This window comes from Grus americana, chromosome 2 (assembly GCF_028858705.1).
Source record: "Grus americana isolate bGruAme1 chromosome 2, bGruAme1.mat, whole genome shotgun sequence".
Classification (NCBI taxonomy): Eukaryota; Metazoa; Chordata; class Aves; order Gruiformes; family Gruidae; genus Grus; species Grus americana.
In genome coordinates, this window is record NC_072853.1 from 72,823,303 (window position 1) to 72,967,481 (window position 144,179).

At 40.3% G+C, this 144,179-nt stretch overlaps 1 protein-coding gene across 2 annotated transcripts; it reads left to right on the plus strand.

Annotated features, from left to right (window-relative positions):
* Nucleotides 1-13,419: 13,419 nt before the first annotated feature.
* GALNT1 (polypeptide N-acetylgalactosaminyltransferase 1) lies at nucleotides 13,420-107,856 on the plus strand. 2 transcript variants are annotated; one of them, XM_054818707.1, is made up of 13 exons: nucleotides 13,420-13,549; nucleotides 38,277-38,446; nucleotides 58,452-58,680; nucleotides 65,124-65,298; nucleotides 81,744-81,910; nucleotides 88,080-88,287; nucleotides 89,919-90,089; nucleotides 91,585-91,702; nucleotides 92,657-92,837; nucleotides 101,403-101,542; nucleotides 102,686-102,784; nucleotides 103,535-103,669; nucleotides 106,207-107,856. In XM_054818707.1, exons 3-13 carry the CDS (start codon nucleotides 58,542-58,544, stop codon nucleotides 106,351-106,353), a joined length of 1,680 nt encoding a protein of 559 aa, XP_054674682.1. In that variant the 5' UTR covers nucleotides 13,420-13,549; nucleotides 38,277-38,446; nucleotides 58,452-58,541; the 3' UTR covers nucleotides 106,354-107,856. The 2 variants fall into 2 exon arrangements, with proteins under 2 accessions (XP_054674682.1, XP_054674681.1); XM_054818706.1 differs by having other exon boundaries at nucleotides 13,424-13,549; nucleotides 38,272-38,446.
* Nucleotides 107,857-144,179: the final 36,323 nt, after the last annotated feature.

The window sequence follows — 144,179 nt, forward strand, 5'->3', positions numbered from 1 at the left end:
ATTTTGCTACATCTGAAACAATCCGTACAAGAAATAGGTTTGGCTGGGTGTGGGGTTTTTTTTTTGGTGGGGTGTTTTTTCCTTTATTGGTGATTATGAATTATCCAGTGCTTTAAAATATGTAACTACAAGTGCATCAGCATGGAACGCCATCGTCTTGTCTGAACAATTTCTGTTTGGATGAAGCCAGACCTCGGCTGATTCCTCCTGGAAGCAGAGGAAAACTCTCCATTCACCATAGCGGGAGCTAGAATTCCTCCAGAAAAAGGAGTTACTTCACATACTCAAGAAGGTTATGTGACTAAAATTGGAATTGGGACCTTTAATGTCTTATGAGAATGAAGTTGCAACCTGTATGAAAGACTTTCTGTCTTCTAACTGCCCCCTTGCTTTGTTAGCTTACATATCCTCGTATTACAATATATGCTATACAGCAGTGATAGATTGGATTTTCGTATACATGTATATGACTCCAGAGAGATGTAAATATGTATTTATGTAAATAAATACCCAGACACACACATATATAAAGATAAAACTTATATATACCTATATAGAAGTGTGTGTAGAGTGAGTATATGTAAAAAGCGCTCCAGAGGGCTCTCCTGTTATTAAAGTTTTGCTATTGAGTATAGTAAGAGTGAGCACGTGCCTCCTGTTATGCAATTATTTTCCCAGTCTCAGGGGGCAGTTTTGTATCTTATGTCTGCAAAATGAAACTGATCTCACAAATACTTAGTCCAGAAGCGTTCATTTAATCTTGGAAGTAGTCCCACTGCATTTAATGAGCCCTTAGATGGTAAATTCTTTGGGGCTGTTACCTTCCTTTGTGCCTTATTCAATGGTGAGCTCAATTTCCATTAGCTTTTACATTAGCATCTACTGTTACTTACAGCAAAATGCTTTTAGGTTTTGGCTTGAAAATGATAATTCAAACACATAGGCACAAAAACTCTGAGACAAAAGACAACAATTAAATTAGAATTATTCCAAAATTACATTTGAAGAATCTGAGCTGGCTTTGTGAAATTTCAAAAGCTATATTTTTTGAGTGCTGCTGCAAGAGTCATCTGATTTGGCCTGAGTTGGAAAAAGTCTTACAGCCATTGGGGTTTTTGAGAGAGAAAGGATTGTAGACCTCAGATAGTAAACACTCCAACCTGCTGATGAACACCGATAGCCGAGGTAACTCTGCCTTCTAGGTAGCTGGGAGTAAGCGTAGAAAAGCCACAGCTTTTGTGAACTCCGATGCTGACAGCCAAAGGTGCGTGGCTGTTACCCACCGGGGTCCTCTGAAATCCACTCCAGTCAACAGCATTCTTCCAACTGACTGCGCCCTGCACCGGCTCTGGGTCAGCCTGCCCTTCTGCGTGCCTCCCAAACCGCGTGCCTAAAATAAGCTTCCTGCAGGCTGGATTTGCTCAGTAGAATTGATGTTGTCTGACTACATATTTATTAATAAAAGTTATATGTAAAGCACAAGCTCATTTTAGATAATTGACACATCTCTTTTCTTTTTTTTTTTTTTTATTTTCTTCCCAGATGGTTTCAATCTTTAGTTTTGGAGCAGGGGAAAATTCAACCTTGCCAGCAGAGAATTTCTAAACTTCGTAAGTTTATAAACTTTGTAAGCTTTTTGATTTAGTTAGAACAGCATTTCTATTCTGCTGGTGTAAAATGATGTCCCACACTGACCAGACCTCAGTATGAGGCTTACAGTGCATGACCATATTCCTTTAGCAGCATGCTTTGAAAGAATTCATGGGAAATTGTGCATGGTTTTCTAGGTATTTTTATTTTGAGGGTTACTCTGCTAGCCTTTGTTTAGTTTCTGTTTCGGGGGAAAAAAAGAGAGAGGTAGGGAGGAAGAGGGAGCAGTAATAAATACAAATGTAGGCATTGAAACCAAACTAGTCTATCATTGTTATGAGCAAATTAGGTGAGATGAGTTGATTTGTGTATTGGTTTTCACTTTAAAGCTGTGTTTGAAAGGCACATTATCTACTGCATTGGTTTTCATTTTTAAAAAATGGTCTTCTGGCTCAGCAGTGCTGTCAAGAAGTACAATATGTCCCACCTCATTAAGTACCATCTTTTTCCTCTCCATCTGTCTAGAACAGCAGGAAAACTAGTTTTCAAATAGAAAAATAAGCAGTTTTGAATGTTTCCTTTCTTCACCTCTGTATCTATATTCATCTAAAAATTCAATCAAATTTCCAGGGAAGTGCCTCTAGAACAACAATCCTAATAAAGGCGCCATTCAGAACATCAGGGCCTGTTGTTTGGGATGTAGCAAGGTAAGCAATTATGAGAGCCCAAGCAAAAACTATATTGGACACATGAGGGAAGGAAAAATCTGCCTGTTTAATAGGAATATAAATTGTGGTTGATTGACAGCACAGCTAGAAGAAATTTAGAAAGGGAAGCATTTCCTCCTCTGAATATGTGACCAAGAGGTTCATCACTGAGTGTTAGAAGTGCAGCGCTTCGTGCCTAAAAAGCATGATTTATATGGAAGTAAATAACTGTACCATATACAAGAGAAGTGCCCTGGAGGTTATTTGATTCATTAGACAGCACTGTTCAGATCAAGGGCCTGATCCACCATAACAAAAGTGCAACTTTGCCAACCAAGCAACTTGCCGCCGAGTAGACAGCAGCAAACTGCAGACGCTGGCTTTGCTGTTGGAACGAAGAGAAAAACAACTCCAAAAGCCAGGAACAAAAAGGCAACGGCAAAAGCATCAAAACTTTGCCTATGTTATCAGGTAATTGCTTTCATCACTGTTCAGCTTTTGGGAAGTCCAGCATTCTTTAGCTTAAAGTGATTCTCCTGATGGGACTCGTATCAATGCCATCTCCTTATTTTTTACAGCAGCCCCTCGGAGGTCCTGCAAGAAATCAATTTTAAGCCTGCATTGTCTTTCTGAAGAGTGCTCCCAAAGAATGAATGAGGGACTCTGATTAAACCTTGTGCTTTCAGAGGCCTCAGATCCTACTGATACTGTGCAACTAGTTAGTGTAGTGATACTGAATGAATAGAACAGTGTTCATTTCAAAAGGTCACTCCTTTGCAAAGTCAGAGAGAGTGGCTATCAGCAGAAGTTGGCTGCACACAAGGCTGAAGTCCCACATCAAAGGTTGGGTAGCAAATTGTATTTTGCAGCTGAGGTAATACCAGAGGATGTGTAACTGTGTGAATGAGTATTGTTTGCAATACAAAAAGCTGTTTTCAAAAAGTAAATAAATACAGGTTTAGGAAAAAAGCAAATAAGCTAGCATAATTTATTCCCTGCATCCTAAAATATTTACAGCTTTAGTTCTATTGTAGACACAAAAGGTAAGAGACACCAGTGTGTAACAAAAGAAACAAGGATGCAAATCAATTGCAGACAACAGACATCAGTTACCAATTTGCCACTAGGTGATGTTTAACAATCTGAGAGTAATGAAAGGAGTTTTCAGGGAGAATAATTTACTGTGTTCTGGGCTGTGCACGTGCTAAGGATGATGTCATACCCTGAAAGAATAACCATGCAGACCATAAATAGTCTTTCAGCTAGAGAGATTTAACACTTACTTTGCAAGACAGGAGTGTATCTTTGAAGAAATCACTTCTCTCTCTATCCAAAGAAGGATATCTCAAATCATAAAGCAAGTTTTACTGTTAAAACTGGGCTAAACAGTGATGTGCTGTAGTGAAAAGTGAGACGCATGTAACTAAATAGGAGCGTGGCTTAATAATGAAGCACAGGAACGGGAGAGGAGGTAAGACCTTGAATCCTTTTGGCACCATGTCACTGACTTGCTTTGCAACCTCAAGCAAGACCCCAGTTTGCCTCTCAAAAAGCAGAGGTAACCTTACTTGCATTACAGGGTCACGTGAAGTTTATTTAGGGTGTCTCCTGGCCTTGGTGTAAGTGTAGCCATTTGTCCGACAAGAATGGGACTGTGAGACAGTTGCATCAGCAAAAGCTGTGAGAACCTCAGGTAAAAAACGTGGTGGATGTACAACATGTTCACTTACCCAAGACTTGTGCTAACCGAAGCGCCAGTGTTCCCAATATTTAATAATACTCAGATCTCGTCTAAATTCAGATAATTAGAGAAAGAGCAAGACTTTGTTTAGCTGCAAAGGTGCAACTTTAAAACAGTATTTTGGAAATGATGATACTGTGCTTACTCTTGACTTCGATGGAAGTGATTAGCCAAGATGCTGTGGAAATGGCCCAGAATTAGTAACGGGCAAGTGAAATGCAATTTATAACCCCGAGCAGGTACTATTATCTTCCATGCCCACTGCCACACGCTGCACCTTGCTGTTGACTTTGTCAGACTGGCAGGTTCACGCAAAGGTTCAAAAAGGAAATGTCACATTCCTGCGCTGTCTTTGACTTTCTTCCATCGGCTCTTTTCCATAGCAGGCTTCAAGAACCCACTGGGACTTGTGGTATTTGGGCATTGTATTAAGCACTTTGTCTAAGCTCTCTGAAATACCTACTTACTGAGCTCTCTGCTCACGCACATCTGCTGCTCACTTACACTGGAAAGCTCGTAGACTTTTCCCTTTTGCATTATGGAAAGCCATCTCAGAAATGGCACTCTGGAGAGTTAAACTTTTTTTTTTTAGAAAAGACTGGAGGAAAAAAAAGGTATGAAAATGGATTTATATAAAATTAAATACATGAATTTAATGCTGCTGTGCTGGTTCTAGACTATATGCTCCGGCTTTTTCTCATTTCCTCCTAAGTGTATAGCTCATTGCTTGTACAGTCTCTGTGCTTGTTACGTTTAATGAAATAATCTTTCTGTACTATCCACCTCTGCTAGGATTTCTGAGCATATATCCAAAAATAATGTGGCTTATTTTTAATCTAATGACATAATATTGGGGTGAGGCTGGGGGAAAGGGAGGGGAGGTTTCTGTGGCTGTATTGTGCACTAGGGATGAAAACATAGTCTTTCTCCTGGATCCACAAGATTACTCTCCAGGTTGAACTATTTCCACTGCATAAAGGAAGAGTTAAAAAATGCAGGCAAGCCACAAGGTGGGAAGGAGAAGTAGATTGACAGTTCAGGCAGATCTTTATTTTGTCCATTCCAAGCAGCGCTGCTTTGGCTGCGGCAGCTGCTGTAGCTCTAGGGCTGAAACAGCAGCTGCCAAGTAGTACCTGGAGGTGCTGGATTTTTTTTTTTTTTTCCTCTAATCCCTCCATGCTGTGCTCGTCCTCAGCCACAATGTACTCTGTTCCGGTGCAGGATTTGGGAATCAGGCAGTAAGCATTAAAAGAGCTTCAGACAGAGTGGTTTTATCCACCTTGTCTAAAATCAGTGCAATCCTGGAAGGAAGGCAGTGACTATACTAATATCAAAGATCATTGCTATACAGCAACACAGACGAAAACTTGTTAGATTGCCCTTATTACTCAAATATATCCTGGCTAAAATATTTTATACTTGCATATACTTCAACATGGTGGGGTAGAAGGATTTAAGAATAAGAACAGAGCTGCAAGAATGTTAGATAGTTTCATAATACTTGAAAATTGTTAACAAAGAAGTCTGAGAGACAGATTATTCCTTGATTTCACAGAAAAGCCTCTTTATACTTCAGATAAATTATTTGACCTGACACACATGTCATCCAGTGGTTCCAGAAATCAAAACCCTATGGAAAAATATATGAATTCCTATGGTCTGTGCCAGATCATAAGGGAGAAACTGAATTAAGATGTAGAGGTGATAGTTGCCTTTTGCTTTTGCCAGCAGCCCACGTGTCCACAAAGCTCACCTGCAGCAATTACGGATTGCCAGTACATTCCAATTAAACATACGCTTACGTGGAAACCTAGGTGAGGATGATCTACAGGATTATTGCCTCTGCAGGTCATAGAAAATAAGTGAACTGCAAATCACCTTGATGTTGAAAAGAGAAACTAAACCCAAGTATGGCTGGAAGCTAAGGAGGTGCAACCATGTGTTTGTAGTGACCCTTGTAATCTTTTCATGGGTACCCACTTTGGGGGGTGTCAGAGAGAGGATATGAAGCTAGACAGACCTTTAGTCTGACCCAAACCATCCATTCCTGCAGGAATAGCTCATCTGCAATGTCATTTAGGTAAATGGTAAATGTAATTAAATCATTGAATTGCAGTGGGTGTTGACCATTTAAAACCCTTAATTGGGCAATAAAACTGGAATCTAGGTTCTGGGTAGAGTCCTTTGACTGGAAATAATGTGTGGGAATGCTAATCAATGCACGCTTTACTGTAGGAACAGCAGACTAATGGGAAAACCTACCAAATACATATTAAGGTCTTGTCCTACCTGAAAAGTAAGTGGTAAGTAGTGTATTTTTACCACTTCAGTCCACTTCCTTTACCTGCCAGTAATTTCTTCTCATGCTTGTAACTAAAAAGAAATGTTCCTGCTTTCTTCTGCTGCTTGTGCTTCACAAGCCATGTATCTAACAAATAGTGCTTTTCTAACACGACTGTTTATTCAGTTCCAATCATTGCCTCCACTAGAAACCTGCTGAAGGCAAATGGACTATTCAGTTGTCACTGAAGGCATAATTTAATGATGCCGCCTATCTCTACACTGATGAATTCAGCCTTTTTATTGTGGTTAATCTATGATGTGTGGACCAGACGGTACCTTCATTTTGCAGATCTGTCTGTGGGAAGCCCGTTTCCTCTTCTGTATAGGTAAATAGAGCCTATTTATTGTAGAAGCCATCAAGGTACAAAGTTGAAGCCCTCGGGTGCCACTTTCACAGTCCCTTTTCAGAAGGTACCATCCCCTTCAAGTAATTGGTTTCCAAGTGGCCTCTGGCATCCCCTACAAAATTGCCTTGTTTCACATTTGGCAAAAAATTATATTGCTGACCCACTGTGTTAAGAGCGATGGTAAATAGTGAAGGATGGATGGAAGCATTTGGGTGAGAAATCTGTGACAGGGCTTTATATGAAAACATTTAGTATCTGCTCTCGCTTTAATCACTTATTGTTTTTAAGTCAGTGACAAAAACATCCTGCTGAAATAGGAACACTGGGATCCCATCTGCAGGGAGAACGAACGGTGTTAGACAGGCCTTGCTGTCGTGCAGACGCCACAGTATATCAGGCAAACATATTAGTTGCTAGTTTTACTGTTGTTTTTAAGACTGCTTGAGAAAAGTTGTTTTAACCAGGCTTATGAACTTTCAAATGGCTACATAAAATTATATCTTGTCTTTGTTTATCCATAACATAAAGCTACTCTGGTAAAAATAAAATAGAGACTTCATCCTTTAGAGGTTTACTATACCTTTATGTTGCCCTCAGGCCACTTCTGTTTTTCTTGGGAAAAAGCTCATATTTCTTCCAGAATAGGACCGGTCACTTTCACTTTGTAAAGGCTAGGGCTGTTTGTGATAAAACCTCAATCCTTTTGGTCACATGTATATTTGAATGAAGTGTAATAGTTGTTTTTCCTCTGTGGTTTAAACATCCGCATTTTGTAGTTGTGGGTATTCTCACTGGATTGAGCGTTCTGTGATATATTGAAACATGTTGCTGTGACAGAAATATCCTAGAAACACTGGGCTCTTCTTTTTTCCTGTAACAGAACTTAGAAATAAGTATCAAAACAAATTATGACATATGGGAAAACAACAGGCTGTGTAAGAATGATGAATATGCTCCAGGTTTAATGTAGACGGAAATGGAAGCGCTTTCATACCTGCCAAAACCTTTTAACAACGTTTCGAAAAATGGTGTTTACACTCTTTGAAATGTTTATATCTAGAAGCAACCTCCTTCTTTGCAAACTTGGTTTAAATCATCTTGGACCTCTGACAACCAAACTGATGAATATATGGATATGCTCTGATGTTGTCCTAAAGCTTGTTTTCAATAGGAGAGTTAACAGAAGTAAAAATTAAGGACTGGGATTTAAGAAACTAGCTCCCGATGAGGAACTAACACTCTGAAAATGTTAGCCTCCAGTGGTTTGCTCCAGTAGACCTAAGAAGACAAGTATAGTATCAGTCAAGATGAATTTTAGGAACATTGGAAAAAAAAAAAGAAAAGTGCAAGAGTCGCCAACAGCATTCTCTTTTACCAAATACCTTCCTCAAGGATTTGTGGTCTCCTGCAACTCCTGACCCCTCTGTGGTACAATATTGCAGCACAGATGGCGGTAGCACAGTGTGGCTGCTATTCAGCTTGCACGTGGTACTAAATGATTCAATAATTATTAGGTGGTCAAACTCACATGATATCTGTAGGGTTAGGCTTACCCGGTCCAGTTTTGCCGGTCCAGTCTCACCGTTCTTCTGTCCTTAACTTCCTCCTCAGACAGAGGACAGCGCCCTAGTTCCAGTCCAACACAGGAAGAAATGAGGTGGAGGAGACCTGTTCTCCCTCTTACTCCTCCCCAGCAAAGGAGCAAAGCAATCAAGAGCTCTGCACTCAAGGGCTCAGGGAGCATCCATGGGAAGCAAGAGTGCCGGGACCCTCGTAGCCTGGGAGATGAGAAGGTGCTCTACCCTCCCCTCGTGGTACCCACACAGATCCCGCTGTTCCCTCCTTCCACCCTTACAAGTGAGGTGAGATCAGATCAGCTGGGGGGTGGGTGGGATTGGGTTCATGACAGACAGACAAGTTCTTGTGGTGCTCGCTCTTTCTTACTTGCCATTTTACCCAAAGGCATTTTTATCGTTATCAAGAAAAATTCACCCAGCACAGCTGCAGCTCTCTTGGAGCAAATCAGTGGTATAGGTGCGGAGTATCATAGAATCACAGAAAGGCTTGCATTGGAAGGGACCTCAAAGCTCATCTAGTTCCAACCCCCTGCCATGGGCAGGGACACCCTTCACTAGACCAGGTTGCCCAAAGCCCCATTTGGGTTTTTTTTTTTGAGTGCAGAGATTACCTGCTCCTGTTTGCTTGGTTTGAGCAAATGAGTTTTACCCACCTTTATTCATTGTGCATCACTGGAAAAAATAGAGGACATAAAGCGCTTTGTTCTTGCCCAGGCTGGAGGGAAAAAAAGAAGTTGCATTTAATAGACAGAAGTCTTAGACTCTGGAGTAGAAGCCGTGCACGACTACCTCTCAGATGACACTCCAATTCAGGAAAAGTGGTGAAAGGACATCTGTTGGCAAATTGCCTTTTTGGGTTATTGAGAGCAGCAAGCTGAAAAGCAGAAGAGATGAGGATACGTGGGATCCCAGCTGACCATAAGAAATCAAATTGCACTCTTTAAAAGAAAACTGATTACCAGACATATTAAGCTTTAATCTTATTTGCAGTTAGTAGCCCCAAAGAGAATGCTTTGTTGGAGACCTTCCAAGAACAGCGATTGCAGACAGCTTGTAAAACAAACACAATGCGATGGAAATAATGCAAATACAGTTCAACATTTGCTATAATAAAGTTAGTTTATGACGCCCTTTGTAACCACCTCAACAATAAATGCCAATTTCTTCATTGGCAATTATCTCTGGTGGGACAAACGCTTCCCTGAAGTTGACGTGAAGACAGTATTTCCATGTTTCTTTCTTTCTTTTTACAAAGCGGATTGTATCTGGCATGCAAATATACTTTTTATTTCTAAGGTTTTCTTTTAAAAACACCATTGAAATACTGAATGAGTGCAAAATGACCTCCGTCAAGGTACTGCTTGTTTGCATTCAGTTCAAATGGGATGCCGCTTCAGATTCCAATACAGTGAACTGCCAAACCCTGACACGGTGACTTGCTTCAGCTGGGGAACATTTTAATCCCGGTTCTGCGAGGACTCTTTGGCAAGGCTGCGCCTGGCACGCTGCTGACGTGAATTATGGGTACACGTACCCCCGTACCTCATCTGTGGGATCTGGCCCCTGGTACCTCTGTTTTCCTTGCAGGTAGCCTGAACTTCAATTCCTCGTCTGCCCTGAGCCTGGCAGCTTTGGCATTGGGCTTGGTCCGTTCACCTCTCTGCAGCTGTAGGTGGGCGGCACGCGTAGGAATCTGCGCCCGTTAGTGCCTGCTGCAGTACAAACGGCACGGGGTCCCCCCTCTGCACTGCACTAGCTGTTTGCCCCAGACCTGGTATTTTGTGGGGTTCTGGGCACATCTCGGACAAACATGCAACCAAAGCAAGAAAAATCCTTTTCACCATCACCCCCCAGGCATTCTTTAGTATGTATGTTAGAGGAATGTGAGAGTTTCACAAAATCAGAAGGATAGCATTAACTATAACTACAAGCCATCACAAAGATTTTTAAAATCTATTTGTTCTCGTGACTTGAAGAGGTACAATAATTTTACAAAGTTGACTTAGTAATGCTCCGCAATCCATAAACCTGAATCTCAATATACCTCTCAATACAAATGCCATAAACTTAGTAGTTATAGACTGGTCTTGAATGTACACTTACTCCAAAATTACATCTTCTTATCTACATGGTTTAGTGAATTCCTATCACTTCTTAAAGTGTCTTTGGCTGTATCTAGACATCTCACGCTGACTTCTTTTCATGAAATTGATAACATTTTTGCTAAGTGAGTTTCCTGGACTTGGTTGCAATGCAATAGAATAGATAATCGAGGTGTCATAAAGACGTTCCACCAGAGGGATTTGGGATACATCCTACGGCATCATCAATCATAATGGAACAAGTGTTAAGCTGTTTGCATACAACAGATCGTTCTTGCTAAAACTTTTTAGCGTAAATTGAAAACACAGGGTTTTGGCATGGGAAAGCCTGAGACTTCTCATATTATCTGCCTGTGCATACACACACGTATTCAATCCCCAGCCTATAGAATGCTAAATGAAGGCAGCTCTATAGTTCTTGCAGTGGTGTGCGTTACCTCTGACAGGGAAGCTGCCTGTCGTAGCACACAGTCCCTGATGAACGTATCAGCTGAGCAATACAGCAATGCTCAAACATATAAGTTGTTTAAGCACACAAGGAATCCCATTCAGCTCACCGAAGGCGAACATATGTGCGAGCCCTGCGCGAGGCAAAGAATGCCTCCTTGTCCTGCTGTTTATGTGTTGGCTACCTCGGTATTTTTACATGTATGTTTACTCTGTCACCTGACTACAATTTTAAGTATTTTTTCAAAATGTTTTTTATTCAAACTATTCCAGTCAACATTAGTCAAAGCCACTTTTAGTCTAATCCTCAGCTTACCCTGGCTAGATTTCTCCTCAGGAATCCATCGTCCACTTGACTCTCCCCAGTCAAAAGAACAGGCAGCTGCAGTCCAAGTGCAACCACCGTGCTGCTGCCTGCCCTCTCCTGCTTAAAGAGGCTGGGCTTGAAAATCTTCTTTAACGCTTGCAAAAGTAGGCAAGTATACCACTGTCAAAACATGCAAAATATACAGAGAGCCATGAATGCTCTCTACCTAGCAAACTAAGTACTCATCCTTGACAGATCTGTGGGGCATGGAAGGATTCTGAACTCACTGGTTTTGTCTGAAGAAAAAGTATCCCAAATGAACGTTTGGGAAACCTAAATGCCTTTAAAAAAGGCCTAAGTTACTTTTGAGGAAGGCAAGAGCAACACCTGCATATGTGGCAAAGAGAATTAAAAAAACATCAATTTTACGGTTAGAGAAAATAAAAACACTGTAGGGCTAGCGGCAGCTCTAAGCACGTGGTAGGTAAAAGACTAGAACCAGTCAATGTCTGGACAGAAAGATCTTTAAAGAGAGAAATAAATGGAAGCACCAGCAAAATTCCCCACAAAATTGTGGGGCATCAGTATGGCAGTGCTCGGCCCTCACCTAACTTTGTCTGCATGCTTTTTTTTTTTCCCCCTGTTTAAATTCTGTTTAGAATACAGGGTTTCTGCCAAGGAACTTGTTAAATATGCTTAGAATGAGCACAGCATGATTTTGGGGTTCTGTAAACAAATACCTCTTTAGTTATACATTATTTCAGAGGCTAAGATTCACTCATCAAGGAAACCCTGTGTTTTCTTCACTGAAACTTTGCTAGTTAGACTTTTTAAAGAGGGCATACAAACTTTGATCTACAAACTTTAAAAAAACCCTGAATTTAAGAGTAGGGAAAGATAAAACACTTCCCAGAATTCAAGTGTCAAAATATATTTTGTGGCTTTTTTGAAGTAATTTTCTAGCTGTATTAAATAATCTTAGTACACAAACATTGTTATAGGGCACATGTCGAACATCTTGATGCTGCAACGGGCCCCGTACCTACGGCCCACTCGGGGGCTGCCGGTCAGAGGCGGCTTGTTACAGCCTAGTGACCCAGCGCAACGTTTCTTTCAACGATGGGTCCTAAAATCGCTGCTGGCGCGCCACGTTGGTGGCACACGAGTGACGCCAAAGCCATCCGTGGCCCAGCAAGGAGCTAGGAACTGCTGTTGGTGGCGGCCCCCACCAAAAAAGCACGGGAAGGACAGGTGGGTAGGTCACGCAGTTCTCGCACGTCCTCGTAGACCAGACCCGCTTTTAAGGCGCACGTCGGCAGCGGATGCGCGGGTGCCAGCGCACACCGGCTGACTCCCTGCACACCCCGTGCCGCCACAGCAAGCCGCGCATTAAGGGCCGGAGTACCACGCACGGAGCCCGGGTGCCGCACGCCCTGCCCCTCAGGACGGCACGCGGCGCTCCCACCCGCGCGTTTGACTAGTACCGGACAAAACCGAACAGCCGCCCCGCACCCCGGGGGACGGGCGGGCCCGAGGACACCGGTCCCCGCCAGCTTTGCCGTGCCAGGGGAGGCAGCGCCGGGAACGCAGCCCGCCACCCCGACCCCACGGGCACGCGCGCCCCCTGCACATCCGGGGTAGCGGCGGGGCGGGGCGCGCGGGCTCCGCCTAGGGGGCGCGGGCGCGCGGGGGACGTGTCCGCGCGCCTGGACGGTCACCGCCCCTTTCCCAGCGCCCGCCCCCCCCGGCCGCCGCCACCGCCCCCGCGCCGGTGATGGGGACGCGGCGCTGAGAAGGGTTCGGGCGACAGCGGCGCGCGCGGGAGAGCGGGCGGGGCGCCGCCACCGGCAGCAGCAGCAGCAGCGCTGGTGCGCGGAGGACGGGGCATGCGGAGCGGGCGCTGCTGGGGGGCTGCAGCTGCTGGTTCTGAGGCGCTGAGGGAGGCGGCGGCGGCGGCTCCTCCGCGGAGCTCTGTGTGACCGCGCCGCCGCGCCCGGAGCGCGGCTCCCGGCAGCCGCAGGAAGAGGGGGGCTGAGGCGGCGGCGGCGGCGCGGCGCTCTTTCCCCGGCCGCGGTGCGAAGCGGCGAGCGGAGGCGCCGGTTCCCCGTGGCTGTAGCGGCAGCGGCCGCCGTAGGCAGCCCGGCTGCGCAACGGCAACGGCGGCCGCGCCTCAACTTGGTGCGAGGCAGCGGCCGCCGCGACGAGCGGGCGGTGTGCGGCTCGTCCCCGTCCCCGCCGCCGCCCGGAGGATTTACCCGGCGGGACTCTCCTCCCCGGGAGCCCGGTGACAGGCGCAGCAGCGGCGGGGCCGGCGGTGCCCGTTGCCTCCCCCCAACGGCCGGCCGCCCTCCGGCCGCCGGCCGCCCCGCAGCGACAGAGAGGGCCGAGGTGAGTGCGGGCTCCGGGCGCCTCGGGTTCCGCTTTCCCCCCCGCTCCCGCCCCGCGCGGGGGCTCGGGAAAAGGGAAGCGCCAAGTTCAGGCAGCGCCGGGCTTCTCCCCACTCCGGCCGCCGGCGGGGAAGCTGCCCCCTCGGCCGATCGCCGCTTCCTCCCCACCGGGCAGCGGGAGGAGCGAGGCGGCCCCGTCGCGGTGCCTGCTCGGGGAGCAGCCGCCGGGTGGGACTTGGGGGGGGGGGGGGGGCGCGGGGGAGGGACGACACACGACACGGGCACACACAGCCTGTGTGCCGCCTTTTAGCGGCTCCCCACGTGGCTCTTTGCCGGGGGAAGGGACGGGCGGGAGGTCTGGGGGCCGTTCTGTTGCCGCTCCCAGGGGTCGGGGAGCTGCTCTGTGTCAGCAGCCTCCGGGAGCGTGCGTGTGTGTGCGGGGGGGAGTGCCGGGGCAGCATCCCCGGCTCTGCACCGCTGTCACATCAAGTTCGATCAGTTAATGGCTATTACATAACATGTGACTAATATTTTAGACTTTCTCTTATCTGCTGGAATCCGGATCAGCCTTATTTTATTTCCTTTTAATTCGTAAAGCTGAAGAGGGTCGGGGAAGCTAAGGCTCTCATTCCAAGTAGTTGCCTAAAGCAACTTCGTTTTCATGTGACTTTGCCCGTGTTAACAGAGGGTTATTACCTCCTTCCAGTCCAAGAAAGCAGAAGTGTGTGTCGTGCTTCCTTCCCCCCTCCCTCCCCCGTTTATTATTAAGTTTATTATTAAGTATGGCCAAGTTTCTTTTGGTCCTACTTGTTTTTAGCAGTCTCTAGAACCTGCCACTTTGTAAACTAACAGGGTGAGATACTGAAATAGAAACTTGATTTTTGTGTAGCAGCTGCTGAGAGAACTTTTATGGCAATGAACAGGAGTGAACCAGCCTCTTCTGTTTATATAAATGATGTTGGCACTACATGAACTGTAAATGAACATAGCCAACAGCTGTGCAAACCAAAACTATGTAACTAACCATGTATTTTTATACACTACTACTCTCAACTTAGCTCCTTTGCAAAGGCAGTGAAGATCATGCTACTCTGAACACTTGGAACACCACAGAACTCATTTTTCTTGTAAATACAAAGGATTGCTTATATTGGAAAAAGCATTTCATTTTCTAGTGCCAGCTTCATCATTTTCTGTGACTTGGAATTTTATCCATGTCCTCCTGGGATGTTAGCCTTTTTTAAGTGGTATTGCTAGCACTTTGAATTTGAATTTGCTGCATTTTTACAGGCTTATCTGTAAAACATGAATGCACGTCAGAGATAAATGTTCCTCAAATGATTGTCGATAGGGAGATTGTGGCAGCATGGTCATCTTCAGAAAAATGATACAAATGATACCTGGCAAGGACATCACATACAAGCCACCCTTGAGATCAAGGTGATAATGATAACACTTGGACTATTATTGGATGCTGCCTGGCTTTTCAGAATTGTAAGTTGTGTGAATGAGGATGCCTTATTCCTCGTATACTTTGTTCCTGTAGGAATAGAGCAATTCAAAGACACTGATGAAAGTAATGGAAATGTTTTAAAAATACCATGTGACAGTCATTGCGTATCCTAGTGGCGAGGTGGTACTGTTTCACTTTTATAGAAAAATTCCACACCCCCCTCACCCCTCCATCATTTCAAACTGGAGTTAGGAATAAGCTATACAGAGAAAGAATGGAGGTAATTTAAAGTAAATTTCATTGCCAAATTGCTGCTTTAGTGAAATAGTACCCTGCTGTCCTTTTTTTGTTGCATATGTGTTGGTAAAATATGTATTAGCTGTAAACTTGTTAAATATTTTTCTTTATTCTGTCACAGAAAGAGTGTGATGTTTGTCTTTGGGATGAGAACAAAAAGTAGCTCCAGGGACTCTCATCTATAAATAGGGTACTTCCAAATACTTAAAGCATTTGAATGCAATTTACATTATGTTTAGTTCAAGAGATTCTTGACAGATTTTGCATTTTATATTTTGTGATTTTTTTTTTTGTGCACATGATAAGTCTCGGGCTATGCACCTGGCACAAAAGTTTGATTCACAGGACCAAAATGGTGTCGTCTTTGGCTCTGCAGTCCTTCCCCAGTCTGTTTCTTTAAGCATCTTCTGGGTGGGAGTAACCATCTGTAGATGCAAGTTGACCCGTATTGGGAGCCTTCAGTGCTTACAAGGAAAAGGACGGGCCTACAAATTGAAATAGATTTATTTTTTTTTTTAATAAGACACATTAAAACACCTTTTAGCAGTTGGAGTGGTGCTTTTGAGAATGGTGCTGTTTCATACTTACAAGCCAATCACTATGCCAAGAATTTTGGAGTTCTTTTCTTTGTCTTAAATTATTAACCAAAATCTGGAAGGTCTGTAGTGCGGTCTTCTAGGCCAAGTTATAGTGTATGTTTTGCATTCTAGTGTTGCTCTTCAGAGTCTTGATTTTTAAAGTTTGTTCAGAAGGTGATGGTTTTGGTGTGTGTGTCCCTTGCAGGGCCAACGTGGTGATTTTAGCATTGAAATTGTGGCAGTGGAGCTTATTTGGAGTTCGTCTAGATGAATAGCTTGTGGCAGATATGAGATATGTTACAAGAGGCAGACGTCGAATACTTCTGTTATGGATGTGTCTTACACCAGTACTTAATAGAAGTAGACTTGGATCCTTAAGTGTGATGTTCCTCATCTCAGTCCAGTTTTTTATCCTTCTTTGACTATTGGCAGATTCGTTATTACAAAGGCGCACCAGAAATTACTTTGAATATTTAATTATGCATTGTATCAAAAAAGCATACCTCTGAACATAATTTTTGAGGTATAAATTATTTCCCTTCTGTTTATGTAGTTTAGTCTACTTATAACTATGTATTTTTTATATCTGGCTTTGTGATTCTTTGTATTAACAGTATTAACAGTATTAATTTCTAATTCTCTTTATACAAGTTTTTTCAGACACCTAATCTAATACTGCAGCAGCCTTTTTTCAGGTAATGATTAATAATGAAGCACTAGTTTTATAAGAAGATACCACAGTTTTGCTAGTCCTTGCCACTGCTGCTTTTAAATCCTGATACTTTTAATTTTCAACAGCTCTGTTCTCATATTGAACAGAGATCTTCCTTGAGTTCCACAGGGATGCTTGTAATCCTCTTGTTGATACTTGGTCTACTTAATTTAAAATGTTGCTGACCGTACTAATAATTCTGTCTTTAACTTGCAGTGACACTTCTGCATTTATTAACATTGAATTTTATCTGCCACTGTGTTACCTGTACATCATGGTTGATTAGCTCCCAGTTGGTTCCATTTTTGGTCTTCTGTACTTGACTAACCTACATAACTGTTAATTTTTCTACTTTCTTTCCAGATCATGAATTAGTGCCTTTAAATGTTGTTTGCTTTATAGATCTTCGTAGCATCCTGCTTTTAACCTTTTGGCATGTTGAAGTTTGACTACTTATTCATAGTCCAAGCTTCCTGTTTCTTAGCTAGGAATAAAACAAAATACTTGAATTGAAATATAACTGAAATCTGCAAAATATATCCGTAGTGTTGTAATCATGGCTTTTAGTCAACTTTTAGCACCAAATCTATTCTTGAAAGTAGTATTCTAAATTTAACTTCTCCAAATAAAATGTTTTAACTGTATACTTGTCACAAAAGCATTTTGACACCATCTTCCACTATTTCTGGCAAAGCATTTTTCCCCTTCTTACTCTTGTTCTAGCAAGCTTAGTCCATTATATGAAATCAGCCCATCATAAAATCAATGGAATTGATATACTTTTAGCTAATGTATTAAAGAGCTGTCTAACTGCTCTATTACTCACTTTTTGATTGCTTAAATATGGTTTTACACTGTGAAATATGAAGATTCTGAACGGGCATTTACTTTCTGCTAAATTAGAAGCTTGTGACTTTGCGTACTGCATAAATATCTCACGTCTTGCACATGTAGTGTTGTAGTAACTCCCAACTCATTGAGGCATTCTTACCATCAGGTTCACGTAAAGGTCTGGTTATAATCCACTAAAGAGAAATAATTTGAATTCTAAAGCCCTAGTCTATGCAGGGGGTTTGTAGTTTCTGGTAGGAAATATGACTTTGATTTCTCGTGTCTTTGAAAGGCAAATGGAACTGAGCAGTCAAGGTAGAAAGGTGTGTTTAGCTGATATCCTCAGTTGTCACTGAAAGCAAATGTGCTTGGAGACATGGTCAGTTAAGGAAAAGGTACCTTTGGCAAGGCAGTCTCCCTAGATTGTGTCTTGATGTCACTTACCACCCTTGCTTCTGTGATCCAGGACTTTATTTTCAATCATTAAAACCAAAACAAACAAAAACCCAAACCCCACAACTTTTTTTTTTTCTCTCCCTCTTCTCTTCTGCTTTTAAGTGGTAGGTAACTATGATATGGAACTTGGTTGTGAAGTGGCTTCAAAACTTTCTTTTTTACCAAAGTATTTGGTTTTGGTATCGGACTGGTCAGCTTGATTTCTGCGGAATTAAAAAGTTATCCTCGATAGTCAGAGCTTTGTAATGATGCCTTTTCACTGGAATCAGTGTTCAATGACCACTGCAGCTCTCACTGACAGTTTCAGCTCATGTATTTTTCCTTTATTACCAGATCTTTTCCACCATTTGAGAGAGATACAGGTAGGGGTATTGAGCACTATTGTGTTGTGGACTGCTATTCTGCATAATCTGATGGTCCTCAGTGTTTGTGTGTGTTCTCCTCTGAGAAGTTACTGCTAGTGAAGAACAGTATAAAGCAGCAGTAGTTTGCTGCTGTGGAAGTTCAGACAGTGGGACCAGATGACGTACAGCTGCTGTGAAATTCATTCCTAGTTAAGGAGGGAAGTGTTTGAAGTGTTTTATACTTTTCTTTTTTTCTTGTGCCATGCTGGTATCAACTTTGAGAAACTTAACCAAAAGATAAGCCAGTTTAGTGTTCTGCTGTCTAGCTAAAAGAGCATTAGCATCCTTGGGAGGCAGAATGTGTGAACTGCTCTTTTGTTCCATAAGGTTCGCCTTGCTTTTTAAAACTTTGTCCTGTAAATTGCAAGCCAGTTTAATATTGTAAATGTTTTGGAAAGTCTACTTTTTTTTCACTAGTGCTAATATTGGTTAAGCTGTGCAAGTGGTAAAATCTCTAGGATTTTTTTTTTTGTGAGACTTCTTACTGTAGGTAAACTCTTAGTGTTTTTTGTACAAATAGTATTTCTTTGTAATGGGGTGCAGTACTATTTTCATGTTGAGTTCCAATATTTCTTCATCTAAGAGAATTCCTGATGTGTAAATGAAGTCATATGACAAAGTTTGTTATCGCAGTTATGCAGAACAATTGAATTGGTGTGATATTCAACAGCCAAGTTGCCTGTGAGAACTTGTTACAGGCAAGCGAGAGGGTATGTCATGTTCTCTGACTTTTTTTTCACAGTGCATCAGTATAGATTCCAGATCTTCAGCTGGTGCTTCCTGTCAGCCACAGGAATTATCATATCACAGTGCATAAATGTCTCACATTAAGTGGCTCTACAGGAGACAGGAATACTAGCCTCATTTTACAGGCACAACGTGACGAAGGCCAGCAGAACCTGAACAACTCAAATCCAAATCTGTTTACTTTTCTATAGCCACTGGTCATCGTTACCTTATCTTTTTCCATGCTATTTAAGCCGACAGTGTGTATGCTAGTAATGCTTTAGTGCGAATTGTGAATGATAACCAGAATTACACTGAAAATTAAAGGGGAAGTGATAATGCCAGGATTCTTCCAGGGAAAGGGAAACAAATTTTGGAATTTTTTTTTTTGAGGATTCTGTGAGAAACAAACCAGGGGATGGGAATATTGGTAATGAGTTGGAATCAATTCTCAGTGTATAGAGAGAGATTTAGAAGCGCTCATTACAGGTGTGAATGAAGAAGCTGATTGAAAAGCAGAATGAAAAAATGCATCAAATGACCATGGACCTCTATAAAAAGAAAGAGGTATCTAGTACTGGTCTTCATCAGATGTCTCCACAACAGTGTTCTAAAATGAGTTTAGATGGAGTGGCCAGGATGAGCAAGGACTAAGATCAAGCATAAAGCTGTCTCCCACCCCAGCCAAAAATGAGTGACAAGCATGTGTAATTTCATGTGGTCAGTTCTTAACTATGCTAGATAATGCTTTTAAAAAAAGAAAAAAAAAAATAGCAAAACCAACCCACAAGTTCAATAGGCTTCTGAATCTTCAGATGGTCCAAGTGCAAATTAGTTGTACATGGAAAAAATAGCATTGGTCAGAGTTGTGCTTTCACTATGTGTGACATTCATCAGTTTGATTACCGTTATGAATAATTTAGCATAAAGAATAAGCTGGGCTCTTAAGTGCATATCCTGTTGATGATGTTTCTGCCTTAAACACATTGAAGAGAGAACATTCACTGATGGAGCATTTTTAAAATATCTTTAAGGACTCATTTAAGTTAAAATTAAACTAATGGATTTATTTAATTTTCAGTTCATTGTGTACTCAGGGTAATTGGAATTGATACACTTTTCAAACACAGAAGTTGAAATCCTAATTCTAGATGCAAAACTCACCTTTGACTATTTTCTCCAGACAGTACTTCTGGTAAGAAATTACTTCAGTTTCTGCTGATTGGAATACTACTTTGAATGTCCATTTTGTGAGTTAGTGGCTGTGGTAAAAAAGTTAAGGACACATTTCTACAGAACTTTTAAAGATCACTTTGTGGTTTTAAATGCTACTGTCTATAGTATCATGTGAGTGAAGTGAATGTCTCCTATCTTCATCTTTGAAAAATGGTTGAAGACAGCATACCAGAGCAGTCCTTTCCAAAGAGATACTTGGAATAACAGGTATAATTAGAATAGCAAAAAAACCCCACCCCTGCAAGCAGTGTGTGGGTTTGTTCACCCCTTTTCCAATATACTCTTGCACTTTTTCTTCAGGCCTACTGATCAGAAGTTTAAGAAATATAGGTACTTAAATTAGTAATAGTTTAGTAAACCTATTTTATTTCCAGTTTTCAGATTCTGAAGATAGTGCCTACATGTATACATCATACTACAAATATTAAGCTTCCTAAAGTGCAGCAGAGGTACTGCAGTTTAAATACATTTATTTGAAATATATATTTCAAGAAAAACAAAACTTGCCCCTTAAGGCCCTCTGCTTGCAAAGACAGGTTATAAAATTGAAGTCCTTTTTCAAGCTGACATTTCTAAATATTGATTTTTGCAGTTTATTTTCCTGAACTGAGAGTCTCAGAAACAGCATGAAAAATACAAAGTGGTTCAGTAACTTTAGGGAGTAGGAAAGTACAGTACCACCTTCAGGAGCCTTAATGCAGATTAAAAATGATACACTCTTTGTATTTGCTCACAAACTTTGAAAGGCCTTTAGGTTCTTACCACAACTTAGACCTTGCTCCAATGTTGTTCATGTATTAAAAGGGTTACAGATAGGATAGGAAAGTCCAGTAAGTTAAACTTGTGTTTGCTTGAGACTTAGCTTTTATCTAAGTATCCGTCCTCTTTAAAGAACAGACTGGTAAAGTTTTGGAAATGTGGTCTAAGATAGCTGTGGGAAAACAATTCCAAGCTGCTCAGTAGTCCCTTTTCTTCAACTTCTGCTGTGGTTTATTTGGGCACTGAAGTGAATAGGGAGAATAATGTGATGGGAAGGATGCACAGGAATGCTTTATTCTGTGTAAAAGCTCAAGTTCCTTGCTAAAGCAGAACAGAATGGGGCAGCTGCTGCTATGTAAGATGGCATACTCATCAAAAATGGGGTTTTTTCAGCTTCAAATTGGTTTAAACGTATGGCATCATGGGTTTTATGAACATTGGACTAAGATATTTTCAAAGAGTATAGATCAACATCAGCCTTAAGGACTATTCCAGCTGTGCAGAGTTCCAGAAGTAAATGGTCAATAATCTAACCTTTAAAACAACTTTGATATGCTGAGAGCTTAAAAAGTGTTGGTGTTACAGCTTTAGACAAACTAGTGTTCATTACAGATTTTACATGCTGTAAAATCTGTATTTGACTTTCGACTGTGAATAGATTCATTGAATTGCTGGGAGCTGCATTAATATTTAATCAAGTCTAAAATAATTTGTATGTTTGTAGTTGAAATACTACTTTGTTGGACAAAATGTTAAAGAACGAGGCAAAATTTGGTACTGTGACTGTCCAGTAGTGCTAACAGACTCCTGCAGAAAGTATTAAACAATCTATCAACTCCTGTCAAAGTGTGGTTGGAAGAAGGATAGCTAAATGCAGTACAGCAGAATCAGAGTTACTCTGACAAAAGCATCTGAAAAACCTTAACTTATATATTCAAAAGGCATATGGTACAGTTGTTAAAAGTTGAAAGGTTTTTTTGTATTATAAATTCAAGTATTACTTCATAATATTATTCCCAGTATTCTACTATGGTGTCATCTCACAGAAAGAAAAAGGATGTTTAAAAAACATTATGAACAATTCTGGGACTCTAGTGAGTAACCAGAACTGATAAAAACACTTTAAAGCAACATTCACGTTGTGTATGCAGACCTAGTATAAACCTTTTTTCTCTATCAAAATATGCTTGTCAGGCTCTATATCTAATTTTGCACTGCAGTTCTAAATCATAAGAACTTTATATCTGCAGTAGTTAATTTTAAAAAATGTAAGGTAACCAATACCCAAAAGAAACCAAGTAATCTTGCATACTGAATTTGTTAAATCTTTAAAAACGAAACCCTATAAAACCCAGAAAACCAAGTCCCTTGTTTCTAGAAGTTATTTATTTTCTTGCCTTCCTTCCTCATGTTTCTTTTAGTTACTTCTGGATTTTGCAGAGTTGTCAAATCACATCTTTTATTTTGTCTTTCCATGTCCAGGAAAACTAATCACTCTTCTGCAACCACTTAATGCTTTAAATCTGCTGTGTGCAAGAAACCAATTGTCCCAATCTCAGCTGTGATCTGATTCACAGAAGTACAATAACATGTAATTTTCTTGCTTTGGATTATACCAAAGCTTTCTTACGCAGTTTAGGCTATCATGACTCCCTTTTTTCTCCCCAAAATAGTGCTTTCCCAAATACACTAAGAACTTCTTAGGGCGGAAACAATGGGTTTTGTATATTTCATGAGTGTTATGTATATTTGAAAGACATCTAAGGACTCTTTAACCACATTTTCCTCTCTGTTGTAAACTTCATAAAACAACTCAGCTTCTGCCAGGAAAACAGTGCCTTTTATTTTTTCATAGCATACCTCATGCTGTATGCACTAGAGTTGAATAGCACTGAGTTGCGGTCACTAGTTTGCAGTAATCTACTAGTTTGGATCACTAGTGTTTTTAAACAAAGAAACCGCAGTGGGATGGTTTTGAAAATGAGCAGGCTTTCTTTATTGTCACTTCTATGCAGAAGAGCCCAGACTTAAACAGCATGCAAGTCAGGCAGCGATTTCCAGATGAAGTGTTTGACCTTGGGATCCTCGCAGCTAAATTTTCAACTTTGAGGCTGTAAAAATATTTGATACCAACATTCTTATAATCAAACCATCTTTTGTAGTGGAGGCTAATGAAATTATGATTCATTACCGCTTCCGTCTGTGGGGATGAGCTGTACCGTCTATTTCTATGGAGCAGAAACAAGAACAATTTCTCGTTATTCTAAGAGATTGTGTTTGCTTCTGTATCTGTCACTTGTAACATGTTAGCTAATTGTTAGTTTAAAAGAGCTCTTATCAATTACCGTCGTAGCTTACCAGCTTAACAGTTTTCTGTAATTTGTGATTTCTCCATTCTTTCCATTTGTTTGGGTGTGTAACGGGTGGTTGGGTATATCGTTAATTTTTATTTGGAAGGATGTGGTAATGATTCAAGAATGGGAGTGGAGAAATGTATCTGAAAAGTCAAAATAATAGAAATTGCTAGTAATTTGCGGGTTTTGATCTCTAGTATGACACATCTTTGAGACCTGGCTGCCTGAGAATGAAGCTCAACCTTTTTCAGAAAATCATCACTTTTTTTAGTGTAACTTAAGTATTTCAGAAAAAAAAATTACCTCAAAGTCAACTTACTGAGAATGTTCATTTTACCTTGCTGATCCTCGGAGAGTATTCAGAAAAGGTGTGAGGTCTTGTATTTTCTTTTGCATGTGAGTTCTTGACATAACGTAATTTACTAGAGATAGTTCAGTGTATTTTGAATAACTTAACGAGTTCTTCTATGTTGTAACAATGTATTAAGCCATTACATAAAAGGTAAACTAGGATATGTCAGAAGAAGGAGACAATATTTCTTTAGGAGAAAAGTGATGACTGGCATCTTTGAAGTATATTGAAATCTTTTGATGGTCAGGACATATTGAAGAGGAGATGAACATGGTGGCCTAAGGGACAAACACTGGGTTTAAAGTTTTCCAAATCTGAGTCTTCTGGTTTGGAGGAAAGGGGATTAGTTTGGCTCTTTGGTGGCAGCTGGAACTGCTGCTACTTTGGCGTCATGAAACTTGTGGGCTGAGCAATGCCTTTCAGACACAAGGAGGAGAAAGTTTAACCAGTCTTACGCAAACAGTTGTTGAAGAATTATTTTCCTTTTCCAAAAGGGATTTGTTTCAGGTGGAGGGGAAAAAAAAAAGTGTTTGTTTATAAAAGCTTGAATGCTTATGGAGGAGCATTACTGAAAAACCTCCAGTCTTATGAAATCAACTGTATATAGACTAGGGAAATTTTAAGACTTCTATCTTAAAACTCTGTATATGTCTGAAAAATCTTTATATCTACTGTAAATGAAGGTTTATGGGAGAAATCCTTTTTCCTGTTCAGCTTCAAAAATAAAGCTTAATAGTTGTAAATAAACATATTTTTGTATATGGCTGTTTCAGGAGAGAGGAAAGTTAAAGACAAAACTTCAATACACAAAAAGTTTGAAGGGCATTTGGAAAAACTTGAAGGCACTTGCTTTGCCTGCATCTGTATGGATTAAATGTCCAGTCTTAAGTGATGGGAGAGGCATTTCCCTGGCTGTACCAGTACTGGCTGGGGTTTTGTTCTCTGCCTCCAGTTTGTTTTCTCATCGTATGTCAAATTTGACACAGTTTGATCTCCTGCTCTGTTCACCTTCAGTCCTCAATCACTCTTCCCCTGTGCACCCTCCCCCCAATTTGTAGGCTGTTTTTAGTCACACTCAATGGCAAAAACCCTCAAAAATTTAAGTTGGCACAAGTTTGGAGAAAATTGGTGCTGAGGAAGAAGACGGACAACTCATCAGCGCAACAGTTGCCTATTCTTTTTCTAGCCTGCCAGTTCACCAGTGAGCCATGTTTTTGACTGACCAGATAGCATACCTAAACCTTGGAACAAACCCTAGCATGTGATACCTCTTGCTGATTTGGTAATTAAGAGAGCAGAGAAGGTACAATAGTATCATGTGGAGAATGAATATTTTGGGAGTGGAGGAATAAAGGAGAGCTCGTAATGGGCAGCAACAGAAAGGTGTTGAGGTTATTGCTGTTCACTGAAATCTATGGGAGATCAGACCACAAGTTCTGCTTTCCACAAGGCAGGATACCTTGTTTTAGCAAGGTCTGCTTGCACATAGACTGTAATTTATTTCTAAACATCAACACTCCAACAGATATCTTTCAGTGTGCTGTTGCGCCTACTGCAGCCGGTCCTTTTAAATTATAAAAAAGTAGCCAGCTGCTGCTGCAGGGTAGTTTTTTGGAAGAACATAGTGGTAAAAATTAAACCACTTTGCTTGCATTAATGAGTAGTTGGTCATGTTTCTTCTACCCAACACAAAGTTTCCACAGTTTGCTTATGAACTTTTCAGTCTGAATTTACTGAATTTATTTTTTTTAAAGGTAATAGTTTGAAATCTGCTCCTAGAACAGATAATTAGCATATAAAGTGCATATTTTGTAAGTATGCTCTCTCCTGTTCTCCTCTTGAAAAACCAAAGAGAATAGGAGAACAGACGGCAGATAAGACGAAGAGAAAATTAATGTATTGTTCATACATGTGAAGTATGTAAGCTAATGTAATTAGGGAGAGTGATAACCTGATTTATTTACTTTCTGAATACCATGAGGAAAAGGAATGAAAGAAGCTCAATTCACTGTCTTTGTGCTAATATATTCTACACTGAAATTAAACTGGATAACTCACTGCGTTGTGAAAACCGAGGCTTTATGCTTAACTGTGGCAGCTACTTGCATACTACCACTTACCAAGGGTGGTATGAGAAAATTAATATAGTAACTGTTTGCTTAGACTTTCTTCAAATTCAATTGTTGGATATTTAGTTATGACCTAGTTTCTTTGGAGGACGTGTTTTGCACTGTAATGTCAAAAAAACTATTAGGAAAGACTTAGTATACTACAAAAAATAGTATTACTCTTTATAATAATATTCTCTCTCTTTCCTGAATGAATGCTACTAAATGATATGATTTTAAAGACTTGACTGTTTTTAAGAAGTGAAATGTTAGCGTAGACATTTTTAATGTTGTCATCTATACTTTCACTCCTGTTTTTACCTGAAATACCTGCTTTTTCTACATGTAATATGTAACATTATAAAAACTTTCTTGGCATAAAAAAAAAAGATAATCCTCAAAAGAATTGGTTGCTTCAAGCCTTGAATAAATGAATAAATCCCAAGAAAAAGTATAGGTTGTCTTAAGGGGTATTGTAACTATTTTTTCATTTGTTGCTAATGGTATCTGAATTATGTGTTTATGTTGATCTGCCTAATGGGAATTGCTCTGTTTTGTTGTTTGGGTTGGGTTTTTTTTTTTTCTTTTAGCATATTAACAAAAATTTGCAAATTACATTCTCTTACACTCAAACTTCCCTTGTGGTAATGTTCATGGGTCATTGACATTCTTTTCAAAGTGTTATAAGTAAATGACTGGGTCACAGTATTGAAATACTGTACTGTTTGCTCCTCAGCTTGTAATTATTTCAATAAGTAAGCAAGCTGTAATTGTTCAAAGCCTAGACCTCTGCTTAAAAAATAAAAGAAAATCTGATCATAAGACATTGCTTTATTGAAGGCTGTTTCAAAAGAAGTAGATTCCCTCAAAAAGCAAATGTTTGAGACAGGAATATTGGGACTGGGTGACATAAGCGATGTTACCAAACATCTTTTAATGATTAAAAGTGGTTGAGGGTGAGTCAGAATTAGAGGCTTTGGTAGCATCTGAACAGCTTTTGAAATAAGAACCCTGGTACAAGATTGTGTTGATCAGACTAAAGCTGTGTTCTCCAGCCTTCCCTGGACAGCTGCACTGGGTAGTGTGAAGGAAGCAATGACATTCCCCTCTTCCACTTTCTAATTTACTGCAGCTACAAACAGCCTTAGAGAGTCTCCTAGTCAACACTTTGCCTAAAGGATGTGTTGAGAGCTCCAAGTATAGGCAAACACGACTTGGGCAACAGAAAACCAGTGGGAGATGGGAACAGAAGAGTTGGCAAGAGAGAATAAAATGTAAATGTCTTGCTCTAGAAGATAACAACAATATTTAAATGGCTAAATAGTATCTCTCTAGTTCTTTTGTCAAATAGTGACAGTTAGCTGAAGTATAAGAGTTTGCAAATCCAGAACTATTAAGAGAATGTAGAAGTGATGACTGGGGAGAATCTACGTATTTGTAGGTGAAGGTTTTGAGTAACACGATTAGCCTGTCTAGCCAATTTCAGGTAGGAAACAATCAGTTTGACCTTCTTCCTTCCCATCCCTCTTGACTTGGGCATGAGTAAAAAACTTACTCTTGACATAGGACTTAATTTCCTTTTCACGCTTGCTTGCACTTTCTGAAAATGGAAACAAAAATGAGGGGGGGAAGCTTTAAATGCTAGAGATGTTGATATAATTCAGGCAAAAGAGAGTAAGCTATGATTAGCAGGAAAATATCAGTGGGATCTTTGTAAGACATAAGACAGGTTTATATTGCCTGGTAAAATGTAAAGTAGACATACCATCTTCATGCTTTCATTTACAGCACAGGGCACACTGTTATACCCCTGGGGTATGTTGGAATAATTGTTGAGGAGGTAGACAAGACGGTTGATGTATTTGGATAAGACATAATGTTTTGAGCAAAAAATTACATGGTAGTCCAAACCAGACAGACAAGATAGTTATATAAGTAGTTAAATTTACATGCTCTCTAAATTCTTGTAGAATTCTTTTACATACGTGTGCTGAAGATAGCACTGAACTTTAAGTCTTTTGCAGACTTTTTTTTGCCATATTCATTCTTGATGAATAAGAATATTGTTATGGTAGGGAAAATCAAATTGAATTTTCCATTCTGTATATAATTTTTCCAAGAATATGGAAGACTGATAAGGCTTTTGCTGAAAGGGTCATATTTAAGTCATCATCACTTTATTTAGAGTTTATTTAGAACTTAGTTTCTGGAACTGTGGAATGCTTTTTGGTGCAAACCTAAGAGCAATGCTGACAAATCAGTAGTTTGAGCCTACTTGGTCTGTACGCTTCTGAACACTTCAGTTTGCAAAGCAAATAACTGTTCTCAGCATTTGCTATTCTTTTGAAGCTGATGATGCACTTGAGCTGCTACTTATAAGTTGGTTCTTATTAATTTTATATCAAAGTAATTTGAAGCTAAATGTTCATGTATCATACCATGGGAATCCAGCTTAGGTATTTTGACAAATGGGTGCTCTTTTGTTTTGGTGGGGGCCTCACACAGAGGTAATTGCAAGCCCCAAGTTTTCAGTTGCGAGGAAGGTCTTGGAAATGCTTTTTCAGCTGGCACTGCTTCTCTAGTTTAGCTACTAATGATGAATTAGATTTGAGTCTTTAAAAGACATAGTACATTTCCTTACACATACGAAAAAGTTAGTTGATACCTTCCACATGAGCCAATGTTAAGAAGTGGTTTGCTAAGTGTATGACTTTGTCAAACAGTTGAGCTGAAAGCTGAATGAGTTGGGAGGCTTTGTTTTGGCCTATCATGAGGTGCGCAAAAGTGTTGAGAGTTTCCTGCTTGCTTTTCTTTTTTATCGCTTTTTATTTAACTGTATTTTTAAGATATCTTCTTTCATTTTGGTGCTTGCTGAGGTGTTCTATAGTGTAGCATACTTGTAGCAGATAAAATGTTCAGATTTTATTCTTCTGTAAGTCATAGTTCTCTCTATATCCTGACCTTCCTCTCAAAATAGCAAGTACCTAGCCTATTTTATCTTTAGTAACTTTGTTTTTAGGGATTGACTAGAAACTTAAACATTCTGAATGTTTTCATATTGCTACCTATCTTCTGGTGTATGAGTTTCTATATGGAAGATTCCTGTTTCATCACTTTCTAGAATAGTCAAACAAGAATTATTCCTCAACCCTGAACCAGCCAGGTGTTCTAGGGAAGTAAGGGTTTATACTGATGTCTTTCCAGTTACTGAAAATGCTAAATGGTTGAATTTATATCTGAATAGCTGATGGAGATTTTGAGTAGTGAAGGTTTCTTGGACCCTGAAGCAGTCTGCCAGGTATCAGATTAATAATCCTTCCCTCATGATGTTATGATGTAATGCACAATGTTCCTGGTCCACAGCAGCTGCTAAAGAGGTGTTTAAATTGTGATGAAAACAGATACAGAGTAACTGAAAAACAAACAATTAGAGAAAATAGAAGATGCAATTATCATGTAACAGGCCTGTTGAAATTTAGCATAACAACAATGGCAAGTCTCAAAATTTAAGAATTGGTTGGTTAGCTTCATGCGCATGCCAGAAGTAAACAGTCTTTTCCTGGCCATTCTTTCCCTTCCTTAGGCATACATTGTGAAGTAGATTGCAAAATTTTCTGGATTGCAGTACATTTCTGTGCTAAATTAGCTCTAACCTGTACTCAAACGTGGTGGTGTCAGAAAGGAGTGTTGGGATAGAAGCAAATGCTTAGGGACTAGGGGATCTTATTATGCATTCCTAGAGCTGCAGTGCTGATTTTCAGTATTGTTGATCTTTTTTTGTTTTTTCTTTTTTTACTTGATTTTAGGCACGAAGTATATGTAAACTGCATACCTTGTTGCCTGTATATCAAAGTATCTTCTGGGTTTATGCTTGTAAAAAGAAAGGCACTGCAAGCAGCTGACTGGTTCAGCAAATAATAAACTAAGTGAAATGGTGTTTCTAGGAAGAAACCTTAAGATTTGCAGTGATTTAGGAAACTGTATGCTGGATTGCTGCATTGCCAAAGGCTGCATTAAAACAGGAGTGCTTTTTTTAGAAAAGCTAATTCATTGGTTTATTGTCACAGTTTCCTCATCCTTGTTATGACAGTGCTAATAGCTCTCAGTATTCTGTTTCAACTACCTGTTACTGATTTTACAGAAAGGGACAAGAAAGAATTTAGGATTGGTGTTACTAACTGAATCCATTGTTTTGGAAACTGGATAACATTTCCTGTGTTCCTTTGTGGTAAACAAAACTTCCTGAAATAGGGACCATTATCTCACCTGAAGCCAGAAAATGTTTGCCTGACTAATTTTAGGTAAAGAATGGAAGAATTTTTTATTTAATTAAAGCGATCTTCCTACTCTTGCAAATGAGAAATAGTCATTTGTCAGTTCAGCCAAATTTCAGATACTGTTGCAAGCAACAGAGTTTTGCCTGGAGGCAGTTGAAGATATATGAAATGAGAATTTCTGTGGGAGGGTTAGTATCTGTGTATGAAGACATATGCTCACTCAGGCAGTTTGTTGTTTTAGGGTACGTATTCTCCTGTTGACACTGACAGACAGTCTTACTGAAATGCTTTAAATCTGGCAGAAGGCAGCAAACCGTTGCCTCTTCACTTCTGTTTATTTCCCTCACCACAAAATTTTTGTTTTAAATGGAGCATTAAGATTTTCAAAGAACTGAGTCCCCAGGCCAGACTTTTTTCCTGGGGGAGGTTCTACATATTACTTCTGTGCTCTGGGCTAGGTTTTTTCTAAATGTTTGCTTTTATGTGCTGTAAGCTTACTGTTCCCTGAGTTAAAGCCCTCCTAATAAGCAGTGTGTTATTTTGGACTTTGGAGTTATGATATACTTGTTCACCTCTTAAACAGCTGTCTCTAATATTTCCATTACTTACTGGGGGACTAATGTTATAATGTGTGGTAATGTAGGGCTCCGTAAAAGCTTGTGGACACGAATACAATTTTCTCATTTTCCTCTTTGATTAACAAGTGCTAATTACATCTTGCAAGAGGATACTTCCTATTTGGTTTGTGAGGGTTTTTTATGGTTACATTTTATGCCTAAGCAAATATATAAACAGCTATTTTTCGCTCTGTATACAGCCATAAATTATTTGGTTTAAAGTAAGGACACTAATATTTGTATTTCTTTCACAATGAAGGTACAGAGCCGAATAGATGGTAGGCTGTCTCTTATGCCAGAGTGCTGGAAGGAATGATTTCTCAGTGTCTAAACAGACATAATTAGATGTGTGGAGCGGTGGTTTTACTTTGGGGACTTTCTACCACTTAGCACTTTGTTTATTATCTGCATGAGAAGATATTATATCATTGAGATCCTTTGTAAATGTTGAGAAGCATTGTGTAAATTTGACGTTTGCTTTTACAAATGTACCAGTTGATTTATTTCAAGTACTGCCTGTTGTGAATGGCAAGTCTTAGAATCTTGCTTAGATACCTCTTCCTCCTGCTTTTCTCACTTTAAGTAATATGTCGTAGGGCACCCTATAATACTGCGTGTGGTCTCCAAAAATAAGCGAAGTCTCTGCTTAGAAGTAGAGTAATTGTGTAGTTCCGTTTCCCTATGTATAGGGACAGAGTTGCTGTAATTTTATTATCCCACAGTTGCCTGTTGCCACTTGTAAACTGATTTCTTGGCCCATGGAAGGTTGAGATTGTGCTCTTTCAAGCACCATTTAAGCAGCATATTTGAATGTCCATAATTTTGCATCCCTCTGATAATCTCTAAAGTAGTGGGAAATACTTGTAGTTATCTCACTCTCTGCAGTTCCATTAAAAACTGTCAGTGGAAATGGTGAAACTGGGTATGACAATAATTCGAGTACATTTTTTTAAACTGTTTTCTCACACCCTCCCCCTGTAAGCTTTCCTACTGGTTTTGTTTTTTCTTTTTATTTTTTTTTTTCACATCAGAAAATGAGAAGTTACACATTATGCAGTTGAGTATTATACCTGAGAATATAGCAGGCAGCTTTCCTGAAGCTTTCTGCTCACTGTTGAAGAAAACATTGATCATCATAAGGCATGCAATTTTATTGAATGTTTATGAGGGCAGCTGTGATTTATTTTTAATGTAGTTATATATTTAACTATTTTGCATTCATATGAAATAGGACTTTTTTTCCTCAGTAGGTGTGGGAATCTTTACTCTTTTCTGATGAGTCAGGGAAGGCTAGAAAAGGTTAAACAGAAAGCACTGTCTTTCTCAGTTGAAGGGATCCTATGTTTGTTTGCCACTGTTAATGTCACATATACTTTTTCTAGCAAAGAACAGTACTCTGAAAGTGGAAGTTGAGCCATATTCATAACAACTAAGTGAAGAAATCCACTTTGTGCACATACCTATACGCATGTACACATACACACTTCTCCATAGGTAGCTGGGGTTAATGCCAGTTGGCATACTGGAGGGGGTTGATGATTCTGCCTAGTTGCTGCTGCTGGTTTAAGGCTGTTGCCATACTTGCATTTTTTGAAGAAGATGATTACTTGAGCTGGTTACAGTAAGTGATAATTATCTGATGTCTCCTGAGCTTCACGTGACTTGTGGTGAAGAGTTGTGAGTGAGGTCCGCAGTCAGTGCTTTGTATACAGGAAATGCATTGTCTGTAATGTCAGGGGTGTGCAGCTACTGCTGGTCCCGCCTCAGCTCTCAGAAGCAGAGGGAGAGAAGACAGGAATGGAGTTTGAAGCTATTGTGGAATTGGATAGGAAGGTGGAGACTTTGAGAGGGAAGTACAGTTCAGTCTTCTAAGTTTTCAGTAGCCCATTACAATAGAATATTACTGAGAAACTAAATTGCCCACTCTTTATAAACAAACAAAACAAACAGAAAACTTGTAGTTGACACTAAATCTTATTTTCTTGACTTCTGAGTTCCTTCATAGTGAATGCTTTGTCCACTGAAGGAGCAGAGAGGTGTCTAATGCATTTTGAACTGTGGCTCACATCCTCCATATGAATCTGTGCTGGTTGCTTTGCATACTTGTGAAACAATGAGGGTAGTGTTTCCTGGTGGCTGAAGAGAAGGTGCAGAGGGTGTCTGCCAGCCTGCAGCAGTCAACACACAACTCTTTGTTGATAGTCCCACTGAAGGCAAGCATGCCTAGACCATTGATGTTCTATGTTTGTACTGAAGTCTGATGTACATGAATGCTATCAAAATAAACTGGTTTTGCTGATTGCTTTATTAATATTCTTGTATCACAATAGTTAAGAAAGACTTCCATCGTCTTTACAGACTTGTAGTGCTGTTCCTGATTAGCAAATAATTTGGGTTTTGTCTTTCTGGAGAGCAGTTGTGAGGTTATGAAAGATAGCTTTTATCTTTTTCAAGTTGTGCAATTCTATGTAGGTACTGTTTGAATTATGAAAAAGGTATTTCTTGCAGTCCAAAGAGATTTAGTAATGATGCTGAATATGATAGTAGACACTTTACTGTTGAGAGCAGTAGATTGTCTTGTAGTTTTTTTCTTTTTCTTGTGGTTTCCAGCAGTGTAGCGCACTCAAGCAAAGTGAAAATGAGCTTTGCTGTAATATTCATTTGGGGGGTGGGGGGAGAGCATTTTATGGTTGACTTCTAAAAATAATATTTACTTAAAAAACCCCAACCCTATGGGTTCAATCACTCTTGGTCCCTTTCATACACAGCTAGTGTTGGCTTGTGTGGCTTTGAGTCAGTGTCCCCAGAAGACAGAAGGCAGCAGGAGGCCTGTGAGAGGAGGGCGCTGCTGCGTTGTTTGCATGGCTGCGCTTGCCAGAGTTATTGCTTGGTTGGTGAACAGCCTATTGGTGAAGGCCAAGAAAAGTAAGGGCATATACTTTAGATGTCAGCCTGATGGAAATAACTGTACCTTAACGATTTTTTGTAAGTTTTGGGCAGATAGTATGATAGCAGTTTGTACTTTACACCTGTTAAACACATACCTGTGTTTATGGTTTTGCTGATTGTATTATAAATGATGCCTATGAATCTTAATATTTTTCTGACAAATTGGATGGAGGAAAAAAATCTTTGGATTGTCTCCATTAAGAAAGACTTAACTCAAATGATTATTTCCCTTCTTGTCTTTCTGTATAAGATATAACCATGGAGAATTGTGGAATAAAACTGTTGTGGTTTTGTTGTATGCTTTGGGCTTTTGTTATGTATTGTTGGTCACTTCAAGACCAACAGGTAGAAGATGTAGTTTTCTCAGTGTTATAAATCTATTTTCCTCTGTAGTTTCATGGCAGGCTAATAATTTTCTCTCCTTTTCATGCTTTCCTGTTCACTCCCATGCTCTGACCCCTCTATGTGCAGGGTCATACCACTGGACTAAGCTGGTAGAAAAGTAAGCTGAAAAAATGGAGTTGGCTACATACTTTATGGCAGCTGTGTGATTTGGGGGGGGGAGGTGTGTCACTGAATAAACAAAAATTGACTGTACAGACTGGGAAGATAATGCGTGACTAAAAATCATACGGTCACTTAGGAAGAGTTGAAAGTTGTAAGTGGGATAAAGAGTGACAATTAGGAATAGATATTTCATTGTCCATGAGTAGCTCTGCATGATTGTTACAGTTATTAATGTTAAATGTGTCAGAAGGAAGTTCTCTGAATAACAGCAATACAAATATTGAGACTGTTCAGTATAGACATACTTGAATGCAAGACCATTATGTTTTGCACTCTACAAACATTGTGGCTGTGAATCTGGTCAGCATATCAGAATGGCTGGCTAAAATTTGTTAGGTTTAAATAAAAGCTTGGAATAGTAGATTCCCCTGAAAAGTCAAATTTCCAAAACACATTTCTTCATTGTTAGGTGCCGCTTACAAAAACAAAGGCACCCACTATGTAGAGGGTCTGCTGCATGTGATGACAGAACATTTAGCTGGTGGTAATGGAGTATAACAGTACAGTAAAAATGATTGGCAAGGGAGATCTCTGCCTTGAATCATCCTCATCTAACTTTCATCCTGTGAAATACTTGGAGTTGATGTGAGAAATTCTTATTAACAGAAGCTTCTTGGATTCCAAATTACAAAATCCTAGCTCCAACAATTTCATTTGAAGTCTGTAGGCTATTTGTATGTACACTTTAAATTGTGTAGCAGTGTAACATGGTATGAAGCATTGAAAGCTAATGCCTACTGGTAGCCTTACTCTAAGTATTCATAACTGCTATGGCAGTAGATGCTTACTTGTTTTTGTTCACTTAAATATCCTGTTATTGGTGTCCAGGTCTCCTAACCTGCTTGCCTGTCTGCATCAGCAGTGTATATAGGTTATTACTTTTTTCTGGGTTACTTAGGTTTTACATCAAGAAAATGAAAGGACACGGTGCATAATCTTCACCTTGGTTCCTTTTACTTGTTTCTGGCTAAAATAACTTTTCTTTTGAGTCGGAAAAATGAGAAAATCACCAGCTAGTTCTGTGTGTATACTGTGCCTTAATTTTTGTTCTTGATTGGATATAATGGAAAATCCAGCTAGAGTAGAAATGTACTGAAGAGATGTGGTCACAGGTAAGACAGTCCTCTCTTTGAACATGCAGTTTAGGGAAGCAAATTTGGAAGCCTTATTGTGAAGATCAGAAATGCATAATCGAGCCAATCTAACTTCCTCTACAACAGGAAGCTTGTGGACTGGAGAAAGCCACATGTGATAATCTTACAGAGCAAGCTGAGGAAACATGGCCTAGATAAAAAAAGCTATTTTAGGGTGTGTGTAAAATCGTTAGGTTAATAGTAGCCAGAGTTTTATTTTTCAGTAGTTCACTTTCAGTAAGGAAAAGCGTATTGTATGGGATTTTGTGTAGTTGTTTCAGCTTATTGTTCTTGTTCATGAACTGGGTAATGGAATAGCATGTGGTTATGAAATCTGAAGACAAGAGGTGTTTGAGAGTAAATGCAGGTACACGAAGCTGGGATGGCAATTCAGAAGTCTTGAATGTTGGAAAGATAGCTTGAAAGAATCGGATGTGATTTAGAAGAATAAGTGAAATGCTTTATATTTAGGTCAAAATAACATAAACAGTTGCTCTCCATCTTTTATTTTTAAGTTGTTCCTGCCACCCCATTCCCCATCCTGATCTAGGACAAACTGTGGATTATAAAATGAGAGTTAACAATGCAGCATTGTTCAGAAAGGTGTGTGTATCTGTTGGCATGAATCTGGAGGACATGTAGAGTTGAACCTTCTGCTCTGTTCTATATTGTAAGGTTAAAGTACTGTATCAGTTTTGGCCATTGTACTTCAAGAAAAATGTAGGCACAGTTAATTTGCCTCAGGAGGGTAATGGTAATGACCAGCAATTTAGAAAAGATGGTATGTGCAGAAAGAAAGAATTGGTGTTTTTGTAACCCAAAGAAAAGATCAAGGGAAGTGATAAGCTTTTAAGCGTGTGGAAGTTCACTACAAAAAGGTGAACATCTGCCCTTGGAAGATGTGCCTTGCTTACTAATGGAAACATGGACTGTGTGTCCTGCTCTCATTGTGCACTTTTTGCTTGTGTGTTTTATAAGAGTTATTTCTGTCCAGTGTCTGGACAGCACTGAACAAAGAGCATGTCATCTTAGGATTCTCTGAAGAAATACACAAATTAGCAAAATCACTAGAAGATGGATCTTCATCTAACCGGGTAGATGTATAGATAGATACTTCAGTTAAAACTCTTGAGCAGATAGAAGATGACTTGCTCCCAGATTTGCCAGCTGCTTAGCTAGTAATGGACTAGTTTCCCCATCTCTAAAAATGGATCATGTTCTCCACTTCTGTAAGGCATTTGAGTTTTACTGAAAGTAAGTGATATAAAAAAAAAGCTAATTTAACATAAGTAGCACTGATTTTTTTTCTTGCACATTACAGTGCAATGTGTAGAGTCAGATATATCAGAAGTCTGTGTGTTTAACCTTCTTGAAGGCTGTGACTAATTTGCTCTGATAAAGATGATTGGGTCCCTTCAGAACTGTGTCATGATCTCTTAATATTTAATACTTTTCTGAAAGGTAACAATCACGTGATTTATGTTAGGTCTTCTGCTGGGTGTGTCATCTTGTGAATCTGCTTTTCTGGCCCTTTGAAGCTTCCCTATTTTTTTCCAGATTGGGTAAAAATTTGTGTTATTACTGGGAAATCCTTAGTTCTTGTAAAATTCAGAGTGTAAGTCACTTCTGTGGATATAAAACTGCTTACTATTCCTATTCTATCAGTATGCTTTATCAGTATTTTGGTAATCTGTCCTCAAATGGAGAACAAAATTAGAAGTTGAGACATTTTCCCTTTCTACTTTGATATGCAAAAAAATGGGAAACTGCTAAGTATTATACTTCACCTGCCTGAGTAATGGGGTAATAATTTGTTTCAGAATAAGCAGTTGGCAAACATCTCTTCGATCACTGCCCATCTTAGCTTTCCTTACTGCGTATTTCCTCCATACTATCATGTTGTCACAGTATCAGTATCTTAATTTTTTTTCCTCCCTTGTACATAACTCATCTGGACAGGCAATACATAAAGCTAACAGTTTAAACAGGTAAAGTGATAAGCTTGAATATCTTAGTAGGCTCGTGTATAATATAGCAAATACAACACATAAGCTCATAATATATGGCAAATATTACTTAAGTGTAGGCAAGTTACAATTGCATTGCGAATAGAAAAAATTTACTCTTGTCTGTTAAGACATTTTGTTTACTTTTCAGCTGCTTAGTATTTCCTTCAGACATTGCTGTATTAACTGGGTAAAGGAAAAAAAATTAAAGGAATTCATTCAATATTGCTAAAATTTTAACAGATAACACTTGGAGAGGCTCAGGCATCATTTTTCAGGTGTCACTTTTTTTTAGAAGTGAAAAAACATTACTTCTTAAGCATCAGGTCTGTGTTGGTTTAATAACACCTTTTTTTACAAAAGCTGTCACTATAAATGCTAATGTTTAACTTGTGGGTGAGAGATGAAAGAATATAAAAAAACCTCTACACCTAAAAACTGGAATACGTATGGGAAAACTTCATCCAAAAGACTGATCATCTGGGGAGCTGCTCATGTGAATGTGTGCTGTTGAGGAGGCTGTTTTCTAGCCTTATCAAGAACAATTCATCGTTTGTTGTGCTAAGTGTTCATGATTTGGATAGAGGGCGACATATATAGAACTCAAAAATAGATAACTGCTTATTTGGGAGGACAGGCAGTCCTCCCACTTAAATCATATCATCTGAAAGGCTAAAAAATGTTGATGACTTGTTCCACCTCTCCGTTCTACCCTGCATATGTTGTTTTCCTCACTGGTTCAGTTCACTGCCTCTTTTTAGAAGGAGTCTTTTGGCTCCTTCTCCCTTACACAGGGTTTTGGATTTTGAAGTCTTAAATGCTGGGAAACTTTCCTCCCCTTCCCCTTCCACCTCAAGCTCTGCCAGAATTGAGCCTGGAACTTATTTGAATTTCTGTTGTTCTTCTAGGACAGCCATAAGACCTTGTGAATGGAAGACCTCTTTTGCTTCTACGTTCATGTCAGAATGGCCTAGGCCAGTCTGTTGCCCTATGGTTCCTACCACAGGCACTCTACAGCAATGTATTGGGATTTTGCCACCAGTGTTACTGCACCATCCAGATGGCTGTAAACCTGCAGAGGAGGTTAGTACAAAATGTGATCCAGGAATTCTTGACACTTTGGTCAGGCCTGTCTGCTTTGGATGTATCATAGAACAAAGGGAGCACTTAGAGACTGCATGTATGCTACTACTTTGTCATTGCATATTCTGTATTTTTCTGTTCCATCAGAGTCCTGGTGGACCAGTTCAGTTGTCTGCAGCTATTAAACAGGTATCCATAAGAATCCCTTGAGATATTAGCACAAGCCTAATTTATTGGTTACTGTGGTTGTCTCTGTGTATTGGAAAGTACAATATCCAGGTGGGTAAAGCATCCCATTTTTAGTTCTCCTAAACTTACCTTTACTATCTCAGTATGATATCATCTTGAAAAGAGTGATCTAGGCCAATGAGCTGGAATTCAGATCAATTTTCCATCCAGCTGAACTAAGAAAGCCTGGTTTTTATTTTCAGTGTTTCTACAGTAAACAATTCCCTTAAAGCATCCTTCTCAGACAAGAGATGACTTATTAAACTACCACTGTGTAGTCACTGGCTGCCCAGTAAGGTGTTTAACTAAGTTCTTGTCAAGCCTTCTCTCTGTGTGCATCTCCTACTTGCAACTGTTTTTTTTAAGCGTGATTGAAACAAGATGGATAACCAAAGTTTAATGGGACAGATGGGCAAAGATGTGGTATGACAAGTCTGTCTCCTTTGGCAGAAAAGGTTAACCAGTTCAGTTGTATTTAGTGTGTTAAATGTTGTCCTCTGCTTGATATCTTTGGTGTGCTTATTTTTTGTCTTGATTTTTTTTTCTTTTCTTTCCTTCAAACCTGTTAGCACCTTCCCTAGGGTTAGTTTTCACAGACTGAGTTCTGAAGAACTCATTGGGGCCAACTTTGAAGTTCAGGGTCAGCGAGGTAAAAAGGGAAAAGCCTGTTTCAGGTCTAAGTGGCCCCTTTCCCAGTCAGTTTCAAAAGATCTTAATCTGGCATGTACTCTTACATTCAGTGCTTTAAAAGTATAGCTTGAACAAGCATCAGTTTAGGGGAGAGGGAAAAATATGTCCAAAATTACTAGCTAATACTGTTAAATAATAGTAGAGGCCACTCAGAATAAAAAAATGTAGGGTCAAAAAAAACCAGAGCAATCTTTTTATTTCTGGATCTACTGCTTATGGCCTCTCAAGCTGTAGCTCCATTGATACTTCTTTCGCTGTAGCCAAGCCATATCTTCTGTGGTTGTTGACTCCAATTGTGAGTTTAATGAGGTAACAGATTTGATTGGAAATAAGTGCTGTTGGAGGGGATACCTCATTGATTTGCATTCTTTGGTCTGGGTCTGCGCTGGGAGACTGACGTGGTTGAAAACCCAGAATTGTTCTTGGTTATTTTTCAGTCGTATCAGTTCCCGCATTGAGTTTCTTTATTGCTGTGTAAATTTTTGCTAGCAAAGCAGAAGGCTGGCATATTGGAATGTGAGAGAAGATGGAGTAGCAACTACTTACACAGTAGTGTGTTGGTGAATCTTTAACCCTGGTGTAACCATGTGATACAGCTTCTCAGGCATGTCTACTCTCTCTCGTAAAAATTCTAGTATTTTCAGAAAAGTTACTGAAAAGTAGTTTGAAATGCATTGGAGAACAGAAGTTTAAAGGAGGCTTTAAAAAGTATCTGATTTAAATTAAAAAAGTGATTGTATTACTCAAATGCTGCACTCTCCAATTAATGTATAGCTGAATTTGCAAAACAGTTCTATCATATTCCCTTTTTTAATGTTTTCTGACAGATTAATCCTTTTTTATGGTGACCTGTTTCTCTCTTGGCTTCTAGTCAGATGTGAATTTTGAATTGTAAAAAAGCTTAAGTTGCTACCAGCTTTATACCTTCAAAAATGATGTGTCAATTTAAATACATTAGCTGGTTTTTACAAAGTGCCTGACAACTTCTGGAAAAAAATTGGCAAAGTAATAAGCACCTAAGTATTTGAAGAAACTTAAGTAATTTAGTGAAGTCTAATACATCTCTGCCATACCTAATGTTGTACTGATTGTTTTCTCTATGCAACTCTAGAAAATTGTTCGCATCAACCTTATAGGTAACTGGGGGGAAAAAGTGAACTCTCAAGAAATAATCTTTATGCCCTAAATTACATATCACACCTTCAGATTTCTCTGGACTGCTGTACAGTGCAACAAATAACAAATTCTAAATTTTATTTACTTTTTTCTCTTACCAATGCAATGCCTATATCTTGATATGGCTATTTTATTTAAATTTGCCAAACCTTTTTCATATTAGGATGAAAGCTTACAAGTTAAGCCAGATGGGAAAACTTTTTTTTTGGAATCATTAGCTGTAAGAGTATAGTCTCGAAATTTAACATGTTAGTGAATCTGCCATTTTTCTTCTAGAGTATTAGGAAATAAAATCAAGCAACCTTTGAAAAGCATTTATTACACAATGATGAAAATGTAGCATCTTCCTGTGAAAATGGCTTTGTTTAAAACTTTCCATGATTGAAGTGAAAACTAATTTTTTGCAGTTTTATTGATTTTTGGTTTTCTAGCAGTTTTTTACAAATGAGCTCAAAAGACGATAGGTTTGTTCTTGTTTTAAAAAAAAAAAAGTACAGATTTTTGAAGCAGTTAACAAAACAGCATTGCTGTTTTCTGTAGAACTCAACTTATCGTTTCCATACTACTGCTTTTAATCAAATGTGTACTTGAATGTCAACTTTTTTGTTTTCAGTGAAGTTGAAAGTTGGGAAGAGTGCTCAGTGGTTCTCTTTAACCTTTGGAAATCTAACCCGTGCATCCAATCCTGCACAAATGCTATGATTACAATGACTTGATAGGACTAGCCAACAGCTTCTTTAAATTTATATCTGCCTGTTTGATGTGACCTCTTACTTTCTCATTACATTTTCTGTCATTAATAATGGTGTGCTTTTTGTAATGGTATGTCCAGAGTGCAGAAGAAAGTTCATTCTGAAAAAATATAAAACCTAGATGTTCTTTGTCACGCTTGGCTGGATTTAAATGCAACATGCTCTTGGTCTCAGTGTTCATACTTTGTATTTTTCAGTCTCAGCAACCCAAGTTTAACTAGTGGATTTTTTTTTTTGCTTAATTGTTTGGAAGTACTACTCTAGTGAATATGAAAACATTTAAAATGTTTGCTGTAGTATCAGAGGTGAGTCTAAGAAAAGTCTTAATTGTAGCCAGTGTTTAGTTTGTCTGGAAATACTGGCAAATGAAGTCTTATTTGGTTTGGGGAAGCAGCAACAGGACAAAGCTGTTCACAATGAAATTAATAGGCTGGATTTCTTGTCCTTTTTAGTTTTGTTTTGTTTTTTTTTTTTTCTAGATAGTCTCAGTATTCTGCCATTAAAAGTGATTTTGTTCTACTGTCCATAGATTGTCTTGTTTGTTTATTTTGCCATCAAACTTCTGCCAATCTTTTATGACTGTTCAGTTGGGCTTTTTGTTTTGTTTGTCTACCAATCTACCTTTTTCATGTATTCATACTTGTAGGGACTGCTAATGTAAAAATGGCTTCATTTATTTGCATTAGGACTGGTGTATGACCTGGGTGGATGAAACTGAGTTCTCTCCTCTCCACTTAATGGCATGTGGAAGCTCTGCCTCCTCATAACTTATAATGAGCTAGGCATATGTCCATTGTCAATTACAATTTCTATGCTTAGGTCCATCACTTATAATTGTCTGCTTTTACAGTTACAGAAAGACATTTGGTGGATAGGTGAATACTGCGTGCTTCAGGTTTTTTGAATCATATGGGCAGCTGTATATTTCTTAGACAGGTGGGGTCTTAATTTCTCCTCCCCCTTCCTCCTCTTCCTTTTGTTATATAGTCTTGGTTCCAGTAGCAGCAGCAGATCACTTTTTCATTCTGTCTCTGCTTCACCTGTTATCTTAATTTTTGTTTGTATGGTAGCAACCTAGGAGATGCAGATGTAAGAGCAATGGGGGAAGGAGAGTGCATCTGCTAGCATGGAACAGAATTGGTCAGAGCTGCTCCCTGCCTGAGAGTTAAGGATCATTTGCTTGCTTGAATATGAAAGAGGAAAATGTGGTGAACAGGAAAGGGAGAGTAGACTTCTGTTGTGAGAATGTCCCAAGATGTCAAATCAGCCTTTGCAACAGTTTAAAATGAACAGTACTGATACTTCTGTGAATTCTCTTGTACTGTTGGGCATCACTGGTGCTTCAGCATATAAACCTCTGTAGCTCACATGAAGTCTGAATTCTAGAGTTTAAGCTCTAGTCCTGTGGAAATATCAGTACCAGTGCTGAAGGTCAAGATGCCATAGGGACAAAGTATCCAGGACTCTAGTCCTGAAGAAAAGCCATTGCTATATTGGGCTGTTTGCAAACTATTCTAGGAACTTCTCCCTTTCAGTTTCTCCTTTCCTTGTCCAGTCTTGCAAGTAATCCCAAGTTCTAAAGGATTAACAGAACTCTGTTTTATTAGTCTGCCTATTTAGCTTTTAATCTGACAGTTCTTTTCTCATTTACCTATTCAAAGCAGAACCCAAATACAAACATTGCCTACTTTAGAAATAGACTTTACATGGACAAATTTATGGGTCCTTGAAGAAAATCTCATGGTTGTTCTTTTTATACCATGTGTACATGGATTGACAGTGGAAATAACTTAAAAGTATGGTATTTCTCAAGCTTGTGTTGTCTTAGATCTCTGGGAAGACAGAATTAAGAAACTAAATCTAAAGCAAGTAAGTAAAAGTGGGAAAGTGAAGGATGGATGTGAAGAATCTTATCCTTAGCGCAATACTGTGCGTGTTAATTAAGTACAAAACAGTTGTTAGCAGCAGAAGTTACTTTCTGAGCAGACAGCTTTACGATGTGAAAACAGACTTTATGTGTGAATGTATGCTTAAGAGCTATATGGCCTGTCTGTATAAATGCAGCCATTTGCTTTCTATGTAGAATTTATATTTGCGTATGGATATGGCAAAGGGGCACAAGTTTTTGTGAGAAACATTGCAATTATTTCATCATGAAATTCTTTTTTCCCCTTCATATGATCAGGCTTTTCTTTTTAGAGAAACAAGCATATGTTCTGATTTTTTTTTTGGGGGGTGCTAGGTTTTTTTTGATATCCGATGTTTCTCTGTATTTCAAAAAGCTTTAGCCCTGCAAAACTGCTAAGCTAAATTTGGTTAGAATTTTGGTGTTTCTCTATATGTGCTGGAGTGTGTGTGGTATTTTCAATTTTTTTAAACTATCTGCAGCGTCACAGTTAAAGGTTTGGGAAGTACAACTTGTTAACAAAACCTTTGAATTCTTTACCATTCTTCATTTTATTTGAGATAACATAACCCACCATGATTGTCACCCTTATTTTGTCAAATTATATTTCCTAATTCTTTAGGTCTTCATGTTTAGTCGCATGCATTATCCTATTCAGCAGTTTTTAACTTGAAATCTGCTTGTATCTGATTTGTCAGCAAGTTCTGCAGTTACTCTAGGCAGAATTCAGCCAGCTTCTCTAGGATGAACACCCTGTGGCCCCAGCATGTAACATCAATTTTTCTTTACCTGTATTGTTTTCAAAGCTTTTCTTCTAGAACACTTACAATTTTTTGACTATTTTCCATATACATTGAAGAGAGAGAAAAAATGTTCTTGTAATGTTTTTTGTATTTCAATTTCCCCTTCTGGATTTTTAATCTACAATACAAAGGTTTCAAGATTAGAGGTTTCTGCAGTTACTCACATAAGGATGGTTGAATCTGTTCACTGCAATTTACCCTATGTTTCCAGAAATCTCCTTTATAATCGTTTTCTAATTAGCTGACTCAGCTTTTCTTTCATCAAATTCTTGTCCGTTAGTGAGTCATCCTTAACGATGACTATTTGCCTATGCAATTTTCTGCTGTCTTTAAAAGTGTTTGAAGAATTAATGAACAATTTTATTCCACTCTAGCTTTTGGCTTTAGATATATATCTAAAGAATAATCAGAACCTTTATGGAGTTTGGATGTTTTAGAACATTTGAGACTTAGCTTGCAACATTTAACAATTTCTAGCATATGAGAGAGGTTTCAGGAATTGTATCATAGAATGGCCTGGTTTGGAAGGGACCTTAAAGATCACCTAGTTCCACCTCCCCTGCCATGGGCAGGGACACCCTCCACTAGACCAGGTTCCTCAAAGCCACATCCAACTTGGCCTTGAGCACTTCCAGGGATGGGGCATCCACAACCTCTCTGGGCAACCTGTTCCAGTGCCTCACCACCCTCACAGTGAAGAATTTCTTCTTATATCCAATCTAAATCTACCCTCCTTCAGCTTAAGGCCATTACCCCTTATCCTATCACTCCCTGCCCTTGTAAACAGTCCCTCTCCAGCTTTCCTGTAGGGCCCTCTATAGGTACTGGAAGGCTTCTGGAAGGTCTCCCTGGAGCCTTCTCTTCTCCAGGCTGAACAACCCCAACTCTCTCAGCCTGTCCTCACAGGAGAGGTGCTCCAGCTCTCTCATCATCTTTGTGGCCCTCCTCTGGACTCACTCCAACAGCTCAATGTCTTTCTTGTACTGGAGGCCCCAGAGCTGGTCGCAGTCCTCCAGGTGGAGTCTCATGAGAGCAGAGTAGAGGGGCAGAATCACCTCCCTCAACCTGCTGGCCACACTTCTTCTGATGCAGCCCAGGATATGGTTGGCTTTTTGGGCTGCAAGCACACATTGCCAAGTGTTGTTGAGCTTCTCGTCCACCAACAGCCCCAAGTCCTTCTCCTCAGGGCTGCTCTCAATCCACTCTCTGCCCAGCCTGTAATTGTGCTTGAGATTGCCCTGACCCATGTGCAGGATCTTGCCCTTGGCGAACTTCATGTGGTTCGCACAGGCCCACCTTTCCAGCTTGTCAGGGTTCCTCTCGATGGTGTCTCTTCCCTCCAGCATGTGGACCACACCACACAGCTTGGTGTCGTCAGCAAACTTGCTGAGGCTGCACTTGATCCCATTGTCCATGTCGCCGACAAAGATGCTAAATAGTGCCAGTCCCAGTAGCGACCCCTGAGGAACACCACTCGTCACTGGTCTCCACTTGGGTTGACTGTAACTCTTTGCAACCACCCAGACAATTCCTTATCCACCGAGTTGTCCATCCATCGAATCCATGTCTCTCCAATTTAAAGACAAGGATGTTGTGTGGGACAGTGTCAAATGTTTTGCACGAGTCCAGGCAGATGATGTCAATTGCTCTTCCTTTATTCACCAATGTGGTAACCCCACAGAAGGCCACCAAATTTGTCAGGCACGATTTGCCCTTAGTGAAGCCATGCTGGCTGTCACTGATCACCTCCTTATTCTCCATGTGCCTTTATTCCCTTGTTTGTTCATAGTTGCTTAGGTCTTTGTCTATGAAAAATGTGTAACTAGCTTGGTGACAGTGAATTCTTCTGACCTTTTAAGTAGTCAGAGATTTCTCCTTGAGGCTTGTGATTCTTTAATATTGACACCTGAGTTGCTAGTTTTTTCCTCTTCTAACTTCTATCTTAATAGCAGAATAGAGAGTAAATTCCAACCCGCTTTGTTCATCAGTGTTTTCAAGAAGCATCTGCTTATTTCCTCAAAATACTTTAAAAGCAAATGCTGCCTGATGTTTGTAAGTGTTGACATGTGCAGACTGAAGAAAGCATCTTCTGCAGAAAATTCTATTATTTGTCACATCTGTATGAAGAGTGATCTATTGATAAGGATAGTATTCATTTTAGTTCAGTCTCAGCTGGTAAAAACTGAGTTTGCAGTTTGACATTTTAATGTAGAACTTTTTAAAAATTTTGGAAGTAAATTTGATTTTCTGGACTGTGTAAAAACATTATAAAGGGAGATGGAAAATCTGAGCATTGAGAACATGGAACAGCTTACTGTGTTTTTACTTCCACATAGTCTAATCTAGTGCATATGATTTCTTAAAGAAAATTGCTTGCAATAGTAAATCTGATTTTTTTTCAGCAGGAATTTTAACTTTAAAAGAAGTCCTGTTAGCTAGCTTGTTCTACTTATAGCTCATCTTGCACCTGTCAGATGATTTAAAATAGTATTTGGAATCTGTGACTTCTTGATTATTAGTGAATCTTGACTGCTTGTGCGCATTTGGTCTCAGTGAACATATGCCTTCTAAAGCCAAGTGATGCTGCTCTTGCCTAGAAGCCTTCATGCTGTGTTATATCACATCACCGGCTCGAATATCTAAAATATGTGGAGGTATTTACAGGTTTTTGTTGCAGACAGCAAATAATATACTAATATCTCTACTACCGTGACACTACCCTGTGGTAATATAAATTTTGGGTAGTTCAACTTTTTATTTCTTAAAAGAGCCTTGAAACTGGCATTTGCCTTTGATAGAGAAGCTAAAATTACTTAGTTTTAAAAAAAAAACCCACCCTGTTTCTTCTGAGTAGTGGTGAACTTGCAAGGTCTGTAGCTTATGTGACAAAATTGTTTTTCTTGAGGAAATGGATGTCTTCACCTAGAACATCTGTCCTGATGTTACCTGAATTTTCCTTTTCCAGTCCTGTAGTTTTGGGGTTGGAAGACCAGCTAGCACAGTTCTTCAGGAGTTTATTAAAGATTGGAGTCAGTTTATGGCTCTGGGATATCTGACTGGCAGGACTGGTGCTGTACTGAAAGAGCTAAGTGCTGGGTCACCAACTGTGTATCTTTCAAAAAAGGAAAAACCAAAGAAAATCCTGCCTCAGGCCTCTGAAGGGTAGCAGAAGGCTCAAATAGGTCTTACTGATGGATCTTCAGGCATTAATTATTGCATATCAGGTATTTATGAGCTTGGTGCATTGCTAGCACTGACATTAAATCCTCTCTTGCTGCTGTTAATAACAAAAGCTTTTCACTTGTGAATTGCTCATTGTGTTCATGCTGCCTGTGATATTCACTGATGAAAATACTGTCTGTATTCTCTAGCTGGCTGTTACTCTAAGTCAAGCACACTCAGTAGCCCTCCCAGAGTGTGTATGTGAAGTAGCTACGGCTTTGAAGAAGAATGTTTGCTCTCTGTCAGCATCTGAGGTGTCAGTAGCCCAATTTAAGATTGCAGTTGTTTCAGGAAAAGAACTATCTTATTGATTTATAAACCTGCTTTCCTAAAAGGACTGCCTATTCCATAGCTGTCAGGAGAGGCAGTGTCTGCTGTTCGGTGTAAGAAGGAAAAGATTTGAATAACTGTGGTTTGAACTTACCTGCCAGTACTGTAATATCAAATAACTGAATGCCTATGCAAAGACTTACTGCTTTTAGTTTCAAGGTACTATATATCTGTGTATTCATTTTGTTATGTGTTGTAATTAAATTGAACTAATGATATACTCCTAATATTTGAAGCAGTACTATAAGATAATGTATAGGTTTTTTGTATAGGATTGGCAATATTAAGTAATGCATACTGATTGTTCACTTGGCATAATAGAAGTATATTTTAAATCTCAAAGCAGTTGAGAGAATGGAAATGTCTGAAGGATCCCTGAATAAGTCTGTCTATTTTTAGATAATTTTCATTCAACCTGAAAAGCAGACGGAAGAATGAAATTGTTGCCTCAGTCATTGGAAAGCTACTTTAAAGTCATGGAATAGGAGTCTAGTGAATCTCAGTTGTTTGTATGACAGCAGTAGCCTTTGTACTTTCATCGTATTCTTGTTTTCCAAGCTATCCTCTTGAGCTCTTGTAATATTTACAGTGATATTCTGATAGGGAATATTTTGTCTCCCTGCTGGATCAATTTATTCTTTTTCTTGTATAGCAAAAATTGTTGTAAAAAAGAATGTAAACCCAAAATCTGTGGATTAAATTGGTTTTGAACTTTTATTATTTGATTAAAATATTGTTTGTGTGGTCCTTTGAAACCTTGCCCATTGCAATTTCTTCCTGCAAGCAAGGTAAGGCTTTCTTAAAATCAGTCTAAAAAGTATTGGATATGGCTGGGGAGAAGTAGTAACTTAAGAAAGCCTTTCAAAGAGTCTTATTTGAGGACCTCTGTAAATAATCTTTTATTTTATTCTCAAAACCAATCTACTGGGAGAATTTGGCATTAGGAGAATCCATGAGTGTGGATATTTGTTCCTGGGTTTTTTTCCCCTCTAAAAGACCAATTTTTAAAAACAAAAAAGCCCACTCACCCCAAACACTGAGCTGGTATGGAGGAGTTTTATGACAAAGATTTGGCATCCGTGTTTGCTTCTGGAAGCAACTAATTTAGGCCTCTTCATTTGTATTTATTACTCCTCTATGAATTCCAGGGTGGAAGAGTGGGAGTAGAAAGGACCACTTGGATCACTGCGTCGAGTCCCCTACAGTGGTCTCTTAGAAATCCACAGGGCTCTGCTTTGAAACATCTTCTTTGCCAAATACCTAGCTCTCCCTCAGCCCTTCCCTTGTGAAATACTGATGCATCATACGATTGTTTCTGGTTTTATGTCTAAAGAGAATATTTAAGTGATGCATCCAAAAATCTCACTGGCCTTTTATCCATGACGGGGTGACAGTGGGAGTGCACAGTGTCATCCTTATAAGCCTTTGCTTTATTGAAACTCCTCAGCTGATAGTGAAGTTACATACTCCAATGCATACTATTGAACTTATTTTATTAAATATCATCTTGATTCTATTATTCCAGTCCACAAACCCATCTTTTTCCCAACCTTATCACTTGTTCCTTTTTCACAGCAACAGGTCTCAAGATCGCCCATCTAGGTCTAGCACCAAGATTATGAAAGAAAATAGTTGCCAGATAATTGAAGGTGCCCTCTTGTCAGCCTACTAATTTTTTTTATAAGCCTTTAGACTTTCTTGTAATCATCTTGTTTATCCACATTATTTTTTTTGTATTAATTCTGATCTTTAAATAACAATTTTCCTTGTGGGAGCTATATTTAAAATGTTTTGCACTAGCTGACAGCAGTCAGTTATAGATTGAATGTAATTTAGGCTATTATAATTTTATCAAAATTGTATTGCTTTTTATTCAACTTCTGAAACTATTTATATCCCTGATCATTCACTCAGTCTGTTCTAGAAACATTTGCAGCATTTATATACTATACTGTATTAATTACTACATTAATGTATACTATGTTAATGCAGTATCAATATACTTTATTATATTAAACTAACCATATATGTCTGGACAACTTGCTGTCCTGAATGTCCTTGCATTTATGCCTGTTTCAGGTAGTATGTGTAGTAAATTACCAGAGTTTTCTGCTATCGCACTTTGAAATTTCACATGGCAGTTCTTTCTGAAGGGATTATACAGACCATCCTGGTTTTACCAGAGTAGCTAATCTCAGTTGGTTTTATAGAATCATAGAATGGTTTGGGTTGGAAGGGACCTCAAAGATCATCTAGTTCCAACCCCCCTGCTGCGGGCAGGGACACCCTCCACTAGACCACATTGCCCAAAGCCTCATCCAGCCTGGTCTTAAACACTTCCAGGGATGGGGCAGCCACAACCTCTCTGGGCAACCTGTTCCAGTGCCTCACCACTCTCACAGTGAAGAATTTCTTTCTAACATCTAATCTAAATCGACCCTCCTTCAGCTTAAACCCATTACCCCTGGTCCTGTCACTACACTCCCTCATAAACAGTCCCTTACCATCTTTCCTGTAGGCCCCTTCAGGTACTGGTAAGCTGCAATTAGATCTCCCCCGAGCCGCCTTTTCTCCAGGCTGAACAACCCCAACTCTCTCAGCCTGTCCTCATAGGAGAGGTGCTCCATCCCTCCAGTCAGCTTCATGGCCCTCCTCTGGACTTGCTCCAACAGCTCCATGTCTCTCCTGTACTGGGGCCCCCAGAGCTGGACGCAGTACTCCAGGTGGGGTCTCACCAGAGCGGAGTAGAGGGGCAGGATCACCTCCCTCAACCTGCTGGTCACACCTCTTTTGATGCAGCCCAGGACATGGTTGGCTTTCTGGGCTGCAAGCGCACACTGCCAGCCCATGTTGAGCTTCCCATCAGTCAATACCCCCAAGTCCTTCTCCTTGGGGCTGCTTTCAATCCATTCCTCGCCCAGCCTATAGTCATGCTTGGGATTGCACCAACCCACGTGCAGGACCTTGCACTTGGCCTTGTTGAACTTTATGCAGTTTGCATGGGCCCACCTCTCCAGCCTGTCAAGGTCCCTCTGGATGGCATTCCTTCCCTCCAGCATGTGGACCACACCACACAGCTTGGTGTCGTCGGCAAACTTGCTGAGGGTGCACTCGATCCCGTTGTCCATGTCGCCGACAAAGATGTTGAGCAGTGGCGGTCCCAGTACCGACCCCTGAGGGACGCCACTCGTCACCATTCTCCACTTGGACATTGAGCTGTTGACCACAACTCTTTGAGTGCGACCATCCAGCCAATTCCTTATCCACCGAGCGGTCCATCCATCGAACCCATGTCTCTCCAATTTAGAGACAAGAATGTCGTGCGGGACAGTGTCAAATGCCTTGCGCAAGTCCAGGCAGATGACGTCAGTTGCCCTTCCCTTACCCACGGACGCTGTAACCCCATCATAGAAGGTCACCAAGTTTGTCAGGCATGATTTGCCCCCAGTAAAGCTGTGTTGGCTGTCACCAATCACCTCCTTATTTTCCATGTGCCTGAGCATGGTCTCCAGGAGGGTCTGCTCCATGATCTTGCCAGGCATGGAGGTGAGACTGACCGGCCTGTAGTTCCCTGGGTCTTCCTTTTTACCCTTTTTAAAAATGGGGGTTATGTTCCCTCTCTTCCAGTCAGTGGGAACTTCACCAGACTGCCAGGACTTCTCAAATAGGATGGTGAGTGGCCTGGCCACTTCATCCGCCAGTTCCCTCAAGACCCGTGGATGCAACTCATCAGGTCCCATGGACTTGTGCACCTTCAGGTTCCTTAGATACTCTCGAATGTGATCTTCTCCTACAGTGGGCGGTTCTGCATTCTCCCAGTCCCTGCCTTCTGTGCCCTGGGCAGTGTGGCTCAAGCATTTGCCAGTGAAGACTGAGGCAAAGAAGTCATTGAGTACCTCAGCCTTCTCCATATCCTGGGTAACCAGCTCGCCTGCTTCATTTCGGGGGGGACCCACATTTTCCCTCGTCCTCCTCTTATCACTAACATACCTATAGAAGCTTTTTTTGTTGTCCTTGACATCCCTGGCCAGACTAATTTCTGTCAGGGCTTTGGCTTTCCTAACCTGCTCCCAGGCTGCTCGGACAGTTCCTCTGTATTCTTCCCAGGTTACCTGCCCTTGCTTCCACCCTCTGTAGGCTTCCTTTTTTGTCTGACATTGCCCAGGAGCTCCTTGTTCATCCATGGGGGCCTCTTGGTGTTTTTGCCTGACTTCTTCTTTGTTGGGATGCATTGCTCCTGAGCTTGGAGGAGGTGACCCTTGAATATTAGCCAGCTGTCTTATTTCATCTTGTATTTGATAATTTCCATTTTCTTGTCCCTGTTGCAATTAATTTTCACATATTTCATCTTTCTTAAATGGAGGTAAACTATGTTTCTAGTATAATTAACATTTGGGCCATACTAGGTAGTTACTAATCTGCAAATGATCACTTATATTTGAATAGTGCTGATTAGGAAGAGGATCAAGAAGGACTGTGTAGTGGTGGGAACTGCTTGAAAGTGTTGACCAAATGCTTGCTTGATTTCTTGGAAAATTTTGAGGAGATTTAATCAAGATAGTATATGCTGCTTACAAACTCCTTTGAGAAATTAAGCACTCTAATTTGCAAAATGATAAACTGTTTTCAGAAGTTAAATAAATGTAGTTAAGATGTTTCTGAAAAGTATAGGTACCAAAATAGCAATGTCTTTTAAATAATTTTCTTGCAGTAACCGAAAGAGCTTGGTTTTGCAAGCGTTTCTACTCAGTTTAGAAATGTTATTTCCTTACTATGTATCTGTAGAAGTAATTAGAAATAATCATAAAAGTTTATACGTTAAGTAAAGACTACTTAGATAAGTAAATCAGGAGAATTAGAGGTTCAAGTGCACAGTGACTTAGGTCCATACAGTTAGAAACATCTATGTGATGAGCCAGATTTTCATCTCACAAGAGCTTCTACTTTTATAAGCATATTTATGCATTCTAATTTATCTGTAGGAAAGCCTTTATGAAGGCTTTCATTACTTCTGCCTTTGTGTATTAAGTTCATCCTTGTTTTTTCAAGTGTAGTCAGCTACTCATGTTTCCGTTTTATTCCTCCTTCATTCCAAGGCCTACCAGTTTTAGAAACATAATTGATAGTTTTTTCAAATGGTCAATTTAAAAAATTGACTTATAATTGAAAATTCACTTCTGATGAATTGAAAGTGTAGCCTTCCTGCACAGAGCAAGAAGAGGAGAAATTGATTTTACTGACCTACATTTCTCAGATTTTTCTGAATAATAGGTTTGTTTTTAATGAATTGTTCTCATACCACTCAGACTAGTATGATTCGTTTGCTCTCATCACTTCTTCAGAACTTACTGTTGCTGAATTGTACTGAACAGATGACTTGAATACTGAAACCTTTCAAAATCTGTCAAAGAAGTGCAGCTCAGTGAAGACTACTTCTCCCTGTGTTAACTTCTGAGGAGAAGAGTACTGGCATCCTTGAGCTCATTAATATTTTTTAATTTACAAAATGCATTTAGGTTTCTGTGAAGAAAACAGAGAATACACCTGTTTTCCACAGGTGATGGGTTGACCCTCTCATATGAATGGGTTTTTTACATTTGCTTTTTTAACACTGAAACTAGATAATACTTTGTTTATCCTCGAACTGACTTATTACTGATGAGCTGATCGTAATGAGGTCTCTGCAAACAAGCACTAAAACCAGTTTAACAGTGTGGGCCAGTAAAAAGAAAAAAAACCACATTGGCACAGTAGTTCTGAAACCTGAATCTAGTATTGGCATCACTTCTGTTTTCAACTGGATAGATCTCATTAATAGTTCAGATATATGGAGTTTTGGACAATGCTCATATTGACAATTTGCTTTTTTCATTTTTTAGAAGTTTGCTCAAAAATCCATACGTATGCCTAATATGTTACCTTAAAGTATGCCAGTCTTTTCTCCCACATTACCAAATAGACTGAGAAGCTGAAAATTCAGTTTTGTGTAGGCCATCAATCTTTCGTTAGATGCTGTTCAGTTAATCACTTTCCATTTGGTTTCAATTGATATTAATAGCTTAGAAACAGCAAATGTTGTGTCGGGATTTTGATGAGCCCATACTTTGTGCCAACTTCTATTTATTCATATCTGAAAGTTTGGAAAACAAACTTTACATCAGCTTTGTCTGTTTAGGTACCACATCCAGTGTAGAATCCTGATTTAGTTGAATAACGGCAATTAGGTCCTTTGTTAAGTCTGTTAAAGTCGTATTGAAGACTGATCACTAGTATAAACAAAGATGAAGTTGGTCTGAAGATAAAAATGACTGCACTGTGTCATGCTGAAAGGAGTAAGCATTCTTTCCCATGCCAACTGTGTTGGTAAAAAAGGTGGTAAAGTGAAACAATGCACTTTACGTGAGCAGTAATTTTAAAGATGACCTTTTTCTATAGTGTCAAGTGTATCATGGATTTTCTGTGTGTGTGTGGAAATCACTTGACCTTCAGAAGTAACAAGACTTGAACGTACCCCTTTTTCCTCTTTTCACTTAATTCTTGATAAGTCACAGCCTCTGTTTCTACTCTTTCCAAGGAAGGTGTTTTTAATACTTGTGGTGGGTTGACCCTGGCTGGGGGCCAGGTGCCCACCAGAGCCACTCTCTCACTCCCCTCATTCACTAAACAGGGGAGAAAAGGCATAACGAAATGCTTATGGGTCAAGATAAGGACAAGGAGAGATCAGTCACTAATTACCGTCATGAGCAAAGCAGACTGAACTTAGAGAGAAAATTCATCTAATTTATTACTAAGCAAAACAGAGTAGAGGAATGAGAAATAAAATCAAATCTTAAAACACCTCCCCCCACCCCTCCCATCTTCCCGGGCTCAGCTTCACTCCTGGCTTCAACCTCCTCCCCTCAACGGCACAGGTGGACGGGGAATGGGGGTTATGGTCAATTCATCTCACGTTGTTTCTGCCACTTCTTCATCCTCAGGGGGAGGACTCCTCTCATTGATCCCCTGCTCCAACATGGAGTCCCTCTCATGGGAGACAGTCCTTCACGAACTTCTCCAACGTGAGTCTCTCCCACAGGCTACAGTCCTTCACAAACTGCTCCAGCGTGGGTCTCTCCCACGGGGTGCAGACCTTCAGGAGCAGACTGCTCCAGCGTGGGGTCCCCCACGGGGTCACAAGTCCTGCCAGCAAACCTGCCCTGGCGTGGGCTCCTCTTTCCATGGGGTCACAGGTCCGGTCAGGAGCTTACTCCAGCGCGGGCTTCCCACAGGGTCACAGCCTCCTTAGGTGCCTCCACCTGCTCTGGTGTGGGGTTCTCCACGGGCTGCCGGTGGAATCTCTACACCCCCTCATCCTTCCTCCATGGGCTGCAGGGGGACAGCCTGCTTCACCATGGCCTTCACCACGGGCTGCAGGGGGATCTCTGCTCCGGCGCCTGGAGCTCCTCCTCCCCCTCCTTCTGCACTGACCTTGGTGTCTGCAGTTTTTCTTACATCATCTCACTCCTCTCTCTGGTTGCAAAAGCTTTCTCTCACTGGTTTTTCCCTTCTTAAATATGTTATCACAGAGGCGCTGATTGGCTTGGCCTTGGCCAGCGGCGGGTCCGTCTCAGAGCCAGCTGGCATTGGCTCTTATCAGACACAGGGGGAGCTTTTAGCAGCTTCTCACAGAAGCCACCCCTGTAGCCCCCGCTGCTACCAAAACCTTGCCATGCAAACCCAACACAATACTCCTTTTACTTCCATGGCATAAAGGCTTTGTTATCTATTATTCAGTATTTTGAAGGGAGGAAAAATACCTGGTTTTGCAAAAATCTTCAGTTTTATTACATTACTCAGTAGCAAAGGCAATTATTAAACCTATGCATTTTGGGATTATTGCTGTGGTTACCGGACTTGTTTATAGGAGTATTTGCTGTAAGGGCACATTGCTGATTCATGTTAAAGTTGCTAGCATGCTCCAAAGGTTTCTTTCTGCATAGCAGCTTCCTACCCTGTTGACGCCCAGCCTATATGGATAATATGGTTATTCCATGCTGGGTACCGGACTTTGTACTTGCATTTATTGAACTTCTTGAGGTTTTCAGCCTGCCTGTTTCAGGGTATTGCCTGCATGCTCCACCCCCAGTTGGGTGTCACCAGCAGCCTTGCTGAGTGTGGATTCGGTCCCATCCCCCAGGTTCTTAGTAAAGACACTAACCAGTATCAGCTCTAGTTTTGACCTCTGAAAGACACCACTGGTGACTGTCTGTTAGCTGGACTTTGTACTGCTGGTGAAAACCCAGAGAGCCTGCTGGTCCAGCTAGCAGACCACCCACCTGGTAGCCCACTTGTTCAGGTCATGTCTCAGTTCTGGCAAAGTACTCTGGAAGACTGTCACAGTCCCTGTTAAAGTCAAGGTAAGCAACACTCACTGCTCTTCCCTTGCTCACCAGACCAGTCCTTTCCTTAAAGCAAGCTGCCAGGTTGGTTAAGTATGCTGTGCCCTCAGTAAGTCTGTACTGTCTGTTCCCAGTCACTTTCTATTTATTAATTGATTTATTTTTATTGTGTGTGTGTGTATGTAGATTCCAGGAAGATTTGTTTCATAATCTTCGCAGGGCCTTAAATGAGACTGAATAGCAGTTGGTTTTCCACATCCTCCTTTTTCTTCTTGATGATAGCTTTTTTCCTAGTCCTGAGGCAACTCTCTGGTTCACCATGACCTTTCAGACATGACCCTGCAATAAGATCAGTCTGCTCCTTCAGCATCCTCAGATGCCTCCTGTCTGGTGCCATGGAGTTGCACATGTCCAAGTGGCTTGAGATCCCTGACTCAGTCTGTACTGCATGTGAAGTTTCACTTCCACATACAGTGACTTGACGGTCACAGTCAGGGCTACCTGAGGTAGGGGTGAGGACTTGGTGTGTAATAGCTGATGAATAGACTTGCAGCACTGGCAGTGTACTGTGGCAGGCAGTTCCCTTCCATAACTACATATCATGGGGAATACCTTCCTTTTGTTTTTTAACCTCTTGCTGCTAAATTCACTTGATTACTCCTAAGTATTTGTATTGGCAGAAACAAGCAACAGTTTTTCTTGACCATCTCCATGCAGCTTTTGATTTTATAGACCTGCCAGCTGATTTAGATTACATCTTTTCCAGCCAGGAAGAATGCTGCTCTCTTCACTTACACCTTATAATGAAGCTATTTCTTGTTGTCTTCATCCTTTTGCCCTTCTTGCTTGTTCTTTCTAATCCTTCTATATCCTTTTTGAAATGGCAAGACTGAATGTTCATACACTGCTCAAGATGAGAAAGCAGATACTGTGTAATGGCATAGTGATGGTTTGTTTTCTGTTCTTCTCTTAGTAGTCTAGTAACAAATTCTTTCTCTTTCACTCCTGCTGATCACCCAGCTGATGGTTTTATAGAGCTTTCTAGTGCAAATCCAAGATCCAGAGTTCAGGCCCATCCTTGTGTCTACTTAAAAAACAAAACAAAACAAAAAAAACCCCAAAAACCAAAACCAAAAGCCCACCAAAAAAAACCAACACCAAAAACCCAACCAAAAAACCCAAACAAATAATCCCTAGGATTTTTTTCCTTTACTTAATGTTGTGGTAATTTCACCTGCTATTTTATCATCGAGTTGTTAATTACAGATACTTTTGTAGTTCTTCATTTTATATAGTCATCCCTGTATAACAAAATGATATAGGTGCAAACTGAGATTACCCCAAACAGAACTATTTCCTGGCGTTTGATGTGCACCTACGCAGGAAGCAGAGGGATGTACACCCTTCTAGTCATGCACAAGTGGAAGGCTACAGGCTCCTACGTTGCCTTACCATCCAAAGCTATGCCACTTAAATGTATAGGGATGCATGGAGTCATGAATATGTCTGCTGCCAGTAAGAAGAAATAAGCTGTATTTAGAAGAAGGATGTTGTAGTAATTTCCTGCAATAAGAGGGGGAAAGGCAGGAATCAAATTATGACGGTGAAATACTGAAGGAAGGGTAGTCTTAATGATACAGGGTTTTCTGTGAGGTTTTTGCATAATCATGGCTTATGATTAAAGTTCTCCTTTCCAATAAATTCCTCAGTTTAGGCTGAAAGCATGTAAAAGAAACTGTGCATATATCAATTTTAAAATTCTAGTGTGTTTTTGAAAAGTCTTATTTTCCATTTATTTTATAAATGTCTGCAATTCTGGTTTTAACTAGTAAGCTATTCCCACTGGGAAATACTTTGGGAGTACTTTGTGTTGAAATGTGTCAGTAGTGGTGGGGAACCTGTTGGTAATAAAAAAAAAAAATCATATTTTAGTGTAAGTGAACAAGCCCAAAGCTGTTCTTGATTCTGCCCTACCCAAATGTCAGTCATGGATATAAGCAGTCCTTGTAACAAGATTTGCTTGTAATTTGAGTAGGACAGAGGTGCATTTCAAAGCTTGGCATTCTAAAATTTTAATGTATACGTGTTGAAAAATGTATAAAATGTATAAAACTATTAAAGCCACTTGAAGCATCAAAATTATTAATTGATACCTTTAGCTTTAAATGCCTAGTAAGTGATCACAGTGGCTTGTGCTAGTTTCTTCACTTTGCCTTTTGTTTAACTTTACCAAAAGGAATGTTTATTTTTGGTTTGCTGAAAGCAAAAGTGTAATGAAGGTGTAATGTGCCATTGGACTCTGTAAAATGCAGGCATTTGTGGATTTGCATTCCTAGTGATGGGCCTGTTAATAGACGCTGTTCCCTTAATCTTGTTGGAGTGCATAGAGCATTCATTTTGATACATATAATATTTGGTAATTAAATTGTTACCTTTAAAATGTAGTTAAAATTTCTGCTTTTAGCCGCTGTCCTTAGGTAACTTTTTGTGACTTTTTCTTTTTTTCTTTTTTTCCCCCAGATATAGAACGTGGTGTCTCAAACTGGATTGAAGCAACCTGTTGATGTTTTTATTTATACTTTTTTATTTTTGTATTTGACTTGAAGTGCCATGAAAAAATTTGCATATTGCAAGGTGGTCCTTGCCACCTCTTTGGTTTGGGTCCTTCTGGATATGTTTCTATTGCTGTACTTCAGTGAATGCAACAAATGTGATGAGAAAAAAGAACGAGGCCTTCCTGCTGGAGATGGTAAGTTTTCTGCCTAAGTAATGTTTAAATTATACTCATTTAAAATTGCACTCCTTTTAAACATTTAATCCTGCCCCCCCTCCAAGATAGTATTGCATCAATATTAAGGTGTTGCAGAATGTTCAGTGTTTCTTTGAATGACTAGGGCATAAGCACATTGCCTGGGATATATATTGCAGACTTAAATGCTTGCTTAAAATATAGAATTTTAAGCACTAATGTATATAGTAAAATAATAAAACTACGCAACAAGCAGTTCAGGAATGTAAGCTATGTTAATATAGTCTAAAGCATGTTCTAAATTTCCACCAGTGAGGAAGCAAAGGTACTGTTAACTTCACTGGACTTGGTGGTAAAACAAACCAAACCAACAACCAACCTTACTTCTCCACCTGCCCCTGCAAAAAAACAAAAACAAGCAAAAAACCCCCCCCAAACTAAGCAAAAATTTGGCCAGTGACTATAACAGTAAGGGATGGTGAATGTTGTAATGAAAATAAATAGAATAAACCTGGCTGCAAAAGTGACAAATATGAGGGGAGTGTCTCTCTCGTGCGCGCGCGCGCTCTCTCTCTCTGTGTATATATATATACACACACACAAGCATACAGATATACATATGGATATGCTTATGTAGGTAACTTTTTCTTTGAAGTGAGAGCTTGTTATTCAATACTAAAGGTCTTCAGATAAGCTTTCTGTTTTGTTACTGCTATCTTAGTTTTTGGGTACCAGTTAGATGAGCTGAGTGGTTTTTTGAAAGTCGGTACTATTCATGTTGCCAGCTTTTTTTTAGGAAGGTCATCATAGTTGATCACATGTGGAAAAAGGGTTGGTGCAGTGAGAATTCACCCCTGCAACATCTCGGCACAGGCATTTAGAACTGCAGACAGCTGCTGCTTCCACTTCATTTGTGAAACATCTAATTTTGTAGTATGGTGTCTCCCACCTGAAAGGCTGTGTCTGTATGTTTCACTGCTGCTACAGGAAACTTATGGAGTGATGATCAATGTTAAGTCCTATCAGCCAAATGTATTCAAGATTGATTAATGCTTTCTGTCACAAAAAACTTTTTCACCTGTTGACATCTGGTATGGACAACTTTGACATCCCTGGGAAATTTTCTGAAATGTTTTAAGAATAGTGTTGCTGTTTTACAGAATAACACTGGGCAGATGTTTAGGAAATGTTAGTTTTGTTTTGTTGTAATTTCCCCCTCCCCCTGGTGAAAACAGGCTGATAAATCTCCACAGAGAACAACTATGTATAGGAATGTAGAATTTCTGCACGTCGTACATCTCAATGGTTGTTGGTTGTTTCCACAACTGCATGTAAACGTTATAGAGGGGTTCTAGTTCACCTGAGTTTTGCAGAAGGGACTTAAATTTTCAGTTGCTTGCATTTCATCTTTTGGGTTTCTTTTTCAATAAGCAGAAAAGAAAGTGATGAGAAAATGAATTAGGATTATGTAGAAAGTATGTCTTTTATAGGAACTCAGGCTTTTTCTTTTTAGAAGTTGGGAGATTTTCTTGAGGATGACTAATATTGCATTAAGGAATGGATCCACTTTTTGGATTCCCACAAAGCTTTTACATGATGCGACGCAGATAACTTATGCCAGGCTTCTTTAGAGCTGTCTCGCAAACAGTTGTTTGGTTTTGGTTTTGGTTTGTTGGGAGTTTTTTTGCTGTTGGCAAACAGCAATTGAAGTCAATATATAGCAAACTTGATATATTGATGATGTTGAAAGTTCAGATGACTTTATGTGTAAAGTCATTGGGAGATCCTTCAGGTGAGGGGAAAATCTGCAGTTTCTAAAGATTGGTATTATGATTCTTCCTATGCAACATTAGTTTTACTTAGTTGAGTACAGTCTTCAGTCTGGTCTTTCCCTAACCTGTGTGTGTTAAAATCCCTGATTATCTTTTTAGTATCTTATTGGCTTGTAAACAAACAAACCAACATCAAACAGATCAACAAGACAAAACTTTGTGTATAGTTTTGTACATTTTTCTTGTTCTTTTAAACAGCTGACTTGTCGTAAGGTATGTGAAGAAATATGTCTGCTAGAAACCATGGTCGTAGCTGACAGTGTGACACTTCCTTTTAACCTAGTTGTATGCCTGATCTTAGATGTTCTTACTCATTCCTGTAGTTTGCTGATGTGGAGTCTGTAGTGGATTTATTCCCAATTATAATACCTAGAATATCCTCAGATAACATTGAGGCTATTTTTTCTGTGAAGCTTTTATCAAAATCTTCTTTTCCACTTCACTTCCCCCCCTCCATTCATTTCCATAATCTAGTTTTCTTGATTCAGCGTAAATTATGTAAGTGTTCTGAATTTAATAGTCTCTTTGTCCATGTAACTCTGGTATATAGCTTCTCTTTGCAATTTGTAGAAGAATTCCATGGCATTTAATGAACCTACTTGACATATGAGTAAATTTTTCTGAAGAGTTTGTAAGTTTATTTTAGGCAGTGCTTGCCTAGTTGGAAAAATTAGTCTTTAGATATTTCAGCAGGAGCAAAAGATTTTGAGGATAATTTTGGACAGTTCAGGCTTTTATGAAGTTGGAAGGGTGTTTGTCCTGGCTGATACTGCTTCTCTTCTCCCCACCATGACCACTCCAGAGAGGGGCGAATAGGTCAGGGGGAAGCTCTCTCCGGTGCTCAGCTCTGAGGTTGTCTCATCTATTCTGAGCTACCCAGCTGACCTGGATAGTGTACACCCCTTGCCCAAACTGTCGCAGCTGTTCTTTCTATTGGCACATCTTCTGGGTGGTGGTTCCCTTTTTGTAATCGCTGATTGTTCATCAGTCAAATTCATGAAGAGTAGTAGCTGATAATGGAGGGCTGTTGCTGTAAGTTTAAAGGTTGTTAAGAGTTGGAAGGAAAATCACTGAACCTTAGTAAGCATCATCCATGTTATGTGGTAGTTTTTTCCAAGCCTGAAATTCATAGGATATCTACTTGAGCACTATCGTTTCCAGATGGAGATTTGGCATTACAATTTAGATTTCACAGCCTGGAATAGAACTTACTGATAAGTGTAAACAAGTTGTAGACTTAAAGAAAGAGTTCAATCGTTCTCTTAACAATACAAAAAGGTACCATTGCTGTAAACAAAAAAGGGCTAGGTAGTACTGTGGTTTTACTACTAAAGATTTTTTTTGTGTGTGTAACTGTCTTATTTCTGTAAGAATCCTGTATGTAAGCTCTAAGTTCTTGACTTAAATGAACATCAAATGAGTCCTTCCTTACCCGCAGTTACAGGCTTCTTAAAGGTATAACTTCAAAGGAATTTCCAGCTTTGGCACTTGATGCAGTTTCTAAATGTCCAAACTCATCCTTTTTACCTCTTCCCCCCTCTCCCCCCTTTTTTGTTTTTCTTCAAGGGGCATTCTACTTGTGTAATGATTAGAAGCCCTGCAAAAAAAATAATAATTCTTTCAGACTTAGGATTGGTATTACAAGAGTCTTGTGATCTCAGCTACTTGCTATTTAAACTCTTTTATTGGGGCAATGACAGATTTAAACTAGGACCAGTCGTTTTTGTCAAGTGCCAATCAAGGCCTTGTGCTCTGAATTTTGAGCTCTTTGGTAAAGATAAAAGTCTTAAGTTGTGACTTGGTTCTGAATATTCTCATCTGCATATAAATTCCTAAGTGAGCAGGTTCAAGATATATAAACCACAGATTTACAGGAACTGTTCATCATAAATCAGTCTTGTTCTGTTAAAGCTGAGGTGTGTCTAAGACAAAACTTCTCTGAATTTTTACCTGTCCACACAGCTTTCGTGTAACTGTGGTGGTTCTTTCAAAGGTGACTGGACTTAGTGTTTTGGTCAGTTTAGCATTGTTGTGGCCCCTAAAGACATGTCAGGGGAGAATCCATCCCTTTTTCTGGCTTTAGATGATCTTAGATTTTGAAGTATCTGTTTTTCATCAGGGATATTGCCTGGTAAAAAGGAATTTGTAGTCCATACACATAAAGAGTTCCTGATTTTTAATGAAGATCTGGAAGATATCAAGCCCTCTTTGAAACTAATGGTTTACTGATACAAATGAGAAATGTCTGGAAAAACATTACTAGATTTCCGATCAGATCAGGTGATGATTAAGTAATTTATTTTTCCCTGAAACTTGTAGCTGTAAATTAAATTTCTATTTGTTGGAAGTATGTCATCAGTATGTGTCTACAGTCCTTCAAAGGAAACATTTTGTTTCATAGTTAACTGACAAAAGAGCACTGTGGTTTGAATTTTTAACAATGTGTATTAGTCATTTTCAGAGAATGTTGTTGGTTTGTGTTTATATGAAAACTACATGCTTTTGTGGGAAAACAGACTACTGTAAATGCAGAAATCTGAGAGAAGATGCTTAGTTTCTCTGTGCTTGCACATCAAGCTTGCCTATCTTTGCATTTAGTGAGTTCCATAAAATATCTGTGGATCTAGTTAGCTGTTGCTGGATTTCTCTGCTGGAGAAAGGAGTACTTTATTTAGGTAAAATGTGTAATAAAGTAGTATATATTTGCTAATGAAATTTAAGAATTCAGCTGGTGAATGTGTGGAATTGTACACCTGGATCCAACTCACTGATGTGCTAAACTAGCATCTAACAGCAGGATCTTCAAATGGGAAAGATGAGTTTTCAGTTAATTTAACTATTCAGTTTAACTGGTTTAATCAAGGTTAAGAAAAAACTAGAAGTATAAATGAGACAGGAAATTATTTTTTTCTTTTAAATACCAAATATGGTAGGATAAGACATTCACTCTTAAGAATGAAGGAAATATATTATGATAGCTTTTGTTTAATCATTTTAGGTACCTATATACTCATTGCTATACTCTTAATAAAAATAGTTATGATAGCTCACGTAATAAAACCAAGCTGAATATATAAAATTAAACCCAAATAATTGCCTTATTGTATACCATAATTTTATGTTGATTACTCCCCCCCTCCCCCCCCCCCCCCCCTCAAAGGCACAAATTTTATTTTAAAAGGTTATGGAATTGCAAGTCAGCAGGTTTGATGAGGTTCAACTGTACTTAGGAGGCAAAGATGCAAAGCAAACCGCTTGCTCATTTTAGCCCATGGTTAAAACAAGTGCCTAAATTGGTCTGCTTAGGATCTGCTTGGACTTACTTATTCTATAAATTTTTAGTGGATGAGTGGCTGGCTGGCAACTTCTAGTATTATATGGCTCAACTTGCAGTGAATGGGAGTTTGGTAAAAAGAAAGCATCTCTGTGGTGGGAGGATTTTCTCTGCTAAATGTTACTGCGGTAATGCAACTAGTGCAGTTGCTTCAGGTACTTGAAAATGAAAGTTTCTCAAGGAACACATTGTGCTTGTAACCGATTAATGCTGTCTGCAAACTAGCAAAATGTTTCAGTTCTTAGTAAGTATTTATTGTAAGTCTTAGTGTTTCAGCAAAGATGGAAGGCTTGGGCTTTTTAAAAAAATTGTATTTTTATTCTTTATATGGCTATTTGCTCTTGGCATAAGCTTTAATTACACTGTACTGTTCTAGATGCAAATTAAAGTTCATTTGAAGCTAGCTTATACTGAGGGCTTTGGTGCCTTTATTTTAAAATACTTCCTGTTCCTCTGTTTAGATCTTAAATTACTATTTTTTTAATTAAAATTTGTATTGAATTCGTAAAGTATTAATATATTTAAAATTCAGTATTTCAGCATTTAAAAAACCTTCAGCGCAGGAGAAAAGTAACTGGGTATTTTGTGAAGAAAATTAACGTAGGGGGTTTTTTAATCTTTTGACTTTTTGCTTATTTTGTTTTAAAAAAAAACCCAAATAATTCAAGAGTCTGGATTCCTTTCTCTTCCCTTTCTCCTTCATCAGTGCGATCAGATATTTGATATTTAAGATTTCTTTGGTTTAAACATGTCAAGTGTTACTGTTTCTGTTTCAAGTACTAACGTTAAACTTCAAAATGTAATTATGGTCACTAAAAATAATGTTAGTAAAACCAAGAGAAATTATTTCTAAACTGTAAGTGCCAATGTCATTCTGTCAAAATAAAAATGTGGATAAAAATGTAAAGCTACGATTTTACTTTAATCTTTACTAAAATCCCTGTAAAGGAAAATTCAACTTTTCCTGAAAAGCTTGTGTGTGGAAGAACAATTTGGGATAGAAATATCTGTTGTTCCAGAACTTTAACAGTAAGGTCAATTAGGACATGATGATGGATAGATATAAACCTTTACTGTTTTTTTCAAATTAATTGTGGTGTCTGAGTAGCACTTAACTACCTTTGTTAAACTCCCAAATGTGAAGATTTGTTTTCACTTCCAAAATCTGTTGGTTTTAGAACTCTATTTTAAACAGGAACACTCCTACAGTGTAAAATAAAGTATAAACAAACAAAAGCAAGCATAAAAGTGGTTACCAACATTTTATTTATTTTTAGTTCCAGAACCCATACAAAAACCACATGAAGGACCTGGAGAGATGGGGAAGCCTGTGGTCATTCCGAAAGAGGAGCAAGAAAAAATGAAAGAAATGTTTAAAATAAATCAATTTAATTTAATGGCAAGTGAAATGATTGCACTCAACAGATCATTACCTGATGTCAGGTTAGAAGGGTAAGTGCTTTATTTTGTATTAAAAATGTACTTTAATTAAATGACGAATGTGCAAAGAGTCATTCAGAACTGGAGTTCTGTTCTGTAAGATATTACTGTTGAAGTGGAAAATAGAATGATTTCCTTTATATATGGTACTTATTTGTAAAATAAGATTGAACAGCAGAAAACAGTTTTCTTCAGTGTTGTTTAACTTTGAATCTGATTACAAGTATGAAGCCTGTTCACGGAACAGAAATTTGTTTGGTCGAAGGAAAACAAAGTTAACTTAAGACTTGGCATTTCAGGAAAAAATTACTTACTTGAAAAATTAATGCACTGCTTGTAATGAGGCAGACTGAAATTCTGCATTATATGAAATAAAAAAGATTCAATGATGAGAAATAAATACTTTAAAAATTTCTTACCTAATGAAATGTGCAAAGCCTCATCTAGATTGCATTATAATGTTTTCTAATATCCATCTAGTTTGGTTTTATTCTTGCCTGTGAAATATTGATCCTTTCAGAGCTATTTGGGTCTTAACTAATTAAAAAGAAAATTGTAGCCTTGTTTTAAATAAAACTAAGATTGCTTTACTCTCCTGGGGCTACTCTGGCAGGGTAGCTGATGACTCCCCCAACCCCTCTTGTTTATGAAAGGGACTCTCAAGTTAAGTAAAGCTCATGAAACAAGATTTTCCCAGTTAATTATCTGCATTCTCCAGCAAGAATCAGATGCTATGGAAACCCCATTTCTTTGGAGGCTCTGCTGTTGCTTCTGTATATACAAGGCCTACCTGCTGGATTAATTTGTTTTCATCTCCTACCTCAGAAGCTAATACTAGAAGAATGACGTGAAGCTCTGACCACTTTTCATTGTTAATGAGTGATAAAAAGCTGGTTTGTAGGTACCTTCATCTACTGTAATGAATGCGATTCTATGTAGCATGTGAGTTCCTGGTAGTGTTGGTGTTCTTATTAATTGACCCATATATTTTTCAAAATACGATTTCATAAGTTTGAATTAATGTAACTTTTCAATTAATTTTTAGATATATTGTTAGTCAGATTTTATGGTCACTACTTGCGTGTTTCTCAGTATAGTGGAACAATATAAATCATGAGAACTTGCAGGGCTTTCTTTCAAAACTGACAGACGTTTTGAGGGAGTTATAATCTTTTCTCTCACGTTATTGCTCTGATTGTAGTTGTAACTTGGCTATGGAATCTCTTGGAATTCATGCAGATTCATATGTAGTGTCTGCCGCTTCTATCACACTCTATAGGATAAGAAATTGCCTCACTGTAAAATGGTGGCTTCCACCAGTTAAGAACTTGCAGATAGCATTCTCAACTTGCTTTAGCTGCGAGAAAAATCATGAGTTTTGTTGGAGACTTTTGTCAAAGCTAGGATGCTAATTTGGGGTGATTTCTGTATGTTGTTTTCTGGAAGAGCTGAATGGAAGGAATTAACAAAACTTTGGGGAAATGATGGTTGCAATAGTTGCTGATTTGGAAGGTAAACATGAGTAATTTGTCATAATGACCCTGGAGTTATGGAAGAAAGAAATAACATCATCTGTTTATCAGCATTCATCTTGGAAAACTTGCATGTAAATATTCTACCATTTTTATAGTGTAAGTACAAAGATAAGAAAATAAATCTGTAGATCTAAAAAGTTGACTTCATTGTAAGCTTTGTGAAGTCTAGACTTTGAATTGACAAAAATGGAAAGAGAAATTATTATAAATTATTAAAAATGTATTACTATCACTCAAACCTTTGCAGACAAATGAAATTACAATTTTAAAATCAAGTTGAGCTATAGGAATTTTTTGGCTTGGACAGTTGGCTATGCTCTGCAGTTACTGTGTTTCGCAGTAAGATATGCATTATAAATTTAGTAATGTTGCATTTGTTTCTCTTTTCCATTTGTATGGACACAAATACTGTCGCTATACTATGTGTGTGAAAGTGGAATCTTAGAATATAATTTTAGTTAAGGTCTCAGGGCAGAGTTGGATTTTCTGTTTTTGTAAATTGCCGCCCTCAATTTTAATATTTATTTGCTGTGTGCATTTTTAGTAGATTATGAGAGAAAAATGGCCCCCCAAAACCTCCTCCTTTTGTCATCTTTTCAGTATGTACTTTATAAGGTCATGCTAATTAAGAAGTTGGGGAATGTGTTAACATTTCCCAGGCAAATTTGAGAACAATACTGTGTTTACAGTGCAAGGGTATCTTAATCTGCATGTGTGGATTAATGTTACTTTTCAAAAACACTATAGCCATTTTCCGAATTGTGAAAACTATAAATAGGCTCAGGTGTTGTATTTTTGTCTTATGAAAGTATTTATCTGATTAGTTAAAATAATCACATGGTCAGGTATACTTTCTGTAGCATTAGTGAGTTGCTTCTGTTACAACTTGTTCTATCTATATCCCTGCTAATATGGAAATAGTTTGGGGAGAAGGAGAATGGGTAATTTCTAATCATTCCTTACCACTTTTATGTGCTTACAGTGCAGCTGCTAGTAGCACTTTCAATCAAGGTTTTGAGAAAGCAGGATATGTTCAAAGGCACGCTTAGCTGTTCAACCATGTAATTATTTTCTTTACAGGTTTTGTGAGTTGCTTCCTTTATGTGGTGTGGGGGGAAGATGTGACTATTTCAAGTCCTGTAATTCTCTGGCATGTCAGTTCTTCTGAAATACAGATGTCTTTAAAAGTTTTGCCTGACGGTTAATCATTGAAAAGCTGGTGGATTTAGGTGTGCTAGGACCAATTTGCCACATGTATTTAATGGGGATGGCATAACCTGTCATCTGGAGAGCAGCTTTTGAAGTAGTCTACATTACCCTTCAGACTAATTTCTAGTTCTGCCAAACCCCCCCATCATCTGTGCGAAGGCAACCATATTTGTGTGCCTGCTCCGTCCTCAGGTGCTCATAGGTTAATCTCTATAGATGACCCACTCCGTGCATCATGTTTATGTTTTGGCCAAGAAATTTTGTTTCCTTACTAGAAGACGAAAAATGTGAGCTGTTTTAATAACTTCTAGGCACTTCTCCAGCTCGGGGTACTCCTCAGTACGAGACACCTACAGAAGTGGAAAACTGTGTTCTGCTGAGCTGTGTTGCAGTCTTATTAACAAGTTTATTATTTGCCACAAAATTATCGAGGCACATAGATGCCTTTAAAATCATTGACATATGCCTGAATTGCTAGTCATTTTGTGTCTGTAAGTGGGAACATTATTCTACTTATTCTCGTTATCGCAACTGAGTGATTTGCTTAACAGAAAAAGATAAACCAGAAGTAATTATTTTTTTTTTAGCCTGGATACTTCCCCAAATCTGGACTGAGGCATGTTAGTGTAACTAACTAATATAACTGACAGGGCCACAACCTCTGGAGGGATGTTGTTGCGGGGGAACAAGCAGCAGGGGTTGGCAGATTGGTTTTGAGTTGTTAATAGAATAATTCTTGTAAGCATGTCTTATTCTGGTCTGAATCAGTCATCAAAGTGGGAGTTGATTCACAGTTGCCAGGAAAATATGCAGCAGCTGTGGGCTTGACATGACAGCAAAGAGTAAAAGATGGGTGATTAGAGTCATGCCTTGATTTTACTGAAGATGAGGGAGGCAATGAATAAAAGGTGTCAATGACTGAAATAGGTGTTCAGCTGTGCCTGTGTGTCTTAGACAGGTATTCAGGCTGGACAGTGGTGTGGTTAAATGCATGAAATTTGTATGTGTTGTACGACTTGGTTTTGCTCTCAGTACTGTTTGAGGTGACTTGGAAGCTGCTTTGCAAAATAAAGAATGAATACTATGTTCTAAGGCTGAGCTTTCCAGGCTATATTCATTATTTAATAATTTGTGGAATATATAAAACATTTAAGGAGACATTTGGGTCCCTGGTCTGAGAGTTTAGACCCAATTGTGACTTTTTTTACACTCAAAAAGAGCATCTTAAAACACTCTTCCAGGCACAAGTGGTCAAGGCTGGAAACAATGCAGGCATAGCTGGGACAGAATTACGTTGTTCATGTAAGCTCTGGTCCCCACTGGAGCTTATGATGCAGCGCTAGGAGGGTGTCATATTTTGCAGGTTGAGATTTCTTGGAAAGGTGATGCGCTTCCCCAAGCAGAGCTGCAGCAAGGAGGGGTGTGGATAGCTTTGAGAAACCTTAGCAACCTTTTCTCCAAGGCTGCAGGTTCTGTAGAACTTGGCATAAAAGATCTTCCTTGTAATTTTGTTCCTTAGTTGGTAGGATTTTGCCACAATTAAGGATATCAAACGTCTTATTATACCCCAGTTAGTTCTGTATAACATTTGGGATCTTTTAACTGTCCTTTTCTCAAATTGTCTCTGTTAAGGAAGTAGGTATGCTGGATTTTGAGTGGTATAGATAGTCCTAGGGTATAAGCAGAGTTTTTAGCCAGATGGCCCTACATATTTGAGTGCACTGGGTTTAAATTCATGTGAACTATGGCTTCAGCCACTTAATAGAAGAATAAGATGCAGATCTCTAAGACCTTAATGTTTAACTAGTACAGTAATGTGGTCAGTTTAAGTTGTTATTGTGTGTTGGGTTTGTGTGGCAAGGTTTTGGTAGCAGGGGGGGCTACAGGGGTGGCTTCTGTGAGAAGCTGCTAGAAGCTCCCCCTGTGTCTGACAGAGCCAATGCCAGCCGGCTCCAAGACGGACCCACCCCTGGCCAAGGCCAAGCCAATCAGCCCCTCTGTGATAACATATTTAAGAAGGAAAACAAAACAGTTAGAAAAAGCTTTTGCAGCCGGAGAGAGGAGTGAGAAGATGTAAGAAACTCTGCAGACACCAAGGTCAGTGCAGAAGGAGGGGCAGGAGGTGCTCCAGGCACCGGAGCAGAGATCCCCCTGCAGCCCATGGTGAAGACCATGGTGAAGCAGGCTGTCCCCCTGCAGCCCATGGAGGAAGGATGAGGGGGTGTAGCGATTCCACCTGCAGCCTGTGGAGGACCCCACGCCGGAGCAGGTGGAGGCACCTGAAGGAGGCTGTGGCCCGTGGGAAGCCCACGCTGGAGCAAGTTCCTGACCCGACCGGTGGACCCGTGCAGAGGGGAGCCCACGCCAGGGCAGGTTTGCTGGCAGGACTTGTGACCCCGTGGGGGACCCCACGCTGGAGCAGTTTGCTCCTGAAGGTCTGCACCCCGTGAGAGGGACTCCATGCTGGAGCAGGGGAACGATGAGAGGAGTCCTCCCCCTGAGGATGAAGAAGCAGCAGAAACACCGTGTGATGAACTGACCGTAACCCCCATTCCCCGTCCCCCTGTGCCGCTGAGGGGGGGAAGGTTGAAGCCGGGAATGAAGTTGAGCCTGGGAAGATGGGAGGGGTGGGGGGGAGGTGTTTTAAGAGTTGATTTTATTTCTCATTACTCTGTTTTGCCTAGTAATAAATTAGATGAATTCCCTCTCTAAGTTCAGTCTGTTTTGCTCGTGACAACAATTAGTGAGTGATCTCTCCCTGTCCTTATCTCGACTTACAAGCGTTTCGTTATACCTTTTCTCCCCTGTTTGGTGAATGAGGGGAGTGATAGAGCAGCTTGGTGGGCACCTGGCCTCCAGCCAGGGTCAACCCACCACATATTGAAGATTATTTTGCTGAATCAAACTAACCTGCTCAGTTTCTTCTGCCAAGCTTACTTTCACACTTGCGAGGAAGTAGACAATTTTTTTTTTTCTGGGGTTAAAAGCCATTCTCCTAAGTCTAACTTACATGAATATTGTGGAGATTATAGCAATTATGCTGAGCTCCTTTCCGAGTAAGTTCTTCATATGACTAATTCTGTCATTCTTTTGCTTAGAAAGAACTGTATTTAGATTTAGATTTTAGATTTAGGCACCATTAATTATATGATACAATATAATGCCTTTCAGTTACGGGACTGCAATCTGGTTTTCATATGTGTGCTTTAAAAATGTATTGTTTAAGCCTGAAGTATACATGTGAGAATACGCTGGAATTTGGTTTTTTGACTTCTCAAAATAAATTGAGTTGCTGTATACTTTAAGATACTACAGTTGAATATGACACATTCATAAAATTTACACAATCCCTGTGTGAGGAAAATAGTTTGAGTAAAACTATTCATAGTAAAACTAGTAAAGGCACACATGCAAGAGAATGCTCTTGAAATTCAAATGTGTGACATTTTATGGATTTTTTTAAAAGGCAACACTTGAGATATTTACTTCTATGTGAGGCTTGTGTAGGTGTGCTCTCTTTTAATTATTTTAATTCAGTAGAAGAGATAAGGGGGTAGTTTTATATTACATATAATCTGGTGTAAATGTGGACTGCAGCCAAAAGAAATCGTCTTACTGCTTCCCAGCAAAGAGGAAGTCAAGCAAAAACACCAAGAGGCCCCCATGGATGAACAAGGAGCTCCTGGGCAATGTCAGACAAAAAAGGAAGCCTACAGAGGGTGGAAGCAAGGGCAGGTAACCTGGGAAGAATACAGAGGAACTGTCCGAGCAGCCTGGGAGCAGGTTAGGAAAGCCAAAGCCCTGACAGAAATTAGTCTGGCCAGGGATGTCAAGGACAACAAAAAAAGCTTCTATAGGTATGTTAGTGATAAGAGGAGGATGAGGGAAAATGTGGGTCCCCCCCGAAATGAAGCAGGCGAGCTGGTTACCCAGGATATGGAGAAGGCTGAGGTACTCAATGACTTCTTTGCCTCAGTCTTCACTGGCAAATGCTTGAGCCACACTGCCCAGGGCACAGAAGGCAGGGACTGGGAGAATGCAGAACCGCCCACTGTAGGAGAAGATCACATTCGAGAGTATCTAAGGAACCTGAAGGTGCACAAGTCCATGGGACCTGATGAGTTGCATCCACGGGTCTTGAGGGAACTGGCGGATGAAGTGGCCAGGCCACTCACCATCCTATTTGAGAAGTCCTGGCAGTCTGGTGAAGTTCCCACTGACTGGAAGAGAGGGAACATAACCCCCATTTTTAAAAAGGGTAAAAAGGAAGACCCAGGGAACTACAGGCCGGTCAGTCTCACCTCCATGCCTGGCAAGATCATGGAGCAGACCCTCCTGGAGACCATGCTCAGGCACATGGAAAATAAGGAGGTGATTGGTGACAGCCAACACAGCTTTACTGGGGGCAAATCATGCCTGACAAACTTGGTGACCTTCTATGATGGGGTTACAGCGTCCGTGGGTAAGGGAAGGGCAACTGACGTCATCTGCCTGGACTTGCGCAAGGCATTTGACACTGTCCCGCACGACATCCCTGTCTCTAAATTGGAGAGACATGGGTTCGATGGATGGACCGCTCGGTGGATAAGGAATTGGCTGGATGGTCGCACTCAAAGAGTTGTGGTCAATGGCTCAATGTCCAAGTGGAGAATGGTGACGAGTGGCGTCCCTCAGGGGTCGGTACTGGGACCGCCACTGCTCAACATCTTTGTCGGCGACATGGACAACGGGATCGAGTGCACCCTCAGCAAGTTTGCCGACGACACCAAGCTGTGTGGTGTGGTCCACATGCTGGAGGGAAGGAATGCCATCCAGAGGGACCTTGACAGGCTGGAGAGGTGGGCCCGTGCGAACCGCATGAAGTTCAGCAAGGCCAAGTGCAAGGTCCTGCACGTGGGTTGGTGCAATCCCAAGCATGACTATAGGCTGGGCGAGGAATGGATTGAAAGCAGCCCCGAGGAGAAGGACTTGGGGGTATTGACTGATGGGAAGCTCAACATGGGCTGGCAGTGTGCGCTTGCAGCCCAGAAAGCCAACCATGTCCTGGGCTGCATCAAAAGAGGTGTGACCAGCAGGTTGAGGGAGGTGATCCTGCCTCTCTACTCCGCTCTGGTGAGACCCCACCTGGAGTACTGCGTCCAGCTCTGGGGGCCCCAGTACAGGAGAGACATGGAGCTGTTGGAGCGAGTCCAGAGGAGGGCCATGAAGCTGACTGGAGGGATGGAGTACCTCTCCTATGAGGACAGGCTGAGAGAGTTGGGGTTGTTCAGCCTGGAGAAAAGGTGGCTCGGGGGAGATCTTATTGTGTCTTACCAGTACCTGAAGGGGGCCTACAGGAAAGATGGTGAGGGACTGTTTATGAGGGAGTGTAGTGACAGGACAAGGGGTAATGGGTTTAAGCTGAAGGAGGGTCGATTTAGATTAGATGTTAGAAAGAAATTCTTTCCTGTGAGAGCAGTGAGGTACTGGAACAGGTTGCCCAGAGAGGTTGTGGCTGCCCCATCCCTGGAAGTGTTTAAGACCAGGCTAGATGAGGCTTTGGGCAATGTGGTCTAGTGGAGGGTGTCCCTGCCCGCAGCAGGGGGGTTGGAACTAGATGATCTTTGAGGTCCCTTCCAACCCAAACCATTCTATCATTCTGTTTATATTGATCTGATGATTGTGTGGCCTTGGTGTTCACTGACTAGATGGAGGATTCCACACCAAAAAGGGGAAAAATGTATATTTTTTTGTATCAGCAAACTGAAGGAACAAACCCAGCAGCTGAATGATCAACAGATCTACTGCAAAGAAAGGGATGGGACAAAACTGTAGTGGTGAAAAGTGGGATTATTGCTTTTGCCAGCAGTGTGCAGTTGTACCAGGCTAGGTGGAACGCGAGGGGAAAAACCCACTTCCTTACAGAAAGTGTGTATTAAAATTCACATAAGGTCATGGGGATTTAAATAGTTTCAGAAGTTGTGATGTGCTTTGTGAACTTTTGGGATTCGTTTAGCTTAGGTCATAGTGATGTAAAAGATAATAAAAAAGAGCAAAGTTGTCAGCATAGGTGGCGGAAGACTTCAGGAGTTTATTCAACGTTTTGTTACAAGCTAGAAGTCCAGGCTGTTAATTAACCTGGCATCTGTAAAGGAAGTCTGCTGATCTGATGACCAGAAATGTCACGCTGGAAGTCTGAAAGCCTGGGAGGTATTAAAGACTATAATTCTCTTAGCAGGAGTATTTTTTTCATCTGGCTTTTGTGGTGCATATAGCTTGTTACTGGCCCATTGTACAGTCAACATTTGGAAATGTTCTCGTTCATGTTGACTTAATGAGTTAGTTGGAAGAAATTACCTATAAATCTTCTTCCTAGAGAAAGCTTAGAGGGGGGGCAAAAAAGTCACTTTTAAAATCAGCTTGCTTCCTGTAAAACTTTTTTTATATATATATAGATGTATATATACACATGTATACATGCATGCTTATATACATGAGTGTGTCTGTATATACACACAAACACTTGGCAATCTCATTCTTACTTATGAGTGTCTTCCATTTTGGATGAGCAGCCATATCCTGAATTTCATTCAAATTGATAGGTCAAGTATGGAAAATAATTTGGCTAGAGAACTTAAGGTGCAATTTCAGTCTTTGAGGAAAGAATTGGTTTTGCTTTTGTCAAGAGATGCTTTCCTGTGGTTACTTTCAGGATAAGGAAAAGAGTCAATTGCAGCTAATTATTTTTGTGAAATTCTGTTTGAATTCTGTAACCACAATGGTTTTAAGGACCATTTTGGATTTTGTTTCCAGGGTCTAAAGAAGATTGCTACTTGACTCATGAGATAATGCGACCTTTCTTATATCCAAATCTTTGAGATCAGAAGAAAGGAAAATTTCATACTCTTGATGTCAGGTAAATTACATAATACTATTGAAGGCAGACATTAAGCAGGCTGGATGGAAATCTTTAAATAAGAATAAGGGATTTGCCTGCAATCAGGTCACCTGTTCAGGAAGATTAATTGGAGTTGTGATATGAATTACAGAAATGAAGACCTCTTTCTAAATCGAATTGTTCTGATTTGATTGGAGGAAGCAGCTTCAGGGGTAGCTTGAAGTTTTGTTGCAACCTTATCTGCAGTGCTTTCTCTTTGTGCGGCCACAAGTTAAAACTGTGGTTGCATGCAAAGTCTGTGTAGTGAAAAGTGGTTTGGCATGTTATGACAGTCAGTGATTCCATCTTTCTCAGAAGTATTGCTTTTAGCCCTTTCAGCTGTGTTGTTTCTGTGTGAAAATTACACTGTTATCCAGCTTGATTGTTTTCAATCTGGGGGCTTGGGTATTCTTAAAATTCAAGTCAGCAGCAGATTTATTAATGCTCTTGTTCGTAATGATATCATGAGGCTGCTGCTCGTATTCAGGAAAGACTAAGTCAGCTTTTACCAGAAACACACCACTTGACTTGAGGGCTGGTGATTCTTGCTGTAGTGTTTTGAGACCTTCTCTGCCACCCCTGCTACAGGGCGTTACCCTCCAATGGAAATGTAGGTCAGTCTCAGCAGCTTCAGGGTGACTCTGAGTCAAAACTGATTTCATCCATGATTTAAGCAGAGAGGAGTTTTTGCATTGGCTGTAGCTGTGCCTCAGCTTTGTTACATTGACTTTATTGCAGGCTATAACTTTTGCCAAATAGGCAGGTAAACAGCAGAATACTGATGTTTTTTGGCACTGCAGCGATATTCGTTAGATATCAGTAATTAAAGCCTGAGATGTCCTGAGAAGAGTTCAGATTTTCTGATTTTTTTTTTCCTCTTATCAATACAGCATTAACTTCGGTAACCCCATTAGAAAATAAATGTGTATTTTCAAGTCTAAGGATACTGATGCTTACTTCCCAGAGGTTCCAATATACTTTAATACTGAAGAATATGCTGTTTGTACTGCATCAGTAATATTAAACAGGTTTATTGCAGGGGCTGTGCTGTGTAGCATTTCCTCAAAACTTCAAGTCTAACCTGATTTTCAGCAAGACTTCGATTATTCCTTTGCCAAATTTAAATTCTGGGATGCAGTTTATTTATAACTGCAGCTTTTATTTATAACTGGTTTTTGTAGTATGCAAGATAAAAGATTGTACTGAATTTGTAAGATAACTAAATACATTTACTCCCCTGCCCCAATCTGTTGCTTTCAGAAATGCATCAGTACTGCATTATCATACTGCATCAGTCTGAGCTCTAGTGCCATTTCCCAACTGAGCTGCTTAGCGCACAGGAGACACTTTTGCTTGCGTTCCATCTCTGTCCTTTATCAGAGTGCTCTGGGTTGTGCGCACTGGGCTAGAAAACAAGGATTGCATGCATGTTTTGCTGCTGTTCATGTCTTTGAGCCACTGGAAATTATTGGTCATGCCTTGTTCCTGTGAAAGGCTGGTGGAATCTGGGAATAAAATTGCTATCAAGTATAGCAAATATGGCTCAGGTAATGTCTAAGTCTGCTGATTTTAGTGTTTAGGTAGGCATGAGTGGCCTCATTTTGAAAATTTCATATTTTGAAAAGAATACTCCCATGTTACTTGTCCTCTCATTGCTCCTCTGTGGTGAATAACCTGTTGGCAGCATCGCAAGAGGTAGAGATTTACTCTGTAGTATTTAGAAATGTAACGTCTATTTCTAATGCAAAATATAAATATGACATCATCTTTCTAGAAAATTACATACTTTTTTTTTATGTTTTGCCTCAATGAAGGCTTTCCTCGTTGTGTCTCACTGCATAAACATTAGGGTAGCATATAATTGATTTCCTACAAGACCTCTACCTTGTTTGTAGCTTTTTTGAGGTGTAATTTTTTAGCCTATGAAACAAAAGTATGTAAGAGCTGTCAAGATATTAAATCCCATTTTATTACATTACTTTCAGAAATTATTTAGCATGACCTTGAAGGGTGTGCAAACAGATCACTGCTAACATTGTAAATATTTGTCTTTCAAGGTATGACAGTATTACACATGTAGCACTCAATCTTGGGTTTTAGGAATAATTTCTAAGTAAATTGATCCATGAATACAATTTCATAGTATTGATAAAATGCCAAGTGCTATTATGTAATAAGATGGCTGCACAGTTGCATTTTCTTAAGGTAATATTTGAAGTGTTTGTGAAAGTCCCAACAGTATCCTGAAAGAGGTAACATCAGGGTAGTGAAGGGACAGTGTCCTGAGTTCCTGGTGCCTCTGCGTCACGGGTGCCAATGGTTAGAGTGGGTAACCCTTGTGGATCTCAGAGTTGGGCACTGAGCGGAGCAGATAGGTATCAGAATAATTTTACCTTCTGAGGAATTCAAATGAAGAATCTTGTAAGATCACCTAGTAGATTTCTTCTGTCCCTGCAGCGGTGAAGTAAGTTTTTCTCATTCCTTTGCTGGCATGAGAGAAGAGAGAGGCTTCCAGTTCTGCCAGAGGTGAAGGAGAGTTGAGGGTATATGGTTGTGCTGATGTAGGAAGCGCAAAATGAAGAGTTGTCTTCTTTCCTTGCAAGATTGTGCTGAAGCAGCACTTAAACTCTGAGATTTAATGGCTTAATTTTATTTGGACAGAATTGCTTTACTTGATGTCTCTTCTAGATTGTTTTTGTAATGTCTCCTGTGGACTATTTGTACCCTGGGCTGAAAGAGAAAAGAGGAAAGCAGTTTATTCAGAGGCTCTTCAGGTGCGTTTGAAGTAGCATCAGGTAGTTTTCAAGTGACTATACATAATCCATTTAATAAAATTGTCCTTGAGATTTTTTTTTAAACATCTCCCTATCTAAAATGTGCAGAGCTTCTGTATAAGATTCGATTAATATCTTCACAAGAAGTCACAATAATGGAGAAGCATAACACAAGTCATGGTTGCTTCTGGCCTTCCATTTTAAAAACTTTTGTAATGGAACTTTAAAATCAGGCTACAGACAGCAGCACATATTTGTTTTGCTGTCGCTGTTCTTCTGTAGCAATGTTACACACGTATATGCTAGGATATGTCCTCCTTCCTTTGCTTGTAGTTCACTAAACTTAAATTCAGCTTTTGAAGGATTTGGACTTGTTACGCTACCTTGTGCTCTTGGGGACACACGGACCTACGACTAACCATGTAATTATAAGGGACCAGGCCAAAGTATTTTGAATATATAGTGCAAAATTGCAAAAAGGTGAAATTCTGTGAAGAATGTGCATCTTACAGAAGTCTGAGCAGAGTTGTGTCTTTATAGTCACACGGCTCCTTTGTAAAACAACTTTTAAAAGCACAGCTCATAAACTTAATTTTTTTCTGAAATCTGACTTTGGGTCATTAAAGATCTTGGATAACTTTAATTTTATTTCCTAATTACATTAAACCAAGAAATCAAATATTGGGGAATAATACAAGGCTAATGCAGCTGAAGTTGGGGATTTCCGTGCATGAGAGGGAGACTTGCTATGAAATAAAGAGCATTACTGTTCTGAGCATTGGAATGTGTACATTGAGAAATGTAGACTAATTGGGCTTTTTATCTTGATCATATTTTAACAATCTGGCGTATTCTTTTTCTGTGTCTTTAGGTAATAGGGCAGTAAGTCTCTGCTTGCATTTAAAATGTCTGACATTTTGTGGGAGTTTCTACAATCTAAATAATACATGGCGTCACATTAGCCAAGAGTTTGCATGGTGAATGCCATAGATTAAGGAAAGGATGATGCATTCCATGTGAAGTAGATACTCAGCTGCTGTTTGGAGTCTTCATTAAATTACTGGAGATAGTATGCCTTCCTAATATTATGCACTCAATTTTAAAACTGTTTGAGGCATGATCCAACAAAAGGAACATAATGTATTAGTAGTGAATGAAAATTCAAATTGTCCTTAATTCATACCCTGTGTGTCATACCCCTCATGGTTATATTCTGCTACTAATGTTGCATAACTGTTCGTTTAAACTAATGCTGTTTTTTAAATTCTCTAGTAATACCTTTCTGGCATAATTTGCTTTCAAATGAAAGACAAAAAGGATTCTTAATTTAAATGTTTGTTAGTAAGGATAAAACATGAGGTTTACATAGAAGGCTAATACCCTAATCACAGGTGTCAACTGTTCTAGATTTTATCTGTGTTATGTTCTCAGCTATATGTTCCTGGGGGGATGGGAGGAGGAAGGAGTGTATGTCAGTGTTTTCAGAATTAAAGATGGGGCTTTATTTGTACATGTTTGCAAAAAATTTGTACAAATAAAGCCAAAAGGTGTATATAGAAAGGCAGGTGAAGGCAGTATTAAAAATCAGATATCGTACTATTAATTCTTTCCTTTATTGTGCCTGCCTCAATGAATCTTTCCAGAAGAACTTCACACCAAACACTTTAAGAATAGCATTCAAAAATTTCCAAGCCAGTTTTGCTATGAAACACCCTTGTGTTTTGCATGGCAGCCTTTGATGTATTGGTAAAGAAGCGAGTCTAGGGTTGCTCTTAAATTGTTACCCCAGAAAGGGTTGATCTCTGCAGCTGAGAATAGGATTGTCTCGTTATAGAAAGGAGGATGTTCACCTTCTGCAGGACAGGGTGGTGGGAATGCTGCGGGGAAGGAGGAGGGTCCCAGAAAATTCCTGTAAGCCTTCCTCTTAGTGCTAACAAGTTTCCCTTCAAAGGTGGATCTTCAATGTTTTGATATATTTATACTTTGGTCACTATAATGGTCTATAAACATGGTAGTTCCTGATCACTTGGCTGGCTTTTATTATACCAATTAATTGATTTGAGCTCAGTAAAATAAAATCTTCTGTAAAACCATAAAAAAAGGAAAGGCTGGAGATGAGAGATTTCATATTACAATAGTAGATCTTGTGGCCACCCCAGCAAGATATTCCTGGTGAATGACACATTGTTACTGCTTTTCACAGAGAACTGTTAACAGGCTTCTCTCAACTTTTTTACAGATACTTTGCCAAAAAGTAGAGGAACAATTAGTGGATTTGTATAACTACTGTAGCTGAAGGTCTACAATCAGACACTTATTTTCTGGTCTAGGGAGCAGTGCAGCAGAAGGAATAAAACATTGAGAATTTGGGTTTAAGGCAGCAAAATAGGCTGAACAAATGACAAACATGGGCGAAAAATTATTTGGCTTGTGTATTGAATTTTTCATCTGAAATTCATAGCATCTTTGTGAAAAGCTATTTTATTTTTCACGTGATACCACAGAAATAACTTTATCACTTGGCATACTTAACAGATTTTGTTTATATGTGAATTAAATCGGAAAAGACAGGGATATATGTCTGCTTTCCCTAAAGATTTTATGTTGTTCACTTCAGTGTGGTGAATAATTAAATTTGGCTATAATTGTAGATAAGTATAATATTGAAGACAGATAGTGCCTGCAGCTGCAAAGATAGGCTTCAGAAATGAAACATGATTCCACAGGAGCTCTTCCAGATATTTCTTGAATTGTACCTGGACTTACTGATCTTTTCTGGGATCTCGGTGCACACTGGGCTTTTGTCAGAGCTGAAACGCCTATGTGTTATGAGAGCTACTCTCACTTGGAAGAGCTCTGGCTAACCAAGTTATCCAGCAAATAAAGTATTCATGCTGGGAGCCCAGTTTTGGCTGATGTTCCTGGTGTCACTGGTTGGGGTGGGATTAGATGCTGACACCACGATCCTGCATTGGCAGGCTGTTCCTTCAGTAGTGTTCTCGTATGCTTAGGGCAGAGGATATGCACTGCGCACTTCTAAAGTCCTCAGCACTGCTGTTAAGGTGATAGTCATGAGTACTTGTTAGCATATTTTAATTGCATTTAGATCAGGTTATATTACAGTGAATTGACTCAAGAATTTGGGATCTAATAAAAGCTTTTTTGTTGGAATGAAGCTCCATTGAATATATTTCTTTTTCCACTTCAGTGTTTTCCTTGTGTTTGAGATCTGCATATATCTCTAGCTTTGATTCTTAAAGGATTTAGTACCGTAAAATCTTACGTAAGTTTCTATGTGTAATTTTGAATATACAGCAGGAACAGATCTGTGCAGAGAACACTTAAATTTGCATGGTTATTTTTTTAGAGCAGAATGGTTAAGAGTATGTACATTGTATTGGTTTTTGTAGGAGGTACTGGTAATATTACTTGTTTTAAAATAGTGTTGTGGAGTGTAAAAATGTTGGCTGTGTGTGGGGTTACTCGGAGCGTTTGTCCTATTTTGCATGAATGTCCTCTTCGGTTTTGTTCATTATATACTTTCCACTGCATTTACTTCCTCGTTTGTTTGCCACTTCTTATCTTGTGTGTGTCTCTGCATTCCCCCTTTGTCCCTATTATAGTACTAGGGGTTTCCCCCTTGCTGTCTGAGGGAATGCAAGCCTAAATTAGGGGCTTGCATGATCTGGACATGCGACTCTTCACAAAACAGGAGTAGTAGAAATAAATAATCTGTTATCTCTCTGTGTTAGCAGTATGGAAGTCAGTTTCATTTCTAGAATTGGTTATTGAATTGAGGTTCTCCGTTCCTAGTGGTAGGATGGAATACATTGATGTAGACATAAAAGTCAGGTGTTTCTTAGGTAAAAATACATATCTGTACACAGTTTGCTCCTTTGTCATACTTTGCATACAATTGATATACCATGAATATTAGTATTGATACCCAGAAATAAACCTCAAAATTGCAGTTCTAACTGAAGGCTTGACCTTTGTAAATATATGCCTTATTTTTGTTTATAGGTGTAAAACGAAGGTGTATGTAGACAACCTTCCCACGACAAGCGTTGTCATTGTTTTTCACAATGAGGCTTGGAGCACACTTCTACGAACTGTTCATAGTGTGATAAACAGGTCGCCACGACACATGCTGGAAGAAATCGTCCTCGTCGATGATGCCAGTGAAAGAGGTAATGATAACGTCGATGCCTTAGCTTGCTGCTCTTTTTACTTCAAAAATTGAGACTGGCTTTCTGCGGGCTTAGCTCTCCTCAGCAAAACACAGTAGCTGAGGCAAGGGAAGGCAGAGTGAGCAATACCCATTTTGAAATACAGGTGGGTCATTCTCCAGTGTAAACTAGTGGAAGTTTATCTGTCTGTTTACTTTTCTGTTGATAGTATAGAGTTTGTGTTTGTTAGTGGTTTTATACCATTACAGCTTTCATGTTTTGCATTTCAACATATTCGTAAAGCTTGAAGGCATTTAGTACTTGAATCACCCAGTGAATAATAGCAAAGGTGACTCTGTTCCTCACACACATCCAAATTTACTGTCAGTACCACCATTAAACTTGGTGCTCGGAGGGATTAATTTTGATTATTCGGTTCCTGGGAAGTTGAAATTCAGTGTCTATTCTGTGAGAGGTTCCACTTTTTAATAACTAGTGCTCAAAATGAAAACTCTGTGCTATGTAATGAAACTTTCCATGTGTAACAAAATTAATAGACAAAACTTGAAGCTGATTTTTTTTCTTAAAATAAAATCACTTTATTTAGCTTTTATTCTTTTTGTATTTTTTGTAAATTACAATATAGTAGAAATAATAAAAACAATATTCTAGTCAATACTTGATATTTCATTTTGGTTAATAGTTTATATTTGGCTTGTTCCTTGCTTAATCTTCCTCAGTGGTATGGGTTATAAAGTTGAGGGTTTTTTTTTTTGTGTGTTTGCAAATGGAGATGAGAGGGTATTATGTTTTTTATCTAAAACACTTTTGTACTTTTATATTGAATCACCCTTTTTTCTATATTTCTACACTGAAAGTTTCTCACTACGACTAATAGGTAGTAGACCACTAGAAAAAAGTCTTGGCAGCCACCAGTTGTAGGCTGTTATCTGTATCAGCAGGAATTCCCATGCTTTAGTCATGGAAGGGTTTTACACCCAGCATGCTGACATCTCTGCCTTATGCTTCTGATGCCAGTGCTGCAAAATCAATTTTCTGCTGCTTATGGTAATTCCAACTTCAGAGTAAGATGAGTGACTGTTGTCCAAACAATAAGATCTGTCCAAACAAGATCTACGCGTGAAGACAGATGCTGGATTTCAGATCTTATGGTGCATGGATCGCGATGGTTAACAGGAGGTTTTACAATAGTTAGTAACCATTACAATGGCTTTTGTAGCTGAAGAACTTCAGGAGTCAATTTTTGCACTTTATATCTAATGCGGTAGAAGGTATGAGTTTCGTCTTCGGGTTGCATGTGTGCATGAAGCCTTAGCATATTAACTAACCTATTCCTAACTGCGTAGGTCTAGAGTACAGCTGGTTGTGGAGTAGCTGAGTAGACTAAAGAAAGATGGTACCAGCTAACTGAGCTCTGACCAACCTGTTTTCCTAAGGAAGCATAGCTCAAGTGCGCAGGTTGTGCTTGCACTTGTCTGTGTTCCTGTCTTCTCTCTGCCACCCTCACTTGCTTTTGCTTTCTTACCTGATACTAACTTTAAACTGCTTCAGCCAATTTCAGCGCAATTTGCAAGAAGGGACAGAGACCTCAAATACAATTACGCTCTGGCAGCAGAGGAGGAATGCTCATGCAAAGGGAAAGGCTACCACATAAATGTGTTCCACATTAGATATGTGATTAACTTTTGCTCTTAGAAAGGCACAAGATCAAATTTTCACTGTTTTCACTTGTGGGGAATTGGTAATTACACCCCACAATTTTTTGTAGTTTTTCAACTTTATATAAAAATTCCGGATTTTTTTTTGCTTCTAATGCATGTGAAACTGGCTCACCTCTCTTTGCGTTGTTCCCATGGAACAATCCTCTTTTTAACATGGATGATGGTATTTGGATTCTGAGTGCCTATACTGGGTTATTGTACAGGTATATGTTTCCTTAATGGAACAGAGATAGTAAATTTGTGTTGTTTGGCTTTTGTGCATAGACTCTTGCTAGGAAAACAAAGGTTATTGCAAGTGTGCTCTGTTTTGTTTGTCAAAACAGTCCTTGGCACTGATGCAAATCAGTGCTAAGGATTAATTGTGACAGGTCAGCTTTCAATGTAACCTAGAAATGGAGAGCAAGCTAATATTAAAATAATGTAGACATAACATTTCTTATGTTTTGCCTCTTCAATTTCTGTTTTAGAAAAAATCATTTTAACATAGCAATAGCCATGTCCTCACTATGAAGTAGAATTTTAGTCCAGTTAAAAAAGCATGTGGCTTTCTCTAGATAACTTTTCTGTTTCTGGGTTTGAGTTAGGTAATAAAAAGAAGGTAATTTAATTCCAGGCTGAAATATAAAGCATTTCAGACTTTTTTGGTGGTGGTGTTAAACCTGTTCCAATATTTAGTTTTGAAATCTGTGATCTTCATTTCAGATCACTCAGGCATCTTTCATTTGTAGTTATTTTCAACAGTTACTGAAAGAGGTTTTTTTGTGTTTTGTTTTCAAAAAAATTGTTATGGTTTCAGCAAGCATGCTTTTACATTAAACAAAATGGAAGGGTATGATGCCTGAAAATTTGAAGGGTATGCTACTTAAGCATTCTGTTTGTGCTGAACTAAAACAGCAGACTTTTCCAGAAAAAGAAAAGCCCAAGTAGTGTATTTTGAGTTCTAGCATCAGAGTCAAATTAATTGAAATAAAGTAAGCATTCAGTCTGCCTGAAGCACGCTTTGTACCTGCTAGTGTCATGCTCTTAGAAGAATGAATTTGCATAATATCAAGCACTTATTTACGCTGAAAAGAAAAGCTTTGGAGAAACAAGATGCATCTGTAACACTGTTCTCTAGCTACTGATTACAATTGTGTGGGGGTTTTTTAAGTATTGATCTTTGGTAACTATTTAAAAAAAAAAATTAACAGGAAAATCAGGATTAGTCAGTACTTAAAACTAGGTCAACACTGAATGGCCAAGCATGGTAGGCAGCTTGCATCAGGATAGGATACACGTACAGAAGTTAGTTATACAGATCAAAGCAATGTAACCAAAACTAAATTACTGCCAATAATATCTTATAAAAGTATTCACACTTCTTAAAACTGAGTTTGCATGCTTATGTGATAAATCTGTGTTTTATTGTACTTTAATTAAAAATTGTTTGAAACTGAATTTTTCATTTATATTGATGTAAATGTGACTCAGTAATAGAACTGGCAAGGTATTTTTCAACTTATGCACTTACTTGACTTGAACTGAATATATTTGCTTTTTTGGCTTGCTTAGTTCTCTTAGTGCCACCGAAGACGCTCTTTAAACTGTCCATAGTCCTACTTAAAATGATGCGTCCTTTTGATACAGAAAAAGTTTGAAAGGAATATCCAGCAGAAAGAATTAAATGAAACTAAAGTTGCGTCTCTGAAAATACACGAATTATTATTATTCCCAAGTAGAAGTATTTGTTTTGTTTTGTGTGGGGTTTTGTTGGTTTTTTGGTTTTTGTTTGGTTTTTTTTTTAATATTATCAAAACCTCACACTCTGTTTGAAGCGTATGAGGCAATGCTAAAACTTTACTTAGCTGTCATCCTGGGTCACTCATAAACAACTGACTCTGTAATGCATACAACCTCTCATTTGGGTGTATAATATAGGATTTAGTATAAATATGACCAATAGGTTTGTAGAGAAAATAATCTCTACAGCTTGATTCTGGCACTTCTTGTAGGCCAAAATGTATTAATGCATTAAAAGACTATTCAACTACTCTTTTTTTAAAGAAAAAAATCAAGTCTCGCCTTACACGAAACATCCAGTTTCTAGATGGATGACTAGTCCAAAACTCCAGACACTTTGCTGTTTGAACAAAGGGAGCAGTTTGTGAGGGATGCGTATTGCTCTGGAGACAGTGCTCTGGGGGGAAAACGCACTGCTTAGATTTGAGCACTTAACCCAAACTCCCAAACTGCTGGTAGCAGAGGAACATCAGAAATCTTGATGCCTGAGTTTATTTTTCATGCTTTTGCAGGGAAGAGACATCAAGCTTTGCCTTTTTGCTTATTTTGCTGAAATTCTAGTAATATTTTAAGGGCACAGTTACTGAATGTCTGGCACAGTGTTTTGTTTCTGGGAATACCCCCTTCTGAAGTTTTGAACAATGTGGTAATTCATAAGAATATTTTTATGGACATGGTTAAACATGGGAGGAGGACTGTTCTCAACTCTGTTCCCTCCATAGTGAAAACACTGCACACATCTCTTTATTTGTTTCTTAAAGAAAAAAAATTGAAAAGTAGTTTAAAAGATAAATTGAAATTTGAAATGCTTTACAGGGAAAATGTAGATAGGACTGAAGATTTTTATATACAATGTGTTGATCCTGACTTTCTGTAATGTAACTTCCTGTTTTATGCTAGTTCTTGACTGGCTGCAGTCGTATTATTGAAATCTTTCTCTCTTTCGCTTTTCCTCCTGGCAAAATTTTACCATTCTGTTAATGTAAGTGTGCATTCAAGGACCAATGTCACAGCCCGTATTCATTCAGGTTTAAGTGGTTAGAACTACTTTAAAATTTTACCAGCACTGCACCTGAAATGTGCAGAGGAACACGTTAATTTGTGTGACTTGCTCATGAGAGAAATGCTTCACTGTTGTATTCTCTTTGTGTATATCATGGAAGCCATATACAGTAAAACTATAAATGTTACCATGATACTAGTTCTTTTAAATTAGTGTCTTTGGAAAGCTACACTGTAGAGGATGAGATTATATTTGCTACAGACTCAGTTAGCCAAGTGATCTCTGTGCTCAACCCCAAAAGACCTGTAAAATGTTCAGACATGTACACTTGGTTTGTACTAATAAACATTTATTCATTTGAGTCTCTGTTAATATGCAAAATAAGAATTAACTTGCTTTGAGTTTCTCTGGAGACAAACATTTAAGATCTATCAAACTCAGGCTCTTCTAGCACAGTTCAGCTTTCAAGATGTGTCAGAGCTCATTTCTGTGGGTTTTAGTGACAGTCCAACACTGCACAAAAAAAACCCGAGGAGGCAATTAGAACTCATTCATCCGGAGCAGTGGTAAGGAATGGCAATCACCCTCAGGTCAGCTCTGCCTCTCGAGATTTACAAAACAGCCACTAAGAGTTCATGACGTGCTTTTTTTACCCCCTCCAGTGTCACGCTTATCCTTGTTTGAGGTACTTACTATCTTACGCTAAATCCTACTACAGGCTTTGCACTGTTGTAGTACAACTCCCATGTGCCTTAAGTGTATAATCTAATGTATTCCATAGCGGTGTTATAAGCTTATTTTGCCTCTTTTACATATTTGACATCTGCAAGTTATTGCAGAAGTCTGTTTCTGTGACTGTCAATTGCATTTTCCCTCAATTCTTTGTTCTTCCTTTGGCATCATCCATCATAGTCTAATTTTTCATGACGGACAAAAACTGTGCCTGGCAATGGGAAATTTGTTAATTTGGCAGCTCTTTGCAATGCAAGTAATGTTGAGTCTCTAGGCATATGGTAGTCAGTTATGGCTGTTCTATTTTGAATAATTTGTTCCTTAGCTAAGCTGAGGTTTGTTGGCGTTACAGATATTCATTGGTATGTATAGCTGATTTTGTCTTCATTTTTGGTTTTAGGTGTTATAGTGATAATTTAATTGAAAAAATATTAGCCAGAAAAATCTAGAGAAAGCACAATTGAAAAATGGATTTGATCATGTTTTAAACTGCTTGCAAAGAAATTATCTTTAAGTTACATTCTTATAGTAGATAATTCATTATGTTCAGCTAGTAGGATGATTTTCTCAGTAGAGAAGTGTTATGTCCAAGAACACTTCTGCATATGTTTTTAAAAGTAAGAGTCACATCTACTCTGTAATGAAAACTTGCCTATTCCATCTGGTTTCTGTGTAAGCATTCTACACTCTTCATTTTTGTTTTACCTGCAATGAAGAGGAGGAGAAACTTCCTGCTCTAGCAAGTAAAACACATGGAGATTTAGAAGGGCATATTGTGAAGTGTAGAAGAGGCAGCAGAGGAAACTAGCTGAGAAAGTAGGAAAAGGGTAGAAAAGAAATGAGAAAATATCTCTTCAAGTCTCTTAATAAAAAAAAAAAAAAAAAGCTGAACTATGTATCTGACAGTTTCCATTGTTTTGATCATTCTTTGCAGACTTCTTGAAAAGACCACTGGAGAATTATGTGAAAAAATTAAAAGTACCTGTTCATGTGATTCGAATGGAACAGCGTTCTGGATTGATTAGAGCCAGATTAAAGGGGGCTGCTGCTTCTAAAGGCCAGGTCATCACCTTCTTAGATGCACATTGTGAATGTACAGTAGGCTGGCTTGAACCTCTGCTGGCAAGGATCAAAGCTGACAGGTAATTTTCCATCTATTGGTTCATGTTGGTTTTTTCTGTTATTAAGAAACGTTCCAAGAATTACAGTATAGCCTACAAGCAAATATCTACTATCTGAAGGCGTGGATAAATTATGTACTTCTCATTTGTGTAAAGATAAAAGGCTAATTCAGTACAACTTTTAAAAAGTAAAACTTGGTTTAAAATGAAGCTTATATTAGGATGCATAGGATAATGTGTTAAATAGCAAGAGATCTGAGCATGAATGGAGTTGAGAGCAGTGGAATTTGAGTTCTTACGTCTGCAGCCTGGCCCATTCCTTCATGAATTTGGGAAGATATTCTTGCGGAAGAAATGGAGCCCTGATCCCATGTAACACCAACGCTGTGAGCAAGAGCTGTCAGGCTTACTGTTTTCAGGTTCTCATTATGATTTCTTTATTTCATAATGTAGTTGTATTGTGGAATTCTGTGCTGTGACTTGGTCTTCTGGGATATATTTTCTAAAGTTAGAGTGGTTACTGGAATCACACTCATCTACGCTGCAGTAACGTAGCTTTGTATTTCTATCAAAAGTCAATATTCACAACACTTATATCCATGACAGTGTGATGGAAATTGTATTGAGAGAAAAAAAAAAAAAAAGCAAGTGAGAGAATGGTCTGCTTTATAAACCATTCATACAGCTGAGCAGTAACTCTGTAGTTGCACACTAGCCTGTTAGTAAACAGGATATTAAATAGACTAGATATCAAGTATGTTGTTACAGATCTCTGTTTTGTTTTTATGGTTATAGATAAAACCACTTTTAATGTTACAAAACTGTCAAAAAAGCATTACATGATGAAAAAGCTGCAAGTAGTAAAGACTCTCTGTTCAGAAATGTGCTAAGACATAATACTAGCCTTTAAGTTATCATTAATACAAATTTTTGTGACACTTTGATACATAAGTTGTTACAATTTGTGCAAATGGCCCAGCTAAATAAGTCCTTTGAATTTAGTTGCAACCCTTCAGTCTTTTTCCAGAGCTTTCTGTGAGAGGAAGCCTGCTTGAGGATGGTTATTTAAGTGTCTTTAAGATGATTAGAATTAGTTTCTGTGAGTATATGCCTTAATAATGCCAGGACAGGGACAAGGAGGCCTCTTTCTGTCGACTTTGATGCAGTAGTTATACTTTGTTAACAACGACTATTGTTTCTTAGTCCTGAGGGCACATAAGAATACTTCCGCAGGGCTAATGACCAAGTTTTAATTTCAAAACATGCAAGTTACTTTGACCGCTTAACTAGAAATGAAAGCTCTTATTTTCTGTACAAGCACTGTGTAGCGTTGAGAAAGCTGTGATCAATTTTTCCACCTGCAGAGGGATGAATATTTATTACTGGTAATAATGCAAATGCTATTTAAAAAAAGAGCTAGTATTGCCAAAATTGCATCAGAAAAACACATTTTGCTTTAGATGAATTAACTCTAATTAGCAAGACAGAATTTGAATATGTTTCATGGTAACAATCCATTGAGTACTGTTGTTAAGAGATGGCATTTGAAAATTAAAATTGAAAATTTGTATATGTTTAAAAAAATGAAAAAACCTCAAACCCAACCTTTTTTGACACTTAACTAATAGGTTTTCATTCTTTTCTCTTTCTAGGAGAACAGTAGTGTGTCCCATCATTGATGTAATTAGCGATGACACCTTTGAATATATGGCAGGTTCTGACATGACCTATGGTGGATTCAACTGGAAGCTGAATTTTCGTTGGTATCCTGTTCCTCAGAGAGAGATGGATCGGCGGAAAGGAGATCGAACCCTTCCTGTTAGGTAATGAGAAATTATTAAATTGGTTAAAATGTTCACCTGATGTTTACTCATATCTTTTCTAGGTTAATTGTGTAAGTCATTAATTAATTGTGTTGTAGCACCATTTTTGTCTGGTTGAAGGAACAGCGTAGAAGTTCTTTTACATGGATTGGTTATTGGTAACTTTTGGTGGCACTGAAGGAAGCAACCAGCTTGTCACTTTAGAAATATTTTTATGTCAATTACTGGTGAATTACTAGCTTTTACTAGTTCTTATACTAATGCACAGGTTTTTATTGGAGATTATTTTTATCTCTTTTATTGAGCCTTATTTTTATCTTTTAACAAAGTAAACAATATTTTGAACAGATCTATTGAGTTTTGGCATACATGTGTATGTATGTGTGTGCATACATGTATAAACTTAATGTCTTCAAAGTGCATGGATGGGAGGTGAATATATGCTTGCCTGTCATATAGATATTATAACAAAGGTAATGAGAAACACAGATAATAGTGTGTAATGTGTATTTTTTAACAATTGCAAACTTAAATTTTCTGGCCTCACTCTTCTGAGAAGTGAGCAATATTTACATACTATAAAGTTGCGGATATGGCCTTTACTCTTTTTTGTTTGCTTTTCATTTAAGAAATCCAGAGGTCATCTTAGGATATGGCCAATTGTATTCCCTGCCCCACATCCCACCCTGCCCCCTGCATTCCCCTGTCCGTCCTGCCCAGTTTCCTTTTTAGGGGAAAAAAGCCACATAAATGTTTAGTTAGATTGTGACCTAGCTTGTGTTTTATGTGTCCTTCAGAAAAAGCCCAGACTGTTTCAGGAAAATGATAAAACAATAATTTATTCTAAAAGTGTAACTAATTTGTATACTTGAACTACAAAATTATATCGTCAGCCTAATATGGAATTAACCTATTGTATACTTGTTGACTAAAAAAATGGAAATCTGGGAGATGTTGCTAAAGTTAGGATGAACTAGCACAGTTGGCTTTTTTTTTCCTAGCAATAAGGGATTTGTAAAGAAAATCTGTATGTAAGCCTGACTGTACAATTTTCTTGTATGAAGCAATAACAGGGAAAGCAAGAAGGCCGTTTCATGGCCTCTCATAATTTTCTTTCAAGAATAGTTGCTAGGAATATAAATTTCCTCTAAGAAACTGGTTTCTCTTTTGTGAGTTACCAGCACTGGAGGCAGAAGTTGTCTTTGCAGGAACGGCAGCAGCTTTAGGGGCTTTTTCTCTGTCCAGATTCCAATCTGAAGTGAGAAAAGAAGAACTGTCACTAACTGGTTCCATCTCTGGAAAATTTTGAGCTAGCAAGTACATCAATGGTAACTGAATTTGGATGGAAGCCTACTGAGAAGGAACATGTTAGGAACTTGGGAAACACACTGACAAAATGGATTTTTAAGTGTGAAATGTATTTAAGTATATGTTTTCATAGTGACTGGCACTTATTTTTTGTCTTTGTTTTATTTTTGTTTTGTTTTCTTTCCAGGACACCTACAATGGCAGGAGGTCTTTTTTCAATAGACAGAGATTACTTTCAGGAAATTGGAACATACGATGCTGGAATGGACATTTGGGGTGGAGAAAACTTAGAAATTTCTTTCAGGGTAGGTAAAACTCTTCTCTTTTCAGTGTTTTATGATTTAGGACAGTGCATCCTGAGTTCTGTAAAATACGTTTTATCTGCTGCCTGCTTCAGTGTCCTCTCCTGTTGCAGTTAGCACTTTGCTTCCCGTCAAGTTCCTCCAGTGGAGATACCCAAAGACTGTATCTGTCAGTGAAAAGTGCATGGTGAATAGTTGGCAGAGCCTTGTGCTTAAAAGACTGGGATGGTCATTCTGAAGAATGAATGCATGTGTGCTAAAAGCAGTTCAGTTCGAAAAGCTAACTGGGGAGCATAAGTTAAGGATGATGTCATCAGCGTGTCAGTGAAATGTGAGCAGCTTTGTTACAAAACTCTCTCTTCTTGCTGCTAGCTTAATGATTGCATGTGTTCATTTGGAGGTGGACCTAACCAGCACAGTTCTCGCTTTCTCTCCTACCAAATAGCGCTACTTCCTTTTGTTTTACTTACCGGCTCAGAGTATATAGGTGGATACTTCTGAGGTAGCTCAGCTTTCTGAATCTGCACTTTTTAGAGTTCCAAAATAAAATTGAAAATATCTTCAGAAACTTTTGCTTGGGAAGTGAGTGGGGTTTTTACATGGAGATTCTGTTTTGTAACGGACTTTATTGGACAGATCACCACCTGTTACTTCTGTGCGATTCATGTGAGCCTTTTCCTTCCTTCGCTGTCAGCTTGCCCAGTTCTCTAAAGTAATCTCTTGCTGATGCAATATTGCTGCGAGGCCTGACATACACTTTCTTATGCTACCTTACTCAGGCTTGTGAGCATCTTTATCTGTTGAGCAGGAAACAGACATACATTTCTCTTCCGTACAGTATGTTTTTGTTCTAGACCTCAACTAATGTTGTTTCTCCAACTTGAACGGGAGCAAGTGATTAACATTTTAAAACTTTAACTACTTGAAGCTATGCAATAATTGTCCTATCACTTTCAGATTTGGCAGTGTGGTGGCACTTTGGAAATTGTAACTTGTTCACATGTTGGGCATGTGTTCAGAAAAGCAACACCGTACACTTTTCCAGGAGGTACAGGGCAGATAATCAACAAAAATAACAGGCGGCTTGCAGAAGTCTGGATGGATGAATTCAAAAACTTTTTTTACATCATTTCCCCAGGTAAACAAGTTTTTGGTTATAAGAAATACCTATTAAAAATGAAAATGTTATTACTACTGGGAAAGAACATGAGTATTTAAATAAAAATGTTATCTCTTTGAAGTTTGTAACACAAAGCTCATGTAAAATGTAAAAAAAGGAAGGTCTTAATTGAAAAATAATTTTGCTAGCCAGAGATGTACCCTGAAGGTTTTTTCTTTTTTTTTTTTTCCTTTTTTAATTTTTTTTTTTAATTTTTAGACATGAACATGATTGCTGAATGAGCTTCATGTGCAATTGACGTTACACTGAGCCTTAATTCTAAGAGCTCAATTGTAGTGCGGAAAACTGGCCATCCAATTACATCTCAATGTGCTGGAGTTTGGCCTCTGGCTTCTGTGTTGTAGGCATTCCAGGTTGAATACATCAGAAGTGATTTAAGTGAAACCCTTTAGCAGGAGGGGCAAAAGTTAATATCTCTTGGCTTGGTCGAGTTTGCACTTCACTATGCAGAGTATAGGGGCAAGTTGCCAATATACTTGACTGTGATGATATTTATTATGTTTCTTAAAATGGATGTTAACAAAACAAGAGGATGTAAAATATGAGAGCAAATTTCCTATGCACTCAAACTTTCTGAAAAAAAAATTCAGGAAAAGAAAGGAAGCCTGGGAAACACTGAATTATCACTTTCCACTACAGGATATTTTTGTTGTTTAAAAAAAAAAAGAGAGACACAAACTTTGTGTAGCAACAGACATCATCTCTGAATACTTGAGACATTAGAGACATTCAACTGTAAATACTAAGTGATGGTTCTACGTGCCATGTCTGCTTTTCCAAAGATCTGTCTTTAAAACAAGTATTTCCTTATGACTTGCTTATTTAGCCTCCATTAGTTTTGAAATTTAAAAGCTGTAATACAATGTAGTATGGGTCTGAACAGTGTTAAATTTTAGATTACAGGTTTTAAGAATACTTGTGAGAACAAATGACTGTGCAGACTTATGGTGGTTTTCTGTCTTAAAAAAATCCTACACAGTCTTGAGTAATACGTTCTCTTAATTAAAAAAATTTTGCTACTACTCAAAGCTTTTTAGGTGAAATCAGAAGCTAACAGCTTACCTTACTGCCCTGTATTGTTATTATTGAAGCATTATGAATTCAAACCTGCCATGTATGGATATATCATTCAGAAAAGTTGTATATCATTTTTGGTTAATGTTTTTGCTTTTATTCATCCATGTCAAGCTAGATTTTAAAATGTACTAAATAGCTGGAATACCTAATTATAAAAATGACCCAATTCTTAAAAACAAATATGAATTACTGAACACCATGATAAGGCTCTGTAACTTTATATATAAATCTCTATGGTCCTTCCATTTCATGTGGTAACCGTAAGCGACCAAAGGAGCTACACTGTTTGAATTTTGTAGGATTGTTGTTTGGATGGGACTTTCTTTCATAGCTTTGCAATATTGTGGAATATGCATGCGTTCTCCCGTTGGAGAAAAGCAATGGAAGTATTTAATTTAAAATAGAATACAGTAAAAATTTTGAAATGGTGAAAGTAACTTAAGCAGTTCTCTAACTGCACTGTATATTTTCTTTCCTTTCAAAACATGCATGTCTGCATAGTTTATACGCTAATAGTCTAAATGATGGGTGGATAGGGATGTGCTCTTGTCAAGCTTCTCTTAGAGCATCTGCACCTGCTGACTGGCACACAATCTCGTTTGTGTACCCAGATCCCTATTGATGCTAGTTTGATACTAGAATTTCAAAGTGTTTCAAGAACAGGGTCATGTAGTACCTGAATAAGTTAAGCTGTTCTGAAATTGGTGTGTTGCCTGGGGCTGTGAAGAGAGTGGTTGGTACATTCTTAGCTATGATATAATACCTGTTGTTCAGAGAATGAACACGAATGTACTCAGTGCCGCTCACGCATCTCAACCCCAAATCCATGTAAGTTGTGAGAACCAGTAGGTATTAACTAGAAAGGATTACTATTTTGAGAAGTTCACAAACACCTTACTGTTGTTGTTCTGGTATCTACAATCTTATCTGAGTTTTACAGACCCTCATTTTACCTGTTGACAGCAAATAACATCAGCATAAATTTCAGGAGTCTTTCTGGCCCATGTTTGTCTTAGGAACTCGGTGAATCTCTGCTACATTGGCTCACTTACCTGGAAAAGCAGAGTATGGCTATCCTTCTGATATAAAAGTTTAAATGTTTAGCTGTTGCAGAATGATGTAGTGACCCTCTGTCAGACTACAGTATGCATCCGGTGAAACTCTTTGCTTGTACAGTGTGTACTTTCAATATTACTGTGACAGTGTCACAAGTTCTTGCAAGGAGTGAGGTGAGAGTTTTTAAGCTGGTGCTGGTTTGCAAACCTGCGTGCAGATGAGCAAGGAAAAGAGGCAATCCTCTGTGCACCCAGTTTGTTTTTTTTTCCTCATTAGTTGACATGGATGAGAAAATTGGATTTTGAAGGAGATAATATACTGACAGGCATTGTTGAGCCTAGCTAACAAGAAATTTGTTTCCTCTTTTATATTCCTGTTCTTCTGCTCCCCTAAGATAGTGCATCTCAGAGGGATCAGTCCAGGAAAGCAAACCTAAGTTTCTCAGGTAGTTTTCCTACTTCATGTAATCTCTGTTGTCTGGAAAAAAAGGGCTTACTGCTTGAATGATAGGAACTCAAGAGACTTTTTACCATTGATGTAATGTAGTGAAATGGAAAGCCACCCTCTTGAACAGTAAGCCTGTAATCCTTTTTTCTTTAATAAGTACAGTGTAGTAGAAATTGTTACTTGTCTCTCTTAAGCTTTCATGCATTTCAGAAGTCACCTCTCTGCTCAGAAGTGGTTAGGTACAGGTGGAGGTTGGGCAGGAAAGTGTTGCAGCAGATACTGTTCAGCCAAAATCAAGCCTATCTCATTGCACGCACCAGCTATTCTCCACGGCAGTAGCGGCACTAGCTGTAGTCTTTTCTTGCGTTACAGCAGGGCACTGTCTCCCAGACTGTCTCCTTTTAGGCTTTCAGAAAACAGATCCAGCATGTGCAGGTGAATAGTCTGATTTCTGGCTCCCAGTCGCTCTGTTCTGCAGACTCTGTGTGGTGGGTTGACCCTGGCTGGAAGCCAGGTGCCCACCAGAGCCGCTCTCTCACTCCCCTCCTTCACTAGACAGGGGAGAAAAGGCATAACGAAAAGTTTGTGGGTCGAGATAAGGACAGGGAGAGATCACTCACTAATTGTTGTCATGAGCAAAACAGACCGAACTTAGAGAGGGAATTCATCTAATTTATTACTAGGCAAAACAGAGTAGAGGAATGAGAAATAAAATCAACTCTTAAAACACCTCCCCCCACCCCTCCCATCTTCCCGGGCTCAACTTCACTCCCGGCTTCAACCTTCCCCCCCTCAGCGGCACAGGGGGACGGGGAATGGGGGTTACGGTCAGTTCATCTCACGGTGTTTCTGCTGCTTCTTCATCCTCAGGGGGAGGACTCCTCTCATCGTTCCCCTGCTCCAGCATGGAGTCCCTCTCACGGGGTGCAGACCTTCAGGAGCAAACTGCTCCAGCATGGGATCCCCCACGAGGTCACAAGTCCTGCCAGCAAACCTGCCCTGGCGTGGGCTCCCCTCTGCACGGGTCCACCGGTCTGGCCAGGAACTTGCTCCAGCGTGGGCTTCCCACAGGCCACAGCCTCCTTCAGGTGCCTCCACCTGCTCCAGTGTGGGGTCCTCCATGGGCTGCCGGTGGAATCGCTACACCCCCTCATCCTTCCTCCATGGGCTGCAGGGGGACAGCCTGCTTCACCATGGCCTTCACCACAGGCTGCCAGGGGGATCTCTGCTCCGGTGCCTGGAGCACCTCCTGCCCCTCCTTCTGCACTGACCTTGGTGTCTGCAGAGTTTCTTACATCTTCTCACTCCTCTCTCCAGCTGCAAAAGCTCTCTCTAGCTTGGTTTTTTTCCCTTCTTAAATATGTTATCACAGAGGCGCTGATTGGCTTGGCCTTGGCCAGGGGTGGGTCCGTCTTGGAGCCGGCTGGCATTGGCTCTGTCAGACACAGGGGGAGCTTCTAGCAGCTTCTCACAGAAGCCACCCCTGTAGCCCCCGCTGCTACCAAAACCTTGCCATGCAAACCCAACACACTCTGCCACTTCATTTCTAGTGCTGGCCTTTCATCACTTTCTCCAGTCTTAAATACTAGGACTGGATTGTCTAAGGTGAGGCTTCATGAGATGGCAATGTCAGTCTAACAGCTTGCTGTCAGGAGAGTGCCCTGCCTTTCATGGCAAGTGGTAGGGCTTCACCTCCCCTCACTTATTGGTTGTTCATCTGTGTTGACTGATTCGACTTGCCAAACTTGTCAGGATTATTTGCCTTGTGGGCTGGCTCTCTACTGATTGGGTCAGCAGCCATGTCAGCACAGGAGGTGCAGCAGGAATCTAAAGCTGAGCAAGGGAAAGCTGCCCCTTTCCACAGCAGCAGCTGCAAAGCATTAGGCTGGCTGACCATAGCTACCTCCCCCATACCTTCTCCTAACTACTACTTAATGATAAACTGACAGTTATAGAATTTGTTGGTATTCTTATTCTAAAGGTGAAGCATGGATACTTTCAGACAGTGTGTTTTCCCCATGCTGCATGTGAGTCTGGGTTCCGGCTTCCACATGTGGCCCCCTGCTCCTTGTCCATCGTGCATCCTTGTCATTCAGCAGCCTCTCTCATCCCAGTTGGTGAGCTGAAGGCATCCCGAAATGCAGCTTCAGTGAGCTTGAGTAGAGCCTCGTCTAGCTTGTATGGAAATTAATTTTATGGTTGATCAAAAGTTTGCCCCAGAAGGTATCTTCCGTTGCACTGGGACTAAGTGGACAGGCAGAAGGCCTGAAAAGACAGCATTGCAGAATTACCTGAGCAAGAGCCATCTAGACAGATACATAGATGTGTTATTCTTAAAACTGGATCAGTAGGCCTGGTTTCTAATCGCTGCATGAACTTGTCTCTAGCCAGGCATGGTAAGTCAAGGTTCACTATGTACATGGATAACGCTTTTATTTATGGGTGATGGGGAGGACAGAGAAGGGGCTGAGTCCACGATCTTGCAATGTAGCTAAGCCTGCGTTAAAAATATGTACTGAGCGATTCCATGTGTTCTTGTTCTCAGCTCGTATTCCCTATTAGCTTTAATTCGGAATGCAAATAATGTAGCTATTCTAATTGGTTTTAAATTATTATTGCTTATTGAGTTTCATACTCCTAAATAAAAACAAGTTGTATGATTTTTAACAGAAGACTAGTTTTCATACTGTGCTTTTGAAAATGATTGAGCAATTCATAACCATGATGAAAACATCATACTTTTTTTTTTTTAAAGCAGTTTAGCATAAATATATTGCCACACATTGAACTTGGCAAGCAAATCTTCAGCTCTTTTGAAATTTTGAGGGTGGCAGAACTGTTGCAACACAGCTGATGGGAAGCTTAAATACAAGGTGGCAAAAAAAGTTAAACTGAAGAAGGGGTGTTCTACTGATAGACATCATTATATGTATGTTTTTGTAAAGGTATAAGGAAAGACCATTATGTATTACTAATCAGAGTACTTCGGTACAGCATACCAAACTTCTTTTAGTGACAGCACAAGCAAGTGCTGAGATGAATCTTACATTTGTCCCAAAGAACTGGTGATGGTGTGATTTTACTTTACATTTTACTATCAATATTTATTTTTTAGTACATTTTTAAGCATATGTGTGGAGAAAAAAAGCATGTGATTGTCCCACAGCAAACAGCAAGCCATGTGACAAATAGAATCATCAGGGAGGTCCACGCTTTTAATGTAATTAGGGTTTTGGGGGGCAGGATATATGTATTGCATGGTTGAGTAAAGACAACAGTGGCAAGTATTGTTAAATACTACTTCTGATTTTTTTTAATTTGTTTTTTTAAATGAACCAAATACTTGAAAAAAAAACTAGTGGACACGGATGTCTTCCTCATGATTCACATATCTGTAGAGTCTGGCGTAACTGTCCTCTGGGAGGAAGGTTTGGCCTAATTCTGGTTTTGTGGTTTGTTTTGATTTTTTTAGCTGAGCCTTTAAAAAGTACAAAACCACTGAAAGGTGTATATCACTGTTATGTGTATATACATTTTATCAGTATGTGGAGGAAATAATAATTTAGACATGTACTTAATTTTTTATATACTTTATATTTTACAGTTTTCCTAGTTTGCATCCTTTTTTTTTTCCCCCAAAAAGAACTGTTACCCATAAGTAACTGCCGCTGCACTGTATAGTGCAAATGTATAGGAGCACTCAAGCTAGTTTTGAGTAATATAAATAACATACCAGGAACCAGGAAATAGAGTAATTCAACCCCTAAAGGCAACTATACCGGTTCTGCTATTCAGTCCATCTGCTCACCTGATGCTAACTGTAGTCTGCGTGCCAGTGTACGGTTTGGTACAGACCTAACTTCAGAGAGGATTTTTAAAAAAGTCTTTCAGACTAAAAATGGTTAAATGGAATACAATACACACCTTTTATTTCATTGTAATGGAGGGAAAATCAGCTGGCACTTTTCTTTCTACATGGTGACTTTATAAACTATAAGAAACAGCATGCTTGTATGCTATCAAGTATCACTTTGCATTTAATTCTTTATGGTTGTGACTTTAATTCTTATTGCTGTTCAGTGATGAGGCAAAGCCTTACAGTGTTGTTTTCTGAAGGTCACTGTAGCAAACTCTGATGAATGAGTTTTGAGTACGCTAAGGTAGTTGTAAGGTTGGCATGAGAACTGTTTCATCCACCACCTGCTTTTTCATCACTCAAGAATGAAGAACTCCATACTTAACTGTGGCTGGTACAGCCTTCCTCTTACTTCTTCATCTCTTGAGAGAGTGCTCCTGTTGGTGTAGAAGAAATATTTGTTTTGGCAAAGATAAGGCAGTGTTTCGGGGTGGGGTTTGTTTTTTTTTTTTTCTTGCGTGTTCTTGGTTTTGGGATTTCTTTTGTGACTCGAAAGCCCAGAGTGAAATTTTCTGGGGTTCTATCCCAGGAGATTTTAAAATTTAATTCACGCTATTCAAAATTTCATTAAAAAACAAGCTTTCCTTTGCTTTCATTCCCTTACCAGTATAGTTCTCCAGCATTTTTTTTAAAAAAAGTCTTTCGCTTAAAAAAAAAAACACCCCACAAACAAAAAAACAAACAAAAAAGCCCCAGCCTAAAAGCCTGGCTAGCATTTTCTTCTTTATGGAATATTGAAAATACTAATGTTTTTATTGATATTTACAAACATTTAGCTGAAATTATGCAGTTATGTGTCTTAATTGAGTAGAAATACACCATCTGCTGGCAGGTTGATTTAATAACACAGTATGCCAACTTAGAAATGTCTCAAACTCAGTTTCAAAAGGTCAACAATTTTAGAGGTAATTTACAGTCCTCTAAGTGGAGGGATTTCTGAAAATTGTAGGCAGCTGGAGGACTATAGGTGTGGTGGCCAGTTGAGCCATATTTGTGGTCTGTGTGGGGAATTTAAATTGCTAGGACTTGGTTTTGTTCTTTCTTGGTTTGGGTTTTTGTTTGTTTTGGGGTTGGTTTTGTTTAGTGTATTACTTTTGGCCTGTGTGGTATGGAGTGTAGTGTGGAAAATAAGAATAGAATGTGATGCCTGAAAACGAAAAATTATCCCACCCTTAATTAATATTATTGGAATATTAATGACAACAGTGCTTAATTCTCATGAGGCAAAAATATCTACTGATGATGCACACCTTCCTCAGCCCATTTGTAGAGGTGACTTGCACAAATTAATTTTTAGAAGGAATTAAAACAACCATAAAGAGGTGGGAAGATACAGGAAGAACGACCACTTTGATAAATGAGAAGCAAAGGAGAAAAAGGCAAGCAAAATACCACAAAAAATGATAACAGTCCTAATGGTGAACATACTTCCTGCAAATGCTGCAGTTATATTGAACAAATACTGAATTATTAAAGGATTAGTTCCCTGTACGAAGGCTGCTTTCCGACTGTTTCTTTGTGCAGTTAGACAGATGATGAAGGGTCCAGCAGGTGGTACCTGGCTTGCAGAATTAAATTAAAATGGAATTCTCCTTACTCCACAGAAGGAGACTGCTATGTTATGCTGCATAGATACGCACCCCAGTTGCCATTGGGGATAGAATGGCATTAGTGACTGTAATGGTTTCGGCCTTTCTCCTGTGATGACTTAGTAAGCAATTGCATTAAAATTGTTCCACAAACCACAGGTAAGAAATTGGCATGCATAGCACAGATGTAATGATTCCATCTCTTGTATAATTATTTGGAACAGAAGTCACAGGTACCGACTGCCATGTCCTCTCTGAGAATATAAACCACATAATGCTATATTAAAAAAATAAATATAATTTTTTTGTGTAGAGATGACTTTCTAAAAAGAAAGTCTTTCATGCAAGTATGAAGTATTATACTAATCACTTTTGTAGTAAGTGGAATTATATAAAGTTTACTAGCAGCCAATAAATAAAACTTTTTTGTTTCTACAGGAGTTACTAAAGTTGATTATGGGGACATATCATCCCGACTTGGACTAAGACGCAAGCTCCAGTGCAAACCTTTCTCCTGGTACCTGGAAAATGTTTATCCTGATTCCCAAATTCCACGCCATTACTTTTCTCTGGGAGAGGTAAGATTTTATCCTACGTATTTATCTACTCTGTGTAGAGTACATTGCACAGTGAGTTGTTTGTATTCTGAGTAGTGCAAACAAGTTATCTCCAGCAAAGTTCAAATATCTTGCACCTGGCTGCGTATATCTGGCTTCAGTGGGGCAGAAAACTGGACTTTGGTATACAGTACTGTAATTTGAATGTTTTCCTTTTTTTACTATAGTATTAATCACATAGAAGGGCTTTAGAAATACTCCTTCAGTAATATATAGTTATAGCTAACTTTCTGTCTAACATTCTCTGTGTAGAGTATGAGCAGAGTTTTGCTTTAAAAAAAACCTAGACCAGGTCCAGCAAAGATTTGGCCTAAAAACTGCTCTGAACTTTAACCCCAGAACTCTCTTCAGTAACCAGCAAATTCCAGTGATTCCTAAGCCTTGCTGGTCACATCTCTGTTTTTACTTAAAGTTTCTGAAGTGACTGCAGAGGTAGTACAGATGATGCTGTCCTAAAATAGTAGGCACCTACTCTCCCCTACAAGTCATGTTGAGCCAAATATTGAGCCTGTTGTAGGGTGATTTTGTACTGTTTGTTTTTAACAGAAAAGTTTTAACAAAACAGAGAAGGTATTTGTGCTACTGCATGAATATCAGGAGACTGATATTAATGTCTGCTTACTATATAGTAATACTATAGATAATATTAGATATATTATAGATTAAGGCTATATATATTATAGATTAAGGCTGTAACTCAAGAAGTGATGAAATTGAACCCAGTCACTCGTGATTTCAAATGGAATTAAACCCACCATGCCTAGGAGAGTGCTTTAAAACTTTTGGCAGTTTGGGGATGGAGATTCAATTGTGTCTGCTCTTGTAGGTGAGTCTTTGAGCAAAAAGAGTCCTCAGGATGGAAGGATCCCCGAAAGAAAGCAAAGAAACAAATATGATTCTGTAACCTGGTAGCTTGAACATTCGCTTTGGAGTTTGAGGCTCAAATAGTGATCTCTCATTGTAGTATGACTCCTATATTTTACATTTCATTTGCATAACCTCTGGTTGTATAGCAGAGAGAACTGATGCTGGTTTGGTTTGAGATGAGCATAGTTCTCTTCCCAAAACAACAGCCTTTGGTGATGTGCTCTTTTTCACTCCCAGATAAGAAACGTGGAGACAAATCAATGTCTGGATAACATGGCAAGAAAAGAAAACGAGAAAGTTGGAATCTTTAACTGCCATGGGATGGGTGGCAATCAGGTGACAATTTTTTTTATGATCTTAATGTATTGAATTATTTGGAATGCTACTTCTCATCAGAATAGTTTTCTGATTATTTCAGTAGTTATCTTAAAAATATACTTAAGTTGTAAAGTTTAGGAAACCCTCATTGAAGAAGATGCCTGCAAGAGGAAATGCATGAGAAGATTCGTTGGTTGGTTGTCATTTCTAGGTTTTTGAGACCTAATTGCGATAGAGTTTGGATCAACTTTCAAGCAAAAAATGAAATGAGGGGAGGATGAGACTGTTATAAGCTAGGCTTCACCTCCTGTAGGTTTTCTGGAACTGTCTCCTGATTAGACCTCCTGATAGGCATTGTTACTTTCAAAAAAAACATGCCCGTACCAGAAATGGTTGTTTTAGTGAACATTTTTCTGAGTGTCAGTTCTGGAATTTTACTTCTGTTTTTTCATTCTACTTTGATAATTTTTGTTTAATTGTTTTCCGGTATATGAAGATTGCCTGTGTTGGGGATCCTCCTGTTTCTATGCAGGAAGCAGTCTGCAATTCTAGAATGTCAGTTTTGTCTGAAGAGCTTTTTCATTTAGTGTTTATATTTATTCCCTAAAACCCCAAAAATTCTTTTTATACATGCTGAAGGAGATGGGGGGGGGGGAAATTAGTGGATATTAATGAAATAATGCACAAATATTCCCTCTTCCCCCTGCCCCAGGAATCTTTTAGTTGAAGGTTTTTTTCAGTTCCCCTCATTCCTCTCATTCTGTCTAGGTCTTCTCATATACTGCCAACAAAGAAATTCGAACAGATGATTTGTGTTTAGATGTATCCAAACTAAATGGCCCAGTAACGATGCTCAAGTGCCACCATCTAAAAGGAAATCAGCTTTGGGAATATGATCCAGTGGTAAGTCTTCTAATGACTTGTGACAATAAAATGAGACAACTTGTGTTTTTATGTGAGCCTACAGAGCAGCATATTCCAGTGTGGGACCCCTATTTGACAGTCAAAACAGGAAGTAAAGTCAGGATTCTGTTCCCTCTGTCATTAATCCATGGTGCAGTCACTCAGTGGGCATCTGTAATGATGTAATGGGCTGGTGAGCTTTGGGGGAGATTTTAGAAGAATATTTTAAATGTGTTTTGGATCCTTTGGAGAAAGATAGTCTGCTAGTGTAGTGTTGTGTTACGATGAGATCAACAATGGAAACGTATTCCAGGTATCTACTGGACCAGTAAAAGATAATGCTGGTGATCCTGTGACAAATTCAGCACCTGGTGTCTTATGTTCAAGGAAATACTTTTCTAATTAAAAAAATAAGCATCCCAAAATTATAAGGAAGATTTTACATTTCTAATTGTGGTATGTTTAAGGTAGACATGCTTACAACAGCTTTATTTTAATCATTCTCTTTTGTGTACATGATGTTCAAATTTATTTTGAAGTTCATATGTTGAACTGCCAGACCTAGAAATCATTGACCGTTGATCCATTCATCATTAATTTGATTTACAAGCTCTAAAAACAATGTTGTGACTGAGTAGTGCAGTCAAGAACTCTGATTTACAGCATGGCTAGTTAGAAATAAATAGCTTGTTAATTTAAAATCACTTATTGCAAAAAACAGTTGTGAGACAATTTGTGGAAGAAGAATCTTGCCAGTGTAATCAGGATGACTCTTTTATAAAGAGAACATGTAGATATTTAGCTACTAACAAGTCATTTCACTGATTTAAAAGGGGAAAAAGACCAAAAAAAAAAAAAAAAAGGGGGTGGGGGAGGTATTTCTAACTAACTAGAGTTGCTATGGATTTTAGTAGCTGAGGTGTTAACGAAACCTACAGCCTTTAAGACTAAAAGGAAATATGTATGAACGATGATTTTTTTGATTAGGATGGTAGTTAACATGGAAGACAGTGGATCTCTACTAGGATTTCTGCACACTGCTAGCAGCTGCTGATAGGAGACATAAGAAAGCTCTTGAAGGCTTTCAGGACTAAATGTTAATTGAAATGATTAAGTTTGAGGCTTGGGAACCATTCATTCTTGTATTTAATGTAGTTAGTTTACCTGACTTAAGTCACTACATGCAGTGATTCACCAAACAGCAAGTGCTTTTTATTTTCTTTCTACCTTATCAATGGTAAGAACATTGCATCTTTAGACACCCAATTGCAATAGTCAGTCTTGCAGTGATTGCCACAGACTGTAAAACAGATTTCCCCTGTGTCGATCCTCAGCCATAAATTTGGTCATATGTGTTTTTTCTCTTTATTCTGTCAATGGAAAATCTAGATATAATCTTCAGAACTTTACTGAAAGCTGGCTATTGAAAAACAAAAATAAGTTAGAGAATATTTAGCTAGAACTCCTGCCCACATAGTTGGGTGATTTTTCTGTACCTTTTTTTTCCTTCTGCCTCTGTTCAGGAGGCATGTAAGAAGCCCCTTGTCTACCAGGAAGAAAAAGAAGAAGGGAGGGGGGTGTTGAAGCTTTGTGTTAGTTATTTGTCTACTTAAGTCTGTTCCAACTCCCTTCTTCATTTGTCAGCTGCTGTATGAGTACAGGAGATTGATGTGCTCAGGGGGTTTTTTGGGGTTTTTGTTTTGGTTGGGTTTTTGTTGTTTTTGTTTGTTTGGGATGTTTTTGTTTGTTTTGGTTTTTTTATTCTTTGCTGCTTGTGCACATAAGGCCTGCCTGTTCTGCCACTTTTCAGTCATTCCAGTGTCCTGCTTGTGCTGCCGAGTAAGAAAAGAAGTACTGGTAGTAATGCCAGTCAGTACTATAGACAAGTTGATGAGTATCTGTAGTACAGTGGCAAGAAATGCAACTTCAGAAGATCTCGTCTCCATCAGGATAGTGCCGAGGTAGACGGAGTGGTGTATGGAAGATTACATAAGTAAGAGTAGTGGGTATTGGAAAAGATATACACATATGTGAAGTTGTTCACTTTTTTTTAAAAAGAACATACTTATTTTTAAAAATAACATAGTACTAAAAGAAAATAGTGTAAGGTCAGTTTTGTGTCCCCAACTGAGGAAAAAAGCGTACGTTAAAATACATACTCAATGTGTTCTTCTGATCTGACCAAAACTACTATTATAACTAATAATTGAAATTGTATATCTTACCAAACTTTAATTTCTAACTCCTCAAAGATCCCTAGCTGTATAATCCTATTTAAAGAATGGTGGATATTGCTTGATAAAGAACATCATTTAAAAGTGCAGGCTGTTCTGTTTCTCATGAAGCAATGTTTTAGTATCTACACATCGATAGCGTATTTCAGGTTCTTTAGGATTGGGATCTGGAGACAGTAACTAAGGGGTCTTGTCTAGTTCCTACTTAGCCATAGAAGAATTTTAACGGCCACTAGAAACTTTTTGGTTAGCTTATACCTGGTGAATTTTGTAAAACTAATTTCTTTTTATTTTGTCTTCAAGAAATTAACCCTGTTGCATGTGAACAGTAACCAGTGCCTGGACAAAGCCACCGAAGAGGACAGCCAGGTCCCCAGCATCAGAGACTGCAATGGCAGCCGCTCCCAGCAGTGGCTGCTTCGCAACGTCACCCTTCCAGAAATATTCTGAGAGGTTCTAAAGAAAAGCAAGGATTGACTGGGCTACCTCGGCTGATACTTTGGCTACACTGTTAAGTAGCAACAGAAGAAACTTCTGCTCGGCAGAATCCGCAGTTCGTCAGCTGTTAGAACTCCTGCAGCTTCTCAGTAGCTGTGAACCAGCCTTCCTGTATAAGGATGTGAAACTACCACACGTACTAGTGAAACTGTGCCCACTGATGTTTACAAGATCAAAAGAATTTCTTCCAGCAAATAATTTAGAGAACGTTTGGACAGTGGAAACATAATCAATGAAATAGTCTCTCTGAAGAGCTGCATATCATTGTAGTTTGCTTGCACATCAGTAACCTCTGCTGAAAGTGCTTTTGTAATGAAGAAAGTTCCAAGAATTCTTTTTTTCCTGGTTAGCAGTGGTAACCAGACTACTAAATATAGATCCACAAATAAATGAGAGCTGGAAACCAGGTTCAGTAACATGAAATACGAATTCTGTGGTTTAAAAACAAAAAGTAAACAGGGTTTAATGGAAACTAAATCAGAACTATGAAAAGTACAATTTGTTATAGTGAAGTATCAAATTTATATGTAGATTTTATACCTCAGTGGGGGAAAATATCCAAGTCGAAAGGCAATTGTTTCTCTTTTTCAATTGTGTGATAGTCCATAAGTACTTTTTTTTCTGGTGGGTCTAAAATTATTTTGGGCACAAACAAAATGAGCATAAGAATAAACTTAGCTCTTGAATGTCAGATCAACTTTTTTCATTTTTTTTATTTTAATTTCTTGGCTCTTGGAATTGTATCTTTTTATTACTGTCTGAAAACTGGAGGTTAACATGCTGTCTAACTTTTTTTTTTGTCCAGACCTGCCGTTTCAGTTTATACTTGGGTCAGTCAGCTTATGGACTTTCATGGCCAAACAAAAGATTTAAGTACACTTTGAAATTATTAAGTTAACTTGATGGAATACAGTTAGCGCCCAAGACTCATACTACTGTACTATGGTTTTGTTTTCATAGCAATAAATCTTTTGTTCCTTGTTTGATTTCAGTCATCAGAAAGCCAGAAGAAAAGATACAAGATTTGGGTAGCAGGAGATCGGGAAAACTGAAGGTTTTCTGGAATCCTTTTTCACTTCATATTCAGATGTGCTTCATTGTCAAGTGCATATTTAGATTAGACTCTGAATTGTAATGTTGATCTGCTGCTTTTTTCTAATAAAATCTAAAGAAAAATAGCTAAATTGGCATGGTTTTTAAAGTTAACATAGCCAAAAGCAATATGACTACGTCATTACATTGGTCTGCATTTTTTAACTGAATTGCTTTGTTTTGTTAAGAAAAATGTGTGTGGCCTGATGTTGAAAATGAGCCACTGAATGCTCAGAGTATACGGTTGAATTTTCTTTTGGAAAGAAAAATGAGATTTGCTTAATGGAGAAGATATTTTTATGATCAATGTCATTGTTTGGCCAACTGTCCTGTAAAGCAAATTAAACCTAGACTCATGCAAAAGTTGTGTGGAATTATATTTGGCTGTTATGGCCATTTTAGATTTGCTATCCCAATTTGCTTTAGTCCATGTTATCTCTGTTGTTTCTGCAGCAGTACACAAGACTTTTCATACACAAAGCAGGGGAAATGTTAACAAATTGCAGTATTATCTTGCTACTTTAAAAATACATAGGATGAGATGATGTGGGATTAATATCAGATAAAGCATCTAAATAACTGTCTTTCATTGACCTCTCTTTTTGGATAGCCCTGCAAATTTTATGAGGTGGAAGTGGATTTATGAAAGTAATGGTGTAGTACATTCATCAGAAAGATACTGAAGTGCCCAAATGACTTCAAAAAAAACCCCAAAACTACAACAAACCAAAAACAAACCAAACCCCAAACAACTCTGTCTTAGTGGTTACATAAGAAGACTAATTCTTTGGTATGGTCAGTGAAGAGGATGGGATGGGTGACAGTGTCATCATTTGTAATTAATTATTTTCTTGCACCTTAGATCCTTTGTGGTCCCTCCTGCTTTTATACTGTTTCTGAAGTACAGTTTGTAGCTGTCTGATACTGCATATTAGCCCACCGAAATACTGCTTACAGTCTTCTGCGCTGTCACAAGTCCATGATGGTTTGGATCGTGTTTGGATTTAATTTTCGTTTATCTTAGCAAACTAGCTTTTGGTTTTTGTGGGGGGTGGGTGAAAATGAGGTTATGTATTCAGAAACAATTTCCCCAAATCAAAATACATCCCTTTAAAACCATTGCCAGGGAAAAGGCTCTGAATCAGAGGTGGATAACCCTTCGTGAAATGAGAAGTGGGAGCATCAGAAGTGCAGTGTAAAAGTCCCGTAAGTTTTCAGAATTTCTTAATTTAGTGTTCCAGATTTCATAAGTATATGGAACATCACTGAACACACAAAAATGAATATATTTTCACTTCAAAATTTTAACTCTTATGATTACTGCTGTGATATCCTGTTAAGAAAACTGAAGTGCCATGGCTTGTAATGCAACTAAACCTGTAGGCAGGCCTCAGCCTTACGATGATTTTGCCCCTTGTTAATTTGACAAGTCATTTTATATGTTGGTCAGATAAAACTGCAGTAAAAATCATCGCACAACTAAAACCCCACATATCACGTTGTCAGCTTCAGAAAGCTGAAGCAGCAATCCAATTTCCAGCCTCCTATGCCTTACCGATCCTTACCTGCAAAGGCAGCAGCCCTCTTCCCCCGCTGGGTACGAGGAGGGGAGAGCGTCTGCACTCGGTAGGCGTTTGGCTCCAACCCCTCAGCTGAGCCGGTCCCGCCGTGGGGCACCCGGCGCTGGTTCCCTGGCAGCGGGCTGTGGTTTGCGTGCCCATGTCACCGCGGCACGTGCTTAGCAGTTGTACAGTCTGCGTTGGTGGACAGCACAGGGCTTCTGTAAAAATCCTCTGTCCCTCTAGCAACATTTCAATGCATTTCAAATGTACTGTTACATTAAGCGTTTTTCAAACGTGGCGACAGGATAGCTTCCCCACATGTTTTTCTTCTAGTGTCCCTTACCTACCACAAAGGTGGTGGCTGTTGTCAGAGCTCCCTGCTGACAGTGAGCTTCCTCGGTGAATTCAGGTGGAATTTTTAGAACCTCTGCAGCTATTCTTTATTTAACCTGTTCTAAAAAAACCCCAAAACAACAAAAAACCCACAACTGTTTTTTCTTACTGTGTAACATACCTGTGTTATTAGGCCTATGAATAATTAGTAGAAATCCCACTCTGCTCTCCAGTGCCTCTGCGTTTATGGGTCCTTTGGTCAGATCAGATGGAGGAGGAGGGGAAAAAAAGACCACTGCTGTCTTGCTTGACATTGATAGCAAATACATGCAGGGTAAGTGGGGAAAAAAAATCAGTAGTCGTATTTTGAAGAGAACTGGTAAACTTTTCATCCTTTTCTGTCCTGCACTCAGTGTGTTTAGCATAAATTGCCTATGCATGGTCCAAAGACAGTGTTCTGTTCTCCATCTCTTCTCATTTGCCTGTGCAAAGACATTTATTGAGAAACACCGGTGCCTTTTAACTGAGTTGAGGTGTATTACGTATTATGGTACAAACTTTGGATAAGTACGCTCTGCCAGGTCTGATTAGGTCATCCTCAGTCTGTTAAGATACTGGAAGTCACAAAGCAGTTATCTGTGTGTGCGTACAACTGTGAATGTTTTTGTCTCAATCTGCCAGTTTGTTTTATCAGTATGAAATTAAGTTGTATTTTAGTAGCTTTATTTTTATGGTAGTACTATACAAAAGGGCTTAGCAGTTGCTTTTCATTTTATCGCAGCGGTGGTCCTAATCTGCAATATGTACTGTAAGCAAAAGAGAGAATCTCCATGTTACAAATTAGCAGCAAAAGTAAGATAATCTTTCTAATTCCTACTCTGTAGAATGCTGCTTAGTTGCTCCATTTGTTCAAGTAATGTAACACATTCAGAGAGACAAGCCAAACCTTGGCCGATTTAGTCTGCCGTATTTCCCCTTCAAGGTAAGTAAAGAGATGCAGGTATGCTTCAGAAGATTAACTGAGAAATAGTTACTCAAAGCTTTCCTTCACTACATTAGCAATTCTTCCATGCTTTCCAAAGAAGAAATGCAGGAAAATGTAGGTGTTACAGAATAGATTTTAATAGCTTTAGGAGTCTTGCATGTTATTTGAACGTAACTGTAATACTAGAGATTTAGGGTAAGGCAGGAATATGTCAAGTTAAAATGATCAAACTTGCACAATGTCAGAGTGCTGTTTGCTCTCAGGTCTATGAGAACATTTCTTACAATCATCTTAAAGCAAATAGTTCCCAAGTTTGTGTCTTACTCTAATAATTGAGAATTGTTCATCTAAACATAGTTGTGACATTACGTGAGGGTGATGCACGTGATGTACAGTACTTTGAATAACAAAATAGTACTTTTTGTGCAATTAGTTTTTAATGTAGAAAACAAAATCGGCACATAGCTAATAGGTTATCTAGGGACTAGAAATTATGACATTGAGATGAAAACTGACTTGCTACGTTGTTCACTTCTTTTTGAATCTTGGAGAATGCATTTGTAGCATTCTGCTTGCATTTCATGCAGTGTCCACTGCTCCTTACCATGCTGAGCCATTCAGCCAGGTGATGCTACTCCATATCAAAACCAAACTCTGAGATTAAACCAAGCTGCTGCTTCTGACAATAAACCAAGTAATTGCCATAGCACCTGTTCAGGGCAGAGAGAGTAACATGCCTCTGAAATGGTCATTACTGGTTTCCTTGCCTCTGAAGTAACTTGTAAGACACACAGGAGGATCTCCTTTTGTTCGGTTTTGAACGCATCATCTTTCTTTCGGTAGATGGATGTCTTTAGGAGCTCTCGACCTTGATATTATTTATGCTTTGTACTTGTATTCTTCAAAAAAGCTTGTTTATCTCACCTCTTGTGGAGTTCTGTCTCATTTTTTATCACCTTTCTCCAAGTCTTCTATTTTTTTTTATTCTTTCCAAGATTGGATTATAGTGTTTAAGGTACTGATGAGTTCATATATTGCCATTAGAGATGAGCATTATTTCTGTGCTATCCTTTATGCATTCTAATAGCGCATTAAGTAAATGTTTTCATGAAGTGATCTTCAGTGACATTTTAGTCTTCTGAACATTTAGCTTGTAACACAGAACAATAGGAGTAATTAAGTGTTCCATTTGGCATTAAATTGAATTTATAGATTATTCTTTTTTTGCTTTCTTTCCTTGTATGCTGTTTAATCACCTACCTTTGGATATTTTGCCATCTTAAATAACTTGGACGTCTTTCTCAGTACGTAATGATACTGGTTTAGTCACAAGTTTCTGACATTCCCACTTTTGCTGTTGTCTTGGGTTGGAACAGACCTCTGCAGGTCCTCTGGTCCCAACTCCTACAAAAGCAGGGATGACTTCAAAGTTAGATCAGGTTGCTCAGGGTCTTGTCCGGTCAAGTTCTCAGTCTCTTGAAGGATACAGCCTTCTGGCCAACCTGTTTGTGTTTGACACCTCTCATGGTGAAGATTTTTTTTTTTTTTCTTCCCTAATACCTGATTGGAATTTCCTTTTCTGCAACTTGTCTGTTGCCTCTCATCTTTTCACTGTGCATTTGGAAGTTGATCATAAATCTTTACTGTTCAGATACTCTGTCAGCTATGTCACATCCCTGTTTCTGGGACTATATCCAGTTGGCCATGTATAGTTTATATACTGAAAGTGAACTGCTAATAAAGGAGGTTAAAGCAGCGTTTTAAGAGACTTCACCACTGCTTCCTCTAAATTCTAGAAATATGCTTTCCTACAAACTTAACTTTGGCAAAGGCAGACGCCTATCCTGTTAAGCGGTCCAAGAAAAACTGTTGGGTCTGTGTCCAGCCCACGGGAAGTGGGAAAGGAGCCCAGCCTTCATTGCTGGGGAGACTGCAGCATTGGAAATATTCAGACCAAAAAATTTGAGAATAAGTTTTGTAATTGCCTTGGCTGTACAATGAGATCAGGATTGTTTCAGAGCAGAAACCTTGTTTCAAGTTCAGTGAAAACAGGAAGAAATTTCTAGCTGCTGTTTTCTGTCATGGTTTTGATGTACGTGAATTGATTAATCAGGGTATCCAGGTCTGTAATGGATCTTTTTGGTCTGAAAACGTTTTCAGGTAGCTAACCAGATTAGCAACGTGGTAGTTTCAGATCTGTGCCAGTTAGATGGATGCAGCTCAAATGACCAGTTCTGATGGTAAGTATTCTAGGATCTCAGGATATAACAGCCGTCACTGTAGGTGATTGTCATAATATGATAAGTAATGGCTTGTTGCATGCCAATGAACCTTTTGCTTGCAATTTCTCCTGTAGTCTTTTAAGTCAGGGAAGTGCTGGGAGTGGAAAGTGTCATTTCCATTACCAGGGTAAAGAACCTCTCCCCATGTGAAATGAAAAAGAAATGTATCCTTGAGGCAGAGAGATTAAGTTGCACATGTAATTCCATTCAGATGTGGCTGTACTAATATGGTGAATGAACTGGAGACAAATCTGAAACCCTAAAATCTTCTCTCTCATTCCCAGATGCTGAAAACCACGGGAACCAACTCTCTATTACCCGTATTTATGGTTTGCTTGAATGTAGTAGCTCTCAAAATTACCCTTTGTAGTCAAAGCCAATAATTCTTCTGATCTAGCCTGGGTTTTTTGTGATCTCGAATGTGAATTACTAAAAGAAAAAGCAAAGAATTATTTAATTGCAGATTGTGCATATGTGCATATTTATGTGAAGTAGTTTAGACAAAGCACATTAAACCACTTCAACTGATTATAACTGAAGTTCAGCCCCAGAGCAGGAGTGTGGACACCCTGTCACGTGAGAGGCTGTTTCACTTCTGTATTGCCTGTTGTAGGCCTGTGTAGCCCTGTCTGTTGTGTTTGGTACCAAAGATGTAGTCTGTGCAGCCTCAAGCCTGCTCAGTCAGGTCCCTGGTGCAATGAAACGCCTCATTGTTCTTCCTTTTCATGGTTCTGGACTGCTAGGAGGCATTGTGTGCCATTTGCACTTTTCTGCGTTGGATTCTTGCCTTGAAAAGTGCATTTTGGCCCCGTGCACAGGTGCAGTTGACCAGTGATAGTGGTGCACTGAGCCTCAGGTTTGCTTGTGGTTCATTTACTGCATACTCTGAATATTCTGCTGCATGGGTTGAATTGGTTCAAGTTCCTATATCTTGTGTAGGAAATATCAGACGAATGTGTAATGGACTTTCTTCCAGAAATGGGGCCATTTGGGTCTTCCTGTTTGACTTGGACATCAACAAGACACATTAATTGTTCTCATCCTGTCAGTGATGTGTGGGAAATTAAAAAAGAGGTCCATTAGATGTGATTCTGGCTGTAGGACCGGAAAGGCTGTTGTGCAACTTTCTGTCATTTTTCAAGAGATAACAGAACTAGACTCATAGTAATGATGGCAGCGTGGTAATAATCTGTGGTTTGGTGGGGACTGCAGTCATGGTGAGAATGCCTTTGTCGCTCTCTCAAAGCTGTTCAGTGATGCTAACCCTTCTCCCAGACCTCCTGATGGAGAACTGTGGAGCACTGTGCCTAACAGTTCTTCTGTGCTTGATCTTGGGCATGGGCATGAGACGGCTCTTTCAGGAGCGTACATCTCTTCTGCCTTACGAGATATTCTCATCAACAGCGAAGAGGATTTCATGGTGTATACCTATGTATGATTTTGAGACTGTTATTCCTACAGCCCTTAATATTGCTGGTTAGAGCAGTGGGAACTGAAGGAGACTGGTTTGTCCTTTGGTTTTGTGGACATCAGTGTTGTAAGGGGGTTTGTCTGTTTTGTGGGATTTTTTTGTTTGTTTACTGTCCTTTGCTGTGTTCACATCTTGTAGTATTGCAGCTCCATAAGGAAGTTAGATGAATCCTACCCTGATGGAACTTGTCTGTGAAGGTGTCTGTAAGAAGGACAAATTCTGCCAGAAATACAAGAAGGTAAAAGCAGTTAGGGATAAAAATACCCCTACCCTGCACCAATCTCTACCCAAGCTTTTTTGAGATACAGTAGTTCAGCTTAAATTTCTTCCTGTAGTAATCTGAGGTCCACTTCAATTATGAGAGAAAGGTTCCCAGGTTTTTCATGAAACTGCTCGCCTCAAAAGCTGTGCTTCACAGTATTACCACAGAGAGTTTTGTCTCTCTCGATGGTCACCTCTGCGTATACACCTTTGGTGGTTTTGAGAGTGAAAAGTGTCCTCTTCCTTTGAGAGCAGTTTACTACATTTGGGGCTATATCAAGTGTTCTTCCTGCCACTTCTCAAGTAGGTGATGTGTACACCTAGGGCTAATGTGGCATTGGTAAGGTGTTTGTGAGAAGAAATCCTTTGATAAGTCATTAATTATCAATGTGTCAGGAGCTTCATGTTAGCACCATAGATGACTCCATACATCTTTCATTTCATAATAGAATAGTTAAAAACCCACAACTGGAATTAATTCAGATATGTGAACTTGTTTTCCTCCCTTTTTCCCCCTTTCCATGAGAGTCCTTACAGTTTGTGGCTATCAGTCAAGTGGCTGAGAAGGAACTTAAATGGTGCTAGGCACATCTGCACCCAAATACGAAGAGCAGAAGAGTTACTTTCCCCACTATGGATATTAGAAATAAAGAATTGTGGTGTATATATAACCAAGATGCAAATGTGCAAGTAGACCCTGCAACTTGGAGAGCTCCAGTTAGAGGTAATCTCACTTTAATGCAAACTTGTGTGTGGTTTTGGTTTGGTTTTTTTTTTAAACTGATGAAGCGAGCCTTGACTTCTGACTATCTTGATTATTCAGGGCATGAAGCTTATTGAAAACTAAGCTGTTGCAAAAGGCCAATGAAGTGATTGTTCCTGCATCCTGTGGATGTAGCTTGATGACTGTAAAATTCAGCTTAGTTTTTTTAGGATGTGCCTGGACTAGGAATGTTAACTAGCTAAAACAGATTTAATACAGCTGTATATAATCAAGAAGAGAAGGAATAGGAGCTTATATTCTACCTGATGGGGTTTGGATTAAAAGGCAATGGGGTAAACGTGAGTTGGAACAGACTGGTTCCTTGCTGGCACATCAAAAAAAAAAGACCAGCCAAAAAAAAGCCAGCCCTGCTAGTGGCCATACTATGTTTTAATCATTTCTTACAGTTAGAGGGATAGTAAAAAACCCCAATGAACTATCATCAGATATGTTGCTTCTCTGAATTTCTCAAAGATTAATTTCTAATGCTTTCCTACTTACTGAAAGCAGGATTTTTCTTTTTTTCTTTAAAAGTCCAAGATAACATATCTTCTTACGCAGTTTTTGCTGTATATGCAACCACTCTAAATGGGAAATGTTTCGGGTCAGCACAGGGGCAAGTTATGCTTTCCCAGGAGCGATTCCATTGGTCCAAATAGCCTACAATAAATATGTATAGCTGAGTCCTAAGAAAGGCAAATTATTTTTCTTTAAGTTAGGAGAGCTAAACCTCATATCTGGATCACTACTGGAAAAAGAGATGTTTTCGCAACTTTCAGCTAAACTTGAACGTATTATTTTATGGTCCTTCCTCTGAAACAGGTGATTGAGCTCACATGCTTCTTATGGGCAGGTAACTCATGCCTGTCGCACCCACGGGGAACCCCTAGCTGAGTGAGAAAGGCCAGCTCCATGTCGTTGCCACCGCAGAGACCCGCGGGGCACTTTTGCTTCAGGCTGCAGCTGCCGAGCACAGCCCGGGGGTCTGGGCTCCAGAGTGCTTGTGGTAGGCACGGGGGCAATTGATTCAGAGACAAGAGCAGAGGTCTGTTAAAACGTGATGTCAACTGGAAGCAAACGTGAAACGCTGAACTGAAGAAGCATCCCTCTGAAGATTTGCTCATCGTGACTTCTCGTCACTCTCATGGCATCATTTGTGTCTGCTTCACAGGAGGGGGCACTTCTGGATATCCTGACAGAGGTGGGCATGCTGAGCCTGGGGGAGAGTCTTTCTAAGGGTCAAAGCCACACCAGCCCCAGGACTGGAATTTCGGTAACAGGGACTTCTGAAGCACAACAGTGGTGGTTATGTCAGAGGGGCCATTGTAGTCGCTCCATGCCCTCTTCAATTTTCATTTGCAAAAGGGATAGCCCACAAAAGCCATCCTTCTCATTGAAAAGATACTGCTCGTCTTTCTCTCTCTTTTCCCCCTCATGAATAGAATAGCTTGATTTTCAAAGAAAAGGAAGCTTTGCTTAACAGTCAAAGGAAAAACAACAGATTCCCTTTTTGTGGGAAGGGAGGGTGCAAGTATGGGGGAGCAGAGAATGTAAGGCACTGTGTTTACTCTTAATTGTCTTCACTGAATTGCACAGAAAGCCTAGCTAAGCTGGATTCTACAGCGGTCAGCATGACTATCTAGTTCATAGGAAGAAAAAAATAACACGCAAACAAATTTTTAAAGAAAAAAACACTTTCATGGCTGATTATTTTGAAATGTTTACCCTTAAAAAGAGCACACAACACATCATCCTGCAAAGAATTGGCAAAGTGTTTTGGAGATGATGACAGCTAAAAGAGCTCACTTTTTCCTTTTTGGGTCTAGTCCCATTTTCTTGACGTTGCAACATAACTTTGCACTCCCCCCCATCTTGTCTTGAATGCCAAAAATGTAACTCTGTGGTTATATCAGAGACTTACTCTTAGGGCAGAGCGGGAGGTAAGCAGGTGTGGTGTCTGGCTGCTCTTCCATTGCTCTGCACTCTCCTGGGTTGTAATTACTCTTGCGCTTCTGCCTCCCACTGTTTACGCTGTTAACAGACAGTTGCTTCATGTGGTTTTTCTCTCCCTGAATCAGAGCAGCCACCCACCTTTCCCTTTCTGATCTCAAACCAGAGACCAAAGGCACCGTTAAATTTCAAAACCTTCCCAACACTGGCTATACCTCTGTGACCTTATCTCCTCTCTGCTTTCCCTCCCCATTGCAAAAGCATCGCATATCTAAAGCCGGAGCCCTGTTCGGAGGGCAGATCTGCGTCCCTGGTTTCATCTGATTGCCTTTTTGACTGAATCGCTGTGGCAGACGCAGCCAAACCAGCACCGACACCGGCCCTGGCGCGCTGTGGCTGCCGCCCGCTGCCCGGCTCCTGCGTCCCCGGCGCCTCCTGCGAGGGACCCCGCTTTGACTCGGATCGCTTGACTGCTCTTGGCGTAAATGGCTTCTGCTGCACCTACCCGTAAGGTGCAACCCTTTTCACAGCGACAGCTTAAAGCTGGGGGCAGAGACAAAATAGCAGCGTTGGTTCCAGATGGCGTATAAAAAGTGCCTGCGAGCATTTTGATTTTTGACAACGTTTTAAAGGTGTAAAAAGGAAAAAAAAAAAAGGTGTTCTTTTGGTATGGTGCTATGAAGGGTGCTAGTGATCTCGCTGGTGGCTGTTAGCCATCAGCATGGGTTTTGTCCTGCTAGTAGTACCTATGGAAAGCTAACTTAAAAATCAAGGAAGGTGGACCAGCCAAAACTAGGTCTTTTTAGCAATCTCCTTGCTTGTGAGTTTCTCCCAAGATGTGCAGTCTTTTTTTCCTCTGTGTAATGAAAATCTTTCAGAAAACTTGGCATTGCAAACAAAATCTTTTACATAGCAGCCAGTGATTAAATCTTAGAAAACCATTTTACAATTGTTTTAAACAGATTTGAAGTATTTGTATTGGACCGACTTTTGGCACTCCCTTTTTTCTTGTTAAAGCCAGGAGCATCAGATACTACGAGTAGTACAACCGTGCAAGGCCAGAGGCAGCCATAAAATCATATGAAATAAATTAAAACCTTTTCCCTGTGCCTAATAACGTTGTAAGTTCTGTGATCTGAAATTTTAGGATCTTGTAGGGTTAGCCGTAATTACCAGCTGTCCTGTCAGACTTTGCCATAGCTGGCTTAAAGTGTTGGAGTAAGCACAGAATTAGCCCCATCGCAAGTACTCAACTCCAGTCCCTTTCCAAAAAAGCGGGGGAATACAAAGAATGAGGAAGCAAATCTTTTGAGTTCATATCAAGCGGCTTTCTAGATGACACTGAAACTGTTTGCAGCTGGCCACGTAAAAACAACCTGCAATTGGTACCACATCTTGATTCAGAGCACGGCGGTTGAAATTTGCAAGACAGTTGTCCATGACTTTTATCTAGTTTGCAGATTTTGCTTTGACAGACAGCAAGTGCCTGAATTTAAAGAGTAGAGGTGGCTCCAGTTATTAATCTGCACTGCTGATAAATGGTCTCTGCTGTGCTCATCTGGGTAAGTAAATTGAAAGCATCTGTGATGGTCTTTTTAATTTTTTTATTTTTTTTATTTATTTTTAGGGGGAGGGGAGGAATGCAAGAACTACAATTCCTTGTGATTTCAAAAAAAATTATCTGCTTCTTGGCTTTTCTGTTTAGCTACATAGAGCAGAAATTCAGTCCTGAAGATCAGGTTGTGTACAATTAACTACCGTTTGTTCTAAAACTAAATACGAAATTTGCAGAATCTTACGTGATTTCCACCCTGCTTTTCAGGATGAAGATAGTGGTCATTCCTGGGAATTTTCTGTTCTGTGCTTATATTTTACTGTACCTCAAGAACTGGCTTAGAGTTGACTTGATCTTTCATACCGCTCAGCTGAAGAAGGCAAGTAAGTTTTTAATCATTTCCAATAAACTAAGAATGCTGGAGAGAGAGAGAAGAGTCGGAGAGTATTTGAATAAAATAACATGGTCTACTTTTAACTTAAAAATATTAATACTGCTCTGAACCTGTAAGTTCAGACTAAATAAAGCCCTCAGAGGAGAGCATTGGTTTTCTACTGTGATACAATAGGATTCCTTTCCTGATGCACGGCTCTAGCAGAAAAGTTTCTCTGGGCTAAATGTCATCCTCTGACAACTGCACCACGTGCCAAAGAGTTAAGGTGGGGAAACTGTTTCAGACCACAAGTTTGACCTTTTTTAAAGTTAGATCAGGCTTTTGTTGCAGAAAGTTCCTGAGCTGCGTTTGGATGATACCAGAGTTCAAAGGGGGAAGGCACGGAGGACACGCCGTGCCATCAGCCTCCAGCATGTTCGATGCTGCGTCAAGGAGTGTGAGTCTTCAGTCTTTGTGTTTCTGCTTTCTTAAATGCCTATGTGTGGATTTAGTGTGTTAGCTATTATTTAAGTAGGTTGTTTAAAATAATTATGTTTCAGAGTCCATTACTCAGCATTTTTTACTCTTGTTTGCTTCACATAACGATCATCATCTGGTTGAAATTAAGGTTTCATATGGAAATAATCTGGAGTGCAATGGCTGTGTTCTTATTTGGATATATTTCTGTTATTTTTTTAATATTATACATCTAGTTCTGGCTAAAAAGAAAGAGAGAGAGATTATGGGAGTATTTGAGGTATTTCAGTCTCAAAAGCCTCTCATAGAGTAGCTGACTTCCCAGTAAAAGCCTGACTGCCAGCTACCAAATAAACACGCATTGTTGCTCTTCTATTTGAGCATCGCTTTCGGTGAACTCTTCCTTCATCTATCTGCATTGTGCTGATACCAGCAGTTTGCTCCCTGTGAGCCTCCTGAGCTCTGTCAGGCGATGTTTCCATCAGGCTGCGGATGGTTATGCACGAGGGGTTTGGTGGGGGAATATATCAGTTATATCAGTATTGTTTCCTTCTAATAGGCAGGATGTGTTAGCTGACCCTTTTCTCCCTCCTTGCCCTGTCTCCTGTGCTTTCTTGTAAGGAAGAAAATATTGTACAATGCAAAGGTAAGGTGTAAGCAAAATTGTTATCTGGAGGCTTTGAAGGAGGGGTAGGTAGCCTGCTGAGGACTGTGATCCCACAGCACATCCATCTTTTCTCCCCTAAACCTGGCTTCTCAGGCTGCTGTGGTACAGCACAAGCTCCCAAGCTTGCATCTGGGTTTACTGTTGGTGTTCACCTAAGTTGTGAGCTGCTTTGCATGGCTTCCTGGGCTTGCAACTAAAACACCCTTATCTGTTTATTGTAGCACTCTTCTGAGCTGCTTTAATCTGCTTTGGTTGTTGCCTGAGGCCTTCCAGGGGAGCAGAGTCCTGTTCTCGGCTTCTCTTGGCATCCTTCTGCCCTGACACTGGGAACGGTGTTACCTCTTATCTCCCAACGCGCGTTCCTCTGGAGTGGCAAGAAAGTTTCTGTTGCAGAAAGCGGAGGCAGGTCCTAGAATCAAAAATCAGAGAGCTTTCTATGAAGTTTTATCTACTTCTTCGATGTCCATAAAAAATATCTCCTCTGATATCGGCTTTCAGTATCACAGCAACACCCTTCTTGATCTGAAAACACTTTATTTACCACAAACCTGTGTTATATTGTAGATCTGCTCTGAATTTAGCTGCACTATATATAGTTTAGCCTAACATCCGTTATCAGTTGCTGCTTCATTATTTAATATAGTTCCTGTTACATGAAACTTGCTTTGGTTTGTGTTTGTGCTGGCTCTTTCCTGAGGTTCCAGTTGTCACTGTTTATGCTTCCCAATATTTTTAACCAAGTCAAGTGGTCATCTTAGGAGGAAAATATTTGGAGGATGAATCTTCGTAGGATGCAATTTTATCGTTGACTTAAACAGGTCCTTGGGGTTTATGTATTTGAATGCTTGGAATTCTACCTCTGTTGCAGTGATGAGCAAGTATTCCCATCCTTTATCCAGTAAAGGTAAGGTACTCTTTTACCAAACACTGCTACAAATATTTTCTTCTTCATTAATATTGATGGTGGTTCACTCAACAGCATGTCAAGTTTCCTTTCTCCTCTCACAGGACAGACTCCTCACAATAAACCCTGGACTCCTTGACAAATTTTATGTGCTTGGAACTTCTTTTTCCGTTTAATACTGCTGTTTCTGGCAACAGACTTGTAACTGTGTAACAGTGTTCAATTGAAAGTTAATAATATCATTTGCTTTTCAGAGTGCTTTGCAGCAGGTTATGGACAGATTGAGAATTCCCCTTAGCTAGCAGTGCTTGAGGTGATCATTTCTGTCCACTGCATGCTTGCCAAAAATGAGGCAATCCATTGCATGCTTCACTCTCCTCCATGCGGTAGTATTGTCTTGACCTGTGGAGCTCACCACAGCTTGCTTGACTGGTTTTAAGCTCAGCAAGGCTTCCTGTTGCAGGATTTTGGAGGCAGACAGTCGTGACTGCAGCATCAGAGTGTGAGCTTCGTTTTCGGTTGTGCGCAACCTGCAGAAATTGAATTGAGTTATCCAGAGATAAGTACAGTACCTCTAGGAATGCTGCTTTGGGTTCCCACTGCAATCTGATTTGTTTTCAAGTCATGACAGTGTCAGGGAGGCTTGGTCAACATTAGCCTTGGATCAGTCATGAACTCAAAACTGCATTGCACTGCTCTTCTTTTCATCACGGACCCTTCCTATTACCTTCCTTTGCCCGAGTCAGCTGACAGCTACTAAACATACCACGTACATCACTTTGCCAGATGAGGTCCTCTTCGTTGTTGCTAGCACGTTCTCACTTCATTTGGGGTGAAATGCTACTTAAATATTTCTGTTCCAGAGGGACTTTATACTATGTACTCAATACCACGGCATTCAGCTCTTCCATTCTTCTAGGTGTGCATAGACCCAAGCTATTCTTTTCATCAGTTCTTGTTAAGGTCTGATGACAGAGAACTGCACAGGGCAGAAGACACTAGCAGACATGCCTTCAGTGCCCAGCGAGCAGGTCCTAGGGCACACGAGTACCAGAAAGCGCCTTTCTGCCCGCCAGGGCCCCTCGCTCAGTTTGGGTCTGTAGCAGCTGAGCCACCTGCTTGTGGACTCGCGCTTGCCTTCTGGCCTCTGCGTGTGCGTGCGTTCAGCTGCTGCTTTCTGACAGGAATCGGTTTGTTCTACGAATATGGTGGAAATGTTATTTATTTTGCAAGTTCCAAACCTGTTATTTTGTGTGCAATAAAGCCTAAAGGACGAAATTAAAATGAGAGAATCACCTGATGTCTTCAATGTTGTGTGATTGCAGGAATGTGGAAAGAGGAAGAATCCTTAATTAAATGCTTTCAGAAGTCTTAATGAAATCACACGTCTAATCCTGGAGGTAGAGCTTCTTTTAACTAGATAAGGCATATTGGCCTCACATGAAGTAAGTGAACTCACTTGAAAATCAGCTCTGGTTTCATATTAAATGAGTCTCCGGAGATGGCAAGGGTTTTGAATAACAACAACGCTCAGTTATCAATAGCTCTTTGAAAGTGCAGTTGTATTATTAAAACACAGTTTGGATTATATTGCCTCCATCAAGGCAAGGTCCATGAGTAGGAGTATATGCATGTCAATACACGTCAACAGGTGAAGCAGGTGGTTGTCTCAAATGCACATCATCTGCTTCATGCAGACTGTATGTATGAACGTGCATGACCATCAATGTGCATTTCTGTTTAGCTAATGTGCAGCCCCCGCATTTTCTTTCCTTTCCTCCTCCTCAAACAGCCTCCATGAATCTCATTTTTGTTCTCTGAATGTTGGCAACAGTAAGTTATAGGAGAAAAACATCATTTCTTTGTCCATTTTTCTTTTTGTCCTCCTCAGGCCTTAATCCGCAATTTGCAAATTCTTCACTGTGCCCGGGTGTTCCTTCACTTGACTGGAAGTGCACATTGTTGTAGCCTGTCCAAATATTTGGGCAAGTCCTTCAGAGGGCAAGATGCATAAAAGGGGAAAGGAAGCTTGACAAACTGGGAAAAAGCGCTTGTAGGAATAGAAAAAAGGGTGCACATATCGGGAGCAGGTATAGTGCCATACTTTGAGTTCAGTTTTGTTTAAACAGGCCAGACTTTAGGTTCACGTCTTCTTAACCAGTACCGTGCAGCACACTGGAAGTAATATAATATCCATATATCACACGGATATCTGTACCAACCACAATTGCACTCATGTTTGTGGATAAAAGTGACCATTGTCGTACATGGGTGGGATTAGTGCAGTCTGGGTTTCTGTCAGCTGAAGTAGTTCAGAACTTGGTTTGGAAGGATCCCGTTTCTCCAGAGGGTGTGGGTGGTGGCAGAGCACAGGAGATCATAGAGGAGCAGTGACACCTGCATCTTTCCTGTCTGTGTTCTACTGATCAGCTGTTGTTAAAAACAAATCAAAACGATGACTTCTGTAATCAGGAGCGGTGTTGGCTTGTCTCTGTGCAGCTCCCTTGCTTCCTGCCTTCACCTCTTAGAGGTTGTTCCTTTGATCCACTCTGTTTCTTCATTCGTGCCCCCACCTTGTAAGCGGTCTCTGAAGGGGCAGACTGTATCTGCGGAAATACAGTTATTAGAGAGACTTAGAGTTCATGTGGACAACATTGCATTAAGAGAATGTATAACAGCTTTCTGCCCTGGTATGGCATGATGGAGAGACAGAAAGTTTCATGAAGTTTGAAGTTTGCTCAGTTTCATGGCAGAAGATGATGTGCTCCAGAGCTGACCTTCAGCCACCTCCGACGGCACGAAGGCACGTGAGATCTCTTGTCTGGGCAAGAAGGGATCAGAGGTTAGAAGCGAGCACCAGACATGAGCTCATATTTTTGTAAATGAAGTGGAGAGGAATAACCAAAAAAGCTGGGAGGAGTTGATGTTACAACACAGGCTTCTAAAAAGCAGTTGTTAATCAGAGCTAATCTGTTCAAGGAAGTAAAATGATGAAAAGGCTCTTGGTTTGCAGATGGAAAATGTCTGTAACTCTTTTTTAATTTAGCAATTCACACTCTTTTGTCCCCACCTCTCACCCCCAACAAAAACCATGGATCCAAATTTCCATCAAAGGAGTAGAAAGTTGCAGCTCAGCCTCGTTGCTTCTGGGGCTTTGAAATAGGGAGTGAGAGTTCAGGATGCCATAATGCACAACCACATCAAAAAGCTGTGATGATATGAACAGAACCTTTTTGTCTAGGCTTCTAGGTAACTCTGTGCACCAGGGTTTATCTAGGATGGCATTGGGCAACAGCCTGTTTTGGCCTGTTCCTTCCTTCATCTCCTAAGAAATTCCTCAGAAAGTATCTTGGCTGCTGAGTAAAGGGGGAGTTCATGTAATCTGAACCTTAAAAAGGAATGATGATATTGCTCCCACACAAATGCATCATTGTGGTAAGGAGGTGAGGTGGTTTTTAGCCAATCATAAACACTAATTTATGCAAAAAAATGTTTTTGAATGAAGCAAACAGGGTGTTGGTGGGGGTTTTTTTTTTGTTGTATGAGTTTTGGTTTTTTTTTCAGAAGTCACAAGTTCATGTGGAGTAAAAGGCGTCTGTGTGTCTTGGTAAAAGGTTACTGCTTCTGGACCTAAATATCAATACAATTTTAAGTGCACACAGTACCTGTGATTAGAGTTTCAGATCACTTAGAGGTAACTATTGTTATCTCTATCTCTCAAAACTGAAGTTAGTCCTTAGGAATCTAAACAGACTTGGTGTGGTGCAAGACATTTACTGGGACACGCCAGTCAACTTAGCAGAATCACGGGGGTGATTACTTGTGTTGCAATGAGAAACAGGCTTTGTAAGTGGATTAGGTGTATAATTTTAGCTCTGATTCTTGAGATATAAGGGTCACGTGCATTCCTTCAAGCCTCCTCTCAGATCTCCTTACCAACATATGTTGGTGGCAAATTGTAGCCTGGCACACATAAATTAGACCTAGAAAAACCCTGCAACCCTCACAGGCTCTGGGATAGCAAACCTGAAGCCAGTAGCTTCCAGTTAACCCACCTGAATTATGGAAGACTCAGAGTTGCCTACTGAGTGTCTGAGACAGAGACAGCTCAGTGAGCAGAGTATAATGTGCCATGGTCCTCAGGTGTTGGGTTGCCAAGAGATTCTTTGAGGTTTTACCTGTGGTGTTTCTCAGTGTCCTCTCGCTGCCAGACATCCCTTTTCCCGTCAGTAACCTGGGACTTCTGTCTCACCAGCAGTTGCGAGGGGCAGCGTTTCCCTTGTGTGTTATCTTTGGCATTATCAGCTGACATGCAGGGCATGGTTTAAGTTCTTTACTGTGACCAGTGCTACCCTTCCAACTGAAAACTGGCATAGGGGAGATTTAGTAAACCATCATAAATGGCCCCTTCCTTCAGTTTTGCTCATTCTCTGTGACAGGCTCAACCCAAACCAGATGAATAAGCTATAACTTGATTTGGCATTTTGCTGGAAGAGCTGAGTATGCAGGTTTTTTTATTGTAGTCTGGATTTCCTGATGTTTAAAAATGTGATATAAAGGCAGGAAGGTTAGGGGATGTTTCGCAGATACTTATAAATGGGAACGTTGCTCTTGAGAGTGTCCTTATGGTACTCTCCCAAACAATCCTCTAAATCAAGAAAACAAAAAGCTCTGATAAACCTTGATGCAGCTCAATGAATCCCAGTTTGTTCATGGCTCTTTCCCAAATAATGAGTTATTTTGTCTCTCCTAAAATTTGAAGGTCAAGCCGCTGTGTCTTTAGGATGTTGACAGCAAACTGTGTGGCTTCACAGTATTCAATTACAAAGAAGTGCACTGTGGAGTGTCAACAATGTGTTTCTTGTATTTTGGTAAGCAATATGTAGTAATGTTTGCATTCAGATTTTGCTTAAGATCTGATGAGTCCAGCAACTTTGATATATGTCACTATATTGATATCGTATTGTATGATATAGGAACACAGTATGGTTTCGGTTGGAAGATGACCTAGTTCCAACCCCCCTGCCATGGGCAGGGACACCCTCCACTAGACCAGGTTGCCCAAAGCCCCATCCAACCTGGCCTTGAACACTTTCAGAGAGGGGGCAGCCACAGCTTCTCTGGGCAACCTGTTCCAGTGCCTCACCACCCTCACAGTGAAGAATGTCTTCCTAACATCTAATCTAAATCGACCCTCCTTCAGCTTAAGGCCATTACCCCTTGTCCTATCGCTCCCTGTCCTTGTAAACAGTCCCTCTGCAGCTTTCCTGTAGGCCCCTGTTAGGTACTGGAAGGCTGCTATAAGATCTCCCTGGAGCCTTCTCTTCTCCAGACTGAACAACCCCAACTCTCTTAGCCTGCCTTCACAGGAGAGGTGCTCCAGCTCTCTCATCATCTTTGTGGCCCTCCTCTGGACTTGCTCCAACAGCTCCATGTCCTTCTTATGTTGAGGGCCCCAGAGATGACACAGTACTCCAGGTGGGCTCTCACGAGAGTGGAGTAGAGGAGCAGAATCACCTCCCTGTGACCTAGGATATGGTTGGCTTTCTGAGATGCAAGTGCACATTGTTGGGTCATGTTGAGCTTCTTGTCCAGCAACAGCCCCAAGTCCTTCTCCTCAGGGCTGCTCTCAATCCATTCTCTGCCCAGCCTGTAGCTGTGCTTGGGATTGCCCTGACCCATGTGCAGCACTTGGCCTTGTTGAACTTCATGCAGTTCACACAGGCCCACCTCTCCAGCCTGTCAAGGTCCCTCTGGATGGCCTCCCTTCCCTCCAGCATGTCGACCACACCACACAGCTTGGTGTTGCTGGCAAACTTGCTGAGGGCGCACTCAACTCTGCTGTCCATGTTTCCAACAAAGATGTTAAACAGTGCTGGTCCCAATACTGACCCCTGAGGAACACCACTCATCAGTGATCTCCACTTGGACATGAAGCTGTTGACCACAACTCTGAGTGTGACCATCCAGCCAATTCTTTATCCACCGAGTCGTCCATCTGTCAAATCCATGTATCTCCAATTTAGAGACAAGAATGTTGTGCAGGACAGTGTCAAATGCTTTGTACAAATCCAGGTAGATGATGTCAGTTGCAAAGGACCTCAGCTTTGTCTCTTGCAAGCTGAAGAGTCACAGCCTCTTGCAATCTCTTTTTGGGCAACTGCACTGTCCCCTTAATAATTTTATTTACACTTCTCTGTATTTCAATTTCACTATGTCCCTCTTGAGATGTAGAGACCCAAGCCACACACCATTTTCAAGATGCAGACAGTCAACTTCTTAGGTGATGGCAAAGTATTCTTTTCTGTCTTGTTCTCATTACCCTTCCTGATGATGCCCAGCACAGAAATTTCTGAGTGGTTAATGATCACTCCAAGATTTCTTCTTCTGAGTTGTAACTGTCCTTTCTAATCTTTGCATTGCATAAGCACAGGTAGGCTATTTTTCCCTAGGTGTATTTCCTTGCTTACTTTGATACTGAAGCTCACCTGCCACCTTTCTGCCTGCTCAGGTCTGTTCAGCTCCTGAAATTCTTTACCATCGACATAAAAAAAAAAAAAAAATCAGCATCATGCAAAAACACGGGAGTGAACATTGAAATAGCCATCACTGAGAAAGGTGTTGTCTAGAAACAGTCCCAGCACTGATTCCTGGGAGACCTCTTTGCTGACTCTTCTCTGTCTTCAAAACTGACCACTAAGGCCTTCCATTTCTTTCCCATTTCTTCATCTATTTTTAGTCCAGAGCCTTTTTTTCTAATTATGAGAGAGCTCTGCTGCTTTAGTAACCTCTGATACGGACCATTGCATTTGGAAATCTGCTCTGGTTGCATACCCCAGATCCTCCCTGTTGAGGGAAAGAGGGAGAGACACGGATGCTCCCTCCTGGAAAAGGTCTGTGCAGCCCCTTCAAGCACCAGAATGGCAACGCCGTGTTTTGTTCTGCTGAGCTGAAATGTGGTCAACACAGCCAGCTGGCGTTCAAAACAGCACCAGCAGAACGACCTGCGGTGAGAAACACACAGCAGTAAACTTGCCTTGACTTGATTGATCAGAGTTTGTAAACAGGAGGAACTCTGCTGATGAAGTGCATAGATAGCAGAATTGCAAAATGTTGGTACTGGATGTTGAGAAACTTGCCACGTATGAACATTCATCAGCTGTGCTTGAGAAACAAGTGGTCTGTAAAGGGCCCCAGCCCTGATGGCGGGGTACCGCACCCGGATTTGTCACAGAAGTCAAGCATAAATAACTCTGGCCAGTAGATAAGGGACCTGGGATCCAAAGCCAAGAAGAATAAGAGGTCCCAGGCCACAGCTGGCCTGCCAGCCATAAGATTAACCGGTTTCATCACGTATGTTTGGGAAATTAAACTTTTTTTTAAAATAATTGACCTAAATGCACTTCCAACAAATCTACAAATTTACCTGCTTCTTAAGCTTGGCCTGCCAGACTGTAGTAAGGGTTGCACTATTAATTTCAGAGCTGGCTGTAAACTGATGACATCAGTTATCCAGTGAGTCTCATGTGACTGCAGGGACCACCCTGCCACAGTAGCCAGCTTTGTTACTTTCCCTGGTACCTATACAATAGAAGAGCTGGAAAGTCTGGCTTGGGTATCTTTACATTGCACACAGTCTGCAGTATGATGCTGTGCATATTGTGTATTCAGAAAGCAGACTGTAATTGTGATTTGAGTGAGAAATCATACAAAAGCTGATTATGCAAATATGTTAGAAAATGTATACTGTTTAAAGAAAAATGTTTGGTTTATATTGTGATTTGGGAAATGTACATGTTGCCTCTACGTATGCATTCTAATGCTAGGTGCTTTAAACTGTGTTACTCAACAAATAGCAGGCAAGACGCGTGATATGTAAAGAAGAATTAAGCTTTTGCTTGCAGTTGCTGTAATGCTGAGAATCACAGCCTTGGCTGTGACTAGAAGAACATACAGACACCAGACTGAGATTTTCATTGTCAAAACTTAAAATCTGTATCATTGCACATGAAAAGCTTGTTTCTTTTCAAGAAGAGTTGAAATCCCTTATTGTAAAGTCTCTTTATAAATGAAGCTTGAGAGGGCATCCTGGGAACCACAGGGCAGTGAGTCTGACTCCAGCAGCGGTTAAGATGATGGAGCTGATAGGAATAAGAGCGTTGGGCAGGTAAATATAATTGCAGCCTGTGGGAAGCAGTCAGCATGGCTTGTTTTAAAGGGAAACCCTACCTGACTAGCCTCCTGGCTCCCATGCGGCTGTCACTAAGTATGTGGATAAGGAGAACCCAGAAGAGGGGGGGTGTGTGTATGTGGATTTCCAAACAGCATTAGGCAAAGGTCCACAGCAGAGGTTACTAAAGAAACTAAGTCTCTGAGCGACTGGAGGAAAGGGTTTTTTTATTATTACTATTTTATTTTTTTAATGAACAGAAAACTGGTTAGAGGATGAGGTGCTCTCATAGGTACTCCATTCAAATTTCAGATGCTTTGAAAATGAAATACAGTCTAGTCCAAGACCACAATGAAAATTCACATTTCACCTTCCCTGTGAGACAAAATACTTAATGAACATTGTGTGGAACAGGTTTCTCCATGAGCAACCAATGTGTTCAACGTCATCAGTAATGAGTCTGTTGCTTGTTCCTTCCAGGGCTAAAAAGGGCACATATAGCCATCAGGAAACTAATGGTCCACGGATGTGCAGAAGTCAAGTGCATAAAAAGGAATGGGTTTAGGTTCTTGGCCCCTCACAACTGATGCTGATCAGGCCACCCAGCTCATCTGTGAAACAAAGGGATGAGACACTTGCAAACGAGCTACCGGTTAAAAAGAAGATGTAAGGAGGAGAACATTGCAATTTCCTTTCTTTTATTCTGTCTTCCCTTATACTGTTGAAAAAACTGCTTGACCATTATTCAGACTCTCATTTTCTGCAAATAACATTAATAAAAATATTTCTGAGGTAGGAAAAAGTGTGTGAAACTTCAGCTCTAATGAAAGACATTATGTGCAAGTGGAAATTACTTTTTGCATTGGAAATGTTTGTCCAGCCCTAATGGTATTCACTGGTCCCATGAAACAAAGAGCAAAGCTGAGTCAACCCAATGCAAGGTTTGCCTATAGTTTTGGCTTTTTTTGTTTTGGGTTTTTTTTTTTTCCCCCTTTACTCAGAGTTGAATTTGATCCATTTTCTTTTATTTGCTTTAGAATAACAATGATCCTCTGCTCCCCCAGCAGTAAACATTGCAGCGTGTGAACATCAGGCTTCAGCAAGCAAACTTTCAAAAATCCCTTTGCAGGGTAAATGTCAGACTGTTGTTCAATTAATTCTTTTAAAAAGTGAATTCACATGCAGCAGTGACCTTTAGCTCTGCTGCATGCACGTTGCTTTTCATGATCTCATTTGGTGCTTCATGCAGTGGCCTAATACAGAGGGGCTGGTGGTGTGAACAGCAGCAGAAGAGGTGCCTGCCATGCTGGGGGGGAAGAGGTGCTTCTGTCACCCCACAGGTTTGGGGCAGGGGGCAGGGAAGGGAGGTCAGTGAGAGCCCCAGAATTTGGAGGGAGCGATCTGCTCTCCTTCCCCAAACTCAGACCTCACCACCTGAGACCTGCTGGGCCCGCCTTGGCCTTGGTCAGAGTCACCTGGGCTTGAGGAGGGGGGTGAAATGGCTGATCCCACCTGGCGTCTCACCCCCCTCTCACTGCTGTCATCCTCTGTCACCAGCGAATGAGACACAGCTGGGACTCGTACGCTGAAAGGAGACAAAAAACTGATGTGGTTTGGAGTCCCGTAAATGAGACTGTGCTGTCTTGACCTCTCCATCTGGCATACTTTGTTGTCTCACCTGGTGTCGCTTCAACATTCAAATGAGAAAATAAAAATTCCTCTTCACAGGTGGGCTGAGAACAGCTTTGTTGGCATGAAGCATACGTGTGCATCCCAAGGGAGCAAGCAGCCAGCTGAGGAGCAATGCAGTTTTGTGAGGCTTCTCATAAAGGTCTGGGTTTGTGAGTCCTGAGAAAACGCACCCAGCAACAAGAAGAACATTCACCTGAAAAAATATCCGATGGACTGGAATTAATGTAAAACACCAGTGATGAGGGCTGAAGTAATTGCAGAGTTTATGGCTCTTGGTTGCTCTGCAAGTAATCAGCCTCACCATGCATCACAGCTGCTCTCCAGAACTCAGAAACTTAAAGAAAATTGTACCTCATCGGAAGGAGCAAAATTATTTTTTTTTTTAACTGCTGAAGCTACTTCGACAGGTGATAATATTAAAAACTTTTTTGTATCCTCTCAGAAATGCATGGGAGACCGCCAACGAGCACGAGAAAGCGAGGGAGTCAAGGCAGGAAAGTGGTGTGGGCGGTCAGGAGTGCCCTGTTACACATGCAGGGAGGTGGCGGAGCTCCACGCTGCTGCCACGCGCCAGATGGACGCCCAGCAGCTTTGTGGTATTTAAGTCCATTTGAGTTTTGCCCAACTCAAACCCTTACTTGGTTGTTTGGACTTCCCAGCTGTTACCAGCTTGATGTTTTGGTTTTGTTTGGCTACCAGACAGTGATTTTTGTCTAGGTACCATACTTGTGCAAATAGCGTTTAATGTTATGAAAACCTTTACCTTCTATTTTCTGTAGGATTATTATGTTTTCTGAGAAAAGCTCAAATGTGAAGTTTGATATCAAACAATTTCTATTTGTTTTCCCCACTTTCCTTTTCATAATGCCCATGCTCTGTATTGTTTATATTGTAGACACGGATCCCAGCACTTATTGTGCAAGCAAAAAACAGTTAGAGGAAGCACATCCAGATGCATATATGCCCTTTGATCTTCATTTAGTCCTAGTGTTCAGCTGTTCCTTGCTTGTGGCATGTGTATTCTGATATTGCTTAATCCACTTAACACCCCCCCCCCCAAAAAAAAATTAGTGTAAATATTCAGAACTGCAATTACCCTATTTCTTGCCACTTGCACTGAAGAGAAAAAGGAAAACACATGCTTTAGCTGAAAAATTAGATTCTTTCTTCTTTCCCTTCCCGTGCTAGTCAAAAAAGCAAAACTTACAGCAGGAGAACAGTTGGCAAAACATCTTCCAGTTGTTGATCAGGTACATATTGTATGTATGCATACGTACGCCCCAGATACAGTAACTCTTTTTGTGATTTTGAAGGATCCTCAGTACAGGATCCTTCAATGTTCACTTGTAACTTAGTCCCTTTTAAGGTTGGGGTAACTCAGTTCAGATTCAGGCTTGCTATTATTCTTAACGGTATGCTAAAAGGGCAATGTTTTAATTTATATTAGACTTGGGCCCAAATTTGTGTGTGATGGCTCAGGACTTGAGCCTGCCCTCCTCTGGAGTAAGAGGAGACCTTAGGGGCATGACTATAATTTTGTCTCCCAAGTTAAGTTCTCTTTGCTATAATATCTGCTGGTTTTCTCTCAGATGACTGTAACAGAGGGCAGCTGGGGGGTGCATGGGAACTAAGGACCTCGAAGCAGATGTCTGTGAGAAAACTTCCAGCTCGCATGCACAGTCATTTCCGACTTACTGCGCCTGATGACAGCATCCACTCTTCCACTGCTTTTGTGGTTGTGCAGCATCATCAAGGGGTCAAACTAGCTGTTTTACCAGCTATTAAGTGTGGTGGTGGAGAAGGCTTGTGACCAGTACTTCCTCTGAATATTATTTAATTGAAGAGCAGGGAAGATCCTTGCAGTAAGAGATACTTAATATGCAAAGCATCAGTGCCAGGATCCATTTCCTGTCATTAGCCTTCCTGGAAGCACTTTCCATGACTAATGTGGCCCTTTTATACAGAGTGGGGTCATGCAGTTTGTACCCCCAGGGTAGAAACACCTGGTTTCTGAAGTGATGCTGCAGCAGCTGCTGCCAGCACGATGGAGGGGGGCTGAGGTGGCAAGGCTGAAGGGATGCGGGGCCCATCTCTCCAACGATCTGGCAGGAGGGGAAAAAAAGAAAAAACCCCTTATAAGGAGAAATAACAAGCCAAATGGCCTATGGAAAATGCTCAGTTTATATCCCCCTTTTGTGGAAATAGAGCCCGTTTCCTAGAAGCTGATACCAACAGGAAACCAAAACATGTCTCAGCCCCAAAGGCAAGATCTGGCTCCCCCCTCCTCCCTGCAGGTGCTTTCCTCTGCGTATCTGGCTGCTGAAGCACGCTAGGGAGGAGAAACAAGCTCCTATTGTCTGCCACCTTTTTAATCTAGAGATTAGTACAACATTTTGATTTTCTGTGGTCTCAATGTGACATTCAAAGCCTACCTTGCCCTCGGGAGTATGCGGACCCTGAGTTAGTGCCCCAATGCACCTTTTCCTGGTGTTTTGGTACTGCAGAACCTCAAACACGCTGTATGGTGTAATTCTTAGCCTAAGTTTTCTCCTGAATTGGACTTCTCCTCTGTCTCCCTTTGGCAACGTTGTTAGAGGTCATCCATTTAAATGCAAAAAGACAATTCTCCCTTTTTAGCTTGTCGAAGCTAACAGAAAAGCATGGCTCTACCATTGATACATAGGCTTGAAAGGCAAAGGTCTGGTGTCTGGGTTACTGCCCTTGGGTGCTATAGGTGCAGTGCTGGAGTGCTGTTGGTTGGTCATCTAAGCATTTCTGTCAGTGCCAGTAAAAGCACTTTTCTTTAGGTCCAAACACATTAAAATTAATATTCAGCTTCACTAGCTGGTCACTGGGGTTCTGCTTATATGTAAAGCTTATGTACTGATGCAGCTATGGAGAAAAAAAAAAGAGGCTCTGGACAGAATAAAGCTAATCACAGAGCAAAACCTGAATATCTACAGTGCCTTGCTTGCCCTGTGATGCTTTTCTTAAAACCATCCTCAGCAAAGAGGCTCTGAAAATGCCAGCTCAGTCTGGAAGCAGGGAGTGATACTGGTCTAGGTTAACCATGCAGACATGGAGAAGAAAGACAAGAAGCCAGACATGACATCATGATAAACTGGATGTAATAAGAGTTTCCAGTGGTATTAATATTAGATGATAATGTCCGAGCGCAGCTGGTAATTAGACAGGACAGCTACTGAGTCCAGTCATTAGTAATGTTGCTCTATTCACTCAAAAAACAGAAAAAAATATTGCAGATGTTTCTCTGTCACTTTTGTTTTGGCTGTAATGGACACAATAGCTCTACTCCATTGCAGGTAAAAAGTTCACACGCACACCACACCCCTCCCTCCAACAGACTTGAATTGTTTGAGTTGCCACAAGATATTCTTATTTCTTAGTTGTGTTTGGCCTAGGGCTGTAAATCACAAATACTAGGCTGTGTAATTCTGACTTTTATTACATTAATGTATTTTAAGAGCAGGAAATCTATAGGCTCTTGGCTCGGTGCAGCAGAAGCAAAGCATGGTGGGGACTCTGTGGTCAGGAACATTCTCAGAAATATGCCTCTTGCTGCAAAGGTGACCTCAAGATAATCTTTGCTCAGCTTTTGGGCTGGGGAAGGAAGGACATCTCAACCTCTCAGCTCAGGTGTGAGCTGGGACGTGGCTTCTGGGTGAAGGAATTCATTCCCTGAGTGGAGTGAGGGAGGGAAGTGTGAAAAAAATAGTGTTAACCTCAGTGCTGAGACCAGCTCACAGACGCAGGACCCTGTTTGTGCAGGATCATTGCAATACTCGTCATTGCACAGCAGCAGCGGTGTAGTCAAGATGGCCGCTGAAGGCTCCTAACTTCCCAGCCTGGTGCCTTTCCTACTGGGCCCAGGTGATATCATAAGATCTACCCACAATCTCTTCAGGAAAAAACCCAAATGAACCAAGTGTAGGGTAGCCTGGCTTACCTCACTGAGCCCCAGTGACGTCCTGACCTGTGCTCTGTTTCTCAGCAAATATCTGTATCCACGAGGAGTTCATGTGGCTGCACCAAGAAGGGGGACAAAGTGTGAGCCTTCATGCCGCTGCAGGCTGCATGGGTGGGCTGGGGAACAGGCTTGAATCTGGAGGTACCAAAAAACGACGAGGTGGCTGAAAATTGTCTCTGTCCTGCGTGCTCAGCACTTGGACTCCGGTTTCTGCTCTTGTTAACATATGTCTTACTGCTTTTTTGGATGTCAGCGGGGACCAGGGGGACTTGACTGCAGCTGGTCTGCAGAGGTGCAGCCATGAGGGACAACACCCAGTGTCCCTTTTTAATGAGATAGGGTGGAGGGACTATGTGTAGAGGTAGTATCTATCTCTGCTTCCTCGGTCTCTTTCTGGGTGTTAAGCTATCTTAAATAAACTTCAGGTGCTTCAGGAAGCTCCCCTCCAGCCCCACTGAGCATCGATGGTGTCATGGCACACAAAATTGATCTTCATGTGCAGTGGAAAAATCCTTCAGACTTGTAGCTGGCTACTACAAAAATGTGTGTTTGGTGGGTATAGCTGCTGGTAAACTCATTAACGATCACGAGCTTCTCCATAAGCGTGTAATTTTCCACTCTGCTTTTGCATAGCTTACATCTTCAGGCTATTTTAATGTGGGGGGAAGGAGGAGAGAGAAACCAGATTGATAAGCACTTGGTCTGCAGAGCCAGGACTGCAGTATCCATTTAGGATGGCCTCTTGGCTAACAAATTCTATGTTGCTTTGCCTAGGGGAAAAAACCCCCAAACTTCCCTATGTGACTAGTCTAACCTGAGAGAGGACTGTCAGTGGCTTTCAATGGGCTGTGTTATATCTATAAAGTTACCAGTGAGTACAAATATTTTCAGGACAGATGTTCAATGAGCATCCATCTTTTCAAAGGCATAAAAATTGATTGCTCCTTTTTTTTTTTATTGCTTCTGAAAACCCTAACCCGAATTCACTGCCCTCCTTCAACTGTGAAAGTGTGCTGGAGAGTCTTAAGTATAATAAAGTCATGTTATTGCTCTTGATCCTTCTTGTTTGTAAGTACCCTGCCTGAACAGGAGTGCCTCAGGCAAGTAATGCTGAACTGCTGGGGCAATTATATCACTAGGATGTGTTTTAGCCTTTCTTTTAGCTATCATATGCTGAGAGAATTATGCTAAACCAGACGATAATAGAAAAATGGAAGTTGAGATGAGACACCTACTTTGGTAAAAGCGCAAGAGGAGAGGGAGGGATGTGGGCGAGAGGGAGATTTGAACTACGTCCCCAGGTTCAGCCTCTAAAGAGGAGAGGTAGTGGAAGCTAATGCAGTGAAATGAGCTGTAACAAAACCGCGCCAGGAATTATTCAGCTGTTCACAAGAATTTTAGAAGAACTGTAATTGGGAAATGATGTGAATATCAAACAAAATGTCACTTGACTGGAAGCCTTGCAAAGAGGGGGGAAATAAAAGAAAATGATGAAAAAAACTACATTACATGTCACCCTCTTAGACACACTCTGAAAGATTTCCCCGCTCCCCACTTAGACCCTTTGGCACACTATTGTGTAGCATTGTGTATTTCTGTGTGGGGTGCTTCTCCATGAAAGAAATTAAAATGATGGGAAAGCTGGCTTGTCACATTAAATAACATCACAAGCTTTTCTGTTGGGGAGGAAAAAAAAAAAAGGGGGAAGAAATACTTTGCTGAGTTCCAAGAAAATAACTGCCGAGGAAATGAGTGCAGTGGCTTGGGTCCTGTCCCTGGAAAGTAACGGCCATGCCAGCATGGGGAAACATGCTCTGTATCCTGGCAGGGCTTGTGGGTAGGCTTGAATTTCTTCTGCGTGCTCTTTGCTGGTGACCTGCAGACTTGATTGTCCATGTCACTGATCTCTCCAACTGTCTGTAATGATTTTTCCAGTTCAAATGTTGGTTTTTTTTCTAAAATTTCAAACTTATTTAAACATATCAGGACTGCTGGCCACCGTTTCTGCTCTTGTTTACTAATATCCCCTTTTTTCCCCCTCCAAATTCCCTGTCTGCCATTCTTCTCTGGAAATAAGTCATCCTGAAAGCACCTTGTCATTCTCTTCTCCCCCACCATTACCCTTCACAGCCAGATAGCACCACTGAATTGGGTTCTCTGGGCACCTTGATGTTCTCCTCAGCACTTGCATCCCTTTGGATGACCCGCAGGTTCCTCATCTCTTTATTTTGGTGTAAGCCTTCACCTAGAAACACCAAGAAACTACCTGCTGCACGTAGGAACATAAGGAACATGGTGCCCATTTACCCCACTGTATGTTCGGGTAGGGTAAGAGGACAAGGACCAGATTTGCTTTGAGGTTTACCCAAGTCAAAAATCCTCCTCTCATGTGAAGGGAGATGAAAACAACTTTCTGTCATGAAAACAGCTCTGATTTCAGTTGGACAGAATTTTTCAGTAGCCTTACTGTGCTCCTTCTCATCTCAGACCTGCTACAATCTGGAACTTAAAAAACAGGGTAATATGGGTTTTGCTAGCTTTAGTTGCTGGGGCAACTATTGGGGAAAAGGTGTCTCAAGACACTGCAGTAAAATAGTGAGTTGTCAAAATGTCATCATTTAACCCCAGCCGACAGCTGAGCACCACGCAGCCGCTTGCTCACTCCCCCCCCGGCAGGACGGAGGAGAGAATCAGAAGAGTGAAAGTGAGAAAACTCGTGGGCTGAGATAAAGACAGTTTAATAGGGAAAGCAAAAGCCGCACACACAAGCAAAGCAAACGCAGGAATTCATTCACCACTTCCCATGGGCAGGCAGGTGTTCAGCCATCTCCAGGACAGCAGGGCTCCATCACGCGTAACGGTGATTTGGGAAGACAAACGCCATTGCTCTGAACATCCCTCCCCTTCCTTCCTCTTCCCCCAGCTTTATATGCTGAGCATGACGTCATACGGTATGGAATATCCCTTCAGTCAGCTGGGGTCAGCTGTCCCAGCTGTGTCCCCTCCCAACTCCTTGTGCACCCCCAGCCTACTCACTGGTGGGGTGGTGTGAGAAGCAGAAAAGGCCTTGGCTCTGTGTAAGCACTGCTCAGCAGTAACTACAACATCCCTGTGTTATCAACACTGTTTTCAGCACAAATCCAAAACAGAGCCCCATACTAGCCACTATGAAGAAAATTAACTCTATCCTAGCCAAAACCAGTACACAGAAATATATATTTTTGTATAGTATAGTATAATATAAAGTATATAATACTATATATATAAAATATCTGTATGTTTGTTACTACAATGTGATATACATTATTATCTAAACATTATTATGCACCTGTCATGATGTTTAGGTGATTTTATAGGGAACTCTTCAGGCAAACATTTTTAAAAGGCTCAATGACACAGATATGCCAATTTTTTTCCATAAACTGTAGTAATTTTGATAAAAATGTCCCAGCTTGTTTCTTATAATAATGTTTCATATAGGGTAAGCACAAGAAAAATCCTGCCCGGAAAGCACCACACCTAAACAACAAAACATTAAGTCCTCTTGCGTTCTTCCCTCACCTCCATGTCTTCACTACAGAGCTGGGAGACACTTGCCAGCTTTAAAAGAACAAAAAAAAAGTAAATCCAGTCTCTTGTTGCAAATTCCAGAGACTGACGTCCTATAGTAAGGTTTTAAGATTTCTGGCCAGTATCTCATAATTCTCTGTGTTTGACCTTTTCTAAATTTTTTTGTTTGATTTTTTTTTTGTTTATTTTATTATTTTGTTTGGTGCTGTTTCTAGTCAGTGAACCATCATCTCTAAAGGTGTCCCCCCACCGGGCTGTGCTGGGGCACGGCTACCATAAAATGCACACGCAAGCGTAGGACCACGGGTGGGGGAGGCTCCGTACCCGGCTGCCCGTGTTAGCTCATGTGGCAGCCAGTGTATTGCTCTGGCCTTGCAGCAAGAGTGGTAGAGCACTTTGCTTGGCTGATCCCAGGCTGTAATTCAGCTGTCATGTCAGGGCAGGGGCCGGGCAAGGACGCCTGCACCCCTAAAGCACTGAGTGAGGGTGGAGAGGTCAGGGGAAGTGATTTGGGCCATCATCACTGTGGGCACTTTGGTCCCAAAGAGAGCCCAGTCAAAGGGTGCTGAAGAATAAATTCAGGTGTAAAAGGCCCAGAGGCATAATTTATTCAAGGAAGCTGGTACTGGGGGAAAAAAAAAAAAACCAAAGGTGACAGTGCAGATGAACATTAACAGCCAGCTTTATGCATCTTCTTAGCAGAAGCTTTTGGCGTCTGCATGTTTCTTCCAGCCCTCTTCCCCATTCAGAAGGAAGCATGAAGCAATGCAGATGATTTGTGGCCTGTTCTTATTCCTGCCTCAGAGAATGAATGTTGCTTTTGAGTCTGGGTGGGAGCAGATCTCGTATCTCCTTCGTATCTGAGCAGTTCTGGTATCTCCTCCAGCCACACGACTCTGTTTTCCCCAGCTTAAGAAGCTTACAGAGGCAGACCCCGAGTGTATTTGCACTTTTATCTTCAGTCTTAATTATTAATGGTTCTAATAGTTAACATTTGTTTGGACGAGACCTTATTAATCAAAGGCTGCCTGCTCTAGTAAAGGTCTAATGGTATTTTAATGCTCTTCTTCCTAGAGCAGAGCTTTTCTGTGAACGGTTAACCAAAGTTTTCCCTGGGCTCTCCAGCGTGTTGCTAAGCACTGCTACTTTCCCTTGCAGGGATGGCTGCTTTTTGGCTGATCTGAGATGCAAAGGGCAAAATCAAACTAAAATATCTGCTCCATGTTTAAGTCAAATAACGGTGCTGCTGCTATTCTGAATTCAGTAGCGTTCCCTGAAATAATTTCCTGGGAAAGGGTTTGGCAGACTTTACTTTCCGACTCATACAAATATGAGCTGTTCTTGCTGCTTTTGGAGAGACTGAATGGAGGATTTTGCATGCTGTGATGTGCTTTTGATTTCCTTTTAACTTTATCCCTGCATTTTTTTCCCCCAAAACATTTTAGAACATTATGAATTTACTTGAAAAGCACTGTGGGGTATTTTTTCCCTGTTGCATTCTACAGAGTTATACCATCAAATATTACCCTTCAGGGGGACTCCTCCTTAACTGACTGCACGGCAATACAATTGAGGGCTTGGCAAACGATAGCAAGTAGCCCTTGATGTCACCGTAATGTTTGGTAAAGCTTGTATTAGGATAAAGTAGTTTTCAGCTAGGTTTAACTGCAATGCAAAGTGAAAAAAAAAAAAAAAATTGATGCATGACCAAACTGTTCCTGATGGCTTTGTTCTTCTAGCATTGCATCTGCTGGGGGCAGAAAGTGGTCAGTGCTAAGTGCTACTGCAACAGCTCCCTCCAGCCATACGTTGTTATGTGCTATTACAGACCAAAGAGCAGAGTTCAGACTCGTGCAGTGAAGCTTCGTGCAGCCCTGGTAATTAATTCAGGTACTTCATGTTCTTGTTGAAACACCCAGCGTGGTGGTGGGGGAGAGGTACCTGCTGCCCAGCCCAGGGGCAGTGGGTTTCACCTGCGGAGGAGGGTGGGGAGGCCATTTTGGGGAGAGCAGGGCTGGTGGTCTGGGCTTAGGGGGGCGATGGGGAGCGGAGAGGTGCCAATGGTGGGTGCAGCAGGTGGCCGTTTGGCATCTGGACAGCTTCACTCAGCAGGTGTCTTAGAGAAGGAAACCTGCAAAGAGGGTGGAGGGGGGATCATTCGGCAGTTCATGCCCCCTTCTTCTGCAGTGGGGCCCTGGGAAGGAAGGAAATGGGCCTCCAGTTATGTTATGGTGTCTCCTGCCCTCTGCTCCTTCTAGTAATCCAAAAACCTGCCTCTTTCCAGTACCGGTGCGGTCAGACGCTGCTCTGCGTTACACCGGGCACCTTGCTGCAGGAGACAAAGACGTGCCTATGAACGCCCATACAAAGACACTGAAAATAGCTGGAAATGTCCCAGGACAAACAGATGAAGTGAACTTGCAGACACAGGGGAAATATTGAGAGGATTGACTGTATTTATCTGAGGCATGAAAAGAGCCATTATTCCCAAAACAAGAGGTAACCTGAGGAAGCTGAGGCTGACAAGGAGGAGCAAATCAAATGGACTGTCCCTTTATTTATGTCGTACCAAAATGTGCCAGGGGCTTTGCAAGCAAATAAAAGGTAGGGCTGTGATCTGAATAGCTAACAGTTTAAGGCGAGACCAAACAGGGGGGTGTTTGCAGGTAGCAGTCGGCAGGTTAGAGAAAGGGGAGAGAAGATTAAAGAGGAGATAATCTGCACTCCCCAGGGGATAGGCACACAGACTAGTCAGACAAGATAGTTCAGATATGGCAATAAAACTGTCTGTTGGCTTTCTGAGTTAACGTGTGCATTTTTTGGATGGGTACTGCCTTTGCTGCTGGAGCGATCTGACACTCGAGCACCCCTGCTTTACCATGTGCTGTGGAGGTGAGGCAGCTCTGTGTCTTTCTCTGATCTTCTTGACAAGAAAATACTGTAGACCCTGCCCCTGCAGGAGCCTGGAATGGTACAGAAAACTTTAAGGTTTCAGCCCTGAGTCTCTGATCTAGAAATTACAGAATCACAGAATGGCCTGGGTTGGAAGGGACATTAAAGATGACCTAGTTCCAACCCCCCTGCCATGGGCAGGGACACCCTCCACTAGACCAGGTTGCCCAAAGCCCCATCCAACCTGGCCTTGAACACTTTCAGAGAGGGGGCAGCCACAACCTCTCTGGGCAACCTGTTCCAGTGCCTCACCACCCTCACAGTGAAGGATTTCTTCCTTAATATCTAATCTAAATCGACCCTCCTTCAGCTTAAGGCCATTACCCCTTGTCCTATCGCTCCCTGCCCTTGTAAACAGTCCCTCTGCAGCTTTCCTGTAGGCCCCTGTTAGGTACTGGAAGGCTGCTATAAGATCTCCCTGGAGCCTTCTCTTCTCCAGACTGAACAACCCCAACTCTCTTAGCCTGCCTTCACAGGAGAGGTGCTCCAGCTCTCTCATCATCTTTGTGGCCCTCCTCTGGACTTGCTCCAACAGCTCCATGTCCTTCTTATGTTGAGGGCCCCAGAGATGACACAGTACTCCAGGTGGGCTCTCACGAGAGTGGAGTAGAGGAGCAGAATCACCTCCCTCGACGTGCTGGTCACACTTCTTTTGATGCAGCCCAGGATACGGTTGGTTTTCTGGGCTGCAAGTGCACATTGTTGGGTCATGTTGAGCTTCTTGTCCAGCAACAGCCCCAAGTCCTTCTCCTCAGGGCTGCTCTCAAGCCATTCTCTGCCCAGCCTGTAGCTGTGCTTGGGATTGCCCCAACCCGTGTGCAGGACCTTGCACTTGGCCTTGTTGAACTTCATGAGTTTCGCACGGGCCCACCTCTCCAGCCTGTCAAGGTCCCTCTGGATGGCATCCCTTCCCTCCAGCGTGTCGACCACACCACACAGCTTGGTGCCTTCGGCAAACCCGATGAAGGTGCACTCAATCCCGCTGTCCATGTCGCTGACAAAGATGTTAAACAGCGCTGGTCCCAACACCAGCTCCTGAAGAACACCACTTGTCACTGGTCTCCACTTGGACGTCGATGCTTCCCATCACCTTATTTTTGGAAGAATGTTTGCACTAAACCCAAGTTCATATTAAATCTATTTCACCTTGTTTATTGAGGAATCTAAACCAATGTTGCTAAAGCTGAAAAATATAATTCATGTACAAACATGACAGTAACTCTTCAGCCAGGATCTTTGCCTGGGTTGTACCCCTATTTCCACCTATTAGCTTTTTTCCCTGTGGGTTTTTATGATTTTTTGATTGCAATGTTTGATTTTGTAGCTGAGACAATCTTCCTGTGATTTCAGCTAGGGTCTCAAGTAATCCATGAAGATGGGCCATCCAGGCAGATTGCAAGTAAGACAATGATGTCTGTGTTCAGCTGACCTGATGTAGTGATATGAGCGCTAACCTGTAATGCACATTCAATAACCTGCAGCAGAGAGATTTTTATGCTGGTGCAGTTAAATCAATAAATTTGGTAAGTTAGGCTGGTACAGGCATTTTTAATTGCAGTCCCCACCGGTCCAATGTCTAATCAGAACTACAAACTATTCAGAGGAGTTTTATTTGCAAATAGGGTTATGTGTAATCAATAGCTCAGTATGTGTGTGTGCACAAATACTCATTTAGTAATTCTGGCCCGTGAACGCATTCATTAACCTGACCACCTGGTGTTACCCCAGCCTCCCTCCTCTCTTCACAAACAGGAAAAAGGAATGCATTCATTGATTACACTGCTTTAATTTATTTGCCTGGCTCTAATCTCTGCGCAAGGTAAGACTGCTGAGAACTGTCAAATTGTACGCTTTGGAGAATTGAAAAGGCCATTTCCTCGCTATTTCCTGCCTCGTATGATAGTGCAAGTTACATAGCAGCATTCTCCTTCTCCCTGCAAAGCATCCGTTAATGGATATAGCTTTTAGTGTCACTGTTTTGCGCTAGCATGTCCCATCATTTATGCACAAAGAAATTAAATAAATATTTAATACTGGCAGAACACAATTGAACTGTGAGTAAACAAACAGAACGAATTACCTACTGGCCCATCTTTTTGGGAAAGGCTGGCCCTGATTTAGTAAAAACATACAGGCCCTGTTTGACCTATGTAATCTTCATGTTGAAGGTTTATTTAATTACAGTGTTTTTAATTGTCTACTGTGAGTTATTACTTTATTCCCCACATACACACCCCTTAGTCCACTATTGCCTTTCAATGACAGATTGCTCGGTGTGCCTGTTGCTCACTTGTGAGAGTAGGAAAATCTTTGCAGCAAAATTGTCCTTTGGCTGGTGTTGGAGGTGGTCTCTGTTATCAAATACTACAGGGACTGTTGGTTAAGCAGCTGCTGGCTTTCAGTTGAAGCAGCCTTTATTTGCTTTTGTTTCTGTGGAGGGGGAGACAGAGCACTGTTGGTGTCACAGGCACAGAGCTGTAGGCAAGCGCTGATGTAGTAATTTGCTGGGCTCCTGTGCTGGAGTGTGGTGTGGTGCCCTCTCCAGGGACGATGGCACTGCCAGGCCAACCCACGGCTGAAGCTACAGAGGATAAGCAGGGAAGAGGTGCAAGAGGGGAAGAGAGGTGTCAGCAAAAAGAAGGAGAGGAAGAAATGGGAATGTGCTGGGGAAGAGAGGAACAAGCAGCAGCGAAGGCAGCGAGTAGGGAAGGAGGAGTAATCATCCACGACC

Bases quoted from the DNA above. Each gene is read 5' to 3' on its own strand.
- GALNT1 (XM_054818707.1), top strand. From the start codon at position 58,542: ATGAAAAAATTTGCATATTGCAAGGTGGTCCTTGCCACCTCTTTGGTT. The intron at 65,299-81,743 runs GTAAGTGCTTTA...TTTTGTTTATAG, and splicing joins CCTGATGTCAGGTTAGAAGG to GTGTAAAACGAAGGTGTATG. The intron at 103,670-106,206 runs GTAAGTCTTCTA...TTTGTCTTCAAG, and splicing joins TTTGGGAATATGATCCAGTG to AAATTAACCCTGTTGCATGT.